Source organism: Grus americana, chromosome Z (assembly GCF_028858705.1).
Source record: "Grus americana isolate bGruAme1 chromosome Z, bGruAme1.mat, whole genome shotgun sequence".
Lineage (NCBI taxonomy): Eukaryota > Metazoa > Chordata > Aves > Gruiformes > Gruidae > Grus > Grus americana.
In genome coordinates this window covers 76,810,666-76,934,964 of record NC_072891.1, presented here as the reverse complement: position 1 = coordinate 76,934,964, position 124,299 = coordinate 76,810,666, and the positions used below count along the sequence as shown (strand labels likewise).

Below are 124,299 nucleotides of genomic sequence, written 5' to 3'. Positions count from 1 at the left end.
ACAAACCCAAGGTTGTCTCACTGTGACTAAAGAACATGTTCTCAACTGACATAAAATAATGTAATTCTAATTATTCCGATGAAGATCTGTTGACTTAAACCAGCTGAGTTACTCAAAGTAGCTGTGTCCAAACAACTGCTGCTCAGTTGTTTTGTGCAGATATAGACATACACAGTCTACAGTTACTTCACCTTTTTGCATGAGATCATAGGTACAGCACCATGTGTTTATTAATTTTAAGTGGCATATATGCACACATATACGTGCACACTTCCTATGTCTGTATAGGGCAATAAAAATAGCAATTTTATCTGTTGTGAAAACTGCCACTTGATTTGCCTGCAACTACAGATCTCAACAGCAACATTACTCACATTAGGATTTTTTTGCAATTAATCATGGGAGGGCTCACCATGTGCTTGCAGCATTTTCTCTGGGTGTTGGTTCTCCCACAATAAGCAAGGCACATGCCAAAGCAAACTGCTGATCTCCTCAGTTGGGCTTTTTTCCCTGCCTTGTTGCATCACTCCAGAAGGAGATGGGCCTGGCTGCTGCTGGGAGAATGTCAGCCTTCCAAGCCGGCTGCTTCATGCCCCAGAGGTTTCCTTTCCTCATCTTCCTTATGCCAACATTTGCAAAACTTGAATGGGCTAACACATGCTACTAGCTATGATGGCAACAATGCTTATGCAAGAGTATAATGGAGGCAATCTGGAAGTGTATTCATGCCAAAAGTAATGCTCTTTCCGGGTTTGCCTGTGATGCAGCAGGGGAATTTGGTAGCAGAGTTCACCTCGCCTAGGGAAGATTGCTATCCCTTCTGCTCTTGTTATTTTTGGTAAGATGTCATTGTCATGTCACTGCAACTCAGCAGAGGTCTTTAATACTTTAAAATTAAGACTTCAGTGTTAGAATCCTAAAGATGGAGAACCCTAAATGGAAGAAGCAATTAGTCCAGGGAGTAAAGGGACAGTCTGCCTCCATCCGTAATGATCAAACGCATGACTCCCTGCTCACACCTCTCGCTTTTAGTTCGGGGACTTGGAGTCAAAGCACTGGCAACACAGAGGACCAGACCACCACCTTCCTGGACTCTGCAGTGTCCACAGGTCCCTTCCAGGGGCTGGGATGGGCTGCTCTTCAGGAATATACCCCTGCAGCACCCCTCAGGCCACCAAACACACCTCCCAGGCAGAGGCTGCAGGGGTGGTGTGGTTCAAACCAGTGGTCTGTTTGCCTCCGAGGTGAGGCTGCTGAGTTCTCTTTTCAAGATCAAATAGTTAAATTTTCACAAATGATGTCAATAAGGAATTCCTGAAGAGAACTACCTTCTAAACACTCTGCATCCCTGTGGGCCTTAAAAACAGGCACATCATGTGCAGTCAGGCAACAGAACGGGCTTGCTTTTCACTGACGGTCTTCAATCTTGTTGCTCGCGTCCTTTCTGCAGTGGAGGAGCTGATTCTGCTGGCCATAACTTCTGTGTAGACTGCTGAATTGCACATGAACTTGCTTTTTGCAGTCGACTTTGCAGAGCTCTTGGAAGCAGTCCACAAGCCACAGTTTGAAAGCCATTACCTGTCTTACTTATATGGCTTCTTCATTCTCATTTCTGATCCCTCCTTCCTTTGTCCCGATTCCTTCGCATTTTTTCTTTGATTTCCTCTTTTTCTCTTGCGCTCTTCTGTGGCAATACAACAAAGTAGCCTCCAAACTTACCTGCCTCCCACCTTCTCCCCCTGCCTCTTTTTACTCCTTCACTTCATTGTTAGGAGCAGCCCCTGGTCAATGCTGTGTCTGCACTTGTTAATTAAAAAGAGGGTTTGAAAATGCTTCTCAAACCTCTGACGTGGTTGCTTGGCCATTGTGCCCTATTATCATCACAGCGTTGTACACAGGGCTGTAATTGCATCAGAGGTTTCTGGTTCGTATCATATGCACTGCCGAAGAGCTCAGCTAGCCTAGTAATGTCACCAGCACTTCAGCACAGAGTTGCAATTTTAGATGAACTCATTTTAGCTCACTGCCTGTATTAGTAACTGCACCGAAGGGCAGTGAGCCACAAGCACCAATGTTCCTGCGAAAGCAAGGTTTTTTCCAGGAAGGACAGCTGGTGGTGTTGACTCGACAGGACTGCGCTGGCTGCTGTGGCGTGGGCAGATGGACAGACTGCCCTGCCTCTGCACAGCCGAGGGACTGCCACACTGAGGTGGAGTTACTGCTGGTCATTTCTACTCCTGTTCCTCGCTTGGCAGAGAACACATTGAGTCAGAGTCTGACTGTGGGCATGGACAGCTGCTTTAGTGTGGCGGGCTGAGGAACAAGGTGTATCACATTGTCCTCCTGGACCTAACAAAGACTTTTTTCTGTGACCTCAGGCAACTCACTAACCTCTGTTTACCCATCTGTGCTATGACCATTGATCAGCCCTATCCAGTTGTGTGACAAGGAGGAATTTGCTCACTCAAGGCCCTAGTGCCGGGAAAACTACAGCTCGTGGTGCTCAGCAGAAGCTCACGCTCTGCCCTCCTGAGCCACTGGGCAGCCTGCCGGGTGACTTGCCATCCCATTAACACCAGCCCCACCAGTAGGCCAAAAACAGTGGGCAAAGGCAAAAGCATCCCAGATCCTACCAGAACCAAGTCCTCCACAGGGGAAGACTGGCTGGGCCAGTAGGCTGTGAAATAGGACATACAAGTTGCCACATGGGACGAAAAGGAATCGCTGCCCTCCAGTTGGAAACACCTGCCTGAAGAGGTCCAACAGTCACAGCCAGTTACAGCTACATCAGAGCACAGGTGCCACCACGTCACAGAAAACACTCAGACACCCCGTGACTGCAAGACTTCGTTATGAACATGTTCAGCTTCCCCAGCATCTCTCCAGCACCGTGTTGTTCAAGCAGTAATGGAGTGGAGCTTGGCTTTTCCCAGGGACATCCTCTGTGAGAAGACGTGGGAACCAACTCACATCAGTGCCACGGGCACCGGCCTGTTTCCCGCTTGCGCAGGACTGGCAGGTGAGCTGGGATTCATGCCGAGAGGTTTGTTTCTGCTGCCCAGCTCTGCCCTGCATTTGACCCAGGCAGCAAGGAAGCAATTACTGAGTCACGTCCCTGCAGTTTGTGCCCTGGCCATGCTTGCTCGCCCCTGCCCAGTTGAGCAGGGTGTGCCAGCACACACATATGCTGCTCTCCATCAGCCCCCACCAGTGGTTGTCAGCCTGACCCGTACCAGAAACTTTGCCAGCTGAAACAGAAAGGCAAAACAGCACCCCTGTGAAATCCCCAGCTCTCGCAGCAGGAGGGAAGCTGCTCTGGGAGGTGCTGAACAGGCTGGGAGGGAGGCAGGGGCAGTCAGAAAATACTTCTGTTTTTAGCAGAAGGTTGGCCATATGCTAAGGACCTACCACAAGAACAGCTTGGATGAGAGCGAAAGACGAGAAAGGCCAAGAATGATGCTTTTGACCTCACGTAGGTTTTAATCAGGACTGGCTGCATCGCAGGGAGGCAGGATCAGGCCACTGCCCCACCAGGCTTTTGCGTCACTTCACCACAGGTTCCCATTGGCATGTCTGCTCCAAGGCCTGCTGATCACAGCTGGAACCAGCCAAACACAGATCGTGAACCAGTGTCTCATCACAGCAGTAATAACTTTGCTGTCTTTTTCCACAGTATGTTCCTCTGAGGAACGTATGCCCAACTAAACTAGCTCCTGCAGTGCAAGAAGTTAAACTAGAACCACTTTTGAGTCAGGAAAAACTCCTTGCGCAGCCAGTGGTTTGCTGAAAAAGGCAGCCACTTGAGACAACAGTGTAAGTTAAAAGAAACTTCTTCCTTTTTAGACTTCATGTGCTGTTACCCAAGCAAGATTTGACCCCATCAGTCAGCTGGAGCATGGATAGCGTAATATGTGGGAGGCCCCAGAAGAGCTGCAATGCCTGCCAAAACCTTGTGGTGTCCCACACTGCCTCCTCTGTACCACTGTGAGGGGAGCCTCCTTTAAGCAGCCTTCCAGCATGCAGGCCAACAGCTGGATCTTCACTGAGACTGCCTCCAACTGAGTGAAATATAAGAGTACAGAAAATCCGGGGAGTCAGCTTCCCACCCCAAACATCCATGTGTCAGTCTGGAGCACTCCTGCAGTCCCCTCTCAAAGGACTACACACATGGTAGACCCACTCAGACTTTGCTCCCATGCTTCTCTGGATGAAAGGGCTCAGTGAGAGATGGGTGCCTGCAAGTCAGTAATGAAGGGTTGGACAAAGGGTGGGTTCCCTGGTGGGACTTCAATGCTCTGGAAGGGCGGAGCAAGAAGTGGGTCTGCAGGGCAGGTACAGCTTCCAGACACCCAGCCATGAGGGCTGGAAGTCAAGGAAATCGAGGTGGGTAGAAGTTTCCTCCCTAACCACAGGAAGACAAGTGGTCTGACTTGCAGACAACTGGTGTGACAAGTGAAGGTGAGGTATTACAACACTCTCCTGTGATGCTGGGGGTTAGCAAATAAGGAGGCATAGTACTTCTCTCATGGCCTGTGCAGAGGGCTTTGTATGCCTGTGTTTTCTTAATACTGTAGCAGAGCTACACTGGTACAGGCAAGGAGCACAATAAAAACCATCAAGTGAGCTGAGAGCACGTCTGTGAACGCCAGCTGTCTAGCACTGTCGGAGTAAAGCACGGGACAGGACAGGGTTGCTGCTATTGGGAAGTTCCTTGGAAAATTGCTAATAAAGAACACAGAATACAGCAGTGAATGAGATGTTTGTCTGTTGGGTTTTTGGGGTTTTTAGGTTTCCTCTAGAAAACATTGGAAACTTAATGTTTGAAAGGTCAATTCATTTACCAAAGCATGGCAAAGCAGCATCACAACATGATCCACTTGCTTACGAGTGATCCTTAAAGAGGAAGAGCAACCAGGCAACTTCTCCCTCACACCCCCACACCTTCTTTTTGTGTAAAGAAAGTTTTTAGAAGCAGAGTCTGTGAAGCATCATATCTGTATTCCTGGAACATCTGTAACTAAATACAGACAATATTTCGAAGCAAAGTTAATTTACCCTTCACTTACCTGCCAGTCCAGAAGTTACCTGTGGGGGCACTGCATGTTGCCATAAGATTTCTGGCACTTCTGGAGATGATTTCAGAACAGATTCACCTTTGGTAGACCGTGGTCCTTCTGCTCTGCCAGTCCTTCACCACAGCATCTGGTTGCACCCTGCTCAACAGTAGTTCAGCACTTGTAATGCTTCTTTTAACACCGACCCTGCATCCCTGCTCCACAGGTCAGAAACCAGGGCACAGAGAGCTAAAGGGATCCAGAAGAGAGGAAGCTATAACAGGGGACACAAGCCCACAAGAAGCCTGATTCGACCAGGGAAGCTTGAGGAGAGTGGTCTTCTGCTCCAGCCGCCTGCAGTAGATTGCTATGGTTATGTGTTGCAAATACTACTCTGCCTGACTGGGGTAGGGCAGACTATGCAAGCACTTAAGCAGGCGTCTTTCTGGTCCCGTAGGAAACACCAGCCTGAATTAAAAGGGATGGTCAGGCAAGGAGTGTCCTGAGCTTGTTTCCTAAGTAGAAGGCAGCGTGGGACAACCTGAGGAGCAGGGATTCAGCTGTCACAATGCACTACAAAGGTTTTGTCTTTTTCCAGTAATCACTGATTAACAGAAGGCTCCTGTCCTTCCCGCGACTCCACTTGGAGATTCACAACTCAGCCCATGGCACACATGTGGGCACCCACATTTTCCTTTGGACAGCCTGAAGCACTAAAGACCACCCAACTCACAGTGACTGGATGTGTTAGCATTGCAGTTAGCCATCAACTTAAAACAAAACAAAACACCTAGCTTCAAGGCAGAGTTAAGATCAAAGTGTGTAAGAGTGTGTATTGACAAAATGCAGAACAATAACAGCTTACAAAAGCCTCCAGAGAGATGGTATCGCCCAGGAAAAACACCCATTCTTTGGGTCAGCTCTAAGTTTTCGTCTTGTCCCATCTGGGGCAGCTAAAAACCTGATGGAGGTACCTGTTAGTTTTCTCCTGGCCAAGACCTCAGTCTGTTGCATTGGCAGCCACCTTTCCTTCACATGTGCATGATGCTGTACGAAACACTGCAGACAAATCCTGTCATCATGGACGTCAAGAGGCTACTTCACATTCACACCCAAGTGTATTACACCATAGTTAGCTTCCTGCTTTGTTAGATTTGTTACTAGACTGCAACTAACAATTAATAGTAACACAGAAAAAAGCATATGAAGATCAGCCCCCAAGGTGCTTTTGAAAATCCTGTGCTACTTCACCAGAGGCCTGAAATACCCTTGAGAATCCAGTCTGTGCATTTTCAGAGTTGTCAGCACACGATTCTGCCTTCTTTGAAATTCCTGTGGATTTTAATTCAGTTTACTTTCCAGGCTCCTCTTGTCTGATATGGCTTCAGAGAGCCCAAGAAGTCTCATTTTCAGTAGTCATTACACTTTTACTACACAAATGAAGCAGTTCCAGTCACTTTTTCTCATGGAAGAACAAATGAGGTTGATAGTGCTCTCTGTGTGTAAATTAGAGAGAATATGAACTGCTACGACACAGTAAAACTTCTGATTTGTTCAATGTTTGTTTGGAAGATAGAGCTCTTACAAAAATGTTTTAAAAATGTAAAGAATGAGCTTCTTTCAGTATTGAAAATTACTTCTGCTTTAGGTGAATAACATAAATGTCTTACAGGCAAAAAAAGACTACCCTGGAAAATAAAAAACATGGTCAGAGAAAGCCTTGATGAACTGCATGCATTGTACAGCTTCCCCAGAGCAGCCATCTGCAAGAAAAGGTTGAGACAGAAAAGGACAGGACTGGAGTTCTCCATTTCTTCTTTAACTTGATAGCAGCTCCCTGATGGTTTTGGGAAGACCCATAATGATAGTAGAGACACCTGGGGTTTTGGTCTAACAGGACATATCTGTGGCAAACAGCAGGCAATTGTCAGCTGTTGCATGACAGAAATACACAAGTTAAAGCAGCGCAATTTAAATAAAAGCCTGAATAAGGAATATGGTAAAAATGTGTAATAACAGCTCCACAAGAAACCCACTTGAAAGAAAGCAGGGGACTTGGCAGTGTAAGTATGTGCAAATTATAGGATGGAGATTTGGCTGACATTAGTAAGAACATATAGTGTGTAATTTCTGTATATAGAATAAGGACAATGGGCTGTTTTCAATGTCTAAGAAACCATGATACTTCGGTCTCCAGCTTGTGGCCACAAGTTATTCCCTAATGTGCTTTACAACACAGAGGGTGGCTTTAAAACATAACTGGGTCATGCTCTTCACCCCTTGGCATTGCTAGCTGTGAGTTCCTGGGTTGATAGAAGGGGGAGCTTTCTACAAGCGATGTATGAAAGCTGTAGCAGACCCGCAGTGCATACATTTCTGTTCCCCTCTTAACACCAGTCTGTGAGGGCAGGCCTGCTTTTTTTCAGGATGCGTTACAGAGCTCACAGTGCAACCACGAAAAGGTGGAGGGTGGGGAAGAGCTTTGCAATGACAGAGCCAGACTGTGCGGGGACTGATTTTCAGTTCTGCCACAGAAATTGTGGGGCCATTTCCAGCCTTTGTTGCAGTCGCTCATCTGTAACAGGCTGACAGTAGTGTCTCAGATGTCATCTTTGGGGGCTCTCCTTTTCTTCAAAGGAAAGAAAATGACAGCATCCTAGGTGATAAACATGAAGATGGGGCATTATTTACTTAGGATATGTTCAACTGTCACCACCACTGGAGCGTTTATTCCTCTGGCAAAGAAAATAACCAAGTGAACCAGCTGGGCTTGTTTCCTCCCAACTGTAGGTAGGGCAACTGCATTATTCTTTTATTCCCTCCATTTTTGGCCTGGTAAACTTAGAAGTTTGAGACACCTGAGTTTTAGTGAATAGATGTGACCTCAGGCGCTCTGCCTTTACAGTAAAGTCTGGATCACACAATTCCTCTGTATCACATTTAATTATTTAGAAGCAATAGTAAGCTATTAGCTTATGAAGAAATAGCTGACAACATCCTTCTAGACATAATATTTTTTATGGAATATGATTTTTTTTAGGGAAAAAATCCAGAACTCTGTGCACTGGCTTTATGTTATTTATTCTCCCAATACCATATCTCACACATACTCACATGACATTAGGACAAAGATTACAACTGAAGATAACGATATGGTAGTTATCCACCAACCTGCTAAAACTTTCCTCATGCCTTGTGGTTCCTGTTGAGGGAAGAAAGTAAGAGCAGGGAAGCAAGCTTAAAATTACAGTTCACATTTAACAAATTTAACAGAACCCACTTTTTCTTTCTTGCATAGAGACTGAGCTTAACCATAGAGCTCGAGCTTAACCATGCCATGCAGAAACAGTGTGTGCACTTTTCTGCCTGCTTGGTTGAGAAGTTGTAATGCGCTGAGCCTCTAAGCCCAATCTTGCAATCACAACTTAATTGTATAAACCCTCTTTTAGCACTGAGCAGCAACTGCCAGAAATGTCAACGGCTGCACATACATGTGCACAAGTACCTTCACTTTTGCAATGCCAAGGGCCTCTGTGCACTCCTGCAGCCAGCCTTTCACTTGTAGCTCTGCAGCCTTCCACCTGAGCTGCTGTGTCAGTCTTTTTTCCCTTCTCCTTCCTACGCTGTTGCCTTTGTGCTGTTACTCTCATGGCCTTCCACCTGCAAATCTGTATTATAATAGGTTCTCACGGGAAGCAATTGCTAACAGTCTTGAGAACCCCCTCCCTTTCCTCTCCCTGTGTTTCCTGCCTGTTTTGTAGCTTTATTTTGCATTCCTGGAAAAACTAGAGTTAGCAAATAGAAAAGTATCTAGTAGTCATATAAATATCCCTTAAGCATTTACCAGCCATAAACATGCTCCAAGTGGAGTGACCAGCATGCACCACCAGCGACTGATTAAATGTGATCCTGTCAGCACTGGCAGCAGCATATACAGAACAACCAAGAGGGACCTTGGCTAGGTCCTAATGCCAAGCACCAAGTTAACAGAGGAAAAAGCATGGCAGGAATAGTTACAGTCATCATCTTCATCCTCACCACTTACTGGCACTGGAAAAGACACTCTTCTGGGGCCCCGTTGCTTTGCTTCTTGGCTGGCCACTGGGCAGTTTCCCCCTTCCTTCTCTTTCCGTTCTTTTTCCCCTGTGGTAACTTCAAGTTGATGTGTGGACCCCACTGATAAAACTCTCTGCAGGTAAATCTGTTTCAAGAGGTATGATGTTACCATCCCCATGCAGTTGTCAAGGTTCCCTCCCCTTCTTTCAGCACCAGATCCTGGTGGGAATGGTGGGAGCAGAGCTACAGAGGAACAGCTATACCGTAGTAAAAAATACTTACTCTGTGTATTATTACTTAAGTTACTTATATTTAGTTATTGCTTAACTTCACTATATAAAGCAACATATTCTAGGATAGAATGCTACACAGAACTAAGATTAAGCAACTCTCCATTGTAAGGACTGAGATTCAGTTGTTTTAATTTTTGTCAAAGTTTTAAGCATTCAGGCTAATGTTCTTGCAAACCAAGTCTCCCCCTGACAACAAAGCATTACGCTCTCACTGATTATTTTGGTGAGACAAGTAAGTATGACAAGTTCTGGTGCTCTGTTACCAAGAAGTACACCCTCACTCCTGCTCTGGAGCAGGAGATGAGACACTGCAAGGCCCAGATACAGATTTTGCTGTTGCTACAAACCTGCTTATCCCATCCTATCCCACTTTTGAACCCTACTAAAAGGACGTTAGCACGTTAGTACTTGCACGTTAGCAAGTCTTGCCCTTTAGCAAGTCTGCTGCAAGCCTGGCAGCGCAACTGCATTTTGCAGTGCCCGGGGGCTGCGGGTTGGAGCTGCCCCGGGGTTTCTGCAGGGACACGGCCAGAGCAGCCGCACTCTCGTGTGCTGACTGCTCCCTCTGCTGGCACCTGGCAGCTGGATCTCCCCGGCTCCACGCAAAATGGGGAAAACCACAACAGGCGCAGGAGGTGAAACTGTACTCAAGAGGTGGGAGAGAAGACATCGGAACAGAGCCCTTGGGCACATGAGGCATGAGCTTACATTTCCTTCGCAGTATGATGAGCTATCAGTCCTGTTCACTGCCATCAGCAGCATCCGGATAGTGTCTGTTTTTTACATAGGTCTTAGGGCTGGTTTCATTTATCAATTGGAGCTGTCACCCAAAGAACCTGTAGCTTCCTCTCCAGTTACTTGCAGTAGAACAGTCACAGTTTGTTTAGTCACTTCATTTTTATGGGCCTCAAAAGCTGTGAACGGAGCAAAAGATTAAAAAGCAACGCACTTCTGCCCTCATGTAAAAATCCCCTGCAGCATGCAAATACCACAGTAATTCCTCCATCACAGCACCCCTTGTAGGTCTGGCCCTAACAGTGCACAGCAGACTGGCATGTTTTTCAGCCATGTCTGTTTACAGCGGAAAATCCAACAATAGTATATGAACATTTGTCATGCAGTGATCAAATATCCCTAATACTGAGCTACACCAGGTCCCACAGTACCTGTCCCATGGCACAGCCACCACCCCACTTATCCTAAGGACTTTGAGGAGAAGGCAGTGCGATACCTATCACATGCTCATGATGCTGCCTGTGGGACGCACACTCATCCTGGGTCAAGTAACGTAGTGTAAATACATTTCATTGAAAAACAGAGGTCCAAGTTTTCTGGTTTTCCTTTTTCTTACTAGTGCATTGCTTGTCCTGTTGGGTGTGAATCCATAACCTTTTACACCAAAGTCCGGCAAAGTCCTGTCCTTCTCTCCCTAGCACGAGCAATTATCCATACAACCGCATCAGTGGTCAGGCACAGCTCCGATCTGGCTGCCAGCACCAACCAATATTGCCCAGAGCAGCATGGTGAGCTCTCTGATGTAGTAGAGAAACAAGAAACACAGTGGCCATTTGGAGACAGGTTGTGCTGTTCTGGATCCATCTCAAACAAAGGCACTTTTCTTCTAAAGATGACACCTTTCTCTAGGGTTACACAGGCATCACAGTCCATCACCAAATGACATTCACAACTACCAACCATTTTATGCATGAGCAGTATCACTGTCTACACAAGGAACACACGCACCATTAGCTAGAAACACAGGCAGGGAGGCAAATAACTACATTCTGCTTTCAGGAACCAGCACATAGTTAATATTGAAGTGGATGCTGCACAAATTTCCCCTCCACCCCTGCAATCCTGAAAAACAAAATGCTTTGGCAGAACAGGTGCACAGAATGGAAAACTGCAAAGGCATGGGATTGATGATGAAATAGGTATGAAATTAAACAACCTTGCTCCCGATACCCGAGTTCCTTGATATGCTTCAGTTTTTGTAGTGTTATAGGACAGTGTTTGGAAATGTACTTTGAATACATATGTTCACTTGAAAAACATTTTCTAGTATCTGTAGGTTTCAAAAGATGTTTCATATTTTAAGGTGGCTTCCTAAAGAAACAAAGTTTATGTGACCATATTTTGCACACAAGAACATACATTGTGTTTTCCAATAACTTGAGATCATCAGCCTTTTTTAATAACATAGGTTAGAGATGGTCAGTTCCTACTAGCTTTGTGAAACCAGTACAGGAGAGAAAAATGCTCTTTGTCTCCCAGTCAGAGGAAATGTTAGTGTGGAGTTCAACTCTTACAGTACACTGGAAATATGTTGTGCATCCCCTAATCCTGAGATCAGAACTCACATCTCATTAGATATCAGGTAATTCAAAGACAAGGTAATATTATGAGAAAAACAGTTCTATTAGGTCTACATCTCACACTAACAGAGGACAGTTTGCTATCAGAGGAAAAAGTGAAAATGAAAAAAAAATCCTTGAAATATCAGAATTTGGGGATATAATTTTCCTTTTAATCATTATAGCAAGTTAATAAGAAAAACATGTTCATTGTTGGGCATTACAATCAGACTGACTTGTGTCTTCTCTAACAATTATAAATTGTATTGATACTTATACTGCATCAAAGAAAAATGAGGACTGGCGTTTTAAGACAGCATTGTAGTTATATATGAAAGGCCAGTGTTCTGCGAGTAAGGCTTTCTCCTCAAAGTTCAAACACACACTGTGGCAGCATCTTTTCCAGACTCATTGCTAGCACCATGTCACCTTTAATGCTTAGTTTTCCTGACATGAAAGCCATGATTGACTTTAGCTTCCCTAAAAAGAAGAAGTAGGACCATTAGAATATGAAAAGGAACTTGATACAGTCTGAGCATAGGAAACAGTAATATCACTACTGTAAGATCTTGGAGTTCTTCAGAAATTCCTCTTTGGTATATACTTTGTATTTTTTAACTACGTGGTAAAAATGCTAAATCATACTCTGCAATTAAATCTCATACCCTTCAAATATCTCAGTATAACAAAGTATTTCCACCTATCTGTACCTATATATCCATAGATCTTACAATATTGAACCACTTCGCTGAAAAGAAAGAGGCTGATTAACTGAAAGAGAATTTGCTTTTCCACTCCATTTTTAAAGGTATTTTTTGAGGGCTTGGTTGTAATGATTAACTTACTTAATGGATATCTTCCTTTTTCATGATTAATCTATTCTGACTCCATTTTGATGTTTTGCTAAAGGCGGCTCAGAACTGTTTTGAATAGCGATAAATGACGAAATCACACTTATAAAGCAGTGCAGCAATTTAACATCATGGAAATTGTGACATTGCCTCTTGTCCATGAAATACTTTACCATAAAAACCTTTTCTGGAGCCAGAAAAAAGCTCAGTAGGAGGGCCACAATGCATGAGATGTTGCATGCTGTTACTTAATGAAATTATTAGATAATTTTAACTGAGACAACACCGTATAACTCAGGTCTCTCAGGGGAGAAGAAACAAACCAGGTTACTTTCGTAGCAAGTTCTGCTGTAAAAAACGAGCACATTTGGGAAAGGCAGATTAGAAATGTGCAAAACAGAAGTCCAAGACATGGACCGGCCTCTTTCTGAAGCTACACTCGCTGCTAAAATTTCAGTACCTGGTGAATAAAAGCAGTATAAGCTTTTGTGCTCTTCCTGGTCACAGAAGAGAAAAATTCACAAGAATCCAAGGAGTCCTATCCTACACTTCTGCTAGAAGGAGAAGTGGTCCCGGGAGCCAAAAGCTCCTCCATCGCAGGATCACAAAGCAAGGCGGCTGTCCATTCACCCACCAGCAGAAGGTCTTCTGGGCACCAGGACCTGTGTCTGCCCTGGCAAACGCCTTTGTCACTCACCTGTGAACATCTTCACAAAGTCGCCGCTCGACATGCTCATGACCACGTCGGCCGTCACAGGAGGCTTCCCAGAACCAGCGCTCCCACCCTTGGTTTTCAGGTCAATATACCAAGTGCCTCCTTCATCACCTGAACAGACAGTGGAGAGAGGTGAGAAGGCAGCAAAGGGTGCTGCACCCTCCCTGCTCCATCTGGAGCAGTGACACGACACTACCCACGCCAGCAGTCTCTGCAAGCAGTTACCACTTGCCCCGCGTCCTGCATGCAGGCAAAGCCAGCCGCCGGCAGCCGCCCCGCAGCACTGCGTACCGGGGACACGGGCAGAAGAGCCCAAAGGCAGCACTTGCTGACAGGGCTGGGGGCAGCTGGCGCTTTTGCCATGACCCCACGAGCACCCCTGTCTACGTCATGCTAACCCTGCGCAGCAGGGCAGCGCCGTGACAAAGCCTGCCTGCCTATGCCAGGAGTGGCAGCGGCGTCCTGCACATGCTGCCGTTGGTCCGGAGCATCAGGCAGAACAGAACAAAAGGTTGTGGGATCAGCTGGAAAAGGCGAGTCTTTCTCTTTGAAAACACCAGGGCCTTTTGCTAGGAGCCCAAGCAGGTGAAGGCTTTACAAGTGATGGTCTTACCAGATAACTCAAACTGAAAGACCCCCTGAGTAGTTCTCACATACTCTTCACTCATTGCCCCCTGAATAACTCTGAATGTTTCTGCAACAGGAGTCAGCGGCTTGGCTGGACCAGACTCCGTCTTAACCTTGGCTCCATCTGGGCCTTCCTGCTGCGATCCACTTACTTTCTTCTCCTCTTTCAATGCTTGGGAAGCACCTACAAGAAAGAGATTATTTTTCTCTTGCACCTGCAAAACACTTGAAAACTGCCTGTTGGAACATGCATAGAGAAGTCTGTTGGGAAAGATGTAAGCTTCCCAGTAGGGAAAACGAGTGTTTTCCCACTTCACTGTTGATACTGATAGAGGATGGGTTTTGCACTTGGGAATCTGAACGGCTGTAGAGCACCAAAGGTAATTCTGACATCTATTTCACTTCCTAATACATTGTCCTCCTTGCATGGATGAGCAAGGAGCTGCTGGAAAAACTCAAAGCGAAGAAAGAAGTTTACCAAATGTGGTAAAAGGGACTGGCCACTTAGGAGGAATATAAGAATGTAGTCTAGCGCATGTAGGAATGCAACAAGGAAGACTAAGGCCCAGTTGGAATTAAAACTGGCATGGGATGTCAAGGGCAACCAGAAGGGCTTTTTCAAATACATCAGCAGCAAAAGGAAATTGTGGGCCCGCTGCCGAATGAGGTGAGTGCCTTGGTGATGAAGGATACAGAGAAGGGGGGGCTACTGAATGCCCTCTTTGCTTCAGTCTTTACTCCTAAGGCTGGCTCTCAGGAAACCCAGACCCTGGAGGTAGGAGAGAAAGCCTGGAGAAAGGAAGACCTTCCCTTGGTCGAGGAAGATCAAGTTAGAGAACATCTAGGCAATCTCAGCATCCACAAATCTATGGGCCCTGATGGGATGCATGCATGAGTGCTCAGGGAACTGGCAGATGCTATTGCTAGGCCGCCCTCAATCATATTTGAAAGGTCATGGAGAACAGGAGAGGTGCCTGAGGACTGGAGGAAAGCCAATGTCACTCCGGTCTTCAGAAAGGGCAAGAAGGAGGACCCAGGAAACTACAGGCCAGTCAGCCTCACCTCTATCCCTCGCAGGTGGTGGAACAACTTATTCTGGGGTTTATCAATAAGCATGTGGAGGAAAAGAAGGTTATCGGGAGTGGTCAGCATGGATTCACCAAGGGGAAATCATGCCTGACCAATCTGATAATCTTCTATGATGGCATGACTAGCTGGGTGGATGAAGGGAGAGCAGTGGATCTTGTTTATCTTGACTTCAGCAAGGCTTTTGGCACTGTCTCGCGTAACATCCTTGTTAGCAAGCTTAGGAAGCGTGAGTTGGATGAGTGGACAGTGGGGTGGGTTGAGAACTGGCTGAACGGCAGAGCCCAGAGTGTTGTGATAAGCAGCACAGAGTCTAGTTGGAGGTCTAGTTGGAGGCCTATATCTAGTAGTGTGCCCCAGGGGTCAGGGCTTGGTCCGATCGTATTCAACATATTCATCAATGACCTGGACAAGGGGACAGGCTGTACCCTCAACAAGTTTGCTGACGATACTAAATGAGGAGGAGTGGCTGATACACTGGAAGGCTGTGTTGCCACTCAGTGAGATCTGGACAGGCTGGAGAGCTGGGCAGAAAGGAACCATATGAAATTCAATAAGGGCAAGTGTAGGGTCCTGCACCTAGGAAAGAACAACCCCAAACACCAGTACAGGTTAGGGGCTGACCTGCTGGGAAGCAGCGCTGCAGAGGACCTGGGAGTCCTGGTGGACAACAAGTTCTCCATGAGCCAGCAGTGTGCCCTCGTGGCCAAGAAGTCCAATGGTACCTGGGGTGCATTAAGAAGACCATGGCCAGCAGGTCGAGGGAGGTTATCCTCCCCCTTTACTCTGCCCTGGTGAGGCCACATCTGGAATAGTGTGTCCAGTTCTGGGCTCCCCAGTTCAAGACAGACAGGGAACTACTGGAGAGTCCAGCGGCGGGCTACAAAGATGATTAGGGAACTGGAGTCTCTCTCGCATGTGGAAAGGCTGAGAGAGCTGGGTCTCTTTAGTCTGGAGAAGACTGAGAGGGGATCTCATCAATACATAAATATATCTAAAGGGTGGGTGTCAAGAGGATGGGGCCAGACTCTTCTCAATGGTGCCCAGTGACAGGACAAGGGGCAATGGGCACAAACTGGAACACAGGAAGTTCCATCTCAATGTGAGGAAAAACTTCTACACATTGAGGGTGACCGAGCACTGGAACAGGCTGCCCAGAGAGGTTGTGGAGTCTCCTCCTCTGGAGATATTCAAAACCTGCCTGGGTGTGATCCTGTGCAACCTGCTCTAGGTGATCCTGCTCTAGCAGAGGGGTTGGACTAGACGATCTCTAGAGGTCCTACCGATCTGAATCTGTGTAAAAGAAAAGGGAAAATCAAACCACAGCATAATTCTAATTCTGACTGTCCACAGTTCGTTGCAAAGGCTTAAACAGTACATTTTCTAACACAATCCATACACTCCTGACAGTGCTCACAAAACCCACATCAGTTTCAGAACACTTTCACCTCAAAATACTTCTGTCTTGTCTATTTTGCTAAGAACATGGATATTTTCATTAATTCTTCTGCAAAGGCTTCTAAGCTGTAAATCAATTCACTGCTTTAATCAGCATTTTACTGTACCACAGTGAACACGTACAGTTCACAATGAAGACCAGCATTTGCCATTTACAAGGCTGATCAACTTGAACAGCCTCTAAAAATGCTGTAGAAAGTCTCTTAGGTGTCTTCAGTATCAAAAAAAATAGTTAGGACTGTTCTGTGAATCCCTGCTAAATAACTGGTGTTGTGAGGCCCAGGGAACTAACACCATCCATCCCTGGCAGAACAGCCCTAGTGCCATTGCTCAAATCTTATTTTCAAGGGAAAGGGACTCTGTTCAAACTTTGCCTCTTCTGCCTGTCTCTTATCCCTATTTTGTCACTCCTGTGAAACCTGTTCAGCATTCTTAGTTGTCCTTCAACTTGACACGCTTCAATTCTGAAAAAGGAAAAACGATGCTTTTCTAAAAAAGAAAATTTCTCCATTTCATCTAAGAGATTGTAAATCATGCAAGTTTCATCTAGGAAACAACATAAACTGTTTTTTGTATAAATTTATCAAGAGAGATCATATGACACTCCTGAAAAATGTGCTGTTTGACATTTGATTTCTTCTTCCACCAATATTTACCTGTGACCTTCGGTATAAACAAGGATTCTTCAAAATAAGGCAGCAATTATAAACTGTGAAAGTTTCAGAGTCCTGTGGAAGGTAACATTCTCTTCCTAGCTTTAAGTACAGGGGCTCCGCAGCCACTTTCATAAATCACACTCTCCAAATGAGAAAAAGGCATTTTGCCAAATAGCTTGAATGGAGTCCATGTTCTGGGGAGAAAAAAAAACAACAACCAACTTGAAATAGAGAGAGCATTCATTATCACCAGAAACAATCAACTTCTACACCTGATTTCCCTAGCATATCTTTCTACCTTCACTGCTACCATCAAAACTAGAAGCCTCTTAAAGTTGCATTGAAAAACATTTGAAGACTAGAAACCATGTCATTAGCTGGTAAGTAATAATATATGCATTGTTCTCGCCAACAAAAAAAAAAGGTTTTGAGTTGCAGAATTTCAATCAATTTAATTTACAATCAATTCATATAAATAGGTAATTATTTTGTTATTAAGAAATAAAAACAAATAAACACTTACAAAAACCCACCTCAACTTCCCTCTGCACATCTCTCCTCCACCCTCCTTATTTATTCCTAATAAATTCTTTTAGTTTGAGCCAACTTACAGAATCATTTCTAGTAGCAGTGTATTCAGAAATGTTCTTAGCCTTTGTTGTTAGGTATGCAAAAGTTATTTAATATTCCAATCAAACAGTGGTGTGCTTAAGGGGAATATATAAAATATAATGATTCTTCTGCTAAAAATTCTCTTAATATGTTGAAATAGCAGCACAGTTCATTAGGGCGCACATTTCTTAAGAGTAAACAGATGGAGGAAATGATACCACACAGGGCATGGTGCTGGAGTATCGGTGATCTACGCCCCTAGTGTGCTGGGTGATCTTAGACAACTGGTTTTCCTCTGCTTGCCTCACTTTGCACCTGAAAAATTGGATGTTTCTACCTACTTCTATATTAATTTTGTAAGACAGTCATTGAAAACAGTGCATAAGACTTGAGTGATGGTAAAATGCCAAACGCCACTCAAATACACAGGAGGCTGGAATGGCAGAAGCATGTTTGTTGGGACTGTCAGCTGGAGGAGACACGGTGTTTTCAGAGCTGATCACTGGCCTGAAAGATCTTCTCACTGTCTTGAGGACACGCGGGGCCCAGCGGACATCGCTCCCTGGGGCCACTCTTGCTACCTCCTTCTGAACGGCTGCATTTTCCTCATCGCCTTCCTCAGGCGAACCCAGGCCAGCCACGGGCAAAGGCTGGGGAGTGCGGAGCAGTTGGCAGAGCAGGGCACTAGCAGAGGCGGTGGTCCCCGATGGCAGGGACAGCCGTGGCAGCCAGGGAGGTGTTGCTGCAATGCCCCGGCAGCGGTTGCTTAAAATTGAAAGGCTGATGGGCACAAGACCTGACCCCACCAAGTTAAAAAGGTGGTTTTTGAAAGAGAAGGGGTACCATGTTCTCCCATGAGTAGCTGTGGGGCTCAGGGTAGGCTCTGCTCCAGGGTGAGTGAATGCTGCACCGTTGGAGGGAAGGGCAGTCTGGGGGGTGCCTCCACCAGCGCAGCACCGCAGGACCACGGGCACCGACGCAGGGGTGCTCAGCGCATGGTAACCCTGTGCTCCCCTGCTGCTCGTCACCTGCCGTAAGGGGGGTGAGCTGTGGGGCTAACGCGCCGGCACCAGCAAAGCTGCAGAGCACCAATGTGTGAGCCTTCCAGCTTCTGCAGCGCCTTCTCAAACGGTCTCTGCTTCTCACCCTAGGACACCTCGCAGGAGGTAAACTGACCCTCCCGGTGCAGGAAACAGCCACAGCGCTATGTTTCCCTATTAAATACTGGAGAGGAAACCACACTTGAAGGGAAGAAGGCCGAACGTGATGCCTAGGGCCTTCTCCTGCAGGTAGTCCTGTGCATGGCTGAAACCAGCAGCTTGCTATGCAGGCACAATGGCTCACTTAGACGGAGCTCATTGCAGGCACGAGGCTTACGATGCTGGCACAGGGCTGGCACAGCCAAGCCCTGCATCCCTCCTTACTCGGGATGAGTGGCTGGAGAGAGGCTGAGGGACAGTTGTGCCTGACTGAGATCTTCTCAGCAAAGCGGTTTTGCTTCCGTCCGTGCAGGGTCCCACCTTGGGAAAGCACGTGGCCCAAAGGATGTTCCAGTTGTGAAGCGTTCAGCCAGCCCTTGGCCCCTTTGGCATGGTCAAGCATCATTCCTACAGGAGCCTGCAGCTCTGTGGCAATGGGAACTGCAGGAACAGTAAAACAACAACTATCATTACGTCAACACACAAGGATGCGTGCATCTGCTTATGGCTTAATCTGATTTCTGTTTCAGTTAGAGGTCAGAGCATCCATCAGGCAACAGGGAGGAGGAGATGATGTGGGAAGAGTTATGTGCGGATGTGGCGGTGCAGGATGTGTAGGCAAGGGCCGACCTCACAGTTACTGTGAAATGAGAGGGATGAGAGGGAAGAGGTGAAGGAGGGGACAGGTACGTTGGGCAAGCAGAAGGCAGATGATCCTGCAGCAGGCGTTTGGATGAACTGGGGAGGCAGAAAGTGAGATGGAGCCAAAGGCTCCAGTGGTTTGAGCGGGACCAGGAACAGAGTTCAGTTTGAAGCCAAATTTCATGCATCCACCAGAGAATGAAAGGATGCTGGAAACCACTCGAGTCCACTCTTTTCATTACGAGTACGCCCCTACACAACCTAATCTCAGGTTGTCTTACGTGCCCCAACCCGGCCATCCCCACTCTCCTCACAGCCTCACCCACACAGCCGGGAAGCCACCCGCGGCGTGCAACGCCCCGGGGGCCGCAGCTGAGCCCCGGCCTCGCCGACAACCGCACCCTTGTCCCCGCCGCCCCAGCCCCTCACGCATGCCCAGGCGGGCCGGGAAGCACGGCAAGGCCATTCCGCCCTTCACCTTCGCCCGACCGCTCCGCCTCTCGCTACCACAGCGGCTGCGCGAAGCGGGACGGCCCCCCACGGTCCTCCCAGGCCTGCTGCCCGCCCCGGGGCGTCCCGTAGCCGAGCCGCCATGCTGCCCAACACGGGGTAAGCCGCCCCGGCCCTTCCTTCTCCTTCCGCGCCCCTCTGCCGGCGCGGACACCCCCCACCCCTCGGCCCTGGCCGCCGCTTCCCGCTCCTCAGGCGGCGGCAGCGACGGGCAGAGCCGCGGGGGCTGGGGGCGAGGCTGAGGTAAAAACCGTGGCTTTTCAGCCACCGAAGGCCTTTTCTCGGGGCGAGGTGGGCTTCGGCCGGGGTCCGTCGTGGTGCCGGGGTGGTTTGCTGGGCACTCACCTCGGCGTGGTTTTCTTTCCCCTCCAAACAGGTTAGGCAGGACAGCGCTTGTAAGCATCTGAAAGTGAAATATTATATCGGAGGGTACGAGTGCTCCTGTAATGAGGTTTTTTTTTCCAGTTAGGGGTAGCATTGCCGTGCCCCACAGGGTGCAGCCCACCATCCCCACTCGTCTCCAGCGTGTTTGTGAGTGGGCTTTGCTCACACCTCGGGTCACACTGGCCTCTGGTCACACCAGCCTTGGGGTCACCTGCCCATGCTTGTGCAATGCGTGGTGATATCAGAGGTCCGGGTCAAGGAGTTAGTCCACAGCAGAGAGGCTGGAAGCACGTCCAGGAGATAAGGGGGCAGGTGGGCACTGGCAGAGGTCCTGGAAACCTTCGTGAGGATCTGTAGTCAGTGTCCTTGAGTGGGAGTGTTTTGCAATGGAAATAGTTGTTGGAGGACTTTGATCTAAATTGGGTAGTACATCTGTAATTTTATATATATTAAACTATTTTTTTCTCTCTTATTCTAAGCCAGTGCTGCCTTAACCGACAATCAAATTTTTTTCTAGTATAGGATCTTAATTTAGAGCCATTTTCTGCCTTTCTTCAGAGCCCGCACTGGTAACAGCTGGGAAAATAAATTGTTATTATTTGTTCCTGTGCATTATAAACAGGATCATTCACTAAATTCCTAACATATGTGTAAGCAAGCTGTAAAAACTGTCCCTGATGTGGCCTGCAAGTTTCTATATTAGCAGTCATGCCTGGTGAGAAAGGAACCCATCTTCATTTTTTTCAGGATCTCTGAGACTCCAGGGCATAGAGGTGAATGTGACATTTTCTGTCTTATTACCAGAATTCAACTGCGACAGAAGCAATAAAGATGTAGCCTTCCAAAATACAGGTCACGAGCAATTTTAGATGAGCACATGCTTTAAAAACTTGTCAACTATTGGACTGCTAAGTGAATTGAGAAGTAAATCCTAAGTCTTGATAGCTTCTCAGTCTGCTAAGGAGAGTAAAATGCTCTAAATTCTGGGCAGCTCTTTTGGGTACACTGAATAAACATTTTAAGAGGTTGGCACATCTGGCTTAGTGGATGCTGTGACACAGGATGAATTAAACTTATTGAGTGAGACACAATTAAAGTAAAGTTAAGGAAGAATCAAGGATGTTTAAAAAAAAAGCGAGTGTGAGAGATAGTATCAAGTCAGCTCAATGATTCAGAGGACATGAAGTGAAAATTAATTTTTCCTGTTAGTAAGGCTTTGCTTCTTTTGGTGAACACTATTTCTGGGGGCTGTAGGGACAGAATTGGAGATTGTGGAGCTAGAATTGAAGGAAGGAAGCTCCAGAGAGGGAAGGTAGTCAGTGGTGATGGTAAGCCTAGAGAGAAAAAGGATGTTTATGTAGGCAGGAGATGCAGTTGTGCTGAGAAGAAAACTTGAGAGTGATGGCCAGTGTAGGAAAGGTCGGAGGGGAAAACTAGAGAGCGTGTAACTGGAATGAATAGAATATGTTCCCTGACATTTTGAATAGGATAATAATTTGGGGAAAGGAATTGAATCTGCGGCTGGACTCTTCCAGGTTGGATCATTGCATAATTCAGATTGGAAGGGACCTTTAGAGGTCTCCAGTCCAACCTCTTTGGTTGGACTGGCGTTCAGCCAGGTCAGATGCAAGATCAGACATGGTGGCTCAGGGCTTTGTCCATTTGGGTCTCCAAGGAAAACCTCCAAGGCTGGAAACAGCTCAGTCCCCTGTTCTGTTGCCTGATTGTCATCATGGGGAGGACAGTCTGAACTCCTCCACTTCAAACCTTTTTTCTTTCAGTTTCAAAGGGCCTGTATTCTGTCATCCTCTTGCGCTGCACCACAGCATGTATGCTTGGCTCCATCTCCTCAATCACTGCATAGGTATTGGGGGGCTGCTGCTAGGTCCCCCCCAAAAGCTGTTCTCCAGGCTGAACTGGCCCTTTCACACCAGTGCTGAGCCTCCAGCCATCTCTGTCTCCCTTCACAGAACTTGCTCCCATTTGTCAACACATACCTTGTATTGAGGGACCCAAAACTCGTCACAGGATGTAAGTGTGGTCTTACGAGTGCCAAATAGAGGGGCATAATCCCTTCCCTTGACCTTCTGGTTATGGTGTTCTTGTAGCTGCTGGCCCATGCTTAGCCAAGTCCCCCAAGGCCTTTTCAGGAGAGTGCTCCCTAGCCATTCAGTCCCTAGCCTGTGTCGTTTCAGGGACTCTTTCTTCCCAGATGCAGGGCTGTGCATATCTCCATGTTAAATTTCATCAAGCTTCTGTCTGTCTAGCCTTTTGGGCACCCTCTGGATAGCAACCCTCCCTGCAAGCTTGTGAATCGGTTGTCGTCCACCCTCAGGGCATTTTGTCACCTCCTTCAGCTTGTTTATAAAGATATTAAACAGGACTGGTCCAGGAGTGATACTCTGCCCTGGTCTCTGGGCAGAGTATGACTTAACCACCACCCTCTGAGCCTGACTGCCCAACTAGTTTTTACCCATCAGGTTGTGCACCCATCCAGACCATAACGTCTTAAATTGGATGCAAAATATTGTGAGAGATGGCATTGAAAGCCTTGCTTTCCTGACCCCATTGAGCAAAGGGCCTGCTTTTACTACCAGTGTAGCAGCAGAAACCCCTGTGCCCTTGATGTTCTTCAAAAGCCTCATCTGCAGGTGAACTTTGGTTTTCCTGATGCCACCCTGACATGCCCAGATGATATTTCTAATTCCTCCTTTGTGGCCTGTCCTTGCTGCTACTCCCTGTATGACACCTTTTACACAGGAGCTGAGCCACAAGTCCCCAGCATAGCCATGCCAGTCTCCTGGTATGTCTACTTGTCTTCTTGAATAGACAACTATTGCCCCTGGAGGGTCTTAAAGCCCGGCCAGCATTCCTCAGCTTCCTTCTCCTTTAGAACTGCCTCTCACTGGACCCCATTTACCTCTTCCGTGACTAAGGTGGAATCTGCTGACCTCATACTAGTTGGTTGAAGGTAGAAGCCAGATTCTGGCCTTACTTGACTGAGTTTTACAGTCTATGTATTGCAAAGATGAACTTTCCTCACCACATGTGTCTCGACTCTCAGCAGTGTTTTTCTGTGATTCACTGTGCTGTTTCGGGATTTTTCTTCCCATGCCTCTCTGTGACCCAATTTTGCAGAGGAAAGCTGTTTGAAATGGCATCTGCAGGGCTCCATTGGCTTCCTGGAACCCCATAGATGCCCAACTGTGCCACTGCAGGGGATCCCTCCCTGCCCTATCGCAGTTTTCTGCCTTCTGAAAGCAAACATTTATCCTCCTAGAGGGTGTTTTACAGAGGGATGCTCTTGGACTGGAGGGAAAAAACAGACCTGGAGAAACAGTAGTAAGTCAAATCTGGCCCAGACTGAAAGGAAGACTAATGCAAGCTTGGAGGCTAGTATGTAACATTTGTGGTACGAGTGAAAAGTGAAGTTGCTGTACTACATAGTTTATATGCATTCTTTAACGGGGGCTGAAAACTTGGCATTCTTGTTTTTTTCCACTGAGTTACAGAAAGCAACAAAAGCTTTATACAGAACACTGATATGCACGTTCCTTCATATGGAAAACCTGTGGTCTAAGAGGCTTTGTTGTTGAATATGCTTTAAACTGGAGTTGCTGTTTTGTTTTTCAAAAATTCAGTGGCATTGCTTGTGTAAGCCAGACATCTTTCTGACACTTTAAAACTTAATAGTTTCTCCAGAGGTTTTGATTGGACCCAGTTTTTGGGAAGTCAAAAAATGTAGTTACTGGGAAACTGCTGCGTTTAGTGTAATACCTTAAGAAGTAATTGCCATTTCTGAAAATGAAGTTTTTGGCACTTGCATGTGGCACCCCGCATTGGCATTGTGGTTCTGGACTTGAGCTTTATACCATGTTGAGACAGCAGTTTTTTGTGTTTAGAGGGCTGTGAGTAGTAAATTACAGAGAGCTACCTAGGTGTGTTGTCTCATTAGAGACTGGCATTTTGGTTTTATAACTTACTCCTCTTCCAGTGTTTGAGAATGTGGCAACTCTGTTGTAAAGAGTGTGTTGGATCATTTTACAAAAAGGGAGAAATGTAATTGGGTGACCTGTGTAACCTTCTTGCTTTATAGTGTTTGCAAACTTGGAGAGTGGTCTTACCTTCAGTAATACTGTACTTGCTGTAGCTGTAGCCATTTCTTTTGTACTTAGGGGCTGCTTTCTTAGTAAATTGATGAAGGTATTTGTCTGGTTGGAAGACCGCTGTAGTTACTTTTGCCCTTAAAGAGTGCTAAAAGTCAATGATATGCAGATTTTGCTTTGTTCTCCCTCTTTACCCTCCACTTTCCCCTTTAGGAAACTAGCAGGATGCACTCTCTTCATCACGGGCGCAAGCCGGGGCATTGGCAAAGCCATTGCCTTGAAAGCTGCTAAGGATGGTGCAAACATTGTGATAGCTGCCAAGACAGCTGAGCCCCATCCTACTCTTCCAGGGACTATCTACACTGCTGCAGCAGAGAGTAAGTTGTAATAAATGAGGGTGGGCTTCAGGTGCTGGGTGTATGCCCTAGCTTAATTGTCATACCTGAGTGGAAAACTGCATAGACTCTCTTAGTTCCAAATCACCTTTAATAAAATAATCTTAGTGCTTCTCTTGCCTCCCAGGAATGCTGGTAGGTATCAAAATATTACTGTAATGAAGATGTATGTGTATGGATGTGAAAATGCTGTGTTAATTGAGATATATGTGTATACTGTATACGTTCTCAGTGTTAAGGTTTGGCTTTGGCTTCCCTGTTCTTTACACAACACATAAAAAGGTTGCAGTTTGAGTGTGTGATTTTCAGTGCCTTCCTGAAGCATGTAATTGAATGAGAGATTCTCAGTAGGTTGATGCTATTTGTTCCATCTGACAGCAAATTTTTACATGTTTAATTTTTTAATTGTGCAGTTGAAGCAGCTGGAGGAAAGGCTTTGCCATGTGTGGTTAACGTGAGGGAAGAACAGCAAATTATTAATGCCGTGGAGAAAGCTGTGAAGACTTTTGGAGGTACGCTAAGGTGTGGAGGAGACGTTAACAGACAGATTGTTAAAAAGAGAAAAGAACTTGTGCTTTTTGTCTTTAAATGTTAATGTGAAATGGCTTATTTTAAAACCAGGGATTGATATTTTGGTGAACAATGCAAGCGCCATCTCTTTGACTGGCACTTTGGAAACAGAAACGAAGAAGGTCAATCTTATGATGGATGTCAATGTACGAGGAACCTACCTTACGTAAGTGCTGAGAGAGGGAGGCAAAGTAATTGTAACGAAACGTATGATGTTATCTCAGTTTTTCTGAGAAATTGTGTAGCTGTCTTGCTGCCCTAGAGTTGGAGTGTAAGTATTCTACGTGTGCTGACAGGAAATTGCTCAGTTATTGGCCAGCTGGTTTGATATTAATATTTGCAAGAATTAATTGCAAATAGAGTAAACAGGAACCTTATTACTGTAGTCATTAAGTGTTAACAAGCCCCTCCGTGCAGGTAGGAAGCAGAAACTAGTTTATTTCAAATGGAACTCCAGCTTGGCTTTGTTAAATGCTGTCTCCTCTTTCATTTCAAGCAAAATGACTAACTCTTTGCATACATCAAGTACAATGTGTTTGTCAGCTTCCTTCTCATAAGCTTTCTCATCTTCAGAGACATTATATAACTTACCATAGTTAAAAGAGAAATGTTAAAGACGTAACTTAATGATCTACAGTGTTCTCCGCCTACTCTCAGCTTATCAATTGTATCATTTATTTAAATTACAATACCAAGATTTGATTTCACAATTCCTGTGGTCCTTATTTTGCTCATTTTTTGGAAATGGATTTAGCAGGTGGTATCATCTTTAGACTTACAGGATGTAATTTAAAATTGCTCTGTTTTAAAAAGAAAACTTTGTTTTTGACGAGGTTGTGTTATAAAAAACACCCCTTAAGGTGATGCAGATTCTCTAAATTCAGTTGTTGCTTGATGTGATCAGGAGCTTTTATATCAAAGTTTTATCTACCACAGTGTCTGTCATTCTCCTTTGTGCAGATGAATTTGGTTGTCAGATGTTATGATTATATTCCTTAATGTTCTTTTGCTAAGAATCAGTGAAGGGTTTTGCCACTAGAATAGTGTAAAAACACACATGAACAGCAGCTTTCTGAATTAGAGAGATGTGTGCACAGCATGTAGATAGCATGGAGAGAGGAGGGTGGAAGAAAGCCTGTGCTTGCAGAGTGGGATTTCTGTGCTTCTGCTCTCTGATGTCTGCTTGTGAAAGGCTATAACTGTAAGCGGTTCCATGCTCAGAAAGGAAAATTGGCTTTGGAACTTGGCATTCCAGAAAACACTGTCGATATCTCTTGCTAAATCTCTGAATGGTTTCCACTGTGTTGCCAGTGGCAAGCTCCACATACCCCTCATCACCCAACAGCAACGATCACTTTCTTGATGGTACATCTAGCTATTCCAAATTATGGAGAATTCTTAAAGTCATCTTTCCTTTCAGTGCTACTCTGCCTGAAATAGATTAAAATAGATTAAAAAACAGGTTCTGTTGCTGTGAATGAAAGAGTATATGAAAGATTAATGCCTCTCAAGGGAAGTTACAAATGATCTTTGTCATTGCTTCTATAGCTGTCAATTGGGAAGACCTAGTGAAGCATTTCAGCCTTTTCTTCCCCTTGCTTTGTGTGTTGCTTTTGTTTGTAATTTGTAGAGATCTGTTTGCAATTTTATGTTGAGAAACTAATAATACCTAAAAAAAAAGTGTGGATTTTTTGTCTGTGTGGAGGAGGTAGGGAGGATGTCCGATCTTATGGAGTATATCTGTTGACATATTTTTGGTTCCTGTGCATTAAGAAATTGAGACATCTGTTAGTGAACTTCGCACACTGCCACTGAAAAGAGTTGAGACTCCAGGACATTTAAGTGGGTGGTAAATTATTTACTTTACCACTTCAATTATTTTACAGTTGAAGGTGTCCCTTCTGTGGCAGACAGTACGTGTGGGTCCTGTTGAAACGTGAATAGTATGTCAGTAGTGCAGTCCACTGCGGTGCTGTTCTCCCTATGAAGCTTGATTAAAAATTCTCCAGCAGAGATCAAATAAAAACATGCCGTAGTTCTACGAGTGAAGTTAAATGGCGGTTTCTGTAAAGTAGAAGTTATAATTTACAGATATGTGTAAATTCTAAGTTGACTGAAATAGTGACTCTTCTAGTCAGCAGAAAATAGGTTTTCAGTTTTGCTTGGAATATTTGTAATAGCCTTTCACTATACAATATTATTTCATTAACGTGATTTTAAAGAAGAAATAGGTATGTGATCAGAAGAGGATATATTTATGGCTAAACGATGCTCTGCACTGTTAATTTTGTTTGTTGCCTCATAGCGTTTTGTTGCCCCTACCAGAACTATTACAAGGAGATTATGGCTTCTGAGCATCTGGAAAATCAGCTTTAGTCAATGCTGCTGCACTATTTGGAGAATGTGTTCCAGTTAGCAGGAATGAATACTAGGCCTGAGATAAGTGAGCTAGGAAAGATTTTTTCTTGTTGTTTTTTCTATCAGTTAAATAATTGATACAAGGGCAGGGTCTCAGCTTAGTGTTGGACTTTCATGAAAATGAAAATACTGATCTGCTAGTATGTTTTTTCCTGTAATTATAGGTGTTCCATAAAATAAGAAGTGACTGATTTGTCTGAATCTATGTTTCAGGTCTAAAACATGCCTTCCCCATTTGAGGAAGAGTAGGAACCCCCATATCCTGAACCTAAGCCCACCTATGAATCTGAATCCCATGTGGTTCAAAAATCATTGTGGTGAGTAGCATTCAGTGTCTTTGGTTTTGTTTTTTTGAGAACCACATAAATACCTGGTGAAATGTGCAGGAGTGCCAGCCTAGAATGCCAGATCTTGTATCTTTAGCACTATATACAGACTGCCATTAATGGTTCCCCAGAGTGTTTTGTACCTAACCTAAAAGAAATTGTTTTGTGGGAAAATGTAGTGCAGGTTTCATTGCCTAATATATTCTTTATGTTCTCAAGAATGTTTTTAAGGTAAGAGTCTGTGCTTTTTCGTGGGAATTCTTAAGACTACAAAGTATTTTCTGTTCCAAATAGAAATTGAAACCCAAAATCTATTTTCTTCCAATTCATCTTCACATTTGATTTAATAAAGTTCAGTGTTGGTTTTTAAAATGGAAATTAATTTTGGGGTGGGAAAGGGACCCCATGTTGTCTTGAGGTTAATGTTGTTCATTTTAAAACAGTAAAAAAACCTTTTAGTTTTGGACACTTGTCATGTTAAACTCCTCCAGCAAGTCCCAGTTCTTCACCTCCAGAAAGTTTCCCTTCTCAAAGTAGACAAATGACAAGGATTTAGAATTTCTTTTTTGTTGTTGTTTTCCCTTTTTGTTTTCTGTAGAATACTAGTTTGGTCATTAGCATCTAGTATGCATTAGGCATCTTGAAAAAAATGGAGCACTCTCGTCATTGTACTGTGTATAAAAAGCATAACAAAACCACCATACAGCTAGGCTTTAGTCGTCATTTTTGTCAAAACATGCATAGCTCATTTTATTTGTAGTGAAAAGATGGCAGACTGCAGTTTGTTCTGCTGGAGGTGGTGGGGAGAAGGGAGAGATTTTGACTCTAGGAAGATACTGTTTCGTCCCCAAAACTTAATTTTCCTTATGAACAAATAATTTGGTTTTTCTTTCCTTCATAAGTAAACTTCTGTTGATAGAGTGTAAATTTTAATCTTTTTTATACTTCTTGTCTTAGCTTATACCATTTCTAAATATGGGATGTCCATGTGTGTCTTGGGAATGGCAGAAGAATTTAGAGGAGAAGTTGCTGTCAATGCCTTATGGCCTAAAACAGGTGATTTTTTTTTTTATTTTTAATGGTACTAAAATAATTACTTTCTGTATTTTGTCTTCTACAGCTTGTTTTATTTGACTTTGATTGTAATTCAAATTTCTTCTGGAATTGATTCAGGAGACCCAGCAGTTCTTTTGCATGTTCTTTGTTCATCCTACATGGGCGCTGGTTTTCATTCCTAGTTCTCACTAGACCATTGCCACTTCGATCCAAACTCATCTTCAGCTAGTTTGCAACCCATTCTACCATTTCAGTTGGCTGAAGCATCAATGTAGTATTTGGCTTGCTTGTGCTCTTTCTCCTGCACGCAGAGTTCTGGTTTGAAGAGAATCACAGAAGTATTAGCATGCTTTTGTTAGCAGGTATTAAATGTCTGTGTATGTAGTAGTATATAGAATTCCTTGCTAGTTAAATTGTCGGAGCTAGATGGAACTGACAAGATACATACCTCTGTAAATACAGAAATAATTCAGAAAACCCCTGTTCCTAGAAGTTTTAGTGCAGTGGGCCAGCAAACAGTTGTTCACAGAACCATCTGCTCGCAAGTCACAGGAAGTTAGAGCTCTGTGGAAGAAAAACAACTCAACGTTCCCACATTGTATTCACTTCAGTTTGTCATCTTCGGGTCAGTGAGGATCAAGGCTGCTATTCAGGGTCTAGTCAGCTGTTTTCCAAAGAGGGCAGTTTCTTCACCCCAAATACATCTATGTGCAGAAATGATACTGATGTTAAGATCAGTAAAGACAGAGGGTAATCCTGCCCTTTAATGGTGTGAGCCTAGTTATTGTGTTATGAAGCATTACAACAGCAGTTTATTCCCTTAACTAGTGAAGGGAGGAAAGAAGGAATAGGAAATAAAAATATGAACCAAGATCCTCTTCTGGGGCTAGTGCTCCAGTGTAAGAAGCGTTTGTACCCAGGCACTTTTCAATGTTTTCCTGTTAGGAGTTGCAGGCCCCTTTTAACTTCTAGTGTGGAACCTCTCTGATTTGCTTCCTCTAAAGTGAGGAATATGACCAAGACTTAATTATTTCAGACAAAATTAGCTGAGTTTCTTTGCTTAAATACTCCAGGTGATACTCAGTTGAACACGTGGGTTAGTATGTCTGACAGACCTGGTCCTTTTTTATCAGTCTGGATGCTTGCATCCTAAATTCTCTCAGTAAATGACATCGATGCTTACACTATGAGTTTTACCCATGGAAATAAGGGATTCACTTTTTGAATGGTAATTATATAATTCACGATAATTATATCAAAACCTTTACTGTCTATTTTGAAGAGGATAAGCTCTTCATTTTTAATGTACTGAAGGCAACTGCACATACAACTTCAGGGTCTGGATTGCCTTCCCAGCAGTGGAGTGAAAGCTCACCTTTCAGGTTTTGGGTGTCTCTTGTATTTTTTGTATTTCTGAAGGAGTTAGAAGAAACATGCACTTATTTCCATGTACTTTCTTCTTGAGTGCTCCAGGGAAACCTCAGAAAGGTTTCAGTGGAGATTTCCCAGGATCTGTCTTTGTCATCTAGAATGAGCCATGAAATTTGGTTCTCAAAGCCCTTAGCTCCTTAGACCTCACGCCCATCCCGCTTAGTTTGTCCCTAAAATGCCACTGCTAAATGGATTTTATATCTCCTCAGAATCCTATATGTAGGAGTAATTTGCTTCTCCATTAACAGAGGTAATCTTTACCATTTTGTGTTTTATTGGTCACTGACTGATTGAGCAATGTAAATTGTATATGAGAGTTAGAGACAGTGAGGAAATTAATCCAGACTATCTCATTCAGACAGAGTTACGTGGTATCAAGCTGCAGACATTACTGATTTGACTTTTTTCCTCACGCAAAAGGTGTTACAAGATTACCTGTGTCTTGCACATATTTACATGCTGCATAGGCACATTACATGTACTCTCCACAGCTTTCTGATTCTTCTACACCTTCTCTATATGATTCTTGATATGCTGGAGAAAACATCCGCTACTATTGTGGAAATGAGTCAGTGATTTTATGGGTCCCAACGTACTGTTGACAGCTAAAGAATTCTTCCTGTAGAGACCAGCTAGTTATGCTAGGTCTTTATTTTGCAATGTAGATGTTTTCCCCCACCTATCTGAATAATTTGGCCTCCTGTTTTCCATGGCAAAGGAAAACAGAACCTAGGAGAATTTCTCCACCTGTTCACTATAAGAAATTTTTCAGAGGGATTGCTAACTTTATAGGCAGAAGTTATACTTAGTCTTATGTTGCATAGTAGAATACATTACTTCTTTCCAGTGTTTACATGTGCTGTAGCACTCCAAATGTCAGCAATAATACCAGTGTCCCAGATACGGTCTGGGATTAAAAGATGTATATGATGGTATTAATTAAACTTCTGCAAAATCTGGCATTCTTATTGGGGTGGAAACCCAAACCAAAGAAAGTAGTATCTCTCTGTTGTGCATTAGAGTGCCACTGTATCCTTGGTAACATATTTGTTTCTGCTAAAATAAGTAAGAGGATAACACTGCAGAAGCTGGGACTTGTTACAGAGCGCAGCTAACATCTGTTCCCCTCAGCAATCCACAGAACATGAATCTTGAAAGTGCAGGAAGATTCAGTTTACAAATGACAACAGTATATTCTGATAAATGCCTTTTTTAATGAAGATTTCTCTTTGTGAGATGCAGCAAAGTAATTTAAAAAGTAATTAAGCTTCCTATAAATCAAGGGTATGCAGACAGAGCTTTGTATTTGCTGAATCCATTCTTGCTCATTCAGTTTAAGACTGTTAGATACATTAGATGAGCTCTCAACATTTGTATAAATCAGTGATGCCTCCATGAAAACTGATGTGCCCTCAAGTATAAAAGAGGATAATTGCAAATTCTCCAGTACAAAAAAAATGTTCTTTCAAAAGGCTTATCTTCCAAAAGTGAGAAAATAACTACTTTCGTGTGGTCACTAGAGAGACAGAGTTACAGACTTCCATGGTATCTAACATACAGTTGCAAAGTTCTTAATTAAAAATTCTACTATAATCTCATGCAAACATGATTAGCCTCAGTGCTAGTATGGATGCCAGTATCTGTTGATTAATCCGACTCTTTAAACATGTGAAAGTATGCTGGTAATAAGATGCCAGGAGCTCTCCATTTTTCTAAAAGTGAAGGAGGAAGCCCACCAAAAGGGCAAGGGGCAGTTCCATCACTAAGAGTGCATATGCATACCAGAGGTATCCTGGGGCAGAACTGAAAGACTCTTCCTGTGCATTAGAGGAAAACCAGCAGGACTGTATATGAAATAGGTGGAAAAACGTGCAGCCAGACTATGAGGCAGTACCTCTTTAAACCCTTTTTTGTTTCAGTCTGTGCACATAGGCTTGCTGTGCTCAGAGGAGCAGTAGTCAACTACTAACTCTAACAGAGAAGTGGCAGAAGTATGGGCCAGGAAAAGTGAACAGGTTAATGAATCCTCAGAATAGTGGATTATATTCAGGCCAATAGAACTTGGTAAATTTAATCAGAGTATTTGACAGAAATATTCTCGGAACTGTTAGTAGTTATTTAAAAAAAAATAAAAATCTTGCAGGATAGAGCTTACTTCAGAGGACCAAAGAAAGGCAAATGTATTTTCTGTCCTTAAAAATGAGAAGGAGACCTAGGTGGATGTACAGTGTATCTATTTGCCACTTTTTATTTAGGCGTGTATTTATAGCAGTTTGATTGATTTGGAAAAAAAGAAACTAAGGTTGGTCAAATGAAACCTAGGGGCTAATCCTCACCACAGAAGAGTAAAATAGGGGAGTCAGGCTATCTAACCACTCTTGCACTTTTCTAGAAAACACTTTGACAGGATCTCCCTGACCAGCACTGAAGGCTGCAGTCCTTTTTCCCAGTTCCAACTTTGGTAGGGGAATGATCCAGCTCAGATAGATGTGTCCTGCACAGTGCTTTTTCTTTGCTTTTTAAGGGATGTTGGAATCATGTCTGTATCAAAGCTGCCATTACTTTGTGTGGAATGGAAACACTGAGAAGAGGACAAAAGTGATTTAAAGTCAGTTTTATCCTTCTGCTTCCAGGATCTGCCAGTCCCAGGTGTAGGAGAGCATTTGCAAATCTGTCTCAAAACTTGGGGGCAGAGTGTTCTGTCTTAAACAGCAGATGGGAAAAAGACATGAAGCAGAACTGTATGAGGGGAAAACAGTAACATGGCAAATGCCAAAATCTACAACCAGACAGCCTCTCTGTGGAACAGGATGAAAGAAAAATGAGATGGATACCTCAGCCTGGAAGAGTAAATTACAGACTTAGACTGGAACATGCCACAATGTTAGCAGTTCCCGTGGGGGAAGAATAAAGAAAACTAATGGAATGGCACAGAAGTTAAAAGTTATTTGAGTTTTTGCTATTTGGTTTCTCATTAACTTAGAAGAGATGCTTTGGTATCTCATGGGAGTTACTACAAGGCTAAAATTAAGCATCAAGATTTGCAGTGTGATAATCACCAAAGGAAATACGTCTTGATGACTGATGTATCATACATTCACTGTGAGAAAAACAGTTGTCTTGTTAGTTTTTTATCTCCTAAATAACTTGGAGGAAATTGGGAGGGGGGAAGAAGGGGCACTGATGGAGGGATGTGAATGTCTTAAAAAGTTCTGCCCATTATTCCAATATTTAATAGTTTTCTTTTTTACTGGTGCTTGTAGAGAATTATTTGTTGGTTAGTAGTATTTCATAGCTTTCTCTTCCTACAATTTCTTTTTGTATAAAAGAAAAAACAAAGTTTGTGTACTTGCCAGAGAAATGTGAATTTCATGTTGTCTGTGTTCAAAGCTTTGTTTTCTTACCCCCTCGAACTTTATAGCCATACATACAGCTGCTATGGATATGCTCGGAGGATCTGGAATAGAAAAACAGTGCAGGAAAACGGACATCCTTGCAGATGCTGCATATTGCATTTTAACAAAACCAAAAAGCTTCACTGGAAACTTCATTATTGATGAAGTTCTGCTGAGAGAAGAAGGAATTAAGGACTTTGATGTCTATGCAATTGCACCAGGTAAAACATCTTTAAGATGCGAGTAAGTTCAGGAAGGAGGGAAGGCCATATGGAGAATATTAATATAGTTCTGTTTCTAGAGACACTTAAATTAATCTGTGAAAAGTTGCTTTGCCTCAGCTTTCAGAACACGCCTTGCTGGAATGCATGTATGACAAGTGCACTGAGATTCTAATCATCAAGTGCCTATTAAATTTAAAAAATACTTAAAGTGTACCTGCATTGTAGATGCATATATTACTATTTACCAGCTAGTGAGATAGATTTTATTTTTCCTTCTTCAAATGTTCGTCATTGCAACTTTAAGAGATTTTACATGAACCAAACTCTAAACAAGTTATTTTATGCTCTGTTTTTCCTTCAAATTGTAATTTATTTACTTAGAAACGCTGTTGTACTTTCATAAGAAATGTATTCTTGTTTGTGCTGTCCAGTGTTACCTGCACTTACTATTACATTTTTCTTCTCTTTTAGGTCACCCCCTAATGCCTGACTTCTTCTTAGATGTTGAAACTGACATGACAGCCATGAAACAAGAAAGATACGGTAGGGAAAGCACTGTGGGTAAAAGTCGATCATTTCTGACAATCATGAATGCCCTCTCTATTTCAAGTTGTTTTTTCTTTTTTCTTTTCTCCCAAGAGCTTTGACTCCATTCAAGCTATTTTGCAAATTCCCTTTTCCCAATTGGAGAATATGATTTATGGAAGTGACTCTGTATTTAAAGCTAGGGAAAGAATGTTACCTCCTGCAAGAATTTCATGGTATAAAAACATTTCCTTATTTTGAAGAATCCTTTTTAAACCATCTGAATTGTGGTGGTATGAAGGTAACAGGTAAATATTGCTGGAAAAAAAAAATTTAATGTCAAACAGCACATTTTGCAGGAGTGTCTCATTTCCCCGCATATGAAAATGTGCTGTGTAAGCCTTTACAATGAACTGTAGACAGTCAGAATTAGAATTTTATTTTCCCTTTTCTTTTGATGTATTAGGAAGTGAAATAGATGTCAGAATTACCTTTGGTGCTCTACAGCCGTTCAGATTCCCAAGTGCAAAACCCATCCTTTATCAGTATCAATAGTGAAGTGGGAAAACACTCGTTTTCCCTACTGGGAAGCTTACATCTTTCCCAACAGACTTCTCTACGCATGTTCCAACAGGCAGTTTTCAAGTGTTTTGCAGATGCAAGAGAAAAATAATCTCTTTCTTGTAGGTGCTTCCCAAGCATTGAAAGAGGAGAAGAAAGTAAGTGGATCACAGCAGGAAGGCCCAGATGGAGCCAAGGTTAAGACGGAGTCTGGTCCAGCCAAGCCGCTGACTCCTGTTGCAGAAACATTCAGAGTTATTCAGGGGGCAATGAGTGAAGAGTATGTGAGAACTACTCAGGGGGTCTTTCAGTTTGAGTTATCTGGTAAGACCATCACTTGTAAAGCCTTCACCTGCTTGGGCTCCTAGCAAAAGGCCCTGGTGTTTTCAAAGAGAAAGACTCGCCTTTTCCAGCTGATCCCACAACCTTTTGTTCTGTTCTGCCTGATGCTCCGGACCAACGGCAGCATGTGCAGGACGCCGCTGCCACTCCTGGCATAGGCAGGCAGGCTTTGTCACGGCGCTGCCCTGCTGCGCAGGGTTAGCATGACGTAGACAGGGGTGCTCGTGGGGTCATGGCAAAAGCGCCAGCTGCCCCCAGCCCTGTCAGCAAGTGCTGCCTTTGGGCTCTTCTGCCCGTGTCCCCGGTACGCAGTGCTGCGGGGCGGCTGCCGGCGGCTGGCTTTGCCTGCATGCAGGACGCGGGGCAAGTGGTAACTGCTTGCAGAGACTGCTGGCGTGGGTAGTGTCGTGTCACTGCTCCAGATGGAGCAGGGAGGGTGCAGCACCCTTTGCTGCCTTCTCACCTCTCTCCACTGTCTGTTCAGGTGATGAAGGAGGCACTTGGTATATTGACCTGAAAACCAAGGGTGGGAGCGCTGGTTCTGGGAAGCCTCCTGTGACGGCCGACGTGGTCATGAGCATGTCGAGCGGCGACTTTGTGAAGATGTTCACAGGTGAGTGACAAAGGCGTTTGCCAGGGCAGACACAGGTCCTGGTGCCCAGAAGACCTTCTGCTGGTGGGTGAATGGACAGCCGCCTTGCTTTGTGATCCTGCGATGGAGGAGCTTTTGGCTCCCGGGACCACTTCTCCTTCTAGCAGAAGTGTAGGATAGGACTCCTTGGATTCTTGTGAATTTTTCTCTTCTGTGACCAGGAAGAGCACAAAAGCTTATACTGCTTTTATTCACCAGGTACTGAAATTTTAGCAGCGAGTGTAGCTTCAGAAAGAGGCCGGTCCATGTCTTGGACTTCTGTTTTGCACATTTCTAATCTGCCTTTCCCAAATGTGCTCTGCTTTTACAGCAGAACTTGGTAGCAACATAGCTATTAGGTCTCGCTCTAGTGGCATTGTGTTTTCTTGTGCACAGACTGTCTCCAGTTACTTTTCATTTCCTGATGGTTCTATTTCTTGTCTTTAGGTAAACTAAAGCCAACCCTGGCCTTCATGTCAGGAAAATTAAAGATTAAAGGTAACATGGCACTAGCAATAAAGCTCGAGAAGATGCTGACACAGCTTAACTCTAAACTTTGAGGAGGAACCCTCACTAACAGAACAGTGGCCTTTCATATATAACTGCAATGCTGTTTTAAAATGGTAGTCCTTGTTTCTCTCTGATGCAATACAGTAAGTATGGAAAAAATGTGAGATTTTTAGAGAAGAAATAACTCCGTCTGATTAAAACAAGAAGGTGTTTGTCTGTGATTAAATGGATTCCTTCTCAAGAATACATGTATTAGGTTGTAGGTGTTTTCTTTTCTTCTGCTCCTCTGGATCAATGCAGGACAGCTGAAGTGAGTTTTTTCCCACATAGCTGCTCACACACCTGTCCCATAAAAAGGAGGGGGAGCAAATGTCACCCTGCAGGTCTGTTTCTGTGATAGAAGTGCCATGCAGAGATTCCTGAGCTGGCTTAGAAATGGAAGCAATACGGTCAGTGTAGCAGGGCCCTAATTACCCCTCATGACATCTCATGAATTTTCTCTTTGCTTTCCTGAGTTTGTTACCTACACTAGTTCTCATTCCTCTGCATTACACTGAGTTAGGCTGCACAGACGTACCAGGTGATACGCATATTTTCTTTTTGTGCAAGGTACACACACGTGTGTGCACAGAAGCACACACAGAGTCCCCCACCACTGTCTGCCACAGACAAGGTGCTGTCTTCTACAGCACCTTCATGTAGCATTACAAGGATTAACCTCCATCACTGCAGCCAGCCACTTCCCCTTCCTTCTCTTTGGCTGGTAAAGAGTGAAGCTCACTAGTGAAAGCACGCATGCCCCTACTCTTTAAATGGACACCTGCACACATGGCTGTGCAGCCCTAACTGTCTGCCCCTGCTGCCGGTCCCAGAGGACCTTGCCCAAAGGTTTCAGTCTCTAGCGGGCAGTGCCTGCTTCCCACCCCTGTCGTGGTGTCTGGGTTGTAACTGCTCTGACATGCTGACTCCAGAGCAGTGTCAGTCTGCAGTCCTGCCAGCTGAAGGAGAGCGGGAGCACTGGCAGGCACCAGGACACAGAAACAAAGGCTGCATGTGGAATAGGAGGGAAAGAAGATCCAGCACTGGAAATCAAAGTTCTCTGGACCTCAGACCAAATGTCTGAACTGATGGTGCAATAGTGCATGCATACTACTGGCTGCTGCAATACAGTAAAGAATTGTGTATGGTCTGCCTCTCTACAAAGCAGAAATGCCTAGAAGGGAAAAAAAAAAAAAAAAAAGGCAAATAGTGCCTCAGGACTGCTTGGGGTGTTAGATCTAGAGAAACCAACTAGCAGCTTTGGCTTGTTCTGGCCTGGATGTGAGGTAGACTCTACTGAGAGTGCTAGAAACACAGCCTTTGGGAAGCTTTGCTGTGCAGTCTGAAGGGATGATGGTACCAGATCCCACAGATAGGAACACAAAGAAAGTGTTTCATGTTAACACCTATGGACTGATGCACACACTGCTGCTCTCCCAGCGGGATGGACAGCAGACTGAGGCAGGGCTGTGTACAGGTGGGTATGGCTGAGGAGGAGGCCACTGCAGCTGTATGAACCACAGCGGTGAGGAGAGTGGGGGTGGCCAGGTTGTGACAAAAGCCAGCCTGAGATTAGGTAGGGGCCTACATGGAATGCAAAGGGTGTTTTGCTGCTGGCCTTCCTCAGAACTGTGCTGGAAAACAGCAGGAGTGAATTTGAATGTTCTCCCCCTTGAAGATTTCTCAGGGGCACTGAAGTGTTGGACGATGCCTTATTCCCAAATATGAAGTCTTTTTGTCTTGAAAAACAACTAAAAGTACTAAAGTAACTATCAGGAACAATACTCAACTGCCATACAGCAAGGGTTTTGTTTTTCATGATGCAGTTCAAGCCTGTTGGCCTTGAATATGTCTAGATGCCCATTTGTCATCTTCTGTGGACTCGGGTGGTTTCCAACATCCTTTTGTTCTCTGGTGGATGCATGAAATTTGGCTTCAAACTGAACTCTGTTCCTGGTCCTGCTCAAACCACTGGAGCCTTTGGCTCCATCTCACTTTCTGCCTCCCCAGTTCATCCAAACGCCTGCTGCAGGATCATCTGCCTTCTGCTTGCCCAACGTACCTGTCCCCTCCTTCACCTCTTCCCTCTCATCCCTCTCATTTCACAGTAACTGTGAGGTCGGCCCTCGCCTCCACATCCTGCACCGCCACATCCGCACATAACTCTTCCCACATCATCTCCTCCTCCCTGTTGCCTGATGGATGCTCTGACCTCCTCCTCCTCTTGTTGTGCTGCCCGCCACGTGCTACACTTGGCAGACCTGCCGCCAGTTTCCACCTTTGGCTTGTTTTCTCCCCTTACAGCTTTCATGCGGAGATCTCTCAAACATCCTGAGAGGGATTCAGGAGCTGATGCCAGAAGGTGAATGCACCCAGTGGGTCTGAACCCCCTGCAAGAATTGAGCCAGATGGTTTTACTGACTCAAACAGAAATCAGATTAAGCCATAAGCAGATGCACGCATCCTTGTGTGTTGACGTAATGATAGTTGTTGTTTTACTGTTCCTGCAGTTCCCATTGCCACAGAGCTGCAGGCTCCTGTAGGAATGATGCTTGACCATGCCAAAGGGGCCAAGGGCTGGCTGAACGCTTCACAACTGGAACATCCTTTGGGCCACGTGCTTTCCCAAGGTGGGACCCTGCACGGACGGAAGCAAAACCGCTTTGCTGAGAAGATCTCAGTCAGGCACAACTGTCCCTCAGCCTCTCTCCAGCCACTCATCCCGAGTAAGGAGGGATGCAGGGCTTGGCTGTGCCAGCCCTGTGCCAGCATCGTAAGCCTCGTGCCTGCAATGAGCTCCGTCTAAGTGAGCCATTGTGCCTGCATAGCAAGCTGCTGGTTTCAGCCATGCACAGGACTACCTGCAGGAGAAGGCCCTAGGCATCACGTTCGGCCTTCTTCCCTTCAAGTGTGGTTTCCTCTCCAGTATTTAATAGGGAAACATAGCGCTGTGGCTGTTTCCTGCACCGGGAGGGTCAGTTTACCTCCTGCGAGGTGTCCTAGGGTGAGAAGCAGAGACCGTTTGAGAAGGCGCTGCAGAAGCTGGAAGGCTCACACATTGGTGCTCTGCAGCTTTGCTGGTGCCGGCGCGTTAGCCCCACAGCTCACCCCCCTTACGGCAGGTGACGAGCAGCAGGGGAGCACAGGGTTACCATGCGCTGAGCACCCCTGCGTCGGTGCCCGTGGTCCTGCGGTGCTGCGCTGGTGGAGGCACCCCCCAGACTGCCCTTCCCTCCAACGGTGCAGCATTCACTCACCCTGGAGCAGAGCCTACCCTGAGCCCCACAGCTACTCATGGGAGAACATGGTACCCCTTCTCTTTCAAAAACCACCTTTTTAACTTGGTGGGGTCAGGTCTTGTGCCCATCAGCCTTTCAATTTTAAGCAACCGCTGCCGGGGCATTGCAGCAACACCTCCCTGGCTGCCACGGCTGTCCCTGCCATCGGGGACCACCGCCTCTGCTAGTGCCCTGCTCTGCCAACTGCTCCGCACTCCCCAGCCTTTGCCCGTGGCTGGCCTGGGTTCGCCTGAGGAAGGCGATGAGGAAAATGCAGCCGTTCAGAAGGAGGTAGCAAGAGTGGCCCCAGGGAGCGATGTCCGCTGGGCCCCGCGTGTCCTCAAGACAGTGAGAAGATCTTTCAGGCCAGTGATCAGCTCTGAAAACACCGTGTCTCCTCCAGCTGACAGTCCCAACAAACTTGCTTCTGCCCTTCCAGCCTTCATGTCACCTGCCTTGTCTTGTGTGTTTGGCATGTTTCTTTCTTAAGTGCCTGCATGCTTCCCCTGCCTCAGTTCCATTAACTTTTATGGGAAAAATTTCTTCACTATCTGTCTCACGCTGTTTAGGAATGTGTCTTTGTGGAATGGCACATTTTGTCTGTATTTTGGACACAGTTGCACCCACAGAAATCCTCCTTTTGCCTTGCCGTTGAACCAACTGTCGCTGGAGTGTACTTGTTTTCAGGAAGGAAGAAGGATTTAATTACTTGATTTCTTTTCCACGTAAGAGTTTTTTTTTTTCTGATGTTGTAAACTTATATAAACTAATTTAGTTGGAAATATTCCTATTCTGTTTAAGAGACATTACACAAACCACAGTGAGTGTATAGTACAGGCTTCCAGCTGCTCTGGAGGATGTGAAAGCCTATTCAATCCCTTCAGCCCTACAACAGGCACTCCAGAGGTGGTACATATGCTTTTCAACGAACCCCACCAGCCCCTCCACAGCAATTCCAGCGGAGACGATTCAGCAGCAGGCAATGAAGAGATCAACTGACTGGCACAACTCTTGTTAGTGCAGTCTCGGGACTTTTAACTGAATTATAGAAGATTGCAGGTTTTTTTCAGAACTGGAATTTGCAAAAGGCAATACATTTCTTTCATCAATGTTTAGCAGCTACCTATGGAGCATCTTCTGTGGAACAGCTATTTCTATAGCCAGCATTATTTGCTTCCATTACTTACCACAGTCTGTTTAACACAGTAAGATTGCATTTTCAACTCATAAAGACTAAATGTTGAAGACTTGTACAGTGTATTGTAAAGTTTTATGTCTGTTATGAAAAGGGGAAAAAACAAGGCAGTTTCTTGAGTAAGTTATAGTAAGTTATCTACTAGCACATTTCATTTATTACCAAAGAGTTTATCAGGATTAATTTTATCATTTCTTTTTAGGATTTCTTTTGGGCAGTGCTATAAGTACATGGAGAAGACTAGTTACCATATCAAGCATTTGCATCTTTTCCAACTGTTTCACCTTAGAGGAACTCCTAAAAAGAAGGTCCAATTTAATCACAGTTGCATTTATTTAAAAAAGAAAGTTTGAAATATTGCTCTACTGATGACTCAAGTAACTGATCTCTATTCCCTTGCTTGTGGTCCTATTTTTTTTTTCTTTCACGAGCATTAGTCAACAGTGCGTGCTCTGAGATTCTCCTTTCTCTCTCTTTTGTCTATACACCATACTCCAACATTTCCTGGAAAAAAAACCAGGGTATTTTAATATTCTTGATTGATCTGAGTGTTCTTTCAGCATAGAGGAGGAAGGAAAAATCTGTCTGCTTAAGTATGTTTTAAGCTCCCTTATATAAGGAGCCTCCTTTACACTCACAGATTTAATACAATGTATATTAATATCAGCTCTCATTTTATAGTTAGCTGTTCTTTTGGAAACATTAATTGTGAGTATTGTCTTAGGATTTGCTGGAAAACATAATGACTCTCCGTTTCTGCATAAAAATGCATAATACATCGGTTTAGAGCAGAGGGAAGAGCATTGTATTGTGGATTTTTATGTCTAATACAACAAAGCACTCTTATGATGCAGATAATAAATAACATCGACCAGATTGATGGGAAGACAGCTGTAATATATATCTCCACAAACACTTCAGATTAAACTGGTTTACTGAAGTTGAATTTTATCAGGTGTCTCGAATAAGATCACCCACCCTTCCCCAGTGAAAAGTCTGGATTTGTTGTTTCTTCATTTAAAGTAGCTTCAGTTTTGGCTTTTCAAAATAAATGTTTCTGTGTGGAAGGCAACCTCTGAATATTTTGCATCCAACTACAGTGTCTCTCCAGCCCCTAAATTAACTTAGGTCTGATTAAGCATGTCAAAGCGTAGCCAGACTAATGCCAGCTGATGTCAGGATCAGCTGCTCCTCAGTATTTGTGACCACCATTGCTCTGTGTACACAGCCACAACTCAGCAGTTTAAAGCTCTCACAAAGGGGAGTAACCTACTTTACACACAGGCAAACAGCCTTTGGCAGCCCTTAGTGGTGCATCACATTGGGTAGAGGCAAAAGTATGAAGAGGCTTAGAGAAGAAGGCACAAAGCACCACTGTCAGGTGCTCTTGCGGTGTTACTCAAGGCATGACGAGGACCTCTCCATCATGGAAAGTATTTATGGGCTCAGAGAGACCTGTGGAGTTCTGAAGATCCTCCAAGAGAACATTGCCTGTGATGCTCTGATCTACACAGAGCAAATGAAACAAAAGACCAGGGCACTTAGAGGTAGGGTTGATATTCTTGTGTGCTAGGGCTGCACACTGTGATTTGGTTAGCTAAGCTCCCTTCTCCTCTATGTTTAAGGTGAACAGGCAAATTACAAACAGAAAAAACCTCCACTGCCAGCTGAAGCAGTTCCAGCCTCCTCCGGCATTTTCTTCTCTGTCCTGCAGCATGCCTGTGGCTCAGCTGTGCTGGTATAAAACTGTGGTCCTGCTATGAACCAGAACGGGAAATCCAACCAGTGAAATTATCTCCTTCCTCTTCAAAGTTAAGCCACATAAATTCTGCAACTTTATTCACAGCACAAAAAACCACCCACATAATCAAACTTAAACAAATGCAGACCCTCCTGGAGACTATGCTCAGGCACATGGAAAATAAGGAGGTGATTGGTGACAGCCAACACGGCTTCACTAAGGGCAAATCACGCCTGACAAACTTGGCGGCCTTCTATGATGGGGTTACAGCGTCAGTGGATAAGGGAAGGGCAACTGACATGATCTACCTGGACTTGTGCAAGGCATGTGACACTGTCCCACACGACATCCTTGTCTCTAAATTGGAGAGACATGGATTCGATGGATGAACCACTCAGTGGATAAGGAATTGGCTGGATGGTTGCACTCAAAGAGTTGTGGTCAATGGCTCAACGTCCAAGTGGAGAATGGTGATGAGTGGTGTTCCTCAGGGGTCGATACTGGGACCGGCACTGTTCAACATCTCTGTTGGCAACATGGACAGTGGGATCGAGTGCACCCTCAGCAAGTTTGCTGATGACACCAAGCTGTGTGGTGTGGTCAACACGCTGGAGGGAAGGGATGCCATCTAGAGGGACCTTGACAGGCTGGAGAGGTGGGCCCGTGCAAAGTTCAATGAGGCCAAGTGCAAGGTCCTGCACATGGGTCAGCGCAATCCCAAGCACGACTATAGGCTGGGCGAGGAATGGATTGAAAGCAGCCCTGAGGAGAAGGACTTGGGGGTTTTGATTGATGAGAAGCTCAACATGAGCCAGCAGTGTGCGCTTGCAGCCCAGAAAGCCAACTGTGTCCTGGGCTGCATCAAAAGAGGCGTGACCAGCAGGTCGAGGGAGGTGATCCTGCCCCCCCTACTCTGCTCTTGTGAGACCCCACCTGGAGTACTGCGTCCAGCTCTGGGGGCCCCAGTACAGGAGAGACATTGAGCTGTTGGAGCGAGTCCAGAGGAGGCCACAAAGCTGATTGGAGGGCTGGAGCACCTCTCCTGTGAGGACAGGCTGAGAGAGTTGGGCTTGTTTGGCCTGGAGAAGAGAAGGCTCCGGGGAGATCTAATTGCGGCCTTCCAGTACCTGAAGGGGCCTACAGGAAAGCTGGTGAGGGACTGTTCATCAGGGAGTGTAGTGACAGGACAAGGGGTAATGGGTTTAAGCTGAAGGAGGGTCGATTTAGATTAGATGTTAGAAAGAAATTTTTCACTGTGAGGGTGGTGAGGCACTGGCACAGGTTGCCCAGAGAGGTGGTGGATGCCCCATCCCTGGAGTGTTCAAGGCCAGGTTGGATGGGGCTTTGGGCAACGTGGTCTAGTGGAGGGTGTCCCTGCCCATGGCAGGGGGGTTGGAACTAGATGATCTTTGAGGTCCCTTCCAACCCAAACCATTCTATGATTCTATGATTCTATGAAATAAATTAAACCAAAACAGTAGAGAAACACAGTTAAATTTTGTTCCATAACAGTAGGAAATAAACAGTGGAAGATGGATATGTAAAGCTGGTCATACAGGGATCCTTGTGCAGAACAGAGAGCATACTGTGAATTCACACCTCTTTAACACTAACACTTCTACACTATTTTAAGTTATTCCTTCTATTTGTGATTCTGATTTATCTGAAGTCGGCAAAGAAGTCCTTACTTTTTCCTAGTCATACAAGATTTGACTCCAGTGGACAAATTAAACTATTTGGGTAAAATATTTCACTCTGTAGGATCTGCTGTGTCCTTCTAGAAGAACATTCTTACCACCTACTGCCTTTGAGTGTCTGCCTCTGATTCACAGTTCACCTGCGTATGTTTGTCCTGAAGACCTCTAACCTACAGCACTGCCCATGATGCCTCGCTTAACTATGCAGCTGACTAAGATATTCTGTTACACAGGGATGATTAGTATCAAGGTCAGTTATTTTTTTCCTCAGCAACAGTTGGTTTAATTGCAGGTGTGCTCTGATTATTACTGTGTAAACAAAAATGTGGAAGAGCCAATATCCTGAATTAGGATAAGTACAGCTGAAAAACAGAATTCTCTGAGAATTCATTGTCTAGTTAGGGATCACATTTTCTACTGCAAGATACTGTACTGCCAATTTTAAACAATATTTAAATCCTTAAAAAAGGGCTTCAATAATTTTGTTACAATAGAAACATCTTTCTACACATTCCATAGTCTAAAATCTGAGTCTCTCAAAAGAAATTGATGATTGAGAGAAATGAAGTTTCATAGCAATGCGTGAAAGCTTCAGAAACTGATAGAAGACTGAAGAGCTGTAAAATGGGAACTGCAGCAAACCTCAGTACAGTTTTTGCTATCATTCCAGTGGTTTTCTCCTTAAGGGTGTGAACAAAGAATATTTGGTATGGTATGGTGTGGTATGGTATGTAAAGACCATCATGCTTGCAAGTAAAATGCACAAGCCTGACCTGGCATGAAATAGTTTCCCTCACGAAGTAAGACTGTGTTGATAATACACCTTGCAACGAATTTTCTCTCTTCCCTAGGGAATTTTGAAATCTGTGTCTCTTTAAGGCCTACTGTGTTGATTTTCCTGTTTAAAGCATAACTACAGTGTTTACAGGCAAGATCTTTTTTCTCATATTCCTATATCTACTTTGGTCATACTGTGCAAGTCAAGATAGTTATGTGGATTTATAAAACCTTTGAATCTCAGCACCAGCCTGGAGAAATGAAGCACGTGTACTGCGAGATTCACACTATTTAAATATACTTTTTTGTCAAAGATCCTCTCCATCTTTTAGAGGATGCCAGATGGGACAGCAAGACACTTCTGTGCTCAGGGATTTACTCCAGAAAACCCCGAGGAGGAGGGAACAATATAGAATTTGCCCACATGAGGGTGCGTGTGAGTAGTAAGGATGAGGCGGTCGATGAAGTATTTCGGGGAGCCAGACACTCGTGGATAAACCCCACTGTGATTTGCGCAGGTTTATTCACAGACTTCACCTAGCATTCGGTGGAAATAAGCACCATATTGTATTTATCTATATGTATTCTGAACAGCATGGATATATTAACTTCATGCTCAAAAAGCGGTCACTTAAAGCACTATGTCAGACCAAAAGGATTTTAAACTATGACAGGAAGATGAAAGATTGCTTGGAGAAAATAATAAAAATAATTTAAAAAAAAGAAAGAGGACAGCGGAAAAGGAACAGAGTTCACAGCCTGATTTCATTAGGAGCTAGCTTAGGGATGCCAGTCCATGATACACACAAAGATACCCCATGTTCCCTAAACAGCTAGTACAATGAGAACAACGCAATAGCAGAGGATTAATCTGCAGAAGCTATCCACCTAATTTCTTAACAAAACCAGAAAGTGGATCTTGCAAATAACTCACTAGGCATGAAAATCTAACAAATCTGTAACAGGCAGAGAAAGCCACTCTGGAGCAATAGCATCCTGCAGAAATACTAGTTGTTAAAACTCATCAAAGAAAGAAGTGAAAGATGTTTGAAACAGCTTGAAAATTAGGTAGGGTCTATCAGTTTTAAAGCTGCTGGAGGCTGTTTGTGCTGTTTTCTTCCGAGCCTGAGCACATTGCTTAAATTAAGAAGAAATAAACGAACTTTTAAATGTGGGATAACACTACAAGGTCGTCTTGAGCTATCTCACAGACAGAGCATATTTCTAATCCTCTGATGTTTTACCTAACCTTGGAGATAAGAGAAGAATCTCAAAAGGAACTAGCAGTAGAGAACAGTTTTTCAGTTATGAGAAAATTTTAATCCTTCTTGACTTGAACCCTTACAAATCAGGTCAGGAGGCTTAAGCTAAAATATTACAACAATTCCAAGGGGAGGACATCAAAGTATCTTCCTTGTTTCTTACTAATCAGTAGATAAAGGAAAGCCTTCCATTATTTCAAAATTAGTGGGAGAGTTAATTATTATTAACTTGAAGCCAGGAGATAAGTACTACATTCAAGAGCTACAGGGTATGACTTTGATACTGAAGCAGTGGTAATATGTAAGATGTGTATTCTGTTTGATTACATCTTGTTACATTCATTCAGCACGTATTAGAGATTGGTCTGAAGCCAAGAGAAAGTTTTAAGCAAGATATACTGGTAAGTATTTTGGTTTAGCCTCTTGCTTTAACAGACTAAAAACATGAAACCTGTAGGGAAAGATTAATGCAAGACTATTTCAGATTAAAGGATTTAAATAAGTATTTTCTATTTTGACAGAGTAAATAAGGAAAGTCCAAGTTGTACAAATTGCTCAAGACTACATTCATGGTGTCTAATCCTGCAAGCGCTTAAGTACATCTTTGCTTCCAGTGTTTTCAAACATCTCACAGACACTGGAAGGATTCATAAAGTTAAGCATTTAGCTTTTGAATAATAGTAGTAGAGAAACACTTTACAATATGACAAAACTGTGTAGTTCTTTGGAATTGTACTGGGATAAACCGCCATCAGACTTAAAACTTAGAAACTTAATAACTATATCTGCTACAGGTTTTATGAATTCATATGTATGATATTCTTCAGTTACATTTTGAAAAAGCATTAACAGTGGCCATGTCCTATCCAACTCCATCAGGCTATTCATAACAGTATTGCAGTTCCATCAGGCAAACGGATTGTAAAAATGTGCTGCATAGCAGAATGGTTTTGATTTAAAAGTATAGCAAGAAATTTATGTGAAATAAGAACTTCATTAACAAAGTTCATACTTGGCCACAATTAACTTTGTTCTGATTGCTGCAACCTGTACCACCTGCAAGGCCGTTTGCTCACGAAAACAGGCAGAGCACAACTTGTCCCGCTGCTGTCCCCAAAAACCCCTGGTACAACTACAAAATATGCAGCCCACTCTCAGGTTCATGCTGCAGACCTTTTCTGTCATTCATACTTGTTATAAAAAGGTGAATCTGACAAGTGTAGTGCTGCAGCAAATTGCTCTGATACTTGGACATAGAGTTCTAGTTTCTTACTTTAACTCATCTGTTCCTTGGCTTTCATACAAAAGCATAGCTGTCAGCTAAGTCAAAGAGAAAATCCAAGTGAGGGAGTGAAAGCATGAGGGAAGGCTACTTTCTGTCTTCAAAACATTCCACTAACTTTTTAAAATTAGTCTATTAAAAAAAAACCCACCTCCTTTGTTGACATATTTGAATGGACTGTCACTGCAATGCTATCAAGGTTGTTGTGTCCTTGGACTTCAGGCAGGTATGCAGGGTGGAGGGTACAATGTTTTTCTCCCTCATTCCTTGGCAAAAGGATTAAGACTATCTGACCTCCGTGAGAAAATTTTGAGAGGCAAGGACTGTTACCATGCATCCTAATCACAGGCAGCAAATAAGTATTTGATTCATAAAAGGTTCTGTGTGTGGTCTTCTTTTTGATAACTCCAAAATAAAGCCGCCTAATTTCTTAGGAATTGACAACAACAAAAATTCATCAGTGTACATTTCACAGCAGTAGAGAAGGTAGGTATCAGAATACAGAATTAATTATCCATTATATGGGGCTAATATAGCCAAAGAATGGGTAAGAACCAGAATTGGAACATGTATTATGAAGCAGAAAGGTTTCAAAAGGAAGATATTATGATTACTTTACTTAAAATAAGACAAAGTCAAGTTAAAATCTAGAACTGAAGATAAAAATTACACATTACTAACTGTTTATTTTGCTAGTGCGTGGTTTATTTCTGCAGTGATGCTGTGGCAAGTAACATGCTATTAAGCAGGGATACTGAAAGCAAAATCTGTCTGTGCAGGATTTCCAGCACGAAAACCAGAGATACCTATTTGCTGCCTTAAAGCTTTAGCTCATCTCCTTAAGAAAACTAGTTCAGATTTTACAGTTAGCAGTTTTAGTCATGGGCTAGAAAAGAAGGAGCAATGCAAATAATCCATAAAATGTCACGTACAAGAAATATTGCTGGATTTACCAGTTGCTTTTTAAAACTATCTAACTTTCATTAATACTACTATTTATGGCATTTTCTGACTGTATTCAATATTTGTCTCACTAATATTGTACGATACACTGTCTTTGAAGGTTGACTGAGAATTACATTCTGGTTTCACTCACTATAGCCCTGAAGTGAAACTATAAGTAACATTATATGAAGAGTCAGAAATTAAGCTAATGCTTCAGCTAAGAACTGAGCTACACAGAAACTTGTAGCTCAGCCGCAGCTAGCCTTTCTGTTAACAGACATCTTTGGCCCCAGTGGAGAAGATGAAAATGCAGTATCTTTCTCATTCATGATAGAATGCACCATTTCTTCTTAATATTGGACTTCTATAGTGGTTATTCAACCTTGATAAGCACAGTAATGGAAACGTGTGCAGGTGAATTAGTCTGTTTGCACTTGGCTAAAAGGTGAGGGTGACAAAATGTCATTCAGAGGTTAATGGGTTTTCAAATGCAGGAAAAGGTTAATAAATGCTGAGTGGTTTGCAGTGAGGGAAGGACTTTGAAAAAGAGTGCAGCAAAGACACTTTGCTGGCTGTTATTCTTTTGGCAATTACTACCATGAAGTATGTTCCTAAAAGCCGAAGGGAAGATTTTTTTAAAAGAGGCAATTAACAAACAGGAAAATGTACCATGTTTTTGTCTGCCAGAACACCGCCCTCCTGGGGAAGAAAATACTGATGGCACTAGGAGAGATTTGCTGCCACACAGACCGTGCCTTGAATCAAAGCATTACTCTGTCACACTTTTTAAAAAAAAAAACACAGATCATCTCAGTGCTGTGTTTCAGAAAAGGAGGGAGCCCCTAAAGAGGACCTTTAAGGGGTCTCTGGACAGGAGAGCTGCTTTTCCAGTCTCTCCAAGTATGTCTGCTGGTGGGGTTACCATGCATGACTGACTAGGCATCTCCTCTGTAGCAGATTTGTTACTGCAGGTGTTTGCAAAAGACAACAATGGGGTTGAGGGGTCTCTCATAATTAGTCGATTTCATCTGATTTGAAACCACAGCCCTCCCAAACTCAGACAGGCACCCTCTCATCAACCTTGCTCTTAGCATAGGAAGAACTCTTTCCCTTTGTTGCCACATCAGCATGGGTTTGTGGCTGGGGACATGAGCACCTCCACATGTTCATGTGGCAGCAGAGTCTAGGACCTCTGCCATGAACACCTTAACTAAGCAAGCAGGAAAGGCAGTGAATTGCTTTACAAGAGAGAGGACAAGAGAGAGTGAAGAACAGGCACTACTACCAGAGGTGTACAAATCATAGAATCATAAAATCATTAAGGTTGGAAAAGACCTCTAAGATCATCAAGTCCAACCGTCACCCCAACACCACCATGCCTACTAAACCAGGTCCCAAAGTGCCATGTCTCCAGGGATGAACACCTCCAGGGATGGTGACTCCACCACCTCTCTGGGCAGCCTGTTCCAATGCCTGACCACTCTTTCGGTGAAGAAATTTTTCCTAATATCCAATCTAAACCTCCCCTGAAGCAACTTGAGGCTGTTTTCTCTCATCCTATCGCTAGTTACTTGGGAGAAGAGACCAACACCCACCTCACTACAAACCTCTTTCAGGTAGCTGTAGAGAGCAATAAGGTCTCCCCTCAGCCTCCTCCAGACTAAACAATCCCAGTTCCTTCAACTGCTCCTCCTAAGGCTTGTTCTCCAGACCCTTCACCAGCTTCATTGCTCTTCTCTGGACATGCTCCAGCACCTCAGTGTCCTTCTTGTACTGAGGGGCCCAAAAGTGAACACAGTACTCAAGGTGTGGCCTCACCAGAGCCGAGTACGGGGGCATGATCACTGCCCTATTCCGGCTGGCCACACTATTCCTGATACAAGCCAGGATGCTGTTGGCCTTCTTGGCCACCTGGGCACACTGCTGGTTCATGTTCAGCCGGCTGTCAACCAGCACCTCCAGGTCCTTTTCCACCAGACAGCTTTCCAGCCACTCTTCCCCAAGCCTGTACAGTTGCATGGGGTTGTTGTGACCCAAGTGCAGGACCCGGCACTTGGCCTTATACAAAGGCTAAGTTCCACTGAAATACCCAAAAAAGTAATGACAGTTTATATAAAGACAAACCACACACATTCTGCTGAGGGTAAAGGCAGCTGTCACCTCAAGGAGGATGCTTCCAAGAGCTGGGCTCAGTTACCTGCATTCGAACACTGATGACTTATTTAAAAAAACTTCGTTGTGATCACTTCTCTCTGACAGGAAATACCTTAAATGATGTCAATTTTCAAATGTATTCAAATATTTGCTAACAACCTGTAAGCTCTGCTTCCTGGATGGTTGAGAGGGTTTCCACTCCAAGTTACCTGCTGCACCCTTTCTGCAAAGGGGTCAGGGACTTTCGTTTTGCTGCTTGCATAGCAGCTGCTGAACCCACCCAGTTTACCTTCAACATGCTGGGCTCTGTACTGCAGGGTTGCACATTAGCTGACGCGACTTCCTTTCCAACAAAGGAAGCAAATGACTGCACGCAATGTTCCAGCTGAACCACAGCTCTCTTATTTGGGAGCTGCCCACAGCCCATGTTCCATTTCATTTTCTGAATGTCACTTGGACTTTTGGTCCTTACAACACTGGGAATGTAAATTAAAGTCACACTGAGGCTTTTCTTCAGGCAGGTGACCTGCAGACTGAACTGCTCTATCACTCACTTCTCCAGGTTTCCTAAAGGACAGACACAACCTTTCAAAAACAGTCTCTACAGTTAAGTGGGAAAATACCACACACAAATAATCTCAGTGTAGGACATCTCTGTGAACCATGAAATATGGTCCCATACATCAAAGCAATAGATACCGATAAATATAGCACCATTCAGCAACATTGCAGTCTGGCTACTCCTGCCTGTCTCTGTCTGTGTGCCAGTCACTTGAATTAATACCTAGTGAAAACAGACATGTAAGGACTATGCTTCAGTCTGTGACTGAACAAGTTGCCACAGGCATCATGTGGGTTGAAAGTTCCTCATGTAGCTCTTAAATCCTTGAGCAGCAGAGGGAAGACCGATCTTTTGTATTTTACCACCAGATACCAAGTCACTCTCTAAACACAAATGCTCATAGTAACTCAGAGCAACCCTGAGTCATCCATGAATGAGAACACTGTTGATAGAGGTTTAGATTCTACAGTAACCCAGTCTATTACATCAATGGAGTTTTGGTGGTGTTTATGCTGTCTCAAATGGAACATTGCAAAACGAAAGCTCCTCTTTGCTAGCTACCAAACCATTCAGCCCTGTTCAGATCCAGTCCTGGAAGCTGTTGAGAATCCCTTGTTGAAAGTGAAACTCAGCATTTTGCAGGACAAAGTCCACCACAAATTTCAACAGCCCACCAAATTCAGTGAGGAAAAAAGTAAACTTTGGCTTGGTGCTGTGCATGCTTTATGTATATGTGTTAATCTTCCAAATCATGAGAACGAGAATAAAAATAAAGGCATAAGTAAAGGCTGAAGGATCAGTAAACTAGTCTATTTTTAACATAATTATCTTTTTTTTCTTTTCAAATTGTAGCACTCCTGCAGATTCTGAATATCAGATTTTTCTTATTTTGATGCATCAACAAATGTTTTCCTCCTACTCATTCTGTAAATTTTGGGGCAATACTCTATCCTAAGTAATTCTATTGTGTAAATCAACCAGTGACTCCATTAGTAACTGCATTCAACAAAGTACAGGTCAGTATAGGATTTATCCTGACATTGGTCACTGAAATAACTTGCCTAATTTAATTCTGAGCATGCAAAGCTGAAGCAAATAAAGCTAATTATCTTAGCATAGTAAGGGATCTGGCAGAGAAGTGGAAGCAGTGGCTGCACCAGTTCCATTTTTTCCTAGAACAAGCAACTCCAAAGGAAAACATCTACCTCCACACACAGAGACACCCACCGCTGTGTGTGAAGTGCCCACAGCCATTAAAGGACCATGTGGCACTCCTGCAGAAGCTGAACCACAGCTCGCCAGAAGTGAGTTTCCAAACTAAGACATCATTTTGTTAATAGTAGACAAACTTCTCCAAAGTGATAGGCAAAACACTACTTGATCAGCCAAATATTTCTGTCTGCTACACATCCACATAGATGGTCACCTATTCCAACCACAGTTCCTGAGAAAACTCAGGCTGGGAACACTTCCACCAGGCCAACAGCTTCAGCCTTCTGATCCATGCAGGAACCTCTCTGGGGAAAGGCTCTTTTTATTTATAAGGAATTGCCTGAGAGGTCAGCTTACAGAGCAGTTATTTTATAGATCAAAGAGAAAAGAAGGGAAATGTGCCTGCAATCAGAATGACTATCTTCTGAGTTATGTGGTATTCTAATAAACAGGTCAAAGAAAAATAGAGAATAGGTCCTAGGCTGACTGCAACTGTTATCTGAACATTATTAAAAAAACAACAAACAACAAACCCAAAACTAACAAAAAACTGCCCCAAAAAAAACTTTCCAAAAAAAAAAGTGTAAGACAAGCAAGTTGAAAGAAGATCTGATTAGAAGAAATTCAGGAGAAGAGAAATTCAGGGGAAAGTAGGAAACCTTGTTTGTTAGAATAAACATAAGGGCAGCCCTAGCACAATGAAATAATACCAAGTATCAGCAGGACTATGTCAAATATAAACCAAAATCATTTATTTTTGGAAAAGGAAACCAGTTAATAAAAAGTCACAATGAAACACAGCAAAAGAAGAAAGCTGTGATGCTAATGCTTGGAGCAGTGACTTAAGTCTAGGAATATCCTTTGTGGAGAACTATTTGTTGGAGTACGAGAAATAAATTTAAAAGATAAGCATTGTCAGATGCACAGTGTCAGAACTGAGCAGGACAACTTTACACAAGTATTAGTAGTTAGTCTGATTAAAATAAACCCAAAATATTATACATAAGGATGTTACAAAACTGATGCTTTGAAATAGCATGAAATGGGAATAGCATATGTTTGGGTTGAAAAAAATTAGTCTGCAAACAGAGGTAATAAAATGGGTGTTAAAACCAACCTAAAACAAGGGAAAATTACAACAAACCCAAAAACCCAGGAGAAGCTGGTAAAAGAGTTTTCTTTGTTACCTAGCTGACACTCCAGGATTATAAAATACTACTCCTCATTAAGCCAAAGGGAGCCTGTGTCCACTGGCTCCAGCAGCTACTATTGTAACAAAAAGCTGCCTCAGGCTATGCAATGATTTCAATCAGTCACTGTGCAGGCATAAAGGTCTGCCCACGGGGATCTAGCTGTGAGCTGGGACTTGACAAGCACAGCCTGTAATAGTGCCTGGTAGCACACCTGATTAGCCATTCACCACTTTGCTGGTAAGGCACTACACTCCTAAACTCTCAGCCAGCATCACATTCCAGGCTCTCATCTGGGACCTCTTGGACTTCAGGTTTCTGTACAATCCCCCTGGGCTACTATTTAGGTTTTTTACAAAGTCTTTTCTTGAGATTTGGATTCTGAAGTTCAGCTGTCTCTGCACTGAGTTCGGCTCTGTCCAAGCTCTTCCAGTTCCCACTGCTGCTGGAAACAAGCTGTTTCCAAGAATCCAAGAAAACCAAAACCCTCAGGTTCACACCTAAGCCCTTCAAAACATCTCAGGCCCACACAGGCAAACAAGCTGGTGCTCAGTTTGCTTAGTGTTTCTAGACATGTTGTTACTTTCAAGAAGGAAAGCCAAAACCATTAGAATAACCCCAAACTCCTTTTTAGTACAGCATCCTTCCTTCCAGCTCACCGGAAGCTGATTTCCTTTTTTCTAAGCAGCAGAATTCTCTTCACCCAGCCAGAGATGCTAAAAATTGTCAAAACAAGCAAATAGTTCGGGTCCTTTCTTTTTATAACCCTGAATTTCTCTTCTTAGATGACTGATACTGGGTGCTTACAGACCTTTTCTACAATCTTCTGCAAGCAAACAAGATTTCTTCAGAAGCAGTTAACTTGTTTCTTTTCCAGCTTGTATTTTGTGATACAGAACAGGAGTCAGCAGGTCTTTACTGCTAGTCTCATGCCACCAACTCCATGGAGCTTTACCGTAAAAACACAGTGAGAAGGCAAAGTAGATGAAATGGGACCAGCAATCTGACAGCTACCTTTGGAGGCCCCCATCAGAGTCAAAATCCATACGGTCTGCAGACAGAGTCCCAGATCTACCTTATGCCTCCTGAATTACTGACCGGTGGCTGGATAGGAAGCTGCCCTTAAACAAATACACAATGTATGAACCTGTACCCCATCCTTTGCTTTATTTTTACAACTGCAGCTAAAAACTAACTGCTGCTTTATAAAGCTGTGGTTCTCTTTGCAAAAGCAATGCACATCTCTTCTGACACAGCTAAAAGCAAGCCTCTCCTGCTCGCAAACACAACATGCCAATGATAATCCTTTTGTTAGTCTCAGTTAGCTAGTTTCATATACTGGCAAAAGGATTTACTTCTCTGCCAGTATAGCTACATTTAACTGAGGTATGTTCAGCTACAGGGACAAGCAATCTTTCCCGGCTCCTTCTTAATCTACATTAAGATTGGAATGTGGAGGGAAGCGATGCCATCCAGAGGGACCTGGACAGGCTGGAGAGGTGGGCCTGTGTGAACTGCATTTACTTCAACAAGGTCAAGTGCAAGGTCCTGCACATGCGTTGGGGCAATCCCAAGCACAAACACAGGCTGGGTGAAGAATGGATTCACAGTAGCCTTGAGGAGAAGGACTTGGGAGTGTTCATTGATGAGAAGCTCAACATGAGCTGGCAATGAGTGCTCACAGCCCAGAAAGCCAACCATATCCTGGACTGCATCAAAAGCAGCGTGGCCAGCAGGTTGAGGGAGGTGATCCTGCCCCTCTACTCCACTCTGGTGAGACCCCACCTGGAGTACTGTGTCCAGCTCTGCGGTCACCAGTACCAGAAAGACATGGAGCTGTTGGAGCAAGTCCAGAGGAGGCCACAAAGCTGATCAGAGGAATGGAGTACCTCTCCTATGAGGACAGGCTGAGAGAGTTGGGCTTGTTCAGCCTGGAGAAGAGAAGGCTCTGGGAAGACCTAACTGCAGCATTCCAGTACCTACAGGAAAGATGGAGAGGGACTTTTTATCAGGGGGTGTAGTGACAGGACAAGGGGTAATGGCCTTAAGCTGAAGGAGGGGAGATTTAGATGACATGTTAGGAAGAAATTCTTTACTGTGAGGGTGGTGAGGCACTGGCACAGGTTGCCCAGAGAAGCTGTGGATGCCACATCATTGGAAGTGTTCAAGGCCAGGCTGGATGGGGCTTTGGGCAACCTGGTCTGGTGGAGGGTGGCCCTGCCCATGGCAGGGGGGTTGGAACTAGATGATCTTTGAGGTCCCTTCCAACCCAAACCATTCTGTGATTCTATGATTCTACATCATTCATGTCAGCAAAACTTTTTCAGCGTCGATCACACCCAAATAACAGGCAGTCTCATTATGGGGCTATTTCTATTTCAACTGCATTTCCATGTTGAAGCAGTGGTGAGGACTGTGTGTTGTATTCAGTTTGTGGATTCTGCATACTTTATCATTTGTATGTATCATACAGAAAACCAAAGAAAAACGATAAAAGCAATAGCTATCCTATAGTCTTCATAGTAGTGTCACTCAAAATAAGTTGTTAAATGTAGAACACAGTGTTAACAGCTCACCTAAATGCAGATGGCCAGAAAAATGTGTGACTAAGCCAAGTGTAATTTCTTATTTCTGTTTATCTCACTGATGCAGATCTTAGAGTTTTTGTTTTTAAGAAAGCCAACAAGCCCATAGCAATCCAAAACAAAAAGCTGCAACAAAGTCATTACCATCTTCAAAGTGAAACTTTTAAATATGTTTGTAATAAATTATCAGCGAGTACAATTACCAGAAAAGCTAAGCTGACAAAAGCCAGCAAAATCTCACTATATAACATATGAACTAAGGTGCAATCTCCCCTTTTTAAATTCACATACACAGGCATATGAAGAACTGAAGGGCCAATGCAGACATGGAGATTAATTAAAAAGACTCCTTCTGCTACATTCTTCCTTCGTTTGATATGCCGAGGCTAACTCCAGACAGAGGCAGATCACCTGTGCTAAGCACAAAACTTGCTGTTTCCCTTTCCCAATGTTTTTAAAAATGAGGCATTCCTATTTCTACCGAAAATTGTTTTTTACAATTTTGCATTGTGAAGGCTCTTAATTACTGTAATTTATTTTAATGTAGTCCAAAGCATGAGATTACAGGTGGCTGTTTATGCAGAACAAATTATACATTCTTTAAACAACTTGTGATGAATCCTAGTGTGGCTCTCCTTCTCATTTTCTTCAGAAAGCTCCATTTAGCTAGTGTTGTCATAAGTATGGATACTGACAATAGGATGGGCAAGGAATGAGACAGAAGCAGCATTCAGATAGGGTGAAAAACAGCACAGAAAAAGGGGACAGATTTCAGCATTTGTCATGCTGTCAGCAGTGGGGAGAAGTAAGGCTGTGATATAACCATGCCTTTCTTGACTAAGGATACATCAGAAAAGCCATTTCAAAGCAGGTACAAATAGGTAACTCCATTTCAATGAGACTAAGCAAAGTTGGCATGCAAGACAGCCTATGAAGTGGAGAGGACACTGTCAGGTTTCAGTTCCAGCTCAGCTGTGTGACTTTGGGCAATTATTTCTATGCATGTTCCTCTACCCTATCTATCTATCTATCTATCTATCTATCTATCTATCTATCTATCTGCCTGCCTGCCTGCCTGCCTGCCTGCCTGCCTGCCTGCCTGCCTGCCTTCCTAGTGAACTCTTCAGGACAGACCTCTTTCCCCACTGGCTTTAGGAAGGGTATTTGTGAAAATGGGCTGTATTTCTAGCAAAAGGTAGCAAGATTCTAAAGGAGTAATGATCATCTGTCACACTAGCTTTAATATGTCCAGGAGGCAGACCTAAATCTCGGAACAGAGTGAATGTTCAGCGTTAAAAGTTGAGAAATAGTATCTCTTTGGAAAAAGAAAGATTAAACAAAAAATCAAGATATCATATATAACAAATGCAAGATTTCCAAAGCTTTAAAAGAAGGCTTGCAGCTTCAAATAACATGTAAAGCCAAGGAAACATGCGTAATTAATAACAGCCAGCAGGGCTACCATTGCTGTCTTGTGCCTGCTGCTCCATACAACTGATTACAGAAATAAGCCACAGCAGGGTATGCATTAGGCAGTTATTGGTGCCCACATCCAGTGCACTGTTAGGGACCATGCTAGAGGTTGAATCTGTCTTCAAGCACCTGAGAAATACTTCAGGAACCTGAAAGTGTGCACCCTCCTGTGTTTTGCTGTAACCAGGATAAGGCTTTTATATTTCACAGCTTACTTCCTGTAACTTTTATCTTGTAATTCTGACATCTAGGAAGGAAGGAGTGTCATGCATCATATCTGTCCATGGTATATTGTTTTACAGGGCTTTAAAGATGGAATACCTTTTACTTGAGTAGGTGAAATATACTACAGACCCTTACAAAATTAGTATTTCACATGCTTAGGTTGTATTTTAACGAGCCAAGGTTTAGTAAGGCTCCTCCCTTAGCTGCAGTGTTACCCTCAACAACTTCTGCTCCCAAATATTACTAATTCTATGTTTAAAACTTATGTCATGGAGCCCAGCCTAGGTTTTGAACTTACAGAGGTCTGTCATCCAAATGAAACCTCAGTTTCTCTCTGCTCTCATTATATCTTTGTCCATCTGATATAGAAATTCAGCTTTACATTGAAAGGAAAGGAAGAGAGATGGCTGAAGGGCAGTTGAGAAGCAGAAGTTCCCTCCCTTCCATCCTTCAAGCAGTATGACTTTTACAGGGATAAGAATGTCTGACCATGCCTTCAATGCCATGCTGGAGGATCAATGCAGAGCAGCACTGCCAAAAGCAGCAGAACATGTCCTATCACTTTTCATACAGGTAACTGAGCTCCAAGTGTTTTATTCACAGCGTTCTTACGATCTGTGTAAAAGAACTCTAAAACTGTACCAGCATTGGAAACACCCAGAACAGGCTTTTGTACACACCTCTGGCAAAGGCAGACACACTTGTCTAGGGTGCTCCGCCTCAAGGCACTGTTGATCCAGTTCCCTTCTGGAAACTTGGCAAGAGTTAGAACAGTACCAGTAACAATTTGTGACAGTGCACTCCTGCTTTTGTTCCCACTCAGGGTTATATTAGCAGGAATTAACAAGGGTGCTCACTACCCATCAGGTTTGACTTTGCTCAGAAGTCTTCCGCAGGGAGATGAAGCACAGACTATTGTGACACTCCCATCTTCTTGAAATAAGTCAATTTCAGGGGTAAAGAAACAGGATAGCTACATGTTCAGTCGTGGTCATGTAATATGTGCTAGAGGTCCCACTGAGTTCAGTAATACTGCTGGAATATACGGAAAACTGGATTTGACCCTAAGACAGTCTGGCTTGAAAATATTAACTTTTGAAAACAGATTTTTTTTGTGAGCATGTGTGCACATCACTCTTCTGGGGTTTTGAATGGGTGGCTAGCAAGGAATAACTGACTTCAGATGAACAGTGAATCTGCTCTAGGCTTGTAGGATTTGCCCTGACCGATGTATCTATGACTATTCTTTCATGCACAAAGCTCCTGCTTTTGAATATGTGGACTAACTAGATTCAAATTTTAGAATACTCACAATATGAGCTCAGTGAATGCCAGCAATAAGGAGTCTCTCCAAAAAACGTGAATTAGTAGTTAATTTTCTTCAAAAGAGTATTTCTGTTAGAAAAGCTTTAAATAGTTTCTTTCATCTTATGACCTCTGGCTGGAGTTTTTCAAGAGGCATTTTCTCTTACATTATTCCCTTGAAAAGTGACATTTCTGTGTAGATTTAGAACGATTAGAACAATCACTAACTGGCTTTTTTTTTTCCCATCATGGTTAGATTTAGACAAATACTGTTATCCTGTGCAACAACTGGACTATGTTTCCATGCAATTTGTGAAGGCACTTTTGCAGGGTGTGCTTGAGGAAATTTGCACAGTGATTAAAATGGACAAAATGCTTAAAAAAATTATTAGTAGCATCCATAGCTTAATTCCTTTCCATTTATGTTTTCAACACATACTTTTCATTTCCATTTAACGGCAATGAGCATGTCTAATAAATCACAGAGGCACTGTTCTTCTTGACAGCAAAGAACCAAAGACATAAGTAACCAGGCAAAATAATACTGTATGACTGCCAGGTGTTCCCTCTTGAACATGAGAAATTAAGGTAGACCTGTCCCTGTCTCTCTTAGTTTACAACTGTAGTCTGCCTTTGCCTCAGCCTTCAGTTTTGTTTTTTTTCCAACACAAGTATTTCTTGGCCACTTTTACAACAATAATACAAGGAGAACTTATGGTTAAGTAACGTGGTTCTGACACAACACCCCTTAAAGCCTTCTCAAAACAGGTAAATTCATCACTGCTACAACTGATCATATCTTGTATTAGACAAGTTCTGAAAACACAGTTTGAAAACAAAAGTAGGTACATAAACATATTTGGGGACCTAGCCCATTATGCCCAGCTCAGAAATGAACTCTTTGTAACTTTGACCCAGTATCTCATAAAGTCTGAATTAAATCCTCGGGTCTCTGTGCAAAAGTCTTGCAGAAATGGGCTCTAGTGCTTAGAGCACTACCCTTACAAGAAATCAGACTAAAATGACTGCCATCCGGTGCATTATATAAATTCAGGCCCTATCTATAGCAGAATACAGTAAGCCACTGTTTTATACGACCTATTTTCTTCAGACTGTAAAGGGCTTTTGGTATTCCACCATGCATCACAACTGAAATGAGGTACAGATCATCCTCCTAATCTGAAGCCTTCAAATGGTTAAATGATATCTGCACTTGAAAACAATGAGGAATTACATACTCACCAGATATTCCTTCTCTGAGCTGTCAGAAAGAAAGAACATTAAGAAAAGCTACAAGAAACATATGAAGAGCCTGCTTACTGCAATCACTTGACAAAGTTTCTGTCTTCATACAGTTCTCTGGAAGAAGCAGAAATACAAGACTTCAAGGAGAATGGCAGATTCTTTCACTAGCCTGTCTTACGAATAGTTGGTATCCAGTGATAGGATGTGTGGGAATGGTTCAAAGCTGCATCAGGGGAGGTTTAGACTGGGCATTACGAAGCATTTCTTTACTAAGAGGGTGCTCAAACACTGGAACAGGCTTCCTAGAGAGGCGGTTGATGCCCCAAGCCTGTCAGCGTTCAAGAGGCATTTGGACAATGCCCTTAACATGCTTTAACTTTTGGTCAGCCCTGAAGGGGTTGGGCAGTTGGACTAGGTGATCATTGTAGGTCCCTTCCAACTGAAATATTCTAATTCCCTTCCCTTCCATTCTATTCACTCTTGTTGCTTATCTGTAATATACTAAAGGCTGAGTCCTGCTGGGCCAGTTGCTGAGCAAACACAGAGGGCATGACTACCCCGCCCTGAAGAATGGGCAGCCCAAAGAGAAGGCAGGCAAGAAGGCAGATACATGAAAGAGTAAATCTACAATTAACAACAGGGCTGCTAAATGGTAACTATTTTACAGATTATGATTTTGACAAATGGTGATCACCTTTTGATAGCATTCTCAGAGATACCTAAGTTCCCTCAATGAGCACCTTCGTTGAAGCACAAACACAGAGTTGGTTTGTCATTCCTCACAACTATGGGATTAAGGAAGAAAAAAGAGAGTGGAAATGCATTCTCCTAAAAGCTGTGCCACATCTGTATTGCACAGTTCCTATTCCCCACACTCATTTCATCCTCTGCCAAACTGTCACCTTCTCTTTAGCTCTACTAGGTCAAGTGTTTCTAAGACTGGACTTCATCTGAGCTCACAGAAGCAATCTTCTTAAATCAAACTGGGGTCACCTTTTTAATATTATTTTCTAGTTGGGCCTAGAATGCAAAAGAACTCAATTTCTTGTGTTCATTTTGTAATTTTCTTGTTCACCGGGCAGTTACTTAAAAAAAACAAAAGAGAACTATGAATGGAAATGTATCTTCATGTAGACAGATGTAGCCTGGTAAATCTGCCAGGTATATGGATGGTTTGCTGAGCAGAGGGGACAGCAGATATGAAAAGGTCATTCAGAAGAGCCTATGAACAACTTGGTGTATAGGAGAAAGCCTAGGTTTAACCCTATGGTACAAACTGTTACCAGCAGCAATTAAAAGCTCTTCCAATGGAAAAGGCATAAGACTGACCACCAAATTACCAACTGTGGTCTGAGTGCTTCAGCACTTTTCTAGGCTTTTAGACTGTGACCTAATAAAAGACACAAACACCCAAAAGTTGCACTAGGCAGCACTCTGACCAGTTTTGGGGTAGATTGCTTAGGCTGGAGTCTAAAGACTATTTAAAACCACTGAAGTGCAAAGCGAAAGCTGAGTCTTCATGAGAGCAATCTCAGAAACCCTGTATGCCAACTGGGAGCTGTTTGTGGCCCCACATAATCAAGATACATGACTAAATGTCAGTGAAAACCCTGCAACTATGCAAACTCTTTGGTTCCAAGTAATTTCAAAGTGTTGTGGAACAGGGCTGTTAACTGAGGTCAAGCACTACATACAGATATTGCATTAACAAGCAACACTGTGCAATTATAAATGATCCTTATTCCAGATGTCCAGAAATCAAACATATAGCAGATGTTGCCCTGGCTAAGACTCCTCACCCAGTAATGTGTATGTTGGTACATTCAGTTACTTACAAAGTTAATGTGAGATAGTGTTTATGCATCTGTTGTGAAACAGAATAGTTATTTGCAAAGTATAATGTGGGAGTGAACTCTAAAACCACACTGGAGCATCCTAAAGGACAACTAACTAATGAAAAACATGTAAAATAAACAAGTCATAAACATGATGCTATACAAGATTAATCAAAGTTTGTAAGGGGACAACATGGATATAAAATAATCTTGTACTAATAAAAGTGAAATTGGTGCTTACCTACCAAAAATAGATTATTTGAATATTTGGAAAGAAAAAAAAAAGAAACATGAGTAGGTATGCTAGAACTGTAAAATAAAGATGTGTTTCAATTTACTAAAGAGATGTACTGCTGGGAAGTTTGGTCCACTAATGAAACTTACTACCATAAAATCATCTATAACACTGGAAGAATATCAAGGAAATTTTTCATGGTTAAAAAAAGGTGTTGTGTGATAATGCTATTCCACTATAACAGTTAGCAGCTAGTGGGCCATCTTGGAAGTTCTGCTGTTTCCCTGGCAATTCCAAAGGAGGGAGGGAGGGAGGGAGGGAGGGAGAGAGAGAGAGAAAGAGAGAGAGAGAGAGAGAGAGAGAGAGAAAGAGAGAAAGAGAGAAAGAGAGAAAGAGAGAAAGAGAGAAAGAGAGAAAGAGAGAAAGAGAGAAAGAGAGAAAGAGAGAAAGAGAGAGAGAGAGAAAGAGAGAAAGAGAGAGAGAAAGAGAGAAAGAGAGAAAGAGAGAAAGAGAGACAGAGAGAGAGAGAGAGACAGAGAGAAAGAGAGACAGAGAGAGAGAGAGAGAGAGAGAGAGAGAGAGAGAGAGAGAGAAAGAAAAAAGAAGGAAAGGAAAGGAAAGGAAAGGAAAAGGAAAAGGAAAAAAGGAAAAGGAAAAAAGGAAAAGGAAAAGGAAAAGGAAAAGGAAAAGGAAAAGGAAAAGGAAAAGGAAAAGGAAAAGGAAAAGGAAAAGGAAAAGGAAAAGGAAAAGGAAAAGGAAAAGGAAAAGGAAAAGGAAAAGAAGGAAAAGGAAAAGGAAAAGAAGGAAAAGAAGGAAAAGAAGGAAAAGAAGGAAAAGAAGGAAAAGAAGGAAAAGAAGGAAAAGAAGGAAAAGAAGGAAAAGAAGGAAAAGAAGTTTACCACTACAGGGTACTGTTATGTCAAGTTGTAACAGGAAGGTGTCTGGAAGAGGTAACAAATCCATTATACCCATCTGGTGCTGTTGCCACATTGAAATACCAAGGCTTCTCTATGGAAAAGATGTGATTATTTCTCCATTATTCGGCACAGCAGTGGCCTCAGTTGAATAAAAATTGAGCAAACTTAAATGTCATGACTTTGAAAAAAAGAATACTCAAGAGAAAGCTGGCAGGTCTCTGAACACGGAATGACAAACCTTCATACAATTTGTTTGTAACTTTATTGAACCAAATAGATGCTGTACCAGAAATCCAGGTCACAGAATGTCAAGATTTAAGTACAATAAGTTAGTTTCTGTCCGGAAAAGTGGGTGGTTAAAATAGGCAAGATAGAAAAAAACCCAACACATTTCTCTTCAGTCAATAACCAAACTAAGAAACTCATCCCACTAGGAAAAAAAAAAAGTAAGAATATTTCTTCATCCAAAAGCAATGTCTGCTTTTCTAACAGACGTTCTCCTCAAAGGAACCTCTGACCATTAGCTTCCTTCCAAACAGCAATTCATCACTTCTTCACCTTTCTGCTGGCTTCTATTCATCTTGATATCCCATCTTCCTTCTGCCTCTGATCTACACAGAGTAGACAGAAAAGCTCACACACAGAGCTCCCAGGGATCTAGGTGACAAATAGGCCTTGCTTGCCCTGACAAGCCTCTCCCAGAGCCTCCACCTACACCTTCTGACTGGGATCTCCATTTAACCTCATGCCTGGCCCTTCAGTCCCTGCCTCAGCTACATCTTAAGTATGCTTGCCCCTAGCTCTGTACCTGAATCATTGTTTGCATTTCCTGGATTCATCTTGGACCTGGCATGTTACCTCCTCTTTGCCTGATGCTCACCAGACTGTCAACAGGACCTGCTGCAGTCACCACTCTGATCTGCTCACTGGTGCCATGGGACTGCACCCTGCTGCTGAGGGCATGACCTGGCCTGCCTTGTGGCTGCTCTCTTCTCACTCTCCTTTGGGGAGCAGCCTTCTCTTGCTGCTACCTGACCATCCCATGGAAAAATGAGACTTGGCTTCCTAAAAGAGTCCTGCTTGTCCTTACAATTTGAGCAGTGGCTTCTGCCCCAGAAGCCCTCCTTAATGAAAGTCCTTGAATGCCTCTCCCCTCTTACACATCCAGTAACTTTAAATTGTTTTTTAAATGGTGGCAGTGCCTGTTGATACCAAAGTTTAATTTGTTACCAGAGCTTCAAGTAAACTTTGAAGCAAGATCTCGCAAACTTTGGATGTAAAATTATTCTCCAAAATCGTAAACAGAACTGCCAGACTGTGTATAATTGGGAACATACCACCCCCCAGTAAGGTAAATAAATTCTGTTTTTAAAGTAAATATTGGGCGTTGGACAGTTCAGAGGAAACTCAGAATGTCACCCCAAATCCAAGTTTAAGCTCAGAGGTGGCCATTTGAATCACAGAGCAGAGGGTCAGGAGACAAGACAGGCACAGAGTAAGAGCAGGACTTGTTGTTTTACCTTCCTAGATAACCACTTTTCATTGCTGATAAGACAGTACCAAACACTTCCTGCTGTGTCTGACTGTTCTGAGATATTCTTTGTACTGCAAGAAAAAAAAATTACTAGGATCCATCCAGTGAGTATGGCAGCAAAGATCTAATTCTTCGTCCTTTTCATTGCCCTTCTCTCAGCATCCAATTGGTATGAATCCTGGGTGTAATACATTGCTTATCTGGTGGCTGTTTTGGAGGTGCATGTAAAATTGTGGCATGTTCTCAATCTAATTCATAATACATGCCTGGAAATGGTCAGTGAGTATTATCCATTGTTTCTCACTGCATTTTTATTATGCTGAAGTGAGTCACTCGTAGCCACCATTGAACTGTGCCCACACACTTATTTCAGTCTGAATTAAATTTAGCATTTTGATAAACACAGCTTTTAGTAGCCTAGCAAAGCAATTTCTCCCTTTTCTTTGCTATCAGTAAAATTCTGCTAAGATTCTGCACCTAGTTTCTTCAATGCATCAGGTCCTTTGCAAAAGACATGGAACAGTAAATCACAATATGTAACTGTTGCTTTGAGTGCTTCACTAAAAGGATTTGGTTTGCTCAGAGGAAGCATCTTGTTCAGTTTCTCTCCAGAAGCAACCAGCAGAGTCAAAGATACAACTTGTATTGCTGAGCTACAGTGCAGAGGCCATATCCTACCATGAGCTGCCAGCCGTATCAGTGCATGGTAAGTCAGACAAGGGTTGGCCTGTGGAAGTCCATGGCTACTCTCTCCAGCTGTCTGCTCTGCCCCACTACTGGACATTGCTGTCCCCACTTTGGCCAGCCGGACTGCCCCCAACTAAAAGGTGAAGGACTAGGTTACTTTTTTTAATGCAGTTTGTGGAATGACCTTACAAGTAGCTGGGCCAGAACAGCTGAGGAGCTGGCAAGCTGCAGTGAATTGACAGGTTTAATCAGGACTGTTACTTCTTGCGTTACGGATGCTAGTAAAGGCCTTGCGTTGTTCAGTAAGAGCAAAGGTGAACGTCCTAGTCAATAACTATCCTGGTAAGAAATCTCTTTTCTTTTTTTTAGGAAACTAAACAAAGAAGCTCCTACCAGAAGATGTATTGTACTGTACTATATTGTATTGTATTCCCAGAAACACAGCACATAACATTTTACAAATAACTTAGAAGTTTTAATAAGATAATTACATGAAAGACAACAATGTATCAAATTACCCTTTGTAAATAGGCACTAAATAAAATGGAGAACAGGATGTTTTGCCATTAAATAGAAAGCAGTTTAGAAGACCTTTAGCTGGCAATTACTAATTAATGTAAAAAAAATTTCTTAAAACCACATGGCAATGGTTTGTTCCAATGAGTTAACACTCATACAGCAATTATGTGATAGATCTGCATGGCAAAAATAAGAAGGAAATATAACAAAGATGTCTAAACTATTGATTTACTATGATAACTGTACAATTTGGAAGATAATCACAAAAGCTGACAATTCACAGTAATTATGTGTATTGTTTAAAATAACTTAACAGTAGATGTTGGGAAAAAGACAAAGAGTCCTATTTTTTTTTCACTTGTTAACCTGGCAAGAAAAGAGCAAAGGTGGTGCTAAATTGCTCACTGAAAAGATTAAACATATTCTTTCTCAGACAAAACTCAAAGAGTTGTGGTCAACGGCTCAATGTCCAAATGGAAATCAGTGACTGAGTGGCATTCCTCAGGGGTCAGTACTGGGATTGGCACTGTTTAACATCTTTGTCGGCAACATGGACAGCGGGATCGAGTGCACCCTCAGCAAGTTTGCCGACAACACCAAGCTGTGTTGTGCGGTCAACACACTAGAGGGAAGGGATGCCATCCAGAGGGACCTGGACAGGCTGGAGAGGTGGGCCCGTGCGAACCGCATGAAGTTCAACAAGGCCAAGTGCAAGGTCCTGCCCGTGGGTCGGTGCAATCCCAAGCACGACTATAGGCTGGGCAGAGAACAGATTGAGAGCAGCCCTGAGGAGAAGGACTTGGGAGTGTTCATTGATGAAAAGCTCAACATGAGCTGGCAATGAGTGCTCACAGCCCAGAAAGCCAACCATATCCTGGACTGCATCAAAAGCAGCGTGGCCAGCAGGTTGAGGGAGGTGATCCTGCCCCTCTACTCCACTCTGGTGAGACCCCACCTGGAGTACTGTGTCCAGCTCTGCGGTCACCAGTACCAGAAAGACATGGAGCTGTTGGAGCAAGTCCAGAGGAGGCCACAAAGCTGATCAGAGGAATGGAGTACCTCTCCTATGAGGACAGGCTGAGAGAGTTGGGCTTGTTCAGCCTGGAGAAGAGAAGGCTCTGGGAAGACCTAACTGCAGCATTCCAGTACCTACAGGAAAGATGGAGAGGGACTTTTTATCAGGGGGTGTAGTGACAGGACAAGGGGTAATGGCCTTAAGCTGAAGGAGGGGAGATTTAGATGACATGTTAGGAAGAAATTCTTTACTGTGAGGGTGGTGAGGCACTGACACAGGTTGCCCAGGGAAGTTGTGGATGCCCCATCATTGGAAGTGTTCAAGGCCAGGCTGGATGGGGCTTTGGGCAACCTGGTCTGGTGGAGGGTGGCCCTGCCCATGGCAGGGGGGTTGGAACTAGATGATCTTTGAGGTCCCTTCCAACCCAAACCATTCTGTGATTCTATGAAATTAATTTCCCTGAGTTTCAGAATAAGTACAATTTCTGTCTTATTGATGTGTAAACTAAAACACAGAATGGTAGGCAGTCCTGCCAGATGAGATTCAGTGAAGAAATGGAGAGGCCTGGAAATGAGGGTTCTACATGTCCTTTCAGTACTGAATCAGCATACACAGAATGTTGCGTTCCTGGTTACAGCACATTGGAATAATATGACTTGAAGATTACATATTGATTTTGTGGCAAGTATTAAAAACTGATTGAATCAGAAAACAGAAAGTGTTTTCAGTGTTGTGAATGTAGAAAAAGTTTTCTTCTGTGATAAACAGATCAGTTAAATTCCAAAATGGACTTATAGGGTAAGTTTTACAGAACAAAATTACAAAACAGAAAAACAGGTCAGGTTTTTTTCCCCACACTGGAAGAAATTAATAATATGGACATTAGGAATAGCAATAAGATATGAATGAGAAAAATACTGTAGGTGTTAGTTTCTTTAAACCTGATATGAATAACCTCAAAGACAAGTCATTTTAAAAAAACCCAAAACTGTGCTGCTGAAAACAGACAAACACAGTTTGTTTAGAATAGATCACATTGACTGATTGTGTCTGTCTAATTACATTTGTATGTTGAGTAGGCTAATTATTGTGCACCCAGGTCCCGATGGTATAATTGGATCTGTACATACAGACCTCTGTTCTCACTTGAAGTTCTATTTAATTAAATTACACCATATACCTCTTTAATGTAAACAAGACCATCGTTCAGTTTATATGTCCTTATAAAAGAGGCAGCTGAAACACAACACATCCATTCAACACAATAACTCACACCTAGTTTATAGACAGCACAACTCTACCAACTTCCCTAAAGTTGCAAGAAACATGAATTTGACATGGATCAGGAAGAACGCAATTTAAAGAAACTGGAAAAGAGGAGAAGGAACAGACACAACCAACCAAGGAAGCAAGTAGAAAAGAAAAGAATGAGTCAAATAAGTGGACCAATTAAAAAAACCCCAAACTCGCCACACTAAAAGCACCACAAGGAATGCAGGAATATAATTCTCAAGGCCCAAGTTTGTGTCCTAGAAGTGTTTTCCCTCACATTATCTTTATCTTCTCTCCTTTGCTCCTTCTCTTCCAGGAAAGGAATGTTTAAATTTTTCTTCCTTTCTGTTGTTCCCTGCATATGTTAACAACCAGCTCGCAGGTCATATCACAAAGGATTTCTTTTTCTATGATAATAGTCTATCAAAATTTCTGTCGGCTTTGTGAATTGCAGTTGGAAATGAATTTCAAAGCATTCTTCAAAGGCAGCAAGGTCTAGATTACTGGCAAAACACACTTATTTCTATTTTTATAGTATACAGACCAATTACAAGAGAACCCTCACAGTATTTTTAAATTACATAGTATATTTCACTTGTAACAAGAAACACGTGTGCCAAGGGATGAAACTGTAAGGCATTTTTCACAATCTGACCTCTAAAGAAAAGATCTTTCAAAGGATTCAAAAATTCTTAATTTTATATTTATATAAAAATATTATTACTTATAAAACATATATTCAAAAATATTGAAAATATTGAATATGTTAGTATATTCACATATGTGTGTATATATATAGTTGTATTAAAATATATGTATTAGCCTATATATTAGAATATATAATATATATTCATATATATATTCTCCCCTCCTCATCATAACTGATTCAAATATCATCAATTTTGAGTCTGGTGTTAGGACTAAAATTCATTTTTTCAAATGAATACTCTTCAAAGTACTTCTAATCTTACCTCAGCTGTCAATTTGCTAGGTGGGGGGTTTTAATCATGGTGATTTGTCTTGCTCCTGTATTTCCTGGGGGAAAAGAAAAGCAAACTTTTAAACACTCCTATATTCTTAACGAAATCTACTGTTTTCAAGAACTTACTCTTGGAAATTGACCAGTTAAATCAAACAACACACTCATAACCTCAGTTCTTCCACAAGTGATGATAACCTTTAAACCAAAACTTGATCTAAGGTGGAAACCATATGAAATCACAACTTTATCACGATTTCCATTTGAGACTGCAACTTTTCCCAGATTAGACAATTCAGGCTGAGTTTAAAGGACATATGACGTGCTATCAAACCACAAAAACTTGGAGGTACACAGGGGAAATGAAATTTCCCTCTCTCTACAAGATAGTTTTCTTGCCTCCTGCCCTAACAGTCCCAAACTAGAAACACAGTGTACAGACACATCTTTTGACTTGGATTAGGGGATCAACCTGCTTGACAGATTACCTGGTTAAAAAAAAAAAGTATTTTTTTCAAGGTCAGTTTTAATTCCCCAATACATGGTATGGGCTGGCCATGCTGACAGCTGTGATAGCAGAGATCAATCGGCATGCTACCATGTTTAGGGGGGAAAAAAGGAGAAAAAGGATGAGAGGCAGAAGCGTATTGCCACTATAGACTTCATACCCTTCAGCTGAAAAAGTTTCGTTCTATTTTTAGATAACAGGACTCTCAGACTACAGTCTTTGATCAAACCCAGTCACCCATTTGGGTGTGTATGTTCCATGAACTCCAGAGCACTGATTTTCCTAGGCAGTCCTTGATGCAGGCAGGGATTGGGCCAAGTACCTGGTGAAATTGCTGCCTACTAGCTTCTTCTCCAATCACTCCACTCGCTCTCAGAAGATGTCCTGTTACAATCAATGCAAATACCCTCTGGCAGGTGATAGGACACAGATGACAGGTACATCGTCTGCCAGGAATGCATGCAGTTCACTCGCCAAATATAATCTCATTGCCTGAAGGGAGATAGGATTTGGAATTTTAGTCATCAAAAGCTAGTGTGCCAGGCTAAGACTTGCACTGAGTGAACTCCAGGAAATACAAATACATAACAAATCCCATTCTTTCTTGTAAAGGATGCTGTCATGTGCTGTGAATGTATGAGGCACTGAACAAATACAAATGCCTTTTCCCACTTTCTGTCAAAAAATTCACATTATAAGGGCACCAACCTACAAACGGCTTCTGAAAGCACATGGATCTGCCTCTCTTCTAATATTATCTTGTCTTCGCTACCTCTTAACTTTTACTTTCAGGTGATTTTGTCCATCAGTCAAATAAGCAACTGTCACAATCTGCTACGCTTATAATGAAGACACCTCTTGTACAGATTAATCCTTCCTACTCCAGGCAGGGGATTAGTGGAGAGACCGATGGGGCCTCTCTCTATCCACTGTCCCTCTCTAACTCTCACATGTACACACTTCCCATCATTATCACACTTGTAACTTTCACATCATTTGAAGCACTGACATCTCACACAGGATTTTCAACCTATTTGCACTGAAGCTGCCTCTTCTCCCATGTTCTTAGATGACTCGTGTCAAGAGTGATACAAGAAACTTCCATACCTCATATTTCTATAGAGACACAATACGAAAAGAGCTTTGTCCCAAATACTGTTGCAGGTCTCCATTTCCCACTGCAGCCTACCAGAATCACAGGACTTTGATAATGCCAAGAATTGTCTTGTGACTCTCACCCATTTGACTGAGGCTAAACAGCAATACCATAGCCCAGAAAAGGAATTAGTTCAGGGAAGTCCTTAAAGTCCTGACTAGCCAGTACAGGAACTAGTGGAACGCATTTCCTTCTAGGCTGATGACATGCAGATGCCTCATCTCGTAGCTGCCTGTGTCTCCACTGTAGCTCCCATCCCTTGGGCTCCTACTTCTAGGAAACAGGATACAGAAGCAACTCATTTGACCCTGCACGCAGCCACCGCAGATACACCTAAGTTACCAGACAGGGCTGTGCATTACTCAAGTTTCCCACCCTGCTCCCCAGGCCTCACACACACTTTTCCAGGCCTCTGCCCACTGTCCCATCTGTGGCCCGGTGAATTTACAACCCACATAAGCAGCTCAAACATGAACAAGAGTTGATCGCCTTTACAAAAAAATGCATCAGCCAGCTCGGGAGCTGCAGACCGCGTACCACACAGCACGGCATGAGCTCCTACCCCTCAGCTCGGAGCTGCCCACCCGAAATCCCTCTTCCCCGCCAGCGGCCCCTGGCGGCCTCCAGCGAAAGGCCGGTTCTCCCCGAGCTCCCCCAGACGCCCTGCGGGGCCAGGACCCAGACCCACGGGGCAGGAGGGCAGTGAGGCACCTCAGGGACGGCGCGGCCAGGGGCACCCTTGAGCTGCCGCCCCACCAGGGCAGGGAGACGAGACCACCGCACCCCAAGGCCGCGCCGGGCCCCTCCACCGCGCATGCGCCACGGGGGTGGGGAAGAGGCGAGGGGACGCGAACGCCCTGGCGCGAGCGCGCGCCACCCGAACTGGGAGACGAGTAAAGCTGGGCCGAGCGCGTGCCCGCAGCCGCGCAGGCGCGCTCGCCCGTTCCATCCGCCGGGCGCCACCCCTCAGTGCGCCTGTGCCAGGGCTCGCGGAGAAAGGGGCGGAGAGGGGGCGGGGCGGCGGCCCCGCCCGTAGCCGCTCCCTGTCATCCCCGCTCCGTCGGCCTCCCCGCCCCCGGCCCGCCCGCCCGCCGCTCCCCCTGGCCGAGCCCTGGGTGGGCTGGTACCTGCCGCCGCTGCCCTGCCCCCGGGGTCGGGGCCGCACTGAGGGGCGGGTGGCGGCCGTTTGCCGCGGGGGCCGGCGTTCCCCTGAGGGCTGCACCTGGCCCGGCAGAGGGCTGTCGCGGTGGGGGGGGGGGGGGGGCCGAGGGAGGTACGGAGTGGAGTGGGGGGAAAGGTGGGTGTCGAAGAGGGGCCGGGTTTCGGAGGGGCCGGGCTCGGCGTGGGGATATTGCCGCGGGCTGCTCCACCAGGTGCTTGTGGAAGAAGGAAACCAGCAGCCGTCGCCGGCCTTAAGCTGAGGCACTGGGTGTTTTCGCTGGGAACTTCGTGGTATCTGGGGCGCGCGGGTTTTCTCTTCTCTTTGCTTTCTTTTTCTTTCCTTTTTTTTTTTTCCCAGCGGGGTTGGGGACGCGGTTTTGGTGGTTTGTTTTTTTTTTTCCCACGCCTATGCTGGTGACTAACTTTTCTCCCGCGGCGAGGGCAGTCGTGCGGCGCTGAAGTGGAAGCGGAGCGCTGGTGCCGGCTCTGGGTCGGGATGCGCCGGGCGCCCCTCCGCGCGGCTCGGGCTGCCCTCCCGTAACTGCCCCGCGGCGCTCCGGCGTGGAGGTGGCATTCGCCGCTCGGATGCTGCTTGTTGCGGGGTTTTTAATCTTATTGTAGAGTTACCTTTTTTAACGTGTTAAAAAGCCCTTTGGGCTTTCTTAGCGCTGAGTGAGGGTTGTGACGAGTTTTTGGAGATCGCAGTTTCATCTGGTAGCCTAAGTTTTGTACTTCAAATCTCTGGCGAGTGGTTGTCCGTAGCAGAAAAAACGTGGGAGTGCTGCTGCCTGGCAGCGACCAGACCAGGTCGCTGGTGCTTGATAGAAGTGCATATGTGGAAGTGAACTGATTGCCATTTATTCTGCAAGGTTAATCAATAATCAGGATGATTATTCATGTAGTCCTAAATGCATTTTTATAGACTGCACTGAAGGCCTTAAGTGCATGGTAAGATGTTGCAGTGATAAAATTTATACAGTGTGTGGTCCTTAGAAGAAAAAATTATTTCTAGCAAGATTGAAGTATAGTGCTCCCATTGCTGGGGTAGTGTGATGTACACTGACTTTCGTCATATGTCTTGATAAAGTTTCTTAAGCCGAAACTAAGTAATAAAACCAGGTTCATTACGTGTACTGCCGACTTCCCACACTACTTTCTATGTGCAAATGTGATTGCTGGTATTTTTTCCTTTGCTGATTGGTATTTCAAAATCCAAAGCCTGGGAAGTTGGACTGTGATGGGAAACTCAACTGTTCCAGGAAACTAACTATGCCTAATGTCAGTAAAGTACTTTACTGTTTCTTTTATATTTTTCATCACAACAGTAGGCATACATGAAAATGGAAATGATCGCTAAGGACAGTGCCTCTAACTTCATGCAAAGAGATAGATATTATTAACTTAAAGTGTGTACTGTACTTCAGTGACCTATAAAATGCTAGCTGTTCTTGAAATCTAGGAATTCTGAAACAGAAATTAGGAAGACTTTTTTCTTTTTTTTTTTATCATGACTCAAAGCAGTGCAGCCTAAACATTTCTGACACCTTTTAACACTGTTGCAGTGGAAGCCTTGATAGGGAGGCAGGTTGACAAGAACACTCTTGTATAAATGCTGATTAATCAAAAACCAAATAGTGTTAGGAAATATCTTTTTGAAGAACTTCATTCAAAAATTGAGTAATTTTGCTATGATCGGCATTTTTCACATTTGCTTTGAAACTACTTTTTGGAAAATCTCAAAAGAAAATTAAGAAAATTCTCACTGGAGTGAGAATCTTTTTTTTAATCTGTCAAATATGCTTATGAGGGACACGCAATTTTATTTTTCTTTTAATCCATTTGACAATATAATTTTTTTTCTCTTAGTTTGTGGAATTGTGATCTGAGTGTACCATTCCTATGGTCTCCCTATTCTCTTTCAACTAGTATAATGAGTTCCTTTTGAAAACAGTTTTTTAATTTTCACAAAGATTTTGTTATTTCAGTTGAGAGAGGAGGGAAAAAGGGGCATGCATCAGTTGCTGTACTGTCCTGAAATACTAATATTAAAGATAACATAAGGTTGACAGTCATTCTGTTTTGAGTAGAAATACTATAAGCAAAATGTATGTAGTTCTTAAACTGTACAAATCTAACATCACAAAGTAGAACCTTCCTAATAAACTTGCTTGTCAGAGAGCGAGGCAAAAGCTAAGGGCGCATTAAAGATGAATCGATTGAGTGTTTTTCAAGAAATTTTCTGAAATAGAGCTTTTTAGGTGTTTCAGTAGTGATACAGGTGGTCGATGATACCTGCAAGTTTGAGCATTCTCTGAGTTGTTAGATGCTGCCTGTGACACTTCAGGAAGGTCTGGTTTTTTGGGGTGGTTTTGGGGTGTTCTTTTCTTGTTAGAAGATGCTGAGTACTTTCTGAGAATTGGACTTGGTTGAAGGATCTCCAAACTGTTAGTTGAAGATGCAAGCTGTTAAGACTGTGAATGGTTAAAACTACCCTACCATGAAGAATTTAAAGTAAAACAAGTTAAAACTTTTAATAAACCAGCTTGTGACTTTTTTTTTTGTTAAATGCTCTTGAAAAGAGGAAGAGTAAAAGAAATAAAATTACACTTCATTGGCACTAATATAAAAATTAAATAGGGGAGTAATTTATTTCCGTTGGATGCTGATGCTAATTTAGATCCAAAATTTATATTTAGTAAAGGTAAGAATACAGAAAGGTAAACCTGGATAAACCAGGAAGATCCTCTAGAAAGGTGTAAAAATTTCACTGTTTTGTGGCAAGAAATTGGCTCTTTATTTAAGATTATTGCATTTGGAAGAAATGTTATTCAAGTTAAACAGATTAAATTCAAAGAAATTAGTAATGGTATGAACTATAAATTTTTATTGACTGTCAAAGGCAGCCCAGATATGTCTATAGATTTATATTTTTCTTTAACTGAGGTTAGTGACTTCCTTGTGGGTTAGTAAGAGGAAAAAATCAGGAACAACAGTATACACAGCAGCTGAATTTGTATTTGCAAGTTAAATTCAGCCAGTCCAGTACCAGCTCAAATCTTCAGATTTAACAAGGCATCTGAATTCTGCAAGGTGATGTCCCAGCTTTTGGAGACATCAACCACTTGCACATTATTATCCTTAGGTTTCTGGCTCACAAGCCTTTTTGCTATTTTTATTCTACATAGAGTAGAATTACACAGCTTAAGTTTTCCTGCATGTAATTCCTTCATCAAAATCTGTTTCTAACCCACTCTGAGTTATGTTCTGGTGAAAAATATCTAATGTAATCCTAATATGAATGAAAATATATCTTCTTATGAGCTTGCTGTTCACTGAACAAACTTGTTTACTGTTAATATCTGATATAATCAGAAATGGGAATCATCTTACACACTCAGAAACATGAAAATAGCAAAATATAAATCAATCTCATAGTTTTCTTACCAGTTGTCAAATGACTATTTATTTGATTTGGTCTGTAGTCAAGAAAATTAATCCGCTTAGGTACCCGGGGAGGGGGGGAGACCAGCAATTAAGTATGCTGGGTCCTCCCAGGCAGTGTTTCTCAAATTTTCTGCTGAACTAATCCTGTGCTAGCTGAAGCACCTCTGGATGTATTAAGTGATAAGGACAAGTGTTTAGGTCAACTTTCTTTTAAAGGATAACCTGATTAAACATAATATTGTATCTAGAAGTGAGGATGAGAGTTAGTTATGCACTAAAAGTATGCCTAGAGACGCTGTTTCAAGGTACAGTTCTTAATTCTTTTCTTTTGCACTCACTAACTGTTGCATGGAATTGCACTCTTGCTTTTTTTTTCCCCTGCATTTGATAATTGTATATCCTTTATACTTATAATTTCATTTTGTGCTGTACAATCTTTATAGAATACTACACTTGAGAGACTTCCCCCCCCCCCCCCATTTCAGCATGTGAAAATAGAGCCTACCTTTTCAGGTCTGTGGATGTGACTTGTACGTTGGAGTAAGAGGCAGAATATTTGATGCTGTGTTGCACAGTGGGTAGGTGAAAAGGAAAAAGCATGCCGTTGATACTACTCTTCCCTGCTCTTGCTCTTTCCTTGTCAGCTGAAGTTGTTCAAACTCAGGACTGTTGCCAAAAGAGCAGCACCATCCTCGGCAGCACATTTCTGCACCTCCCTCGTGCTGTAGCAACTGTGCGTGAACCACATAGTAAATTATTCTGGTACCATGCTGCTTTGCAGTTAGTCACTGCAGGGGGAGCTGTGAAAATACAAGAGTGGGGAATGACATGACTGCCTCTACTTACAGCAGCCTTAGAGCAGCTTAAACTGACCAGGAAACCGCATCCTAAATTTCCTGTGAAAGCTAGTGGAATGAATGCTGTATGACTCAATAATCTAACCATTATACTTGTAATTAACTTTCTTAATCACACTGTACTACAAGTAATTTAACTTGCTGCCATTATTATTAATTCAGAGACATGGTGTGTTATAGTAGCCTTTAAAGTCAAGGAGAAGACAGATCATTCTTTCTCAGTAGTGAATAACAGAAGCAAAGGAATCAAAATAATGTTTGGATACTTGCACTCCGTGCGAGTGTGCATACTTCACACAAGCGCACAAGTGTATGGTGGGGTCAGTGCTCCTTACTAGGATCTTACCATTTAAACAAAACATTCCTGTCCCCTGGGAGGTGGGTTGCACTAACCATGGGAATAAGGATGATCCAAAACCAGTTTCGGTATAGGCAGAAGTCAAATCTTACCATGTCTTCTGGTTGGGAATCAGACCTTGTGGAGAAATCAGGGACTGATAACCCTTTTTCTTGCCTTTAGGTGGCATGGTAGCTACGTGTGCAGTGGCACATGAGAAGGACATTTGCAATGAAGAGCAGGCCACTGGACATTTTTAAAGGAAGGATTCAAAGCACGTTTATGCACTTGAGTGACAACATACTTCAAGGGCTGCGTTTGAGTGTGTAAACTAAATTTCAACCCTTTATGAGATACAGATATTAAAGGTCTTTTCCAACCTAAATGGTTCTATGATTCTGTATGCCTTCAGCCTTTTAACAATATCATTTTCTAGGCTAGAAACACAATACTGTTTGGCAGTCAGCATGAGATGCATGTTGCCTGTACAATAACCCCAAAGGCCACTGCAACTTAAATGAATAAAGCACCTGAGTATTTTACTGACTTGCAATAATCCCAGGTGACTTAGTTTAATAAATTATATGTAATCCCTCTTGGTTTTGTTAGGCCTTCGTTTCCTACCTAGTTTTGCTCAACCTGATTAGGATTTTCTTTCCGGTTCTATTTCTGTGGGTTTTTTGCTTGTTCACTTTCTCATTTTACTACCAACTATAGTGCATTCATTTTCTTACTCTTTTTTTCCTTTGTCATTTCACCTGTTTCTATTTTCTAGTCTCTAATTTCTCTCTTTTGTTCCATGTTTGCAGACAAGCTATATATTGTGATGTTAAGAGGAAAATTACTCTAGCTTCACGTCCGTTCTTTCCCCCTTGTTTTGGTTACATGTCCTTTCCCAAAACACAGTCAGTTTGAAATCCGTAATGATTTTTTGTAAAGTTATTCAGTGCACAGTATAAGGCCTTGGATGTGGTGGAAATTTCTTGAACTCAAAAGTAGGTGATCTGTTAACTTTTCATTTGGTTTCTGTCAGTGCTAGCAAACTTGTACAAATCTTTTTGGTATCTTCCTATGGATCCATGGTGGGTTTTGAATACATGGGAAGTGAGATTTTTTTTCCCCAAATACTATTTTCTTAAACTCAGTTATGTATATTTAGTTTTGCAGAACAATAGAAATCAAAGTAACAAAAGTAGATGTCTTTCGTGCTAAGAGGTAGAGCTGCTGATAAACAGGATTCCAGCATACAGTATTTATGCATTTCTCTATTTCCAGAAGGAACTAGGGTTACAATTGAAGGGTAAAAAGGGTGTGCTTCATATAGAAATTTTGCAGAATTTTTGTTGATTGGTATTGTGATCCTGCCAGTCGTTTTCTTATTTTCTCCATGCTGTGCATTGTTAAACTGTTTCCTTTGCAGAAGAAAAAAAAAAAGTCCACAGCTCATCACTTTTTTTACTTTTATAACAATGTTTTTCTTTATTTAACCTATTTACCATTACCTTTGCAATATTTTGCTAACATCTTCCATTTTCTCTCTTCATTTTCTTTGTAGAGTGTTGTTACGGATCTTTGAGCAGTCATTTAAAGGTATGAATCTTTTTATAGCCTTTCATATACACTTGTTACTTTTTTATTATAACCCATTCCCATTTTTTGCTGATACCATATTGATAGTCATAAGCTTTGTGGTTTTGTTCTGTTTCTCTTAGTTGTATTTCATTCTCAATTTTAACCTTTAATAATAATAAATTATAAACCAGATTGTCCAGTAATGGCACTTTTGCACTGTATAAGGCTATGTAAATTTCTTCTGACTAAATTCAAAAAAGACAGCTTACTGGTGGTTTATTTAAGTTACTGGATGTTTGCATCATGTAAGCATCTTCCGACTTGTGCATAGTAAAGTGTACAATGGCACAAAACTATATACAATATGACATCATACAGATACATTTAGGACTTCAAGTGAAAAAACAAGTTTAAGGCAAAGTATGTTTTCACCGTGCAGGGCTTCATTCTATATAGCATTTATTTATATACATGCCCACACATTCTATTGCTTATTAAGAATTAGGATGAAGACTTTAGTAAGGATTGTGTTGAGTGTCCTATTAATTGTTTGAAAAAGGAATATATTTGAAAGGAATGTATTGAAGTAACTTTGTCTTGAAACAAAAAGCCTGTGTTAACTCATGAGGAAAATTTAAATTTTGATCTTTACTTATTTAAGGATTAACTGACTAGAAGGCATAGGCAGTAATCTTTATTGCTAGTAAAGTTTGTATTTAAACTATCAGAAAACAACATTATTGGAAATCATAAATTGGTGATGATGCTACAAAGAAAATCTGTCATCTTCCTTTTGATTGACAGTTTCAGAGAAGCCTCTGCCTCTGTGTCATGATACCTGCTTGGTCTCTGGAGCATTTAAAGTTGTATATGGATTCTTGTCCTTTAGGATGAGTTTAAAGCCTTCATACTAAGTGAAGATATTTCATACTTTAAGAATGAAAATGCATGGTTTATGTTAATTTAAAACTTAACTTGTCACACTAATTTTACAGCTCTTGATAATCACATGTGCAATGTGTTGCTTTTGTTGATGGTGGTTTATTTTACTACTTTGCTCTCCTAGTTCCATTGCAGCCTCTCCAAGTGACTCAATTTAGTTGAGCAGTCTGCACATCATATGGTAGACGGAAGAACCTAGAGGAGGAGAAAAGAATATGTGATAGTGAGTCTTTAGAAAGGCATGATTTGTATAGGAAGTGTGTAATTTCTCTCATAAGGTAACAATTTACTTCCTAGCATCTTCGAATTGCATATCAAAGGCATACACAATTTCAAGAGGAAGATATTATTTCCTTAGGTTCTTGCCCAGTTTCTAGCATAAATGCAAAGTATATAATGTCACAGTGTTCTGACCTGTGGAGTCTGGTCATGATGTCTGTTTTGGACTTACTGCATCAAACTGCAGATTGACCACTTCAGAATTTAAAATAAGATACAGCATTATCCAGTGTATCAAGTCTTAAATGTGACAGCTGAAAGTTTAAAAATGTCTGTACATCTGGATGCAGACTTAGCATTACTGATTTTTTTTTCTATTCTCTAATATAAGAAACATAGTCGTAGAAGTCTGTGAAGTGTCACATTGTGGTGGGTTGACCCTTGCTGGTGGCCAGGTGCCCCCCAAAACTGCTCAGTCACTGCCCTCCTCAGCTGGGCAGGGGAGAGAAAATATAACGAAAGGCTCCTGGGTCGAGATAAGGGCAGGGAGAGATCACTCACCAGTTACTGTCACGGGGAAAACAGACTCGACTTAGAAAAAAGTATGAATCAAAACAGCGCAGAGCAATGAGAAATAAACCCAAACCTTAAAACACCTCCCCCCACCCCTCCCTGCTTCCCAGGCCCAACTTCACTCCCCATTTCTCTCCCTCCTCCCCGCCAGCAGCACAGGGGGACGGGGAATGGGGGTTATGGTCAGTTCCTCACACGGTGTCTCTGCCGCTCCTTCCTCCTCAGGGGGAGGATTCCTCACACTCTGCCCCTGCCCCAGCCTGGGGGCCCTCCCACGGGCTGCAGTTCTTCACCAACTGCTCCAGTGTGGGTCCCTCCCATGGGGTGCAGACCTTCAGGAGCAGACTGCTCCAGCGTGGGTCCCCCACGGGGTCACAAGTCCTGCCAGCAAAACTGCCCTGGCGTGGGCTCCTCTCTCCATGGGGCCACAGGGCCTGCCAGGAACCCGCTCCAGCGTGGGCTTCCCATGGGGTCACAGCCTCCTTCAGGTGCCTCCATCTACCCTGGCATGGGGTCCTCCATGGGCTGCAGGTGGATATCTGCTCCCCCATGGCCCTCCATGGGCTGCAGGGGGACAGCCTGCCTCACCATGGTCTTCTCCAGGGGCTGCAGGGGAATCTCTGCTCTGGTGCCTGGAGCTCCTCCTCCCCCTCCTTCTGCGCTGACCTTGGTGTCTGCAAATTTTATCATGTCTTCTCACTCTGGCTGCAAAAACTGCCGCTAGGTTTTTTTTTTTCCCCCTTCTTAGCTCTGTTATCCCAGAGGCGCTACCATTGTCGCTGATGGGCTCGGCCTTGGCCAGCGGTAGGTCCATCTTGGAGCCGGCTGGCATTGGCTCTATCAGACATGGGGGAAGCTTCTAGCAGCTTTTTGCAGAAGCTACCCCTGTAGCCCCCCCCCCAATACCAAAACCTTGCCATGCAAACCCAATACACACGTTATGGTTCAGTTTAAGTGAACAGCAAACCATTAGATGAATACCTACGTTTGACTCATGCCAACTTGAGCTGTGAACTCCTGTGATACACTAGGTTGTAATGGAGTTCTATGCCATGTCCTCATTCGAATGTAAACTTCTTTGATGCATAAATAGTGTAATTTGTAATTTTTGCATCTGCTCGCTCACATTTGTGCAAACTTAGTGAAGCAATAGTTGGACCTTACACTTTAATGTGCTTATTAACAGACTCTAGTATGTTTAGGGAGAGATCGTTGATATTGGTGATGCTTGTTTAGCAGTTCTCCTAGTGTACAAACCAGAAACCTTTTTGCTTTGCTACAATAACAAAGATGTTGTTCTGTCTAAATGGGAATCCACTTCAATAAATTTGAGGAAATCAACATCTAAATGAGTGTTTTAGTTGCTTTAAGTATGAATAGGCTATATTAGTATGCTGGAAAAGGAAATAACAGAGACATGCAAGATGTAAGTTGTTATTCTGAATTTCAGAATAATTATTTTCAAATGAATCTAATCAGTTTTATTGAAACCTGAATTAGTGTGCAAAGTGTTGCTTAAGCAGTGTGGAAAAGGCTTTCAGTAGTATGTTTGTCCCTCCTGGAGTCTGCAAATTACTAAATTTTCCAAAGTCATATTTACTAATAAATTATTTTTAAAAGGGAAATACTGAAGTGCATGAAATACACTTGTTTTATTATATAAATGCAATCTGTCAGGAAGGGGAAAACAGCCTGTATTAAAAACTGATCTGCAGATCACTTTGTTAATTTTGAGACTTCAATTTGACTGGTTTTTGGATTGTTTGGTTCCCCGTGTGTAGTCTTATATCCCAAATACATTAACTAATAGCGATGCGAAGGAGTCATAAGTCAATTACTGAGATTGTGTCATGCTGTTCTGTGACAAATGCAGATAAGTAGTTTCTCTTTGCTTGTTCTTCAGATCAGTAGTAGTGGCAGAACACTGCTGAATTCTACCTGCTGTACTAGGAGCAAATTGATGAGAGTTAAGCTGTCTTTGGTTTCCTTTGTATTCCACACCATTAAAACAATGTTCTTGTACAAACAGTAGTTCCAAAATCTGTGGGAAATAGGAAAGTGTGTCGTTCTACTAAAGGCAGCAAAAAGTAAAGTGGAAGTTAATATTGACCTGCCTCCATGAGTGGTTGTCAGGATTGGAAAGAGAAGGCAATGGTGATGATATACTTATCAAGTTATGGTGCTGATTGGTTTTGTCATGCCTTTTTCACAAGGTACAGTGTAAAAGGCAAATTATTATTTACCTTACAGAAGAGAAAACAAATGAAAAAAAATTCTGTGGAATAACCTACTGTTATTGTTCTCCTGCTCCCTCACTTACACAATTTTTTGCAGATCTTAAGGGGTAGAGAAATCAGTGTTTATGTCATAATATAAAGCAGAGGTATGTACTATATGATACTTACAGCTTTAGAACACCTGGAGAGTTGAAGTTTCTATTTAAAATGTCAGGGATCTTTGTCCAGGAGCAGTAGAGACTATAAATTCCCTGTGTTGGTAGTCCACATAGAGCTTTCATCATTTGAGCTCACACTAGCATGCTGAATCCATTTTACTTGATATTTTAGCTTACTAGGGTAGCAATGCAGGTCTTTGAAAACAGCTAACTCTTTTAATGTGGATAAATAGTTTTAGCTGAAAAGTTAAATGGCTCAGGGAATATAATTTCTTAGCTTGTTATCAATTATGATTTTTTCCATGTTACAAAAAATAGCAATTGTGCTTTTCATAATTGAAAATATTGCTTAATAATGTTTCACATTAATTCAACTGTCCAGTGTAAGTCTACATATATATTTGAAGCCCTTATGAGCAAAGACTGAAGTAGACTCTTGGACGTGAAAAACACTGAGCTTCACTCTTAAAATTGTAAAGACAACTGCAGGGTAATTTCCAGGAGAAGGGGAGAAAGAGAATTAACTTGTGATTACCAAGTAAACCAGTAAACAGGGGACACCAAACCCACTTTCTAGTACATGTAAGCATTATCACAAAGGGTGGAGGAGGCAGAATTTGTTTTCTGTATGTGTTTTCCATTCCATGTTTGAGCCCAGCACAGAGTCCCTCAGGTTGGGAGTTTGTAAATATCACCCATCTCAATCTGAAGGGCAAAGGTACTGTCCTCTGTCTTGAGGGAGGCCTGACCATGGAGGACTTTCAGGGATGTCTGGGATCAAGCTTGTATGGCTGGAACCAGCACACTCAGCACCTTAATCCTTCTGATGCCCACTGCTCCTTTCAGCAAGGCAGGAGGAAGTAGGCAGAACCACTTTTCTGTAACATTGTAGAGTTAGTTGCATTAATCACTCTTTTGCAGAGGCAAAAAAAAAGCCACATTCTTCACATGATTCCATTTATTGCATACTAATTAATGCTAGTGTTTAGTCTGTCCTGACCTAAACCATGCCATTAATAAAAAGCTGGCATGGATCTGAAGGAGGTTTTGGGTTGTGGAAAAAGGACTGTACAGCAGTAGTGCTGTTTGAATGTCCACAATGCTGAGACCACTTACAGCTGCTGGATTAGTTATCTGGGTGTAATCTTGAGGAGCCAGGGGTATAGCAGGAAGTGTACATAGTACTTCTATGTGAGGTGTGCTGATAGTGTATATAGTGGATGCTAACTAATACATATGATAACACTAGCTATTCAGTATGATGTGTCTATATTAGACATAAGGTAACACTAACTCCTACGTGATAGTGTTTTACTAGTGTATATAAGATAGCACTAACATCTTGAAGCACATAAACCAGTAATGGAGGCTTTTTTCCTTCCCCGCTTTCTCTCATCATTCAGCAACTCCTAGTATATAGTGACTGTAGCAAATCATCTTTATGCTGTCTGGGGCATCTGTGGTATAAGACTGTGCCTCCTGGGGGAAGGAGGGGAGGAGCAGTGTGTTTGTTAAGGAGCAGCTTGAAATAGGGAGTCAACACTGTGTGGCTGTGCTCTGAGCAGTGTGTCTTAACTTTTTCTCTACTGGCATCCATGTGAAGAGGTTGTTTCTTGCTGCAGATTCTGATAGACTGGGAGAAGGGTTGAAAAGTCACAAAAAACCCACTAATGATATGAGAAATTGAAACCACATGACCCTTAAATAGTGATCTAAAGACTGATTATATATGAAGAGCAGAGGAAAACCAATTAACTTGACTATTACAATGCTGGGATGTGTGTGCCAGTAGCTTAGAGCTGTATAACTGGGAGGCATAGTGGCTGGGGTCTGCGTCCAATAATAGAGTCATGGATGACCAAGGAGTTGGCCACCTGGGAACGTGAATCCAAGCCGCAAGAAAGACTTTGTCAGGCCCCTGAGTCTTAATGACCTTGATGAGCCTCTGCTGAGGCTTCCACCCACACCCTCTGCCCATGGGCTCTATTTGAGCTCAGGCCTTCAGACACTGCCCAGGCTATGTCCTATGTGTGCCTGTCTGCAGCTCCATAACAGCCATGCTTGTGGGTGGCTGAGAACCTTGTTGGTCCACACCCTGACCCACAGACTGGCTTCTTGGCTTGACCTGAGTCCTATCTTGTTGCTGTGGACTTGCACAGCAATCACTGGACTGTATCTGGTGCTGATTAGGCTCACTGGACCTGATCTTGCCTTGGCTTCCCAGCTTGACTCTGGACTTGCCTTGTCACTATGGGCTTGTCAGAGGATCCATACTCTCAGTTGAATGTGGCTATCATCCCTGCGCTGTCCTTGCTTGTCTCACTTGGGTACTGTGAGATAGGGCGCTGATTTGCTGGCCTCATTACTGCTCTCTGCTCCTGGCTCCTCATCCTTTGTGAGGAAATTGGCCCTTGTAATTTCTTGACAGACAGCTGGTAAGCCACAACAGGTTGAGGAAGGCCTCACACCAGCAGCCCCACCAGCATAAGTTTTCTCCTATATCCATCTCCAATAAGAACTGACTTTGGTAAACATCCAGTAGGAGAGGTTCTGCCCACAGCCAGCTGAGGATGATGATGTTACAGGGGATAATGGAATTTACTGGACTGTGAGTATGATGGCCTGGCACGCATTTACCCAGAAAACATCAAGCCTTGGTGGACATAGGGGTTTAATGCACCCTGTTCCCTTTTACACTGAGTGGAAAGGTGCAAGTCATCATCAAAAGAGTCACCAGAGGCCAGTTGAAGCTCTGTGTGGTAAAAGCCAAACTCAGCCTTACTAAAAGAAACTGGAAGCACCACAAAGTGGGGATGGGATCTGGTGCCCCTTGCATCTTGGGCATTGCCATTTTAAGGAATGGACATGCTAAGGACCCGTAAGGACATCATAGGCATTTGACGTAGCTGCTGTGGATATAAGTGAGAATGTGTTAACTCCCTGTCATTGCAGGAGTAGAGTCAGCAGTAGGACTGCTACAGCTGTCACCTCTGTTAGTGCCAGCTGCAATGCAGTGCACTGACAATCATATCAAACCAACAGGTATGTTGGTCTGTTGCATAAGATACTCGGCCTGTCCCATAAATTATCTTACCATGGAAGCAGAGTATCAAGGAATAGTTATGTGAACCTGTTTGCCCTTAGCAGCCTTATCGGGCCAGTGTAAAAACCCAACAGGGACTGGAAATTAACCATGGATTACAGAGGTCTGAACAATATATATAACAGTATGCTAGAACTAAAGTACGAAGTCAAAGCAAAGAGAAAAAAAATGTTGCCTAGTATGTGACCATTTACATAGCTAATGTGTTTTTATCAATTTCTGTGGCCCCTGAGTGTGAACTGCAATTTGCCTTTCCTGAAGGGGAGCACAATATGCCTGGAACCACCTGCTGTGGGGGTGGAAGCATAGTTCCAGCATCTGTCACAGACTTATGCAGATGATTTGGAGGAGGACAGTGCCCCAGATCATTTATAGTATGCTGATGGCATCATAGTACAGGGAAACACAGCCCAAGGGGTCGATAACAAAGATAGTTGGAATTGAACTGAATGTAGGATTTGCAATCCAAGAGATATAAGGTGAAGGGACTTGCAGGACTGGAAATACAATTTCTGTGTGTCAAATAGCAACATGGCCACCACTGTCTTCATACTGACATGGTTAATAAGACTGTGGTGATTGTACCACCCATGAACGTAAAAGGAAACAAATTTTATTTGGAATGGTAGGATTCTGGTGAATATACATACCCAGACAAAGTCAGCTCATGAACATAGTGTTCCAAGTCACCAGGAAAAAAAACCCTGTACTTGAGTGTGGCCTGAGCAACAACAGGACTTTGACCAGATAAAGCAATAAATTGCGCATGCCATTAGGCTGAGCCCTGTCCGAATGGGTCCAAATGTCTGAAATGTACTATACACAACTAGTAGGGGACCAATCAAACCAGTGGAGTTTATGGCAGAAAGCACACAGAGACAGTAGTATTCCTTGGATGTTGGAGCCAAGGCAGCTGTCACCCTGAGAAAACTAGATCCTAACAGGAAAAGAAACATGAGCCATCTATGAAGGAATCTGGGCAGCATCTGCAGTGATGAGGGATGGAGTCACAACTGCTGCTGGCCCCTTGGCTTCTGGTACTGGATGCTGAACAGACAAATGCCCTCAACTCATCATGTTGCAAGTTCTACCTGCCCTGATGAACAGCCCTGTTTACCCAGTGGGATCAGATAGGGAAACAAGGACATACAGGCCTTTCAGAAGAGTTGATAAAATGGCCCTAAAATCATGATTTTGGGGCCTAATCCATGGGGCCTTATCCCATGCTCAAGAAAATCTGGAATATGACAAGCTATATGCCCTCTACACAGATAGTTCTTGTCACATTATTGGCAGTTAGAGAAGATGGAAAGGTGCTCTTTGGAGTCCCATTCAGCAGGTGGTAGAAATGCATGAAGGACAATGAAATCAGTTCTTGTAAGTCTGAGCCACAAGACTGGCCGCTGATGTAATGTTACAGAGGAAGTGGCCCAGGTCATGCTTGTATACTGATGCTTGGGTGGTTGCCATAGCCCTTTGGATCTGGCTCACATGCTGGAATCAAGAATTAGCAGAAATGAGGAAAGCTAATTTGGACGGCTACCTTGTGGGGAAAAAGCACATGCAATTTGGAAAAACTCAGTGCACAGGCATGACAATGCCTATATTTCAAAGGGAAGAGCCCACTGGAAAACAAATTGACAACCATCAAGAGGACCCAGCAGCACAGATCACCACAATCAACAAAGATCTGGGCTGGGTGTATAAATGGAAATTGCTTGTATCTTGAAGGGTTCACAGAGCAGCATCTTCCAAAACTAAGCAGGATTAAAGTCACAAATCACAAAGCCATTAACATGCCTAAGACATTCACCAGGAGACAGAAATCAAAGTGCTGCATTGGCCTGGGAATATATTTGAGACTGGTCATAGCATAGCCACTGCAGCTGAAGCACGTTATTAAGATATAGTATCTGGTTGGAGTCCAAATGCTAATGCTTTGTTCTCCTTCCTTGCTCTCCCCATTGTCATACTGTTCAGAGCACTTGTAATCTTAACCATGGCTGTTACGGTCCTGTTTACGAAGATATGCCTGTTACAGAAGGCGTTTGCTTAAGATGTGAGTCTTACTATTCATTGTCAGATGAATGAGTGCTACTGAGGTGTTGAGCAGTGGTGGAATGTGCCTTGGCCTACTGAGCTGAGGTCACCCAAGTAATTACAGTGATGTTGCAGGCCCCAAAGTCTGACCTTTTGGTGCACACTGCTCCTTTCAGCAAGGACAGGGGAAGTAACAAAAAGCACTTTTCTGTAGTGTTCTGTAGAACAGCACACTTAGTAGTGCTATTTGCATTAATAATCACTCTTTCACAGAGGGAATAAAGAAGTAGTTATTGCATACTAATTAATGTGTTTAATCTGTCCTGACCTAAACTGTGACACCATACAACTTTGAAATCTGTGTTTTATGAAGCTGAAACTGTTACCAGTTTGCTCTGAGCCCATGTGATACCGTCTGCCTTGTTAAGGTTTCATTCTTGGCAAATATTTTGAAGATCATGTTGGTATTCTGGGGAGGGGAGAAGTGTGGTTTTCCCACATATCATACTGTGAAAAACAACTTGGCATTTCTTAAAATGGTCACTTACAATTATCGCAGGCTTGAAATTGCATTTTATGAAAATAATAAGATAAATGTGCATGTATTGTGTAAGTAGACAAAAACTTGCCTATAAACATTTTTTTTACCTTAGGTATATCCCTGTATCTTCTAGTCCTGCAATCTGTTTCACAAGGTCAAAACCAATAAGGAATACCTAAGGAATGTATGTCCCAGAAATATAAAGGTTTGTTACTTGGAGCTTGGTTTGTACATCAATAAGATTTGGGAGGGCAGTCTAGAAGTCAGTGAATTGTGCAGTGAATTCTGCTGCAGGCATATGTTATTTGCTTATTGGTATTAGTCTCCCTCCCCTAAAGGGAAGTTTGATTGACATTCAGAATGGGTTGTTTTAAAATGTCTACTTTAAATCATGATTAAAACTAATTTTTTCCTGTCTACAGATGAATTGTTTTAAAGACAAATATAATTTATACTTTTTCTTTTACTTAGATGCTGATTTTCATTGTGTGGTATAAGTAATTACTGCAAAGGATATATTGTATTAACACATTTACTAAGTGTTTACTATGTTGTTCATATCTCTAATGCTTATTCCTGCTTTCAGATACGTATCATGTGGCTTTTTCTACTTCAGTTAACTTGTGTTTGTGTGCATGTATGTTTGTGTGGTTCTGGGAGAATATTTTGAGAAAATATTGTTGTATACTTGTTTTCCTCTTAAAGTCTTTCCTGGGCATCACCTGTTAGATGTGTTAGATTTTTTTTGGACTGACCTAGTAAGTCTATTCTCATGTTTTCAGTTTACATAGGAACTGGAATGCTAATAAAGTGACCAAATACTTTAATTTTTAAGTACTTCTTAGTTAAACAGAGCAAGTTTCAAATCTGTTGAATATACATGAACCGAACTGAATTAGCATTAGAAGATCTTTTTTCAAGAACAATTTGATCTTGTTTGTTTGATTGCTTCAAGAGACAAGCTTGATATGAAAGTAAAGCTATAATAATTAGATTTTGTGTGCGAGTCATTAAAATCTCCCAAACAGGACCTGGTATTCATGATGCTCACTACAAAGTTTTTATCTGCAACAGTATTTTCCTCTGATTATCCTCCTGTAAAAGTCATAGTAGAAAAAGGACACAGAAGTTTTTATGGTTTTGAGATAAGCAGACTATGAGAGGCTGAAGCCTGGTATTAACTTTTGTGTTGATATCCCCATAAAACTACAATGTCTTTTCTTCACCTAAATTTTATAGTTGCACAGTGCTAGTTTTCCTGTGGAAAAAAATGCAGTCTGTCTCTTTAAAGAATGGTTAGAAGTAAGCAAGTAAATGATGCAAGTATTACAGTTGTTAAAATTTTTTTGGAAGAAAGCTCCTCTTGGAAGAAATAAATTACAGATTGACTGTAAATATCTGTTGCTCAGAGAAAAATAGACATTAGTAACTCATTTTGAACAAATAACTACTTGTTGTCTCCACTATGGAATGTACTATGTATATTGTGACCTCTTTGTTATTAAACCTAAGCAGACAAAACTTCCTCCCCTTTGCATTGCTGCTTGTTCTGGCCTTCACATCATGTTGCTAATGAGGATATGTTTTCACAAAAGGACATGCAGCACTTTTAATGATGCTGAAAAAGTGAAGTCTTGTTTGAGTCTCTGTTACTCTGACCTCCAGATTCAGCTCATCTGAGGAGACTAGGTTGTTTGGGTTTGGTTTTGTTTTTTTTTTATTTTATTTTAAATAACAATGTTTTTTGGAGAGGAGTTTGACTTTTATTTGATTGGCAAATTAAATTTGCTTCCCTTTTAGCAAAATGGAGTGGAATAGAGGGATAGGAAATGATGCAGTGAGCCACTTATTCACCTTTGTGGTGATAAACCATTAATTCAGCTGGGATGTACTGTCAAACCATGCCATCAGATATGCAAACATAGCTCTGTGATTCTGCTACGTACAAGATCATGGGTTATTTTTTCATCAAATTAGCTTGTCCATTAGGTTCACAGTGAGAAAGTTGGATGGAAGTGTGTGGTAAGAAGAGCCTAAGCTGGTATTTCTGTTGAAGACTTTGCATCAGAAAATTCAGCTCCAGTGTTAGTATGAATAAATTTCTGTTATTTCTGAATTATAGTCCAAATTAATTGTTAGGTTTCTGCTCAATTATCTGTCTCTGTTACATTCATCAGATCAGATGTTTTAGGAGTCTTACGTATATGGGATAGTAACATTGCTAGATACATACTTTCTTGGTACATTTAAGCAGTATTTACAGCATCTTTTACAGACTAGATTCTGCAATTAAATGACTCAAACTGCCTTCTCCCACTCTCCATCCTAAAAACTGAAAACAGCAATTCACCTTCTTAGGAAAATATTTTAACAAGTAGCCAAACTGTATACCTTAATATTGGTGAGGACAGATGCAAACTGTCTCTGTAAAAGAAAAAAACCACATGGTATTGTAGTTATGTATTACAAAAAAAAAAAATCCTACTTAATTCAAATAATGATTGAGTAGCTCTCAATTTTAAAAGCGCTTTTTGTTACTGGGCCCTTGCTTATTCCTAGACAAAGGCTTGGGTGAGTCAAGCAGACAAAACAACTCTTGCCTTCTTCCTGACCTTATTGCTTAATGAAAACTCCTGGCATTTATACCTGGCATATATTTAGTTGCCTTTTCATTTTAGGGAAAATGGAATAAAATTCTTAAAATGTGTGGAAAGTAGAGAGAAATGCTTAGGTTATATTTAGGGCATGGGGCTGAGGTCTGTTCAGAATTTACATTTTTCACTTATTCTGTTATTGTAGTTGGTGAGTACTGTTAGTCATAGAAAAAAATGTTCAGTTAAATATAACCTGAGTTCTTCAAATAACAGGTACCTGGGTTTCTGGTTTCCCCTACTGTAGTGAGGGGTAAACGTGAGTATTAACTGGCAATGACGAAACTTAATACATGCAAAATGTTGCAAGTGCTTAAAGTAAGACTTCAGAGCTTTAGTTGTCAGAGCTACATTTTTTCCACTCTCTATGTATAAAACTAGACTTCTTGTTGCTTTGAGTTTGATGCTTCTTAATTGATTTTTAGTCCAAGTCTGACAGAGTTTTATGCCTCACGTGTATTGCATTCCAAAGACAAGGACTTTGTTTTGCGCTGGAATTATACTTCAGAACTTTTATATACTGGGTCTGTCTTGTATTTTTAGAGCATCTGTTAAACTGTGGCAAAGCAAATATTTCAAATGGGGAGACTGTGACCTGGTTTGCCAGGTAGCTATGGATGCAGAAGTTGCTGTTCTGGATGCTTGTTGTTACAGATGACCTGAAAATGTGTAAGAACAGTTGGATTCTTCTTTGCCTCCTTGCACTTTTAAGACATCTGTCTAGTTTCAAATTATTTTAAGTTAGCAGTTCGTCACTACAGCTTGTGGTTTCTCTGACTTCATGAATGGATGGGAGTGTTGATTAAAGCATGTGAGATACAATTGGTGATTCTTGTATTAATAAGATGTGACCTTGGCCATATAGTAAAATTGGATGATTCTTTTAAAATTCTTTTCCAACAAAAGATAGATAACACCTAGACAACAGTAAAAGCAGACAACTGTTGAAGGTAAATGGTCTAGGTGTATACCATGCTGTAAGCAAGTTACATGTCTGTGCTAGTTTGCATGGTGAGAGGCAGGGGGAAAGGCGCTGCCTAACTGTGATCTCATGAGCTTTTTACTGCCTCCTTTCCCCCTATCCTCTGCAGTCTCCCCAGTGGAGGATGAACGCCATAGCTTGGTAAGGCTTATCTCCTTTTCCATATTCCTGCTGCTGACCTGAAAAACAGACATGTATAAACTTGAGATAAACTCTCTGCAATCCACATGACTCCTGGATGAGATTTGAACCAATGCAGTTAGCATTTACATGGTTTGAAAAAATACTTTTTTTTTTAAAAAAATTTGGATTATTTAATTTTAAACGGCTGCATCAATCTTAGAAAACAGTCTATAGTGGTAAAAAGAGAAATAGCTGTTTAAAAGAAGACGAGGACAAATATGTGTGTGTAGCCAGTTTTATTATTAACCATTTTTTTCAGCTGTTTTATAGAAAAATGGTGAAATGATTCTGTGATTCTACTATTCCATTATCTACATTGCAATAGTTAAGATGGGATAGCAAGACAGTTTCTAAAACTATTTTGTATGCAGTTCTTGAAACTGCTGGATTTTAAATTCTTGCTAAATATTTCACATAGTATATTTTGGGATATTTTGGAGTCTTTATTGTATTTGCAACTTCAGTATGGCATCTGCCATTAGGAACTGTTTATTCAAGTTATTTTTGTGTCATGGAAACTTAATATTTAAGAAATTTTTCTATCATGATTAAGAAAGATTATTTAGTTTGTGTGACAGTATATACTGTTGCAGCTTTACTAATTATTTGTTGTTCTAAAAAGAAGCCTATATCTTCATTAATGAAATCAACAAGCCTAAAACTTGATTCATTCTTTTCCTTTTCACTTCTTAATTACTGTTGCGTGACTCTTTGAAAGTACAGTATCTTGTTACCAGTGTAGCAGGAAATTCAGTAATTGATAACAGAGGCAGTAGAGCAGGCTGTATTGCCAACAGAGCCACTGAGCATTCAAGCTTGCAGAAGAGCAGCTATCTGTGCTTAAAACAACATGCTTCTAGGATGATGGACGATCAGGCCGTTGACCCAATGTTTTTGGATGGGTCTTTGCAGTGGAGGAAAGGAGGCTTGCTTGTTTGTGATCATTGCCTGTAATTTCCTTTTGTTTGAGCTTACTGAAATGGCAGGTTTTTCTTTGTAAGGTCAGTGTATTTAATACAAATATATGACTTTGAAGCTTCCCTTAGTTTACCTCCACTTTCTTTGCAATCTTTTTATTTTGGCATCAGTGGCATTGTACTTCACATTAAATCCTCATTTTGGAAATAGGAATTGCATCTCTGTTGCAAATATGGTTTGTGGAAGAAAGAATAAAGGAATGTAACAGGTATTGAGAGAGCTTACTGCAGAAGGAGAAAATAATAAAAATTTTCACTCTTATCATGACCCTTAGCTTTTTTTTTTTCCCCACAATCACATTCTATAAAAAATAATAAAGTATGCATTTGAACAGTTAATTCACATTTAACCACAATTTTTCACTGGTATACCTTGAAGTTGCCATGTTTAAAAGTGTGTCCTTTTTGGAACAGTAAGTTGTTTGTTGCCATGTAGAACCTTATAGAAAAATATACAAAACTTTAATTTATATGCAAGGAGAAAGGTGCTTTTTTGAAAGAATTATTTTCCCTTAAAATTGGGCCCCCTTTTTTGTTATCTACCTATGTCATAGTAAAAAGCTATAATAATATTCTTCCTGCTTGTTGACTTAGAAATAATAGCCTAGAAAGGTCACTAGCTGTTTTCTAGGAAAAGAAACAGTACATATTTCAGATGAAATGAAAGTTTCTCTGAGACCATTCTATTTGTAATTATTTGAACTGTACTGAAGAATTTGTGACTAGCAAGGAAGAGAGGAGGAAAATACTGCAGTTATAGGTTGGAGGAAGAAAGTGATTTTGTTTACATACAGCCTTTCTAAAAGTTGTGAGGTTGTTTATAGGATTTATTGATTCCAAAAGTAATGCTGAAAAAACCTGCCATAGTTTTGACAAATGTACAAGTTCTAAGTAAGTATTTTAGCGTCTGAGACTTACCTTCCTGTCTGCAACTATATGTGACTCACAAAGAATTTAGAAAATGAGAGTTGTTGACTTTCAGATATTTGCTATACCTCTTTGCTATGAGAACAGCTTTTTTTATACTTGAATTGCAGAATTATTAACATATATTACTCTCAGAAATTTAAAAATCATAGAAAAGCTTACTTAATTTCAGGAAAGGCATCTGAAATTGTGTAATATGTCTTATTTAGGGAAATTGGCCATGGTAGATACAGAAGAATAATTAATTTCATTGACCTATCATTGAGTGCTACACTTTGTAGACTGGTTACTTGGCACTCTAAATTTTACCTGTTTTTAAAGAAATGTCCAGGATCAAATTATGCTTTCCAAGCAGCAGATTTCTAATTCCTACTCAATAATTAAATGAAAGAGTAAACTTGAACTAGCAATAAGGTGCTCTACTGTTCTTACCTTACCTGTTACCACTTAATAATCCCAAACAAATGCAAAAATGTTGTCGTGAAATAGGACAAATGGAAAGACTTATGGTTTAAGAAAAAGCAGTCTTAACGAGTTACAAGATCACTAATGTGTTTGAAATGACGGGATGAATGCAGGAACAGAGGAGGCTGTTCTAGCCCTGGGCTAGTAGCCATCCTTATATTGAACAATTCCACTTACCTACATTTCCCAAAGGTCTGAAAGAAGGAATACTCACCATGTACTTGGTACAGTTCTTCTGACACTTAGACAGAACTATGGTGCTGCTTTTCGTGAGCATAGCTTTGTGCTGGAAGAAGTGCTTATCAGTGGAAGGTTAGGCAGCTGAGCTTACTTGTCCTGCCTGTCTCTTCACCTTTGCCTGTGAGGCCTCACAGGGAACTGGTGCAAGCAGCTCATTTTGGGTGAGTAACTGTCTCACCTCAGACAGTCGTGCTGTGAAAACTGAAGCAGTAGTGATGGGATAAGGGCAGTGTAAGCTGACATCCCTGCTGAAAGAAGCATGTAAAACTGCAAGTGTCTGTACGCTGCAGGCAAGGAAGGATGTCAGGGTAGCTTTGTAGGCAGGATTTGGCCATTCTGTTTCTAAGCTGAACTTAAATGGTGAATAGCTAAGAAGTAGCTGCCCAAAAACTTGAATACAGAGAAAAACTAGGGGCATGGTAGGACTCTAGCCTCTGTAGAAATACTCAGCGAGAATTTTGTAACGCGCTACCTAGGCCACACTCGCTAGTGTGGACTTTTTCAGCACCGAAGGCTTTGCCATACCTTTTACCAGAGCAAGCTGTAGTAGATCTTTGTCGCCACATTAAATGCTTCATGTTACAAAGTATTTCAAATATACCTCTTTCAGGTCTATCTGGGAAAGAAGGAGATTGAACAAATGGTCTTCACAAACTTGAGTTCTGTCATTTCTTTGTCAATTCTCTGTGAACAGTGGTGGGAAGACACCGATGAAGTAAATGTTATCTCCTTTACTAATCTAGAATATCCCCAACATATGCACATTGTACTTCAACTTGCAGGAGAACTGTCGTGTCAATTTATCTTTGCATTCTTCTAGAATATTTTTTGCATTGGGTTTGTTTTGCTTTCAATCAATGACTCAGAAGGCTTATCAGTTATACTGCTGGATAAATGATGAGATGCTGAAAAGCATCTTTATAGTGTTCTTGTACTTCAGCAATAGCTTGGTCATCCACCTTCAAAACCAGTGGAGTTTCTAACAGTTCTCTTATATCACATCCTTCCAGGGGGCATGTTATAATAAATAAATACACTGTAATTCTATGAGTAGGTATGTAACTTAATATTGGTATCAAAAGTTATAAATTGGAATAGTGTTTCAGTGGAGCATTCAAATAATAAGAAAAAGTATAATCAAAATCTTGTGGTTGTAAGAACCTAAGTTTTGTAATAAGTGCTCTAGATTTAGTATGACTGTAGCAGGCTAATTATTCTGTGATGTCTTGATTTAATGTTTTATAGTTGGGTTTTTTACATAAACACAGTTAAAAGTATCTTCATTTAAAAATCCTCCTTGTATCAAATTAAAGATATGAAGACAGTTATACATTTGTAATGGTGATGGTTCCCTGTATTGTAAGAGGCTCAAAGCCTTGCTAGTCTTTTATTAGACCAAGTGAAACAGTTGTCTAGGTGATGAGCTTGGGGTTTAAAAGAGCTTTCATTGTGTTTTGACTGCTATATTATCAGGCTAATGGTTGTCAGTGGAAAGGTAAAGTCTTGGGAGCTCTCTTAAGGAGATGGTGTATCAGTGTAAGTACAGGCACATGTCCTGACCAAAGGCTGTAATTTTGTGTTATCATTTTTCCCCTGTTGAAACTGGTTTAGTCGCCCATCCTGGAGCAGTTCATTTTGTGCTGCAGTGAGCTACAGCTTCAGTTGTACGGATACAGGGCAGTTCTACAGAGAATTGTAACACAGATCTCTGCAGCCATCTGAATTGTGTTCCTCTGTGTGTGTGTCTTTTCAACCTGGAATTGCTTCACTGGTTTACAGCACAAACCCATAAGCAATATTATTACTAGATGAAACTGTAGTGATGGGGTAGCCTAGAAAGGATGAATCCTTCTCGAGAAGGTTACATACATTTTCTTTTGGAATATGCTAGAACTAGTTCTGAGAAAGCTGAATTATCTTTCAGATTATGGTTGATTTATAGACTGTCTGTATTATACGTGGTAGTAAGTTCTGGTCTTTGCAATTTCTTTTTAAGATCTATCTGCTCTTCACAGTCTTCTGTTGTAAAACCTCACAGTTAGTTAATATTTTCTGTAGTGTCCTCTAAGAAATTTGCCCAGAAGTCAGTATCAAATTTATCAGTTGCATTTTCATGTACCAAACCTATAAAGTATCTAATGCTGTAAGTTGCTGATGCAGGCAGTAAAACTTAAGTTGAAAACAAATCTTTTTTGTTGTAAATTATAAATTTTGTAAAATATGTATGTCTAACAGTTCATAATTTACATATTTTTCTCATTTGTAGACTAATATCTAGACAACTAATACTCATTTGTAAAATTTGTGCCATTACGCATTTTCCTAACCTGCAAAACCTGTAAGTACATAGCTTGTCAAAATAGTAGCTTCTGGTTTCTGCACTAAGATGCTTATTTGAATCCTGAGTTGAATCAACTAGGAAAACTTTTAAAAATGGAAAAGGTTAGACTTTTTTTGTTTTCTGAAAACAGTCTGCTGTGGGGTTTTTTAATATCGGTGCATATAAAATTAAATATGAAATTGTGAGAATACCTGTTAAGTCCTTGAAATTACCATATCTGTCAAAATAATAATAGATGTATTTGGGGCCAGGGTTTATAATGAAAGCACAAAATAGCTACAAGTTGCTCAAAAAAAGTGGCTGCTGCCACAGTTGTACATGCTAAAACCCCAAGTTTTATCACAGCCACCTTGAAAAACGTAGAGATTTCTTCTGTTGAATAAATGCTAAGTTAAAAAAAACAAGCTAAATGCCCCCGCAACTGGAGTTACAGCAGTAGTGGGTTTTTTTCTGCCCTCCTGTAAATAAAAGGAAGGGTAGGCTTAATAAAAGACCATCCTTAATACTTTCTGCCACATCCTATTTGCGCATATTGCTGCTTTTGTTTAATTAGCAGGATATGCATTTTACAATCAAAACATGTTCTTTAGACATTCAATACCTGGATGCTGACATGCTCAAGGTACTTCTAATAACTACAAATAAATACTGATTTTGGATGTTAATTGCCTTCCAGTATCCATCCAAATAGAATGTGATATGTATCAGATATGTAGTAACCATTTTATTGACAAACTTTAATGAGATTAATTTAAAATGTGAGCATTCAAAGAAGCATAACTTGGGCTATATGACATATGGTGAGCTATTGCTCAGCTGAATAGGCTGCTCTTTACATTAGCCTATATTTTTATGGCAAATTGATTTAATGAGTGGCAACTGAAAACAATTAGAATTGGAATTTCTTTAAGAAGTTTTTATATTTTTCATTTATTTTAATGTAAAAATTATTTTACAGAGTGTTTCCCACAATTAGATATTCCATTTAAATATACTGTTACGATGCATTTTCATGGTTAACAATAATAAGTCTGTACTGCTGCCAGAGGAGAATGAACACAGTCATGTTTTCCTCCATCCCACACTAACACCTATGCTCCTTCATTAGCAGCTAAATTTGGTTGAAAAGGTTTTTCAGCATCCTAACCTGGTCACAGCCTTCTGTTGTGAATGACCCTTCCAACACTGGAGAAGCAGCAGGAGCACATGGTTAATCGCAAGGATGAAAAGAATCAAACTGCTCCATTAAGCACAGACAGCTTATAAACCATTCCTCTATGAGCAGTATTTCCATCGGCAATACAAGCCAGCATCCTGGCTTGCTGCTGCCAAAAGAGTGCTTTCTTAGTCCTATCTCCTCTTCAAGTATCCCTACCCCTTTCTTTGCACTGGATCCTGGCACTTTTCAACCCCTCTTTCAGCTGATAAACTAACTAACCTAACTCAGCATAGAGTCCTGGCAGGTTGGAGTATTGAGTCATCTCGTGGAAAATCTCTTGGGCACCAAAGATGGTGCAAAATAAACAGCTCGTGGCCATGCGGGGGTGGGAATACTGGGGCAACGGAAATGGGAACCTCTCCTTCCACCAAAGTGGTAAGCAGCTGTTTGGAACAGCTTATTCCATCTTGTTGAACCACTTCCTTAGTCTCAACTTTTTCTTGAAAATGCTTTTATGGAAGACTGTAGTGAAAGTTTCAGGAACTTATCTGCTTTTCAGAGGTATTGTGGTACCTTGCTTCTTGCTGGCATTTTGAAGCTGATGCTTGGCAGGCATACTAGAGCAGTATGAAAGACTAAACAGGCTTAACTGGCAGCCAGGTGATGATTTTTGAATGAAGAACTTGCAGTGCTCAGACTCTTCTCTGCTAGTAGTTAGAGCTTCAAATTGTGAGTATTCTTTGCTTTTCAGTATTTTTTCTAAATATATGTGATGCACCATCAGATTCCTAGGACAAGAGTTAGATTTAAAAAAAAGTGCCAGCAGTATGAGTTAGTTTTGCTCAAGGTTCACTGTGTCCAGTCACAAATGCTGACCTTACTTGTGTGTTCACTCATATCTGGAAGTAACATTGTAATTGCAGACTCAGAGTCTGCAGCCTGCTCATTTCTTTTCATAAGAATTTGTTATTCTTGATCTTTTGAAACATAAACTGTAGTAGGACATATAATAAGAGAAATAAGAAGTGTAACGCAGCTGAATTTGCTAACATCCTGAGACAAAAGGAAAAGTTGTGTGGTTGTCATTTTTTTTCCTGAAACATAAGTTCACAGCAATAGTGGATGATGTGTATAGAAAGGGGGTGTTCTTGGGAAGAATAAATTACAGGAGTTGTTGTGCTTTTATATCAAGCTCTTTCTCTATAACAGCTTTTACTAGTAATCTTGTCTTTTATTTTTTAGCGTGGACCTGACGAGCTTCTTTCTTCTGGACTCTAGAACAAGTCTTTCACCATGAGCAACTCTACTCCAGCTACAGGTATGCGTAAAAAAATCAAAACCAAACCCTGAAGTAGGAGCTGAATCTAATCAAGAAGACAAGCAGGGAGATAAGTTAGTAATAAAAAAAAAAAAAAGTATTACCTTCCAATTACTACTTGCCCCTCTTCTGTCTAACTAACAATTTGTAAATATGTGACGTGGACATTTGGGAAGAAATTATTGGCCTCTCCATAAGACTTAAAAGAAAAAAAAAACCCACAAGAAAACAAACAAACAAATCCAAAGCAAAACAAACATACCACACACTTGCCTTGCAGTGGAGACTGGGAACAGCTGAAGGAGTCTTCTTAAACTGTCCTTTGGTTATATACGAATGGTCCTTCCTTAGCATTCAAAGAGTTATGGATAAGTCAATGTCAGTGCTGAGACAGCAGCTTATGTCTTTTAGGTTTTGGTCTGCAGTAATTTTGTCTTTTTTGCTCGTCTACCCCCCTCCCTAAAATATTTTAGATAATGAGAGTGACAAGAAGAAATTTAAAGAAGACAAATCACCATCCTCCCCATCACGTGTCATTCATCTTCGCCAAATCCCAAATGATGTTACCGAAGCAGAAGTCATTTCATTAGGCCTCCCTTTTGGCAAAGTAACCAACCTCTTGATGCTAAAAGGAAAAAGTCAGGTATGTCATTTTCAGTGTTTCATTTATAAGAGCAAGGCTGAAGATATGGTTCATGTTATGACCATTTGGGTATTGCATTTGGCTGAAATGATTGCAACAATGTCTAAATATTTAATTGATAGCTCAAGATTTTTATATTTTCAAATGTGAAGGGATGTCTGGATATTTATTTGAAGGTTTTAATATACTTTTGGATTAAATAATGATCTAACAACTTATTAATAATATTGCTAAACATGTAAGAATATACAGATGATGAAAAACTACATTGTGACTATTGATGTCGTCATATGTCTTGAAATAACCTGCCTGATTAAATAATTAACATGCATGTTAATTTTTTAATGTGAAATAAATTGTTTAGGTTTTTTTTTTAATCCTTTTAGATGCAACGGGGTAGTTCACATCATGAATAAACACTGAAATCCTAAAAATAATAGGCATTCATTCAAAAATTGTCAATAGCACTGAGCTGGGTTAATATAATGCACAAACTGATACATGTTTAGTGTCCTGTTCCTACTTTTTCAATCAGTATGTGTATCTGCTACCTAGGTAATAGTGCTTGGATTCAGGAATCTAATAAATTCATTACCAGTGTGGTATTTTTAGCAGCATTGCTTCCCATATGTCATAATTATTCCACCTCTTTAATGTACTTACAATGTAAAACCTTTTAAGAAGACTCACAAATCAAATCAAATATTCCCATAAACATGCACACACACACACAAATGCATTGTAATGCTGAGCAAATCGGTACTGTACTTTCACATGATCTTTTTCTAGTGAGAGTGGAATTGGGAATAAATGGTGCTTTGATGCTTTGTTCTCCCCTGTAAACAAAACACCACCGAAAACTGCTATGTATTGGTTGCAGGCATTTTTGGAAATGGCTTCTGAAGAAGCTGCTGTTACTATGGTCAACCACTATACTCCCGCTACACCTTGTCTCCGCAGTCAGCCTGTTTATATTCAATTTTCCAATCACAAAGAACTTAAGACTGACAATCTACCTAATCAGGCTGTAAGTATAATATTTCCATTTAACAGGATAGAATTGAACAAGTTGTGTACAGGTTTTGGTTAGGATAGAGTTAGTTTTCGCCATAGTAGCTTGTGACGCTTACATAGTGTCAAGGCCTTTTCTGCTTCTCACACCTGGTGCACAAGGAGTTGGGAGGGGACACAGCTGGGACAGCTGACCCCAATGACCAAACGGATATTCCATACTGTATGACATCATCCTCAGCATATAAAGCTGGGGGAAGAAGAAGGAAGGGGAGACGTTCAGAGTGATGGCGTTTGTCTTCCCAAGTCACCGTTATGCGTGATGGAGCCCTGCTTTCCTGGAGATGGCTGAACACCTGCCTGCCCATGGGAAGTGGTGAATGAATTCCTTGTTTTATTTCACTTGTGTTCGCGGCTTTTATTTTACCTATGAAACTGTCTTTACCTCAACCCAGGAGTTTTCTCACTTTTACCTTTCTGATTCTCTCCCCCATCCTGCTGTGGAGGGAGTGAGCAAGCAGCTGTGTGGCGCTTAGCTGCCAGCTGGGGTTAAACCACAACATTGGTAGATAGCCTACTTTCCACTACACCAACAGTCAAATTCTGATAGATATTTCTGACAGTTGTTATCTAAGCAGTAACTTCTTTCAGACAGGGACTTCTCGATATCTGTAAAATTACAGTGGAGGAGTTCAGGCTCAAGAACGGCTCATCCTGATGAGCAGGAAATCAAGTGAAAGTGTCAGAAGGACTGCTTGGATGAACAAGGAGGTCCTAACTGAACTCAAACATAAAGAAGAGGCATAGAAAAGGTAGAATCATGGACAGGTGACCCAGGAGGATATAGAGCATTATCTGAACATGCAGGGATGAGGTTAGGAAAGTCAAAGACCACATGGAGTTGGCTCTAGTGAGGAATGTGAACAGCAGCAAGAATGGCTCCTCAAAGTGTATCAGCAGCAGAAGGAAGACTTAGGGAACATGTGGACCTGCTGCTTGAATGGGGTGGGAGCCCTAGTGACAAAGGACATGGAAAAGGCTGAAGTACTGGATGCCTTCTCCTCAGTCTTCAGTGGTTAAGACTTACTCTTGGGAATACCAAGCAACTGAGAACAATGGAAAACTCTTGATGAAGGAAGTAGAGAAGAATCTTGTTAGGGAACATTTAAACAAACTGCATAAACAAAGGTCTGTGGCCCTAATGAGATGCACTTGTGAGTGCCGAGGGAACTGGCTAATGTCATTGCAATGTCACTTTTACAGTCTTGGAAAGGTCATGGGAATTGGAGGAGTTTCCCGAGGACTAGAAGAAAGGTATCTCTCTCGTATCTTAAAGAAGGACAAGAAGGAAGATCAGGGAACCACTGGCTGATCAGCCTTACCTTGGTCCCTGAGAAGGTAATGGAGCAACTAATCCTGGAACCCATTTCCAAACATTCGAAGGACAAGAAGGTGGTTGGAAAAAGCCAACATGGGTTTTGAACAGGAAGTAATGTCTGACCAATGTGACAGCCTTCAACAGTGAGATGACTGGTTTGGTGGATGAGAGGAGAGCAATGGATGTTGTTTATCTTGACTTTGGGAAGACTTTCAACTTTGTTTCCCATAGCATCCCAATAGACAAACTGATTAAATACAGTCTAGATAAGTAGACTGTGAAGTGATCTGAAAGGCTAAAATGGTTGTGGCTAGTGGCATGGAGTCCAACTGGGGGCCAGTCACTAGTGGAGTACTCTAGGGATTGACACTGTGTCCAGTACTGCTTCCTCTTCATTAATGTCCTGGATGATGGGATGGGGAACATCCTCAGCAAGTTTGCTGACAACCTGGAACTAAGAGTATTTGACAGTCCAGATGGTTGTACTGCCATTCAGAGGGAACTTGAAAAGCTGGAGAAATGGACTGACAGGAGGAACCTCATGAAGTTCAACAAAGGGAAATGCGTATTCCTACACCTGAGGAGGAGTAGCCTCAGTACCATCGTACACTGGGGCCATCCAGCTGGAAAGCGGCTTGGCAGAGAAGGACCTGGGAGTCCTGGTGGACAGCACACATGCCCTTGTAGCAAAGGAGGCCAGCAGCCTCCTGGGCTGCAGAAGGCAGAACATTGCTGGCAGATTGAGGGAGGTGACCTTCCCCTCTACTCAACACCGATGAGACGCATCTGGAATGCTGTGTCCAGTCCTGGGCTCCTCAGTACAGGAGAGACATGGACATAGTGAAGCAAATCCAGCAAAAGGATGGTTAAGGAACTGGAGCATCTGTCATACAAAGAGAGCCAGAGACAAGAGAAGGCTTGGGGGATTCTTACAAGTCTGCAAACATGTGGTGAGGGGGGAGTAAAGAAGGTGGAGACAGACTCTGTTCAGTGGTGCCCATTGACAGAACAAGAGGCAATGGGCATAAATTCAAATACAGAAGATTCCACTTAAACTGAAGGAAAAACATTTTTACTGTGAGAGTGGTGAAACATTGGAATGGGTTGCTCTGAATAGTTGTGGAGTCTCCATTGTCAGATGTGTTAAAAACCTGACTGGAAACAATCCTAAACACTCTACTGTAGATGACCCTGCTATTATACTCTACACCTCTTAAAAATAGTTGCTTACAATATGTTTTGCAAGTACTTTTGCCATTCCTAAGCTTTAACATCAGGTAATGTCTCTCAATAGCTTCAGAATATGAAGAAAATATCATGGCTTCTCCAGTAAAACTTTTTTCTGAATAATTAGTCCTGATATTTTTTCTCCTGTTACTGTGCCCATAATATAGTAGCAGGAATACCACAAAAACATACACCTTCAATTTCATATGTTTGTGTTTTAAGTTAGTTGCTAATCATGGGTCTGTAGATGCTATCTGAAGAACACATGGAAGAGCAAACCCAGCTGCCACATGATGAACCACTTTCTGCCCAAAAAGCAGCTCTTTTGAAGCTTTTTACTTTATCAGATATGAATGTTACTGTGAGGGATCATGTAACCTGCTTTTGTGTTGTTGACACTATTCCATGGCCTTGCAAACTCAGGAATAGCAAATCATCATCTTAAAGTTGTTCAAGTCTATTCTTAATAGTGTTATCTTTTTAACGTTGACTGGCTTTTCTAATAAGAACCCTAGGTCCAATAAAATGGATGTTTTCACTGGTAAAACATCAGTTTTATGTGTAACTGCATGCCAAACACCAGAATTATTTTCTTCCTTGTATTTTTGCAGTACTAAAAATTGATTTCTTAAGAATATGAATTGAATATTGCCGATTAATGATTTAAATGATTAATGATTTAAATCCTAATCTCTAAACAAGGAAATACTCTATGCACAACAAGATCAATGTATACAAACCATCATATTGCAGTTGAAATCCATGTGGATTTTTGGATTCCTGGATGAATTGACCTCCCATTTTGATACATAAATTAGATACCGTGATGTGTGTATCATGATTTTGTTTTCTGTAAGAATGTTGCAAGTAGTGATTGGGGCAAAAATCAGTGCTCATTTTTAATTTTTGCTGACACAAAGTCACTGAAATCTTGCAAGTTTGTCGATCTGCTATTTGTCACTTTCCTCATCCAAGATTGACGGATTGCTTTGTTATCTGCAAAAAACAAATACATAAAATAACGAGATTTTTTTTTTAAGATGTGGTATATGTAAAAGCCTCAGGAAAACTATATTCATATTTGCAAATAAGTATCTGTTTCTTAGAGTATTTTCAACTCAGTGCATGACACTTGCTTTCTCCTTCTATAAAACCAACATTGTCTAATTTTATTTTATTTTATTTTTTTTTTTTTCCCACTAATGACCTTTTTAAGTTTTACTTGAATTTTAGACACCCTAGCAGAGCAGCTGAACACTACTTTACTGATGTAGTGTCTGGGCTTAGGCCTGAAGGACAGATTATTTTGCAGGGTTACATGTTTCTGAAACTGGGTAACATCTTTACCTTGTGCCATGTTTAGTCCATCTTCCAAGGAAATAGCGTTACTGAGACATGACTTCAAGTCCTAACACTACATTTGGAAAGGAACATCTCTCCATGGTGCTCTCAGAGGTAGTCTGAAGACCTTTTTGAGGAAAGCCTATCAAAAACAAGTGTAGAGACTTCCGAAGTCCCAGTGAGGCAGTCTGAGGAGTGAGATTTAAAGGTGATTTTTGTGATTGATAGGTTGGCTCAGAAAAAAGAGCAGCATATGCACCTTTAAGTTTATCCCCAGCAAAACTTAGTTCCTGAAGAGAATGAAATCCTAATAAAGCAGAGCAAATAGTTTTTGTTACACTGTCTGGTTGTTAGTCTATTACAATATTGTCATCATACTAATTTGCTGGAAAATCTCTAGAATGATAAAAGCTTACTGAATCAAAGCAAAATTGTGTCTACATGGCATTGCAAAGTACTAACACCTTAACTAAAAAAGAAAGTCATAATTCTGCAAAAGTGTGATCTGCCTCCTTTTAAGGGAGGGGGAAGGAAGAGGTATGATTTACCTATTAAGGTAGGATTTGAATTGATAATCAGGTATAGGGAATATGTTTTTTTAAAGTTGCATTTTTAAATGCATTTTACACTCTTTTCTTTGTAAGAGAACTTTTTTTAAGATATGAATAATTTGAATGTGAGTTAATTGTGGTCTCTGCTGTGTCATGATTTCAGAAAGCCCAAGCTGCATTGCAAGCTGTGAATGCTACGCAGTCTGGAAACTTGGCTATTACAAGTGGTCTTGCTCCTGAAGGTGGGATCCTTCCAGGTCAAAGTTCTGTTCTTCGAATCATTGTTGAAAATATTTTCTACCCTGTCACTTTAGAAGTGCTGTATCAGGTAATGAGGATTGCTTAAAAAAAAAAAATGCTACTTAAAATCTGTTCTAATGATGCCATTGTAAATCCAAAGCTTCGATTATATTTTGTAAGTTATAACTGCTTGTCAAGAAACTAACCATTTTTTACCACAATTCACCTTAAAATATTTATTATAAGAAACAGAGTATTCATTGTTATCTTTGCAGAAACAAAATTGACATATACAGTGGGTTTTAGGTTTAAAACCAAACAGAAATACATTGAATTTAATTATCTTATAAAAAGGTCTATTTGGTCTTGTGGATAAACATGGAAAAGCATATGTTCAGAAGCTGTATTTAGGCCTTTCTTAAGGGGAAGTGCTTTGTGAACAGGAAATCAATGGCTAATTTTAAATTTCTGTGAAAAAGGTTTCTGTTCTGTGTTCTACCACAAAATGATGACTGCAGCATTAAAACCTTATTTCTGAGAGATTGAAAAACTGGGCACAAAGGGTTAGGAGAGTATGTTTTGTATCCATGACTCTAGGCCTCATAAGCTGGCAGGAGATGCTTGTCCTTATCTCTGGACTTTCTTTCCATTCCAGGCTAACCTTTCCTCTTCCACTGCGAATTTGGACTTAGTTTTTCTGCACTTGCATGATAGCTATACTTTTCTCCTCATTTTTTGTGGCTTTGCTTTTGTATAGACACCTTCATGTAGTGCACACTCTCATTTTGAGTGTATATATATTTAATTTCAACCTTTTGTAATTTTTCTGCAATGCTTGCATTTGCAATAAATCAAATACCATTCCATTGTAAATTAGAGGGGTAGGTCCCAAACTAGGTCTTTGTCTTGCTTCTTTTCTTCTTTGTCTTCTAGTTTGGACAGCAGGTCTGCATAATTAATTTGTAGGCATATCAACTATTTAAGATGTATTTACAGAATTTGTTTGAAGTACACAATGTAAAGGTGGATACCTTGAAAGGCAGTTTGCAGTTCTCATCTCAACTGACTTGTGAAACTCCATTTCTCAAACCTCAACTTAGATTATCCACAATTTCTCTGCAGACATTGGACAAATGCCTCTTTGGGCTGGCCTTCCCTGCTCTTAGTTGAACAGTCATTGCTAAATCTTTAAGAAAATTTTATCCTTCTTCCCCATCTTTTGTAGCCTCTTTTTATTTATGTATTTTTTTACCTGAAACAAAATTCTGAGATCACTCAAATTCTGTTCAGCTGTCACAAAAGAAATAACTTTCAGAAATTTATATGAAGTATTAAAATGCTAGTTTTTAGTGTGCATGAATTATTCATTGTTTCTGAACGTCCATGTTTTTTCCTTTTCAGATTTTCTCTAAATTTGGATCTGTCTTGAAGATTATCACCTTCACTAGGAACAATCAATTCCAAGCTTTGCTCCAGTATGCTGATCCAATGAGTGCATATTATGCCAAAATGGTAAGTGTAGTGTATACAGCTTGATTTTGTTCTGTTTTGTTTTGTTTTCCCCAGATAAACAGGAAACATCAGGGATAGCTTGATCATTAAATTTATGATTTCTCATCATTCTAACACTCTTGTTGCACATGAATAACTTTGACATCCCTCATTAGTCAAGAGGATAATACTCTATCATCAACTGCAAACATAAATGTATAGCACACACCCCAAGACCTGCATGAGTGTACCAAAACAAAAATCGGAGCTGTCAGTAGTGATGAGTGATGGTAACTGTAGTTGACCAAAAAGTCTTTGCCTTTCCAATGAAATGGAATATTTTCAGTGAGGTCCAATATTAAGAGTAGCATAGTTAAATGCCCACAGATTAGGTGAATGTTACATGTTTTACTTGTTTGAATTTCAGTGAGAAATTTACAGTAATCAATGTTTCCACCTTAAACTTCTCAATTTCAAAACAGCTGTACCCTAATTTTTAATTTACTGATTCTCAGTAATGAAGAAAAGCTCACTCACTTTAGGTACATTTGGTACATGTGGGGGCTTAACATTGGCTGGCTGCCAGACACCCACCAAGCTGCTCTCACTCCCCTTCCTCAGCAGGACAGGAAGAGAAAATAAGGTGGAAAAGCTCATGGGTTGAGATAAGGACAGGGAGATTGCTCACCAATTACCATCACAGGCATAAAAGCCTCAATGTAGGGAAGGTTGATTTAATTTATTGCCAATTAAAAATAGAGTAGGATAGTGAGGAACACGAACAAAACTAAAAGCACCTTCCCCACACCCTTTTTCCTTCTTCCCAGGCTCAACTTCGCTCCCAACTTGTGTCAGTCCATAACACTTTGTATCCGCTGCTCCTTCTTCCTCACACTGTTCCCCTGCTCCAGCATGGGTCCTCCCCACAGGATACAGTCCTTCACAAACTGCTCCAACATGGGTTCTTCCCATGGGCTGCAGGTGGATATCTGCCCCACTGTGGACCTCCATGGGCTGCAGGGGGACAGCCTGCCTCACCATGGTCTTCTCCAGGGCAATCTCAGCTCCGGCACCTGGAGCACCTCCTCCCCCTCCTTCTGCACTGACGTTGGTGTCTGCAGAGTTGTTCCTCTCACATCTTCTCACTCCTCTCTTCCCCAGCATTTGCACGGTGTTTTTTACCCTTTCTTAAACATGTTACCACAGAGGTGCCAACAGTGTTGCTGATTGGCTCCGCTTTGGGCAGCCGTGGATCTGTTTTGGAGCCAACTGGAACTCACTCTATTCAGCATGGGGAAACCCTTGGTCTCTTCCCACAGAGGGGTAGCAGCCCCCAACTACCAAAACCTTCCCACGTAAACATGTGTTGGGTTTGCATGGCAAGGTTTTGCTAGTGGGGGGGGCTACAGGGGTGGCTTCTGCAAAAAGGTGCTAGAAGCTTCCCCTGTGTCTGATAGAGCCAATGCCAGATGGCTCCAAGACGGACCCACCGCTGGCCAAGGCCAAGCCAATTGGCACCTCTGTGATAACATATTTAACAAGGGAAAAAAACATTTAGAGAGAGCTTTTGCAGCTGGAGAGAGGAGTGAGAAGATGTAAGAAACTCTGCAGACACCCAGGTCAGTGCAGAAGGAGGGGGAGGAGGTGCTCCAGGTGCCGGAGCAGAGATCCCCCTGCAGCCCCTGGAGAAGACCATGGTGAAGCAGGCTGTCCTCCTGCAGCCCATGGAGGAAGGATGAGGGGGTGTAGAGATTCCACCTGCAGCCCATGGAGGAAGGATGAGGGGGTGTAGAGATTCCACCTGCAGCCCATGGGGGACCCCATGCTGGAGCAGGGGGAGGCACCTGAAGGAGGCTGTGACCCTGTGGGAAGCCCACACTGGAGCAGGCTCCTGGCAGGCCCTGTGGCCCCGTGGAGAGAGGAGCCCACGCCAGAGCAGGTTTGCTGGCAGGACTTGTGACCCCGTGGGGGACCCACACTGGAGCAGTCTGCTCCTGAAGGTCTGCACCCCGTGGGAGGGACCCACGCTGGAGCAGTTCATGAAGGACTGTAGCCCGTGAGAGGGACTCCATGCTGGAGCAGGGGAATGATGAGAGGAGTCCTCCCCCTGAGGATGAAGAAGCGGCAGAGACAACATGTGATGAACTGACCGTAACCCCCATTCCCCGTCCCCCTGTGCCGCTGAGGGGAGGAGGTTGAAGCCAGGAGTGAAGTTGAGCCCGGGAGGATGGGAGGGGTAGGGGGGAGGTGTTTTAAGATTTGATTTTATTTCTCATTCCTCTACTCTATTTTGCTTAGTAATAAATTAGATGAATTCCCTCTCTCAGTTCAGTCTGTTTTGCTCATGACGATAATTAGTGAGTGATCTCTCCCTGTCCTTATCTCGACCCACAAGCATTTCGTTATGCCTTTTCTCCCCTGTTTAGTGAATGAGGGCAGTGACAGAGCAGCTCTGGTGGGCACCTGGCCCCCAGCCAGGGTCAACCCAGCACAACACAATACATTTTTTTTTTCCTTATAATAGCTAAATATTTGAATTTCTAGAAAATATTGTTAATTTCTTCGGTGGGGGAGTAGTTGATAATTAAATATTAAAAGCTGAGACCTCAAAGACTTCCAGATTTTTGCAGAAGGGACAGCAGTGTTACAAATCATCATGTCATAATACTTGAACTGTGAAGTAAAAAATAAAAACAGAAGATAAAATACTTCACGTACTTGAAAGTAAGCCTGAGACACTTTGTATTTCTTTTTAACCTATGTGGTCACCTCAATATTGTTAAATAAATAAAATCAATTTGAAAGTTCCTACAGAAGTTATATAGAAGAATAGATTCTGCTAAGTATTAAGTGGTATTTACCATTACTTTTTTTCAAAAAATTAGTTAGACTAGAGTGAATGGAAATTTTACCCTACTTTTGTTACTGAAGTTGACTTTATTTTCAGCTTCAAAATTAAAGGCACAGAATATTTATTGCTACTTGCACTTTAGTCCAATAAGTAAATTCACTATGTGTTTTAGGCATTAGGTATATATTGGAAATCAGTACATGTAGATGAGATTACAGCCTGTTTGTTAGCAATAGCATCTTTATTTAAAGAACAGTATTAATAATCAGTGATAGCTTATTAAAGATTTCACAGAAATTATAATTGCAGTTCGGGTTATATTAAATAATTATAACAAACCAGTATCTCTTGAGTGTTTTTTTCCCCTTCATCCATCATGATTCTTGTATGACTGGTACAGGCAGAAAATACTACTTTGGTGATCTTTCTGAGTATAGCTGCTCTTAAAAAGATGGATTTTATAGAATCATTTAGGTTGGAAAAGATCCTTAAGATCATCAAGTCCAACCGTTAACCTGACACTGCCAAGTCCACCACTAAACCGTGTCCCTAAGCACCACATCTATGTGTGTTTTAAACACCTCCAGGGATGGTGACTCAACCACTTCCCTGGGCAGCCTGTTCCAATGCTTGACAACCCTTTCAGTGAAGAAATTTTTACTAATATCCAATCTAAACCTCCCCTGATGCAACTTGAGGCCATTTCCTCTTGTCCTGTTGCTTGTTACTTGGGAGAAGAGACCAACCCCCACCTGGCTACAGCCTCCTTTCAGGTAGTTGTAGAGAGCGATAAGGTCTCCCCTCAGCCCCCTCTTCTCCAGGCTAAACAACCCCAGTTCCCTCAGCTGCTCCTCACAGGACTTGTGCTCTAGACCCATCACCAGTTTATGTGAGGGACAGTTCAATATAATAAAAATCTCCAAAATAGTATTGCTACTAGCATCTGATACTGTGTGTTGAGTGGGAGACAAGTAGGGTTAGAAACACACTTAGAAAGACAAGTCATGCTTAAAGCTATGTTTTGTCCACTGGCACAAGGTGACATAATAGTTACGAATTAGTGAACTACACTAGTACCTACACAGGATGTTTAGGTAATGGTGGTGGCTGTATAATTGTCTACTTGGTGTTTAAAAGCAGCACCCTAAAAACAGAAGATGAATTTCTGTTTGGATACAATTGCAGGGTGAAAATAAAATAAACTTACAGTGTTGGTGCCATACTATGTTTTGTCTCTGAAAATGTAATTATTTTTCTTCAGGGTCTGGATGGCCAAAGTATCTACACTGCATGCTGCACTCTGCGTATTGATTTCTCCAAGTTAAGTAACCTTAAGGTGAAGTACAACAATGACAAAAGTAGAGATTTCACTCGCCTTGACCTTCCTTCTGGTGATGGCCAGCCATCTCTGGAGCCATCCATAGCTAGTCCATTTGGTAAGAAACCTTCACTTTTAATGATAAATACACAGTAATGTTATTATGCTTTTTATGTTGCATTTATGCTCTGGCTGCATAACAAGTTCACAGAAGGGTACATTTTGCGGACATTTCAGTTAGTTAGGTCCAGTAAAGTTTGTACAGAAAGGAGAAAGTCCTACTCAAGATAAATGAATATCTGAAACTATAACATGAGGAATGCTCTTGGGCAAATTCAAAGTGTTGTCAAAATGCTACATTTGTAAAATGCGGTGAAATTATATCATTGGTACAGGTAGTATAATAAATGTTGCATGTCAGAACGGTCAATGGCAGTTACCCAAATTGACACTGGTTGCCTAAAGCTGCTTGCAAGTAGGTGTTTTAAGGGTGTTAGCTTTTGTTGTTGACATTTTAGGATAACTGCCTGCTGTAATAAACAAAACCATAAGAAACTTAGAAATACTACACTTATTTATGTATGTTTTGTAGTCACCTTCTAAAAAATAAAATTTTAGAAATTGTCTTGAATTTTAGAAGTCACTTCCATGGCATAGAGGAGACAGTGTCTGCTTGAAACCACACTGGAAAAGCCTTGGCATAAATAGCTCAGGCATGCTCATTTAATCAACTTTGGTAATAATGCAAATAATCAAACAGATTAATCTGGTGACCTGGTAGAAGTGCTCACAATGCAATTTGAACAATTATAGCTATTTTTCTTTAATGATAACTATCAGCAATAATACACAGCTAAGAACTGTCTCAGCTGTTGAATAAGTATCTACGTACTGTCCAGTTGGTTAGAACAGTAGCAAGGTCTGGGGAAAAATTCCCTTTTTTCCTTTAGTTTTCTGTGATAGCTAGGGTATATACTGGGTTTGGTTCGGGGTTTTTTTGGACAGTTGGCTTTGTTAGCTTAAATTAGTGTAGGAAAGTGAGTTGCACTCACTACTTCCTTGATTGTTTTTGTTGGTCCCCTTAATGGCAGGCATTGGATCCTTGTGTAATGTACAACCGTCTTTATAATTTTTTGAGGATTTGCCATACAGCATCATGGAAATGTGCTGCTATCGATCTGATTAATTATATTTACACAATTTGAAATGTCAGTGAAAGGGGAAAGTACAATTAGAGTAGATTAAGGACAAACTTGCTTGTAGGGCAGAGATACATTGTATGCATCCTTTTGGAGGATAACACATCAATGCTTCTCTGTTCCCTTCCCCCTCACTCTTCCAAGCTTGTCATTGCTAGCAATCTCGTTTTCAGTCTGAATATTTACAGTAATAGTAACAACAGCAGAGTTGCTGGTGTAAAAAAAAGTCTGATGTCTGTATCAAAATCTGTTTGTAGTGCAGTCACAGTGAAGCAGCTGCACAGATATTTTTCATTTTAAAAAAAAAAATAGCTGTACACTGGGAGAAGCATGCATCTAGCTTTTCTGTCAGTGGTAACAACATGTATATGTTGCAATAGGCATGTTCTGATAGTCCTCAGTTGTGTGACATGATGAAAAGATGGTGGGAGTCATGTCAGCACTTACACTTCCTATGTTATTACTAGTGGACGTGGGTTTTTTGGTGGAGAATTATATGATGAAGTGGGTAGCTATCAGAATAATACATCCATTTTTTCTGTAAACTTGAAGTTGTCTTAATAGCAAAACTGAACTGCTCTCAAAACTTGTTTTTTCTCTTTTCTTCTTTTTTTTTGTTTTGGTTTTGTTTGTTTTTGGTGGAAAAGATATTGCACTATAGACAAGCAGATTTTGCAAATGTTTTGCGTTTAAAGAGTTCTCTCACCCAGTGAGCATAAGCAGAGATATACGAATTAGCTTGCTTTGAAAGCTAGCTGCTAGCCATGAAGCAAATAATTTTACACATTAAAAAATTGCAAAAAAAAGAATTCCAGATCTTTCTGCATTAGCTCTGTTTGACAATTTTTACATGCTTGATTTTGGTATCAGTGTGCAACATGCAGGTCTCATTTGGCAGAATAAAAGTGCTTTATCTGTTTCTTCATTAATGTTTCCATTACGATTCTTGGATTGTGAATAAGTGGTTAATACCTATATTGCCAGAACTTGTCAGTATAATGCACCAGTCTGTGTATTTCAAGAACAAAATTACTTGCTTTGGTGTGATAAATGTATTCAGTTGTTTGTATGAAAGACACTTTGTTGCCACAGATAAGAGGATGTGTAATGTGATACAGTATTCATGAATACTTGATCTGTGGTGTCTGTTTCATTTGTTATTTTTGTAATTCATAACAGATACTTCTTCTGGTATTGTATCATCCCTGTCAATAAGCATCTGTTAGTGAATGTAGCTATTTTAGTCAATGATGGAGGTTTGAGTAGTAAGACATATTGTCAGGCTTGCAGGATGTATTTGCTGATTATACATATATACATACATAGCCTATTTAAAAAAATCTAGTGTGCTAAGGTATGAAAGAATCCACAACTCAAGCTTGTGTCTAACTGCCTCTTAGAACACCAGTTTGTGTGCTGCCCTGGGTAGTGTTTAACTCCACATATTAATGTGAAAATCACTGAGCTATCTTCAAGGCTGGGACTCTCCATATGTTGATATTCAAATCTGTTTAATGCCTGTGATTGCCAGGAGAACCATAAAAAACATTGGTTATTTATGAAGTAATGCAAGCTGGGAAAGTACATCTCCTTAAAAAGCAAAATATGTATACTTTACGCATCTCAATAGTTAGTAAAAATCAGAACCTCAGATTCATTGTAGTTGTTTGTATTATTTAGCCCATACTGGGTTTAGAAATATCTAGGAAATAGCTGCATCTAGTCATTGCAAAATGTCTTTGAGTGTTTTTACTTCAAAAAAAATTCTAGAATGCATTTCCATTGTGTGAATAAAAACTGCTGAACATTGCACCACAGGTATCTTAACTTTTATGGATACTAATCTATGCTGGGCTTTCCTATTCAAACTTGTCTAAATTACATTTTGTCCTGACTTCATTTTAGAGAGCAACATTGAGGCTAATCAGAATATTTGCCTTCAAAAGTGGCTGAAAATTGTCCTATAAAACATAGAATCTTGGATTTCAATGAGAGTTTTTAACCCAAACATTTTATAAAAGATGTAAGCATGGACTGAAGTCAGAATAGCAACACTGGAAGGCAATTCTCATTGCTGAAGTCTCTTCTGTTTTCTAGATATTTTAAAATCTGTTTTAATTAATGTGTCTACTCTTTCTAGGCACCCCAAATATCATCTTCCAATCATATGCAGGAGCTCCTGGGTTTGCCCCAGCCATTGGGTTTCCCCAAGGTGCTGGTAAGTTTCTATTTTCTAAAAATGTGGTGTTTGCATTTGGGGCTGATGATCTCTCTGAATACCACCTGTGTTCACAGCAAATTGTTTTCAAATATAGCAGTCAGAACACAATGTTAATTTGAGTCATTCTGATTCTCTTTCTCATATTATTCAGTAAAATTACTTTCTGTAATAAAAAACATATGCTGATGTAGTTTATCATTTAGTAAGTGAAGAAATTAAATGCCATGATAAAGATTACTTGCAAGAGAAGAAACTCTAAGCATCTGTTTTTCTAAGAATCGTAAGACTTTGGTGATACTCAAATCTAAAACAAGGAGTCTCATCTTTCCTGGCTATAAATTGAGAAATAATTAGTCTTCTAGACTTAGCAATCTTTTCCTTTCTAGCACAGGATAAAGTTCTGTGCTAAATTATTTTCTTCTTTCTTGGGCTGCAATTTAAGTCCCCTTTTGTTTGGGTCTGTTGGTGTAGCTGAATATTTCTTCATCTCTGGAGGGGTGGTGCTTCCTGCTTTATTTGACAGATACTAGGAATAACTAAATTCCTTAAAAGCATTTTTTTTAATTGAATATTGATTTTTTTTGCCAAACGTAACCTGCCTTTGTCTTCTAACATGTCTTTTCCACTTCGAGATATGAAGTGATGCTATTGATATCCTTCCAGGTTTTCCAGTTCCATCTGTTTCTGGAGCACTTAGTTCTCATGCAGTCACCACACCTGGAGCATCCGGACAGATGACTATTCCTAATGTTACTAGTGTTTCAGGAAATTCAGTTCTACTAGTCAGCAACCTCAACCCTGAAGTAAGTTTGATGGGTGGAACTGATGAGAGTACCAACTTGTACCAACTGCCAGAACCCTTCTGGCAAATCGACATTAGCTGAAGATATGAGAGAGGAAATGTCTATATTGATAATATAAAAAACAGGACAGCTCTATTTTTGTTTGAGATAGTTTGCAATTTTGATGAGGTTGAAAACCTCCAGTCAAAAGTGAAAAGCTTCCTAACGCAATTTACTTTAGGAAACTTACGTTAGCAGTGTAGCTAGTAATTAGAAAAAAGTCTATGGTCAGACATGAGAAATATTTGAGGAGGTAAACAACATATATGATGACTAAGCGTACTGGTATCTCTGTTAATATGATTCCTCTGTGTGCTACTTTATCATTAGTGATGCCAAAGAATTTTTCATTTGTTATAAAACTTGACAAGCTAGAAAACGAGGAGGGAGGAGAATACGAGATAAAAGCATACCAAATCAAGTACCTTTCAAAACATTGATAGGATCTTTCTAGTTTTGCAACTTTTCCCAAGTTGGAGAGGAAGAACACAGGCACACTTTGCTATTGACATCACTGTACATCCATTTTTAAAAGTTAATAAATACACATGTTCAGTTTTCATAGTCCTACACAATTTTTTTTTCCTATGTTGGTAGTAAAATTGCCAAGGACAACTTGGATAGTTATTTTTATAGTGGATACGACATAGATGGTTCTATAGGCTTACTCCTGTAACTCAAATATTAGACATTGATCTGTGCTTAGTTAAAAGCAAAGTATGTCTCTTAAAAAAACCCATAAAAATCAAGCTTTACCAAGGCCATGACTTAAAACACAATTCTACTTGACCATTGATAAGCAATTCTACTATAGCAATGTAAAATTCTTGTTTGTTTTACACCCTTATTAGATTTACTTAACCGTAAAATGGATAAAATTAGGAGTTGTTGGCAAAATGGAAGTTATCTTCATATTACATTTAAAAACCTATTGACTAGTTCCTTTGATCTTTAAGTAATTTTTGTTCTAACAGCTGAATTCCACAGTAAGCATCAGAAGAAACAGCTGCAGATTAGGACTATAAGACAAGTCATTTTTTCTTTGATTTGTCAATATATCTCAGTTAATTTCTGATGATTGCTGTGGATGTGCTTTCTGCAGCTGATTATTCAAGCTGATTGAGTCTCAAAAGAGTATGTTTTTTAAGAATAAGCCTATGTGAAGCACAGGTCAAAGCTATTTTTAGGATATTGCTGCTTTACTCAATCCTAATCATATTGAAGAAGTTGTCATGTAGAACTTTGTGCTGCAATGCATAATACAGCATAAATGTATCAAATAATGCTCAACTTCTTAAAAGGTAAAAAACAAGAATGTAGAATAACATTAATTGTTGGAAATATAAATTATTGTAAATACGTTTCTTGGCAACTGTGTAACAGTTGTTCTTCAGTAGTGGTTGTCTGAGCCCTGTCACTTCTTTATCTGTGTATAGAAAATCTGGTTGACCTTATTTCAATTTATATTTCTACCATGTTGCAGGGTTTCAGTGTGCCTTTGAACATTCCCTCCTGAGTTTTAAATTAGCTGGGATTGTCTTCCAAAAAAACCCCATTTTTAGTAGAAACATTGCAGTCTCATTTGCTTAAGAAATGTCTTTAAATAAACTCTATGCTGAATTAAAATATTGGGGTTAGAAGGATAAACTCTAGAAGTATTTAAATGTTACATTGATAGTAATCGTTCCTTATCACTCAGTGCTGATGATAAAAGGATATGGGCTTACACTTAGCCTGCAGTATCTTGTTTTTAAATAATTTAGGTATGTTTGGTACACATTTCAAATGTTGTGAGTTGAGAAGGAATAGGGCTAGAGAGTGTGAGTAGTGCTTCTGATACCCAGGTATTTTTAGTACTGATTACTGGCAAAACCTTTGCCTCGGTTGAATAAAATCTGGCTGTAAATGTCATGGTCACAGACATAGGGACAAAACTGAAGACAAAGCAAACACATTTTGAAGCAACTGGTTTTAGTTTTGTAGGTGTTGCCTGCTGTTTAGAAAATACAAACGAGTTCTTGAATGCTCTATTCTATTTCTAGTTTAGCAAATGGCTTTCATTTTTCAGGGAATGAACTGATAGCTTGGAAAAAGTAAGTTCAAATAATTAAGCCACTTAATATATTAATAACTTCTTCAGCATGACAGACTGAGTCTTGAGGGATGAAAATGTGTGAGCTGAAGTGTTAGCTTGTTTAAATATTTTATATGTGCATAGCAAATATATATTAACAAGAACGCTATATGCTGTAGTTATTGCAGGGAATGGCTTTCGGGGAGACAGGTTTATGGATTAGTGTGCAGTATTTCTTCCATTCTTTTTATTTACCTTGCACTTATGGAATAGATTTGTTTATTTGCATGGCTTTAAAAATAATATACTCATTTTATCTTTTAAACAGGCCATCACACCACATGGACTTTTCATCCTGTTTGGTAAGATATGTCAAATATACCTTGAGAAACTACAGGGCTAGCATTCTTTTTATTTATCTGACACATGCTGGATAGTGCAAGCTCCATTGTTCTGTCCTTGTCCAGAAAACGCACAAGAGAATGTACTGGGTTTAGAATGACAATAATTTGAGTCAGTAGTTGTCAGCCACAGGTACCAAAAAGGCAAAATGATTACAGTGTCAAAAGAATTTCAGTGTGTGGTCCGATTTGTTCACTACAAAGAATGGGAAAGGAAAGTAAGACAAAAAACCAAAGATTGCATTAGAGGAAATGGAGTGCAGAATTGGCACGTACTTTAGTCACAGAGGACAATGTTTGTTGGCATAGTAATATTTTAATATGCCTCGTTAAGAGGACTTTAACACTGTTGCGCTATTTAAAAGCTGAACATAAACATGCCTTTTTTTTTTGAGTAAGATCCTGGGTTTTTTTCTCCCATTTCTGAGCCTCAGAAAATAATGCACTAACTTTAAAGCTCTCCTTCATACTAATATTCTAACCGACCTGTTTAATGAGGTGATTATTCTTTGTAACACTAATGTTATTCAAAAGAAACAAACTTGCCCTTGTGCTGTTTGTAGTAATGGTCTGGACAAATTTCCTTTCTGGATTTCCACAGGTGTGTATGGTGATGTGCATCGTGTGAAGATCATGTATAAGAAAAAAGAAAACGCTTTGGTTCAGATGGCAGATGCAACCCAGGCTCAATTAGGTACTGATTTTTAAGGCACAATTATGCATGAGTGTGATATAGGTGAGGAATTTGCCACCTGTCAGTGACAAGCATAAACAAATTAAATCCATAGTTGTGATGCTTTACTACATACAAACTTTTCCTTGTATATGTTGATAATGATCTGTTTGCTTTCATGTAAATAAATTATTTTCCTATTGTGGCTTAAAAAAATAATCCTGTGCATCTCAATCTAGTAAATGTTAGAATTAAAACATCATACAATTTTCCTGTAGTTTATCTTACACTTAGCTATTTAAGAATAATCAACTGCTCTTTATTGAAATGCTGTTTTGTATTTTTGTTGCATTTAGACTGGAGGCTATATGACATCCTTATACGTTGTTTAAATATAATGTTAGGACATAGCCCACCTGGCAGACATGGAAGTTGCAGTTTAAATTTAGAATGTGAAATCTGACACTAAATAGAAGACAATATTAGTATTCAAAGAATCCTTTTTTCTTCCCCTACCTTCATTCCTGTTCAAATTATGTTTCCACTGGTTAGCTATGAGCCACTTGAATGGACAGAAGATTTATGGAAAGGTCCTCCGTGCTACTCTTTCAAAACATCAGGTAGTTCAACTTCCTCGTGAGGGACAAGAGGACCAAGGTCTGACAAAGGACTATAGCAATAGCCCTTTACATCGCTTTAAGAAGCCTGGCTCTAGGAATTTCCAAAATATCTTTCCTCCATCTGCCACCCTGCATCTCTCCAACATCCCGTGAGTATCTACATGTGTGATCATCTTGGAAAGATGATGTGGTTTAGGTTATGTTCTTAAGTTACAAAGTCTGACATAAACTTTAAATTTCCTTGGCCTTTTACAGTTTCCTGAGAATATGCATCATTCTGCTGTGTAATAAATAATAAGCGAATCCTTTAACTGTTATTTTTTTATTGTTAGCAAAGAGGATAACTGATTGAAGACTCTTCTTTATAAACATTTTCTTGAGAATATGCTTATGTTTTTTCACATATTAAGTCACAGTGTGTTATAAATTTTTGCAAAGATTAAAAACATGATTTTTGAAGTAATGTACTGGAGTTACATTACATCAATTTAATCATTGGCTTCATTATTTAAGGCAGATACAGTTTTTAATCATTCTAACACTTTTTAAAGAATAGTTTCTACAGAATTCAGACCTCTTACATAGAGGGGAAGTTGCTTTAAAAAACAAGTATTAAGAAGCATGTTCTTTGAAACAACCTTTTTTCCTATCTAGAAAGTTGTCAACAATGTGTGGAGTGACAGCCAAACACAAGTTTTTACAGGCTTCTTTTGTTCAGCAGCTGTGCAGGGAGGAAAAAGGAAAAACTGGAATTTTGTCCAAATAAGAAAAGATAAGAAAAAAAAGACACTTAGAAAATGGCTTTTTGAGTGAAATACAAAACTTTCAAAATTGAAAATATGTGAAGCACACTAGCAGTAATGACAAGATGAAAGGTATTTCTGAAGATAAGATCTTAAGTGATTTTATGCAATCTGAATTTAACTGGGGGAGGAATGGGGAAGGATAAAAAGCAGTAGAGTGTATCTGAAATATGTTTGTAGCACACTGTGGTGCTAAATCTTGTTGTCAAGGCCAAGATGTTTGGGCTAAATTGTTGACATGGCTTGAATTGTTGGAGATAACTTTTGCTGTTCAAATTTAATTTAGAAGCCAGAACTGAGATTTTGATACTATTACAGAATTCTGTGCTCTTTTACAAGTTGAGGGGGCTTTGTTTTGGTTTTGTTTGTTTTTAAATAGGCCTTCTGTTACTGTTGATGATCTGAAGAAACTTTTTGCAAATACTGGATCTACTGTGAAAGCCTTCAGGTTCTTCCAGTAAGTTCACTTGTAAAAATGCTGAGCAAGCTTTCATCCTGGAAAATGGTTAATTGCTTTTTCTGGAAATTCCATGTGTGTATAACTATAGGCAAAATTCCATGTACGTATATCTATAGGGAAAAGCTGTACAGGTATGACAATTTTTATAATTCTAATCTTAAAATTTTAAATGGAATAATATGTTAGCATAAGAAAATGAAAAATATTCAGCCTTTTGACAAATTCCACATGTGTTCAAAGTAAGATAAAATTTAAGGAAAGTAAATACTCACTTCTTTAAAAAGAAATACAAGCGGTGTATATGTAAAATGTCATGTAAAAGATGACAATGAATCTGCTCTAACATTCATTAGGGTTGCTTGGCAGCTTTATTTTAGCATGATCATACCTGCTAGAATAATCCCATATATATGGACAATACAAGGGTTTCTCAGAGGTCTTCAAGCCTTATTTCAATCCTATTTTTTGAAGTGCAGTGTAATGGAAGAATGGCATGGCTGTAGGCCATTGATCTGCAAAATTTGTATAGTTTTGTTATCTCCCCATTTTAGCAGGTGCATGACTAGGTCTGATTCTTTCACTGGACAAGTGTTCAGTGTGTGTGATGTGGCTGAAAAAATACTTGTGTCACTTTTTTGTGTTGGCTATAGCAATAAAAATTTGGTTATGATTAATAATGATTTTTATTGTACTTCAGGAAAGATTGCAAAATGGCTCTTATCCAGCTGAGCTCTGTGGAAGAAGCAGTTCACGCTCTCATTGAGCTTCACAATTATGACCTTGGAGAAAACCATCACCTCCGAGTTTCCTTCTCAAAATCTACAATCTGACTTTTCTGTGAACTTTCCTATTAAGGCTACATCATACTTTTAGTAAAATCTTCAAGTAGACACTGAAACAGTTGTGACCAGCTCTGTGTCTTAAAAGAAAAAGCTCATTCATATACAAAGAATTCAGTGCTGATGTTTTCTGATTTTTAGCTCGCAGTATGTGATCAAAGTTTATCATTCATCCATAGAAAGATTCTTCTGTAAAATTGCTTTAGCAACACTATTTATCATTAAATTTCCTACTTATATTTTGGGAACATCCTTCTAGCTTTTGTTTGAAATCAACCTTACAAAACATTTCTAAAATGCTTTTACAATATAACAAACAAAAAGTATTTCTAACAAAATGGTAAATCTACTCTACACAGGTTAAACACTAATTTGAATGGGAAATAAAGCTTGGGTTTCTTGAAGAAAAGCAAGCATTGACTGTGACTCTCCTCTAAATAGTATTTATGTTACCAGGGTGTGTGTGTTCATAATTTGGCAAATTTTTACAAATAACTTCTTTTAAAAACAAAAAGTTTGTGCTGTTCATATTGGTTAAATTATTAGAGAAAAGGCAGTGCCTTCTCACTGTGGAGTAAAAAGGTATTTGACAAGTTTCTTCAAGATGTGGTATCAGACATTTAGCTTGACTTAATCATGGAATGGAAGTTCAATATCTCATTTTTACTATGAAGTGATGTTGTGTAATAGTACATTGGAGAAAATAAGACAAGAAAATAGTCCTGAGTTAAAAAAAAATTCTTACATTTCTTTAAAGAATAAAGCGTTTACAATCGCATGGAAAATATTCATGTCTATGATGGTTTGATGAATTTTTAAGAAGTTATTTTTGTTAAGTTCATCTTTGGGGGAAGAAAAATTAAATCTCAAGAGTATTTTGTACCACTGTAATGTCTAATACTTAAATTACTGTTTATTTACTTAATTTCTTATTATGTGCCTTACTATGTGCTTATGATAGAATAACTTGGAATTTTATCTGAAGTATCTTGAAAAATATTTTGTGGGTTTTGTGAAAATTCTTTCCTTGGTCTTTTTGGAAATATTTTCCTTGATACGTCAAAATATTTTTTTTTTCAAGTAGTACTCTGAATTGTAGTCTTTTCTGCTTTGGTATAAAGACTGGGTAGAGGTGGGAATGAGGTTTAACTCATTGCATAATTGTGTAGGGATTCTTCGAATTTCCTGCTTGCAGTTGTCTGGTACCAGTACTTGGCTGAAAAAACATTCACACCCAGAAAAATGCACTACCAAAAAAAAAAAAAGAAAAGAAAAGAAAAAAAAAGAAAAAAGAAAAAAAGAAAAAAGAAAAAAGAAAAAAAGAAAAAAGAAAAAAGAGAAAAAAAAGACCAAACAGCAAACTTACTCCTGTTTCTGCACTTCATCTAGCTTTTTGAGAGGCACTGGCTGTATCAAAATATTCTCTTTTGAGTTTCTGCATTTTCTCTCAGTATTAAGTTTTCCATAATAAAGAGCTAGCATTCTTTCCTTTGTAAGTACAAAAAAATGTTCAATACTTAATGTCCATTTCTCTTTGATGCAGTTAATTCTTGTGTTGAAAGTACATATGAACTGTAGTGACTTCTGATTGTATTTTACAAAGTTAAATTTAATTTTAGGAGATATTTCTTTCTAGTATTTACTTAACCACCCTATAAAGATGTCTTTCTCTCAAACATAGCATTTATTTACTTTGAACTACTGCAGAATTTGCTTCTGCTGTAGTGTGTTGCCATGTATTAATTTTGGTTTTTTCGCTAATTTGCATTAATTGTATGACTTTTTTCTATCTTTCTGGAAAAATGGGTATGTTTCTACCATGACCTGAGTAAGATTTTTCAAATTTTCTCTCTGAATTAATTTTGCAAAATCAGCTTG

General features: G+C 41.3%; 3 protein-coding genes across 11 annotated transcripts; 2 read left to right on the top strand and 1 right to left on the bottom strand.

Annotated features, from left to right (window-relative positions):
* Positions 1 to 11,988: 11,988 nt before the first annotated feature.
* LOC129199828 (uncharacterized) lies at positions 11,989 to 20,069 on the bottom strand. Its single transcript, XM_054810875.1, has 6 exons — positions 20,033 to 20,069; positions 19,283 to 19,402; positions 16,320 to 16,329; positions 13,937 to 14,343; positions 13,306 to 13,434; positions 11,989 to 12,237 (listed from the first exon to the last, which is right to left on the bottom strand). Exons 1-6 carry the CDS (start codon positions 20,067 to 20,069, stop codon positions 12,125 to 12,127), a joined length of 816 nt encoding a protein of 271 aa, XP_054666850.1. The 3' UTR covers positions 11,989 to 12,124.
* A 24-nt stretch (positions 20,070 to 20,093) lies between these two features.
* HSDL2 (hydroxysteroid dehydrogenase like 2) lies at positions 20,094 to 37,233 on the top strand. The gene is made up of 11 exons (XM_054810274.1): positions 20,094 to 20,212; positions 24,817 to 24,980; positions 25,412 to 25,510; positions 25,620 to 25,734; positions 28,200 to 28,303; positions 29,270 to 29,368; positions 34,221 to 34,415; positions 34,890 to 34,961; positions 35,631 to 35,828; positions 36,331 to 36,459; positions 36,925 to 37,233. The coding sequence occupies exons 1-11, from the start codon at positions 20,196 to 20,198 to the stop codon at positions 37,035 to 37,037; spliced, it is 1,305 nt and encodes a 434-aa protein (XP_054666249.1). The 5' UTR covers positions 20,094 to 20,195; the 3' UTR covers positions 37,038 to 37,233.
* Positions 37,234 to 73,175: 35,942 nt separating this feature from the next.
* On the top strand, positions 73,176 to 122,830 carry PTBP3 (polypyrimidine tract binding protein 3). 9 transcript variants are annotated; one of them, XM_054810300.1, is made up of 17 exons: positions 73,176 to 73,263; positions 76,930 to 76,994; positions 77,794 to 77,932; positions 79,166 to 79,200; positions 100,163 to 100,238; positions 100,712 to 100,881; positions 101,762 to 101,908; positions 106,553 to 106,717; positions 108,031 to 108,141; positions 112,233 to 112,407; positions 115,629 to 115,706; positions 116,373 to 116,512; positions 118,954 to 118,987; positions 119,628 to 119,720; positions 120,252 to 120,468; positions 121,502 to 121,579; positions 122,280 to 122,830. In XM_054810300.1, the coding sequence occupies exons 5-17, from the start codon at positions 100,214 to 100,216 to the stop codon at positions 122,410 to 122,412; spliced, it is 1,566 nt and encodes a 521-aa protein (XP_054666275.1). In that variant the 5' UTR covers positions 73,176 to 73,263; positions 76,930 to 76,994; positions 77,794 to 77,932; positions 79,166 to 79,200; positions 100,163 to 100,213; the 3' UTR covers positions 122,413 to 122,830. The 9 variants fall into 9 exon arrangements, with proteins under 9 accessions (XP_054666275.1, XP_054666276.1, XP_054666274.1 ...); XM_054810301.1 differs by lacking the exon at positions 77,794 to 77,932; XM_054810303.1 differs by lacking the exons at positions 76,930 to 76,994; positions 77,794 to 77,932 and adding an exon at positions 89,108 to 89,200 and having other exon boundaries at positions 73,189 to 73,263.
* Positions 122,831 to 124,299: the final 1,469 nt, after the last annotated feature.

Bases quoted from the DNA above. Each gene is read 5' to 3' on its own strand.
- LOC129199828 (XM_054810875.1), bottom strand. From the start codon at position 20,069: ATGGCCTTGCCGTGCTTCCCGGCCCGCCTGGGCATGC. The intron at 13,435-13,936 runs GTAAGACCATCA...CTGTCTGTTCAG, and splicing joins CTTTCAGTTTGAGTTATCTG to GTGATGAAGGAGGCACTTGG. The intron at 12,238-13,305 runs GTGAGTGACAAA...TCTTCTTTTTAG, and splicing joins CTTTGTGAAGATGTTCACAG to GGAAGCTAAAGTCAATCATG.
- HSDL2 (XM_054810274.1), top strand. The intron at 34,416-34,889 runs GTAAAACATCTT...CTTCTCTTTTAG, and splicing joins TGTCTATGCAATTGCACCAG to GTCACCCCCTAATGCCTGAC. The intron at 34,962-35,630 runs GTAGGGAAAGCA...TCTTTCTTGTAG, and splicing joins CATGAAACAAGAAAGATACG to GTGCTTCCCAAGCATTGAAA.
- PTBP3 (XM_054810301.1), top strand. From the start codon at position 100,214: ATGAGCAACTCTACTCCAGCTACAG. The intron at 100,882-101,761 runs GTATGTCATTTT...TATTGGTTGCAG, and splicing joins TGCTAAAAGGAAAAAGTCAG to GCATTTTTGGAAATGGCTTC. The intron at 112,408-115,628 runs GTAAGAAACCTT...TACTCTTTCTAG, and splicing joins ATCCATAGCTAGTCCATTTG to GCACCCCAAATATCATCTTC.